General features: G+C 39.1%; 3 protein-coding genes across 8 annotated transcripts; 2 read left to right on the top strand and 1 right to left on the bottom strand.

Moving 5' to 3' along the window:
• The first annotated feature begins 56,429 nt into the window (after positions 1–56,429).
• On the top strand, positions 56,430–87,555 carry lzts1 (leucine zipper, putative tumor suppressor 1). 3 transcript variants are annotated; one of them, XM_067413386.1, is made up of 6 exons: positions 56,430–56,569; positions 82,101–82,598; positions 83,434–84,273; positions 84,424–84,612; positions 85,306–85,500; positions 85,588–87,555. In XM_067413386.1, the coding sequence occupies exons 2-6, from the start codon at positions 82,239–82,241 to the stop codon at positions 86,173–86,175; spliced, it is 2,172 nt and encodes a 723-aa protein (XP_067269487.1). In that variant the 5' UTR covers positions 56,430–56,569; positions 82,101–82,238; the 3' UTR covers positions 86,176–87,555. The 3 variants fall into 3 exon arrangements, with proteins under 3 accessions (XP_067269487.1, XP_067269489.1, XP_067269488.1); XM_067413387.1 differs by lacking the exon at positions 56,430–56,569 and adding an exon at positions 79,111–79,248; XM_067413388.1 differs by lacking the exon at positions 82,101–82,598.
• A 9,321-nt stretch (positions 87,556–96,876) lies between these two features.
• Positions 96,877–121,083, top strand: msi1b (musashi RNA binding protein 1b). Of its 4 annotated transcripts, none has more exons than XM_067413382.1 (14): positions 96,877–97,007; positions 97,254–97,294; positions 98,115–98,196; positions 98,327–98,411; positions 104,697–104,738; positions 104,850–104,942; positions 110,389–110,437; positions 111,941–112,023; positions 112,104–112,221; positions 112,415–112,495; positions 114,859–114,915; positions 115,217–115,279; positions 115,465–115,598; positions 119,796–121,083. In XM_067413382.1, the coding sequence occupies exons 1-14, from the start codon at positions 96,877–96,879 to the stop codon at positions 119,835–119,837; spliced, it is 1,101 nt and encodes a 366-aa protein (XP_067269483.1). In that variant the 3' UTR covers positions 119,838–121,083. The 4 variants fall into 4 exon arrangements, with proteins under 4 accessions (XP_067269483.1, XP_067269482.1, XP_067269485.1 ...); XM_067413381.1 differs by having other exon boundaries at positions 115,444–115,598; XM_067413384.1 differs by lacking the exon at positions 114,859–114,915.
• A 97-nt stretch (positions 121,084–121,180) lies between these two features.
• Positions 121,181–128,308, bottom strand: si:dkey-63d15.12 (uncharacterized). Its single transcript, XM_067413385.1, has 8 exons — positions 128,178–128,308; positions 124,055–124,190; positions 123,619–123,936; positions 123,435–123,460; positions 123,293–123,404; positions 123,081–123,118; positions 122,877–122,975; positions 121,181–122,114 (listed from the first exon to the last, which is right to left on the bottom strand). Exons 2-8 carry the CDS (start codon positions 124,101–124,103, stop codon positions 122,016–122,018), a joined length of 741 nt encoding a protein of 246 aa, XP_067269486.1. The 5' UTR covers positions 124,104–124,190; positions 128,178–128,308; the 3' UTR covers positions 121,181–122,015.
• Between the last annotated feature and the right edge of the window lie 15,871 nt (positions 128,309–144,179).

Below are 144,179 nucleotides of genomic sequence, written 5' to 3'. Positions count from 1 at the left end.
ACACTACACCCCTAATAATTACCAATGAGATTCATGTTATACATCAATTCAATAATTAAGATAATATTATACTTAATTTTTAGACAACATATTGCCTGTTTTTGCTCTATTTCGCCAATGAAATTAGTTCCAAACAAAGATCACAGCACTGTTTTGCATCTTTGAGCAACACGCAATGGTGAAAGACGGCGATCTCAATGACCCACTTATTAACTTTAGTCAAATGCTTTGTTCTTGAATGAATTATTTGTTTGATGAATCGGTTGAAGCTCACGGACTCGCTCATTAACATCGACTTGCTGCCACCAACTGGTGGTTTTAATTTCACGTTCAAAGTTTCTTTTAATTTTAAATAACTTCACCTAACCAATATTCAAAGCCAATAGAAAAAATACTCAGTGTTGAATCCTGTAATTTGTAAATTAATAGTCAAATGCAAGTAGGTGTAATTAGGTGCATGCTATACAACCGCACTGCTTTTATTTATTTATTTTACAGAAACTGTATGCACCTTTACTCAAATGGGTTCACAATGAGGACAGCTTTCAAGAAAGCTTTGCTGTTATCCCTTAAATATGTTAGCTAACAATATAAATATATTATTAAAAAAGATATAAAAAGATATTTATATACATATTTATATTTATATATATATATATATATATATATATATATATATATATATATATATATATATAATCTTCAGAATGTAATTTTTTAAAAGGCATAAACTTCTAAGTATTTATTTACTGAATTCAATTGGTCCATCTACGACCGCCCCAGTTTCTCATGTGGCCTCTTAACAAAATGAATTGCCCAACCCTGTGCTACACTATATAGGCTAACTAAAAAAAAAGGTCTATCATGTTGTTGTTTTTTTAATCCTGTAATTTCCGTTATTACAGTTAACTATGCAAAGTGAGATGGAACTGTAATGCGGTCAAAAGAGCTACCTGGAGCTTTGCCATCACACACTTTAAAAAAATATATATGTTGGTTTAACTTAATGTAACCTGGTTGCCTTTAAAGATTTGAGTTGCTACAATGAAAGAAATTGGTTTTAATAAATAGAATCTCAAAATATTATTGTATTTGTTTTTTGTTATAATAGGATAGCCATGGAGAACATTTAAAATATATTTTAAAACATGTCTCCCCCCAACCTTATTCATGATAGCATTCAAGCAAATAGTAGTTAGTTTGTATCTTACGTAACTTGTGTATCTTAATTTTAAGTAAAACATAACTTGCAAACAATTACTGTATATTGTATGTCTGTCTCTGGATAGCGTTTACATTCGTAATTATGGTTACATTTTTGACATCCCAACCCTGGTTACAGTCATTAACAGAGTTAAAGTGTTGTAAAGGGGATTTAGAGAGGATTTAGAATGCATGAGCTTAACCTCAATACCAAACGCTCTGGCCTCATATTAGCAAGGATTGACGCTAATCTAAGGCCTGTGAATTTACGCCAAGGGCAGTGTAATGAAAGCGATTTCCTCCAAATATCTTTAAACTTGTCCGTTTATGCTTTCCCTCAGAGTTTGTCCGACAAATCAGCAGATAGACATCCTGGGGTTGAAGGACCAGCCTATTGCAAGAATATGTCTGGCTTGTGTTTGAAAATTACAAATTAGCACGCTGCTGTCTGTTAAGCTCCCCACTTCCTTTCTCTCTCTCAGGGATTCTAATCCAGCGTTTAAAATTCACGGCCATTCATTGCGATCCCAACAGAAAGAGAGCTGGGTGGAGGTGTGAGAGGCAGTCAGGCCCAGCAGAACAAATGAAGCTGGAGCCACAGAGAAAAACCAACAAAGGCTGTGGGGAATACACTGTGTGTGAGCATAGCAAAAACATCTCATCAGACTCCTGCAACAGCCCAGCTTATTATGCGGTCTCTGCAAGGCTGTTAATTCAGAATTTATACTATTTTATATTTTCTAATGCCATGGGGACACTTAACATTTAAAAATTGATCAAGGGAACCACGTTTGTTACGTGATCAAATGTAATCTGATTGCACATGGATTGCATTTACAAAACATTTCCAAAATCCATCAAAAGTTTGGTTCCTCAAATTAAAAATTAAAAAAATAAAAATATATACACTGATATGTTGGTGCCCAAAGCAAAAATGTATTGCTCTGGTTGATTTACCTTTTTTTTAGTATCAACAGTGTCCCAGATATTTCTCCTAAAATTCCATAGGTTCTGGTTTTGTCGAGGGAGGGTGACACTCGACATGCAAACACGGACCTGAGGAAACCAGGCTGTCAGAAAGGGGGTGCTGACACGCCTAAGCCTCGGCTGGCTGAGACTTCCGGAGGAAAGGGTTTATTTTTCAGGGGGATATTTTTCTTTCCATGTCCCAGAATCTGCACACACTTCGGAGCTCCGTGCTCCTCTACCTCCCTGGCATCAGCACCCAGGGAGGGTGCCTCGTCCCGGGCACGGTCGGATCGGTGGGGCCCCTCTGGAGGGCCAAGCTAAGACGGACTCAAAACGGGCTCAAAATAGGCACAACTGAGACATGAGAAAGTCAAATGACTTTGAGACTATGAGAGAAAAGAGACAAATGACAATGGACTGTGAGAAATATTGGAGATCTCTTTATTGTCTTGCTGTTATCTCTTTTAAGACTCCATAAAAAAAAAAAAAAAAATATATATATATATATATATATATATATATGGACTGCATTTATATAGCGCTTTTAACAGACCCTATGGCCATCCAAAGCGCTTTACATTTTTGCCTCACATTCACCCATTCATACACCGACAGCGATGTCAGCCATGTAAGGCGCCATCCAGCTCGTCGGGAGCAGCTGGGGTTAGGTGTCTTGCTCATGGACACTTCGACACTTGGTCAAGTGGAACCGGGGATTGAACCACCAACCTTCTGGTTTGTAGACAACCTACATGAACCACTGAGCCACTGCCGCCCCGGCATAATTATATTATATAATATAATATATTGCTCAGATGTTACTCTTTTGTATAATTTTTATGACATTGGAGTTTTTTTACATTTAATAGATGGGACAGTAGGAGGAGAGACGGGAAACAATGAGAGAGACGAGAAGGGAAAAAAGGACCAATGTGAGACCACAAGAGTCTCTAGCTAAGGAGGAAAATCTGAGCACAGTGTGTGATGTTGTTGAGATCTCTTCTAAACTTTAGAGCAGACAAATAGGAAAGTGTTCCTCAGGTCTCAGGAGACAATTGTGAGAAGCATATTGAATCAGCGTATCGATTCATGATTTGCGTGTTCGAAACTTTGTTTTTAAATCGGCCCAACACTATATAAGTTATGGGAACACTATATAAGTGTTTTTTGCTCACAAAAACTATTCTATTTGCTTCATAAAATTATTGTAGCACCACAGTTTAGGGTGCTTTCACACTAGCACTTTTTGTGCGCCGATCCGATTGACGTCAGAGTTTGTTTCGTTTAGAATAGATGATGTGAACGCGGTCTTCCGAACTCGGGTGTGCACCCGCGAACCGTACCCGAGTCCACTTAACAAGGTGGTCTGGGGTTCGTTTCATGTGAACTCCGGTACGGTTCATACTAAATTGCGGAAGTGAACCGCTATTAATGATATTATTTGATAAAAATTTGTGTTTTGTGTGTGTTTCACTCATTTACCTGACGAGCGTCACTGACGGTACTGCAAGCAGATCTGTAGATCTCATCTCTGCTCATCTTCAGCGTTCTTTAGAGCATTTGCAGTGCATTCGTGGCAGGTGATTGAAGTGCCATTACATACTGAAGCTTTGGTAACAAAACCAACGGTTCAAAAACAAAAATATAAAAGTGACGGGAGCAAAACTATGCATTTCACCGCCTTTGCGCTCGCTGTCGTTACTAAGCAACCGGGTAAACAGCTGCTGCTTTGATGACGCAAACGAATCCCCGTTCGGACACAAATAATATGAACACAGTCCAGCGGGGGCAGGGGAAGGGGGGAGCAATCGAATCAAGTGTGAAAGCACCCTTATTGACTTCTTTAGTGCCTTTTATGGGTCTTTAGAGAGGAAATGAGATCGGTGTCAATGGAGGCCTTTCTGAGCCTTCGCATTTCAACACTAATATCTTCATTTGTGTTCCGAAGATGAACAGAGGTCTTAAGGGTGTCGAACGACATGAGGGTGAGTAATTAATGACAGAATTTTCTTTTTTTTTTAGGTAACTAACCATTTAAGACTTCTAGTCCTTAGTAAATGTTGCTTTCAGCAACTTTGTGAATAGGTTTTAAGAGAAAACTCATAATTAAGAACTAAGATCAAATATTTTGTGAATACAGCCCCAGTGTTGTTTTGGGCACCACTTTCATTGCATGAACAACAACATTCTTTAAAATAGCTTCTTTTTGCTTTCCTTCTGATGGCACTTTTTTATCCTTTAAGGATGTTTATATATTACAGCTTTTAGCTCAATGTAAACAGATATGAAAGGAGAATCAATGTCAGTTACTTCAGTGAAGGCAGCTGTCATTCTCTGCGTTTATCCTCCAGTTATTTCTTCAATTCTAGTGCACCATGTTGTCATCAACTCAACTGCCTACAGCAGTTAACTGATGGTTCCGCACACAAACTGTTCAGACAGAAGGACTGCATTTGCATTAGGGCCAGACTGAAACTGGGAACAAAGCTAAATTGAAGCTTTTGATATTCAGGATGGTTAAACACGGCGATGAAATACCTATTAGTGTTTGTGTCTGGTTTAAATCGCAGGCTGGAAATCGATATGTGCCGTCCGGGATGTATTAACTTGAAGCAGATACAATTGGTGATGTCACTAGCACACAAGACATTTGGGGGCAGTCGTGGCCTAATGTTTAGAGAGTCAAACTGGTAAACTGGTAATTCTCAATACTGTTTGGAAATGACTGAGTTGTCCTTGAGCAAGGCACATAACCCCCAATCGCTCCTTGTGCACCACAAAAAAAATCTGCTGTGACGTGTGTGTGTACTTGTTTATATTGTATATATTTATAGTGTACTTGACATTGTGGGGACCAAGTGATGGGTAGGTTAGGGGGCAGGGGCAGTGTAGGGGGATAGAATGTACAATTTGTACAGTGTAAAATGTATTACGCCTATGGAAAGTCCCCACAATTCTTTCCATGGGGGGGGGGGTGTAACTTGTAACTTGGATAGGTTAAATGCAGAGGACAAATTCAGAGTATGGGTTACCATACTTGGCCTTCACATATCACTTTCTCTTTTATCATCTAGTACACAATAACACCAGTACAACAGAACACAGTCCAAGGTCCTGACTTTGACATTTTAAAATCACAGCTTCATCGGAATGATATGAAACTTGGTAACTATTATGGCATTGGGACTGTGAATACCAAAAAAAAATTGAGGACAGACGAACATACGCACACTTACACACACACACACACACACACACACACACACACACACACACACACACACACACACACACACACCTATGAACCACTGTGTCTGTACAAAGTCATAATGCAGGAAAAGCTCACAAACGTGAAGGGGTGACACTAAAACTTCAAGACTAAAATTCTCTCTCACACTCACGCTAACTCTCACACTCACAAATGTTTTTGTGAAATGTGGGGACATTCCATAGGCATAATGTTTTTTATACTGTACAAACCGTATTTTCTATCCCGCTACACTGCCCCTGCCCCTAAACCTTCCCATCACAGGAAACATTCTGCATTTTTACTTTAAAAAATAAGAAACTCATTCTGTATGAATGAGCATTTTGATTGTAAATATTTTGAAAAGTGGGGACATGCTAATGTCCTCATATTATACCCTCTCCTAATACCTGTGTTATACCCGTGTCATTATACACATTTGTGTCCTGATATTTCACAAAAACGAGCGCACACACACACACACACAAACTGTGCACTTCGAAGTTCAGGATTGATCATTCACATCTTGACCAGGAAGATAACCAAAGGAACCCCCATATGAGGAGCACCAGGGGGTTAAACGGAAAGCAGCTCTGATATGTTTTAATTGTCTATACTCCTCCATACCTGAAAATGATACAATAAAGAGAGACATGTAAACTGACCTTGCATTGCATTGCATGATAAAGCCCTCATTCTGTACTACAGAAATGCACACTACTGTTGTGATTTGTCAAAGGTGATCCACGCCACATATTTACACAAGGCAAATAGTACTCACCAGCACCATATAAAGTCTGCTGTATAATATTTTAGAACCAAACAGCAGTGGTTCTCAAAGGATTTTTGTTGTTGTTGTCATGCTCACAAAGTCACCTCATTTTTTTGACGAAACATTTTTTTTTTTTCCACTCTTATTTTTAAAGAAAACATCAGTTTCTCAGCAGGATGTTCTGTAGTTGGGAACATTGCCGGATTATGGATGAGCATTTTGAGATAATCTCACCCTTGGCTGGATTCTGAGTTCTTCCTCACATTAGTAATATGTCAACATTATTAAATGTCCCTCGATGTCAGTACATAGAGGCAAAATTTGGAGCACACAACTTAAAGGGGTCATGAACTGAGAAACTAAATTTTCCTTAGGCTTTTATAAAAGGTCATCATACTAAGAATATCCTGTACGTTTTAGAACTGAAAACATCCTTGTTAGTCCAAAAACAGCTTTTATTGTAACTAAGCCCAGATAATAACTCGTTTTGGAATGTGCCTATATCTAAAATCAATGCCTGCTTCATCATTGCAACTTTGGCCCCGCCCACTGGTGTGTTAGTGAGATGACGAGGAGAAAAGAGCGATACAGACTCACTGGACTAAAAATAACATTACCTTCCAAAGGATCCTAATGCTAGGAATGTGGTGATTTATTTACAATGTGAATGTCTCAGTTGAGCATTATATATTTGTATTCGGTAGATTTCACTGCCGATTCTTTGGTAAATCAGTCTGCGCATGCATGCATTGCAAACAGACATTTACAATATGGACTTGACGGTTATGTGACAACAGGCAAGTAATTGTGTTAATTCTAATGCCTGATCTGTGACCAGCGATTTCTGATGTGTAATGATTCATGTACGGTCAGATGTTCTTCTTCAGTAAATCAAACCAATGACTAAATGGTCAAATTCACATTGTTTCCCTTAGTAGGATGAAAATAATCTGTTATTTAAACTGTGATTAAATTATATAGAAATATTCATAATCGCTGGACCTTTCAATCAAACAGCGCGAGTTTATCAGTAACTGAGTTCTGGACTCACGCCGAAACTCCCGTTATAATCTCTTGTTTACCTTGTGTTTGCACTCTTAGTTATGATGAAAGCATTTGTTAGAGTTGCGAAATCGGGTTGCAATGACGGATCACTGCATTTATGCGTTCAATGGCTACAATGGTCATCGCTGCAACCTTCCATGCGACAATCTAATTGTAATGCCATAGATCAAAATATAATTCTATAACCAACACTTTTCGCAATTAGTTAACCTAGAGAGAGCTTTGATAGTAAAAACGTGCTAAATGTTTGAGAGAGTTACACATGTAACACTTAACTATTCCATATGCAATGATGTTAGCCAATCACAGCAATGGGCTTTAATGAAGTCTCTCAGCAGACACGCCCCTTCAAACAGAGCATTCAAATCAGAGGGCTAAAATCAGGGCAGAAAACCTTATAAAAAAAAGAAACCAATGCACTTAATGATCCCTTTAATAAATAAATTCTGTGAAGGTTCTGAATAACTCCAGTAGGCTACACAAGTCCCTATCTCTTTGTGTACTTCTGCGTTAATCAGATTTAGATATACAGGAGCACTTGCTTTAAATCAATCAATCAATCAACTTTATTTATATAGCGGTTTTACAATGATGATTGTTTCAAAGCAGCTTCGCAGTGTTAAACAGGACAATATTGCAACTAAATTTGATTTGGCTAGTTTGATTTGGATAGTTTATAGAATTAAATATGACCTAATGAATACATTTTATTTGTATATTTAGTTGAATAACTTGGATCATAATTTTAGTGTCCCCAACTAAGCAAGCCAAGCCAAAGGCGACAGTGGCAAGGAACCAAAACTCCATCAGGGCATGATGAAGAAAAATAAGCCTTGGGAGAAACCACACTCTGTTCTCCTCTGGCCTATTATTAAACAGTGTATAATTATTATTCTGCCAACCTTGCAAGTCATAAATAATATTAGATAGAAATATTCTAAATTTTGGGTATCACGCAAGAGACGTGTTCATTTAGGATGGTGCGTCGATTAAGAATATGAATACTTGAAAGATCGGAGTTATTGCAAAGAGACAAGCTTATTGAGGATTATGTGCCGGTGAGGCAAATTCGGAGGAGACACCAATTGACACGGTCTCAGCAGACACTCCAGGATGAGCTGGTCATGTCCAGGCGCAGGTCCACCATACGATCCGGATCCGGTCGACTGCATTAAACCTCTGGATGAGACTAACATTAGTGTGGATGCCACTCTTTTTATGATGTAACGAGTACATCAGGTGTTATGGGAAGTGTTCCCGGTTCCAGCTGACCTAGATAGTGCAGCCTAACAATCAGTCAATTGATTTAAATAATGAAAGTTACATATTCTATGTGTATGCCATTGTAAATTAGATGCGATTTTAGTCTTGATTTAAACTGACAGAGTGTGTCTGCCTTCCGAACAATGCTAGGAAGACTATTCCACAGTTTAGGAGCTAAATAGGAAAAGGATCGAATGCCTGCGGTTGATTTATATATTCTAGGTATTATCAACTGGCCAGAGTTTTGAGACCGCAATAGACGTGATGGAGTATAATGTGTTAAGAGCTCGCTTAAGTACTGGGGAGCTGAACCATTTAGTGCTTTGTAAGTAATAAGCAAGATTTTAAAATATATGCGATGTTTAATAGGGAGCCAGTGCAGTGTTGACAGCACTGGACTAATATGATCGTACTTTCTGGTTCTAGTAAGAACTCGAGCTGCTGCGTTTTGGACTAGTTGGAGTTTGTTTAGTAAATGCACTTGACGCATAAGATGTTACAAGATGTTATGCTGATCATTGAATAGATGCTATTGGAGATTAGTAAAGGTGCTATGCTAATCAAAAAGAACAAATCAATCACATGATTTATGACGCCTCTAGCACTCAGACAGACTCTTGAGAGATTGTTAGACTGCAGACTCGGCTTATTGGCAGTCCGGGGCCTGAGCCTAATCTGATGCTATCTGCCAAAACTTTGCTTAAAGGCGTACAATATAAGAGCATCAGCATCTGTCAGATCAATTTACTGGTTCAATGAGTAGGTTACTACAAACACTTACAGGCAGAAAATACGGCAGTGCTGGGCCAATGCAGCCTCCGAGCATAAATAATACAAGGGGGGAGAGAAGAGAACGCTATTGACAAGATTTAAATCAAACCACTGAACTCAAAATAATAAGCTGTTTTATCTCAAACTGAAGTGTACACACTTTTTTAGTCTACACACTCTGACTGTCAATTTCACACAGCTTTAGCTCAATGCACATTCAAGTTTTATGAATTTGTAAATTTGTATTATTATTATTATTGTTATTTTTGTCGTTGTAAGGGCTAAAATATAATTTATGGCACATAAAATAATTATTTATTTGCTTGTTTGTTTTTTTGTCTGAAACTGGGCAAGTGATTTCCGTTTCCCAGAATGCGTTGCATGGACGCAGTGTGATATGTTTTACAGCAAGCAACACATGTTTGTGTTTAAAGATCTATTACGATAAGATTTGTTTCTGTTATCTTGTTTTTTTGTTTTGTTTTTTTTATCTGACCGTCATTGTGGTTGATCACACAAAATGGTAGGACACTTACAGTCTAACAAGCAAGGCTTACTTAAAACATTACATTTCAGCAAGAGCTCGACAAACCGCTGTTTGAGATTTAATCATGGGCGCTCTTTAAACCTGGTATTAAGATGCATTTTGGTCAATCAGGGCTGCATTTCCCGAAACCTTCTTAACTCTACGTCATTCTTAAGTTATACCTTAAGGTATCCCTTAACGTTAATATGTGTTTCCTGAAACGAACTTAGTTAAGAATACCTTCTTTAAGTCATACTTTCGTAAGGTTGGTCTGGACCACTCTTAGCTATACCTTATCACTATTAACAGTTCATTCCACTAGTGGCCACCACTGTGCAAAAAGATTCTTTATATGTCAGTCTATACGAATATAATTCCGAAGTTGTAATATACACCCAGTGTTCAATTAGGCTAGTTGAATTGTTTTTTTTTTGTTTTTTTTTTTTTTAATGCAATGATTAAAATTGTCATAAAAAATTGAATTACAAACACTAATGGTTGGGTGGTTAGCTTTTTAATGATATTATCCAAAGGTACATCAGCTGGCAAACCATTAGACAGGAAAGGCTTAGGAGTCTATTTGAAGGGAATGATTGTGGAGGGGAGTTTAGTCAAACTTTGGCAGCGAGGCAGCGAATAGAATTGTGCTAAATCAAAGACGGCGCCATCCGCGGAGCCATTTAGTCGTGAAAACGTCTCGGTTACGTATGTAACCCTCGTTCCCTGAAGGAGGGAACGGAGACGTACGTCAGAACTGAACCGACGAATGGGATCTTACTTTAGAGACCAATCCTACTTCGAGCATCTAACAACGAGCCAATGAAATTTGGCATGCGATCACGCATTCCACGCTCCGCCCCGCAGCGCGGGTATAAAACAGGAAGTGGAATGATAGATCAGCGCTTTTCCTGCTGAGGAGCCGAAAGGTGACCGGACTCCCAGCGGAAGCACAGCATCTGGCGACGGGACGTACGTCTCCGTTCCCTCCTTCAGGGAACGAGGGTTACATACGTAACCGAGACGTTCCCTTTCAGTCGGTCACGTTCGACGTACGTCAGAACTGAACCGACGAATGGGATCCCTATGGAAAACGCCAGGATGCTGGCCCTTCCAGCGTCCTGCTTGAGCACACTGTACCGTCTAGTATGGTACGGAAGTCAGGGCTCCAAGCAGGGAGTACAGTCACTGCTGTTTCTGCAAGACCCACTCAGAATGACTATTGGATAACACTGGAAAAGCGTGCCTACCTCGAGAGAGAGAGGGCACGCTGCGGGGCCACGTCCTTCAGGGAAGGAGAGGTGGCAGAATACACATAAGGACTAACCTGGCAGGGTAGTGCAACATATGGCAGTCTCTGGGGTGGTTCCAGCCTGATTGAAGGGGGGAGAGAAAACACGCCCAGAGACGACAGAGCGGGCTCTGTTGAGGGAAAGACACGGGGCTAGCCCGAAGGGTAGCTGGTACCGTGGAAGAATACACATATGGGGTTGCCGTGAGGGAACCGCTACATATGGAACCCAGCCTACAGCCACGTTTCACAAGCATACGGGTGCAGGCCTGGCGTCAGACGGTCCGCAACGTCTGACGCCGGAGGGGTGACGGAGGAGCTCGACAGGGTTAGCCGGTTTCCCGGGGAACACAACTGGAGACAATAGACGCACGTATCCGGTCCAGAGGGCGGGAGTGGCGTTTCGCAAGCCGACACTTAGAACGGGCACTTAACGCTCCTGGCCACTGGGGGCGAGGATGCGGGAAGATACCGGCTCTACACGTAAGCTATAGAATCTAGCAAACGTGTTAGGTGTCGCCCAGCCCGCAGCTCTACATATGTCTGTCAGTGAGGCGCCTTGAGCCAGCGCCCAGGAAGAAGCAACGCTCCGAGTGGAGTGTGCTCTTACACCGAACGGGCAAGGCACGTCTTGGGACTGGTAGGCCAAGACTATAGCATCCACTATCCAGTGGGCTAACCTCTGCTTGGAGACAGCCTTTCCCTTCTGCTGGCCTCCGTAACAGACGAAGAGTTGCTCTGAGGTCCGAAGGCTTCGGGTCCGGTCAACGTAAGCGCGAAGGGCGCGGACCGGACACAGCAAAGCCAGGGCTGGGTCTGCCTCCTCCGAAGGCAGCGCTTGCAGGTTCACCACCTGATCCCGGAAGGGAGTGGTAGGAACCTTGGGCACATATCCGGGCCGGGGTCTCAGGACAACGTGAGAGTTACCTGGCCCGAACTCTAGGCACGATTCGTTGAACGAAAGTGCATGCAGGTCCCCTACCCTCTTGATCGAGGCCAATGCCGTCAGGAGCACTGTCTTCATTGACAAGATCTTAAGCTCACAAGACGCCAAAGGCTCGAAGGGAGGGCTCTGAAGTGCTCTGAGCACTAGAGCTAAGTCCCAAGAAGGTATCGAGGATGGACGAGGAGGATTTAGTCTCCTCGCACCTCTGAGGAACCTGACGATTAGGTCGTGCTTCCCCACGGACTTACCTTCTACTACATCATGGTACGCTGCTATTGCCGCAGCATATACCTTCAGGGTGGAGGGAGACAGCCTTCTGTCCAACCCATCTTGCAGGAAGGAAAGCACGACACTGATCGAACACCTTCGGGGGTCTTCCCGGCGGGAAGCGCACCACTCAACGAACAGGTTCCACTTCAGAGCATAGAGGCGCCTCGTAGAGGGGGCTCTAGCTGAAGCGATGGTATCTACGACAGCTTGTGGTAGCCCATCTAGAACCTCCGCGTCCCGTCCAGGGACCAGACATGAAGATTCCAGAGGTCTGGACGCGGGTGCCATAGCGTGCCCCGTCCCTGAGAAAGAAGGTCCTTCCTCAGGGGAATGTTCCTCACTGCCCGTTCCTCACTGCCAAGGAGGGGCTGTCGCGAGGAGTGTGAGTTCCGGGAACCAGGTCCGGTTGGGCCAATACGGCGCAACTAACAAGACCTGCTCCTCGTCCTCCCTGACCTTGCACAGAGTCTGTGCAAGAAGGCTCACTGGGGGAAACGCATACTTGCGTAGGTCCCGGGGCCAGCTGTGCGCCAGTGCATCTGTGCCGAGGGTACCCCCGGTCAGGGAATAGTACCACTGGCAATGGGTCGAGTCCGGAGAGGCAAACAGGTCGACCTGTGCGGCTCCAAACTGGTCCCATATCAGCTGGACCGCCTGGGGGTGGAGTCGCCACTCTCCCGGAGGTGTCGGCTGACGAGAGAGCTCATCGGCTGTCTGGTTCAGCACACCAGGGACATGAATGGCCCGAAGCGACCTCAGCTGCTTCTGACTCCACAGGAGGAGGTGGCGGGCGAGTTGGAGCAAACGACGGGAGCGTAGACCACCCTGACGGTTGATGTACGCAACGGCCGTGGTGCTGTCCGTACGGACCAGTACATGCTTGCCACGCAGCGGCCCCTTGAGGCGGCGGAGTGCCAAGTGTACTGCCAGTAACTTGAGGCAATTGATATGCCAATGCAATTGCGGCCCCTTTTTTTTTCCACAGACCAGCAACTGCATGCCCGTTGTACGTGGCCCCCCAGCCGGTGGCGGAGGCATCCGTGAATAGCACAGCATGCCTGGACACTTGTTCTAGGGGCACCCCGGCCCGGAGAAACGAAGTGTTGGACCACGGGCTGAAGGTTTGGCGGTAGTAAGGAGTCACTGGGACCCGGTACTGACCGCTCTGCCACGCCCACCTCGGGACTCGGCCATTGAGCCAGTGTTGAAGCGGTCTCATATGAAGCAATCCAAGCGGCGTGACCGCGGCTGCAGATGCCATATGCCCCAGGAGCCTCTGAAAGAATTTCAGTGGGACCGCTGTCCTGCTCTTGAACATATTCAAGCAGTTCAACACCGACTGGACTCGCTCCTCGGTGAGGCGCGCAGTCCGGTTGACCGAGTCCAGCTCCATACCGAGATAAGAGATCCTCTGTGTAGGACAGAGTTTGCTCTTCTCTCGGTTGACCCGAAGGCCCAACTGGCTGAGGTGACTGAGCACCAGGTCCCTGTGTTCGCACAACTGGTCCTTCGACTGGGCTAGGATCAGCCAATCGTCGAGGTAGTTGAGAATCCGAACGCCACGTTCTCAGAGCGGAACAATGGCTGCCTCCGCGACCTTCGTAAAGACGCGGGGCGACAGGGACAGCCCGAAGGGCAGGACCTTGTACTGATATGCTTTCCCCTCGAACGCCAAACGTAGGAACGGTCTGTGTTGAGGGAGAAAGACACACGGAAGTACGCATCCTTCAGGTCGATCGCTGCAAACCAATCCTGGGTACGGATGCATTGGAAAATGCATTTCTGCGTCAACATCTTGAACGGGAGCTTGTGCAGGGCCCGATTCAGAACTCGCAGGTCCAGGATTGGTCGTAACCCACCCCCTTCTTGGGCACAATGAAGTAGGGGCTGTAGAACCCCGTCTTCATATCGGCTGGAGGAACCGGCTCGATCGCGTCCTTCGCCAGTAGGACCTCGATCTCTGACCTCAAGACCTGAGCATCGCTGCTTCGCACGGAGGTGAAGAGGATGTCCCTGTACTTGGGCGGCCGGCGCGCGAACTGAATCGCGTAGCCGAGTCTGATGGTACGGATGAGCCAGCGAGACGGCCCGGGGAGACCTAGCCAGGCCCCCAGAGACCGTGCAAGCGGGACCAACCGCACCACAGACGTGCCCGGGGTGGGGCAGCGAAGCGGAGTACTCTGGCCCGACTCGGGAGGCCCGGAGGCGGCCCGAAGTGTTGCCTGAGCACTCCTGGTTTGGACAGAGAGTGGGTGAGAAGGCCCGGAGGCGTCCTCGGAGCCCACTCTGCTGCCCACTGCCCGGAGGCAGGGAAGTGAAGCACTCACCCCCGACCCGGGAGGCCCGTGGGCGGCCCGGAGTGTTGACTGAGTGCTCACGAGAGAGGAAGTGTGTGGGTGAGAAGGCCCGGGGCGTCCTCGAGGCCCACACAACTGCCCCCTGGCGACGGGAGGGTAGGAAAGGAGTGACAAGGCCCGTGGGCGTCGCACACTGCCAACCTGACCCTCTTGGGGCCCAGAGAGAGAGGAAACTGCTCTTAAAATGTGGGTACCGCTGGACTCCGGAGAGCCAGTGGCAGAACCGAAACCAGTCAGGGCCCCCCGGTCCTCCTCCGGGGGGGTGGGGGAGGGATGCGAACATCGTCTCCCCCGAGCAGCTCCTGTTCTCCCTAGCCGGCCCGTCTCAGGGCCGCGTCCCCTTGCGCTTGCCTGCCGGTTAGCGGGCCCTGGACGGGTTGGGCGTCCCTCGCGTCCGGCACCCTGCTCCTCCAGTGGAGGCTGCTGCTCGGCTCTAGCAGGGTGGAGGCGGACGCAGGAGGGGATGCCCTCGGCGACGAGCCGGCAGAGGCGCTGCGACCGACGACCGAGCAGCTGGTCGTCGGCACCCTGGTGCAACGCCTCCGTCTGCTCTTGGGCCACCAAGAACTGCTGGGCAAAGTTCTCGATGGTGCCGCCGAGGAGGCCAGCCCGACAGACAGGCTTTTCTTGCGCATATCTGCCAGGTTAGCCCCCTATTCCTGGACCACTAGTGTGGACATCGCCTGACCCAGGGAGCGTGCAGTGATTTTCGTCGCCCATAGGGCGAGGTCCAACACCGCACGCAGTTCCTGCACAACCCCTGGGCTGGGACTACCCTCGTGCGTGCAGGGCAGAGGGCAGTGAGAGAGGGAAAACAATGATACTTTTTTTTTTTGTGTCTCATTTTTGGCCCTTTTGACCCTCCATATTTCCCTCTCTCCGATGCAGCAATTGACATCTGTCCTCTGCCAGAGCCAAAAATGAAACGCTAAGCCCTTTTCTCTTTAGGATCAGCGATTCCACCTTCAACTACCAGCAGGCATGCGAGACAGTGAACGTGGCCGTCAGAACGGCACACAGCGCACTGAGCGCTCAAGCCTCTATAAAGAAGGCAAGGCGAACAATGCCCTGACGTGGTCGTGTTCTCATGAGAGAATCCATACCACCCACGAACAGAGTCTCAGCATGCTTTTGATGCGATAGAGGAGTGGGGGCCCGAGGGGATTTACCCGGCGGGGAATCCCCACTGTAATCCTCAGGCCACCAGCGCTTATCAGCCAAAGTAGCCCTTTTCCAGTAACACTAGAAATGAACTAGATTGGGGGATAGGCGAAGGGACTCGACCCCATCTGAGGTTTCATAGTCTCGGCCGCGCATCTAGAGCGCCGACTGACGCGCGCCGGTTGTTGTGACAACCACCGCTGTCAGCCGGCCGCTCGACGGCACACGGCGCGCTGAACACTCGAGCCCTTTATGAGAAGGGGGAGACGAACAACGCGCCGACGTGACCATGTTCTTTTACCAGAACATGAATCACCCACGATCGCAATCTCACATGCGCTCGTGGCCGTCAAAGAGGACAGGAAACAGTTGCATACCAGGAATACACGGTTTGAATGACATCTTGAAAAAGACGCAGGGTCAAACCGTGTTGCTCTTTTGTGAATGGAAAGCTGCTCTTTTAGTGTGCTGAAGCACTCAGGGAGATGACCGCGGCTCCACACAGTTCGTTCTGCAAGCCTGTGTGAGCTCTCAGTGATGTGTATTTGTGTGTGTGTAACGCCCAGCGAACCAACAGTTTGTATGGGAAACGCTCAGCGAACCAACAGTTTGTATGGGAAACGCTCAGCGAACCAACAAGCTCCTTTAGATTGCTTGATCACTGATCAGACGGTCTCTCACTGACGCGCCGTATCACCCGCACTGACAGACTCTCTCACTCAACACTCATTGACTCGTAGTCAGACACTCTTCGTAGGAAACAGTAAGCACTGCTCGGCTCCGAAGTAGAAAGCGCTGATCTATCATTCCACTTCCTGTTTTATACCCGCGCTGCGGGGCGGAGCGTGGAATGCATGATCGCATGCCAAATTTCATTGGCTCGTTGTTAGATGCTCGAAGTAGGATTGGTCTCTAAAGTAAGATCCCATTCGTCGGTTCAGTTCTGACGTACGTCGAACGTGACCGACTGAAAGGGAACTTTAGTCCCCTGGCTACCATGTCAGAAGCTGTTATTAAAAATAAATTTCGCCTACCACGAAAGCAAATTCAGCAGCTTTTAGATCTTGTTGGACCAACTTTTTTGAGACAAACTGGACGGAGCTCAGCTAGCCCCTCAGCCCTGAAATCAGCTGCTGGCGGCTCTCCTCTTTCTTTATTTTTTTCTCCGCATATAGTAGCAGCTGATTATATGTTTTGCGTGTTGCGTTTTTATTGACTAGGCCATCTAATAATATAAATGAGTTATTTACACAATAATGTGAAGCAGCTGCTGCATGGGCAATCATCCCTGGTTTTGGAGTAAATCAAGACACTCTATGGAAAATATAGGCTATTGTAATAATTTAAATGACGCGTGATGCTCATGATGCGGTTGAGCATGAGATTGCTGGTTCGTGCACTCATTTCAGAATTATGTACAATTTAGGTGCAATTTTGAATGATAAATGAAAGTTCAACTATTTCTGAAGTGCTTCTTTTATAAAGAACATACTTTTTTCACATAACGCAGTGAAACAGCCCCTGCATAGAGTAAATAATCGATTCTTGAGCCATCGATATAAGTAAATTCAGCACCGCGGCCACGGACAGCACCCGCTAACGTCGCACTTAAGAAGGTATACCTTAAGCGACCTCCTAAGGTATAGTTCGGGGAACACACCTAGAAATGGTATACCTTCAGTTAAGTTAAACCTTTAGAGTCTTCGTAGCACGCTAAGAGACAACGTTATCGGGAAATGCAGCCCTGATCACTAAGTAGACGAGGCAGATATTTTCCCGTATACACCTGGTGTTTTAATCCATCTTTGAGAGGAGGGTCTAGATGTACAGACTCTTTCACATCTTTTTTCATACATTTTACAATTTACATGCTGTATGACTGCAACCGGAGTCGATGGAAGAACATACAGCTTTAATTTCTGCTCTGACAGCTGCAAGACCACACCAAACACTGTGAGTTAAAAATCAGGAATGGTGAGAGAACATTGTGCTTGGTACGTGTTTCATCTTTAAAACAAACTTGGGTCTCCAGCTGACAAAGTTTAAATCTCGTCTGGCTAGGTTGCTTCCTATAATGTTTGCACATTAAGTCAGTAGGCATAGAGCAGGTGGTCTTTTGTGGTTGTTTGAATGCATTCGACCACATGAGCGTCTACACTACAAAAGCAATACGTTCATGCATTTTAGACTACCTCTGGAAGTGGTCGAAAATGGAAAAGCTCAACTTTTTTAGCCCCTATTTACACCGTGGACTTATACTGAAAATATATATATGGACGTAGTGTCCGTGATGTCACCCATAGGATTATGCAGCGCAGTTTTGAAGTGCAAAGTAGAGACGAGCTGGCTGTTGACATATTGGCTGCGCGTCACGCCCAGAAAACAGAAAATGGGCAAAGAGGCGGGACGTGGGCGGAGCTGAGGTGATGAGTAAAAGACAGCGGATGAATAGCTATCCACCTGTCACTCAACGTGACCACGCCCTTAATTATGCAGAACTTTAAGGCTTTTAATATGAACAAATGAGTTATAAAAACAATAACAGTTGTCATGAAGGGCAAAATTAGCCATATATACTGCAAAACCATAATTTGTACCAGGCTGTAAATATGTTTTTTTCTGCTGTAAAGTTGGGCATTTTAACACGGGGCTCAATGAGATTCTGCTCCCTTCTGGAGCATGCCCCTAGTGACCAGTGGATGAATTACAGTTTAAGTCACTTCCATATTGGCTTTAACAGAAACTGGGGGAGGTTGCCGCTTGATTTACACATGCGCTGTCTACTTGTGATCTGATCAACTAAAACAAATCTTAATACCAGGTGTAAACAGAGTCATGGATGTGTAGAAATTAGGGTTTTCCTGTGTAGGCGAACCAATCAAAGCCTATCATGCTGCGCCTTTCAATCCCAATCCCAATCACTCAAGCTTTTTTCTGCACTATTCTAGGCTTCCTTCCTTGGGTTTTCTAATTCTATTATATTTCTGTCACTCTCTTTTCCACCTTTTCTCAAATCCCTCGCTGCCCATTTAACACCTGTCCTTCCCGCTGCTCCAGATCTTCAGTTTTATTATGTTCCTGCGCTGCAGACACTACCTGTTGTGCCCTCTTCTCTCGCTTTCACCCCCCACCCACTCACACACACAGGTAATGCCATGCCTTTTCATTTCGACAAGCAGGTGATTAGATTTACTGTAGTCCTCGGGGACTTGTCCACTGTATTGCTGACTGTAATTCAATCAAACTCAGTCTGAGCCACCTCGATTGTAAAAACTGCAGTGCTCCGCAGCGCAGCCTGAGGGTGAAATCAACAGCATTTCACCAGAACAAGCAGAAGAATGTGCAGTTGATGTGATTCAAATATGGCTGTTTGATTTCTTGAGAGAAATAAATGTTCTTGTGAAACATTGAGGAGTTGAAGTCAATGACATTAAAACAAGCACTAGATATATATTTAAATATTATACAATTCTGTTTCGCTGCATATACTTAATCAGGAAAACAAATAATGTATTTCAGGCTGATGAAATAAATACCAAATACCGTAAGCAGGCGTCCGTAGTTTGACTGCTATATAAAGTCAGAATTGCAAGTCAGAATTGTGTGATATTAAGTCAGAATTTTGTGATATAAAGTAAAGTCAGAAGTAGGTGTGTAGCGAATTAGCTCAAAGAGGAAATATTAATAATTATTTATAACTCATGAATATTTGAATCAGTTAATGAGATTAATGTGATGTAGCTACATTAATATTGCAATCAATCAACCAGTTCATCCAATACTCAGTTTTGATTATTAATCAGTTGTAAGAAAAGGGTTTTTTCATGGCCACATAAAAATAATTCTTCCTCTGCATTTACAGCGCTTAGAGTGTGTACCAAGATAGATCATTTAAGTGATAATTTGTTTGCAGGCAGGGAGTCAGAATCAAATATGTATAGTGCACACAAACACGACTAAGACGCACCCATACAGATCACACATGGGTAAGATGGGAAGTGACAAAATGAAGACCCGGATCGGAACAGATGAATGAAACACCTGGGAGAACCATCAGTGACTACAAGTTCCTTTGTCTGAACAAAGGGGTTTACAGATTTTCCTAACTCTGTTATTTGTATATGGCAGTGTTGGGCAAGCTACTTGGAAAATGTAGTGAGCTAAGCTACCAGTTACTCTACATTAAATTAAGCTTCACTACACTGAAGCGACCCCCCTGGGAAGTGTAGCAAGCTAAGCTACAGCAACTTGACAAAAGTAGTTTATTACATCTAAGCTACTTTTTATTTATTTAATTTTATATTGAACCCACTTCATTCCAATCAATGCTATTTCAGTGATCAATAAAAGTCAAGCATATAGACACACATTTTTTTTAGTTATACAAAAACTGTCCGAAATCAATTCGGCAACAAAAACATGATCCATAATATTAACAAAACCAGGGGCCTATTGCACAAAACTAGGATAAGGGATTAAGCTGAGTTATCTTGGTGATCATTTTATGCAAAATTTAGTACACAGCTGTCATGTAAACATACACTGAAGGCAAACTCATACCAAGAAGGATAATGAAAGATAACTGTATATTAGCGGATAAATTGAGCCAGGATCACCAAAATATCCCGGCTTAATCCCTTATCCTAGTATTGTGCAATAGGCCCCTAGTGTCGAGTGTGTGTGAGTGTGTGTGTGTGTGTGTGTGTGTGTGTGTGTGTGTGTGTGTGTGTGTGTGTGTGTGTGTGTGTGTGTGTGTGTGTGTGTGTGTATGTTCATCTGTATGTGTCTGATATGCATACACAACTGTGTGTTTGCATTTATGCTCAATTTAGACTTGGGCACTTTTGCAGGACAAACTGTAAGTTAATTTACAACTCAACTTGTACAAAAAAAGTCCAGTCCAGAAAGTACAGTAGCAAAATAATTAAGACCTGCTCCAAACAGTACAAACATGGCAAAAAAACAAAACTGTGTGTGTGTGTGTGTGTGTGTGTGTGTGTGTGTGTGTGTGTGTGTGTGTGTGTGTGTGTGTGTGTGTGTGTGTGTGTGTGTGTGTGTGTGTGTGTGTGTGTGTGTGTGTGTGTGTGAGCCTGTTTATGTGGTTTATGAGGACACAAATTTGTATAACTACATGGGTATTACACTGGTATTACACTATAAATGTGGTTTATGAGGACATATCAAATGTCCTCATAATTCAAATGGCCTTAAAAACATACTAAATTATGTTTGTTTTTTGAGAAAGTAAAAATGCAGAATGTTTCCTGTGATGGGTAGGTTTAGGGGTAGGGGCAGTGTAAGGGGATAGAAAATACGGTTTGTACAGTATAAAAACCATTACGTCTATGGAGAGTCCCTGTAAACCACATAGACCAACATGTGTGTGTGTGTGTGTGTGTGTGTGTGTGTGTGTGTGTGTGTGTGTGTGTGTGTGTGTGTGTGTGTGTGTGTGTGTGTGTGTGTGTGTGTGTGTGTGTGTGTGTGTGTGTGTGTGTGTGTGTGTCTCCCACACACATGAAACAAGTTTCATTCATTCATTCATATCAAGAGGTGGCCAGGCTGGACTCCGATACTTTTAACAATTGGTGTTTATTCAAGAGACACAATAGATTTTAAAACTTTGCAGTTTCTCTTTTGTCACCGCGCGGACGATGCGCGTGCAACAGCGAATTGAGCGCTGGGAGAGAAAAAAACGTCAACTAAAACGCCTATCCCGTCTTTACGCGCTCACTGCCAAATGAGTACTTTGAAAGGCTCGTGCGCGCATCTGTGCGCTTCTGCGCAAAGCAGAAAGGAATGTAGAAAGTGAAGTATATCCACGTTCTTAACAGTTGTGTTTCCAATTTGAATTTGATCCTCAGAAAAGCTTGGGAAAATGTAACGTTAGCTTGTGTGGACGCTACCGCACTACTTGATCAACAGAAGAGCTTCGCTACTGAAAAGCTATTTCATTGAGAAAACAGCGACGCTACCACCACGCTACTGAAAAATGTAGTTAAGCTAGTAGCGTCACTACTTGTAGCGACGCTACTGCCCAACACTGGTATATGGTATGTTACTAGCATTTAGCCTGAACTGTTGAAGAGCATCCGTTTTACAATCACAAAGAAAGTATTGATAGTTCGGTCCGATGGTATTGAAGTTGCAATCAATTTCTTCTGCGTTGACTGAAGAAGATATGATGAATTTGCGGTTATTTAGACTCCGTCGAGGTTGAGGAATGTGAGGAATGATGACTTGAGGTGTTGGGTCTGCCAGGCCGCGACCATGTGGTTGGATCTCATTTCCTGTCCACACACACTGCTTGATATAAACTCGCAATTGTGAGTTATAAAGTCCAATCCTGAGGGAGAAAAAATACTGACTTTTTTATCTGAATTGAATCCAGCAATTGCGTGTTAAAGTCAGAATTGCGATATATATATATAAAAATGTAATTGCGATATCACAAAATTTTGACTTTGTATCTTGCAATTGTGAAAGAAAAGTCAGAATTGTGAGAAAAATACCTTACCTTTACATTATCTTTTTCATTTTTTTTATTCTGTGGCAGAAACAAGCTTCCATTGTTGTGCCACCCTGACGTTTGATATTTGAGGTTTCAAAACTAAAATGGTGCGATAGTATTTAGTTTTAAAATTGTTATTATTAAGACACCATTTTAAGCTATTTTTTTAGTCTGTTTATTTGTTCAGACAGTTGCACCACCAGTCACTTTTTCAGGGTTTAAGATAACAAAACTTAATGTACTAAAGGGTTACTTCAGCGATTAGCATATGGTTTTGTATCAGTAGAAACCCTGGAGTATAATCAAATGATTGTGCCCCCCCCCCCCCACCCCCACCCCCAACCCACCCCTCATATCCCCCTGAGACAAGAGATTTATGCTAGATTTATTTTATTTTTGGAAAAATTTCTCCCTTGATGCAAATTGACGATATTTGCGTCATCTTTAGAATGTTTGTCCAGAGGCTAAAGACTACAGCCAGCAGAGGGAGCCATTTCCACATGTTTTCAACTCGCACATGGGGAATGGAGATCACACTCACAGCACAGCTCAGCAGGAGGCATTCATTTAAACGGATGCTAAGCAATGTAAGTGTTTTGAGATCTTAAATACATTTCTCTGAAAGTTAAGCTTCCAAAGGCATGAACTGAAAACGCGCCAGACTTAACACGCGTTATGAATGTATGCCGCGAATGTGGTCGTGATTACCTCAGCTCATATCACGAGAGCTCATCAGCTCATTTATGACGTTAAATGTAATCTGACTCCTAATCTGAGTTAGTGCTGTGAGACTCACGCGGCGACTCTATCGTTATATTGAACACACACGTTCAGTATTTAATTGTAGTGTCTTTTCTCAAACTCAAACTCAGTCACTGTAATCCAGTAGGTGGCTTTGGGAATGGCCTCACAGGGCAGCGAAGCATTCTGGGAATTGTAGTCTTTCATCCCCATGAGACAAAAATACATTTTCTGTCTTTTCTCAGTCTAGAAGGCACCAAATTCAAAAATAATTTCAAATTTTTACTACATTAATGACCCAGTTTAAATACAGATTCATCTTTCCAGCGCTGAAGTACCCCTTAAATATAAATTCAAAATAAATAGGTTTTATATAAAAAAGTTATATATGTCAACACAGTCTAATAATTTTAACAGGAAATAATGCACTTGGACACAAAAATATACTTATCATGACCATCATCATCACACCATTGACCCTAAAATTAAATTTAAATAAATGTAATCATTCACTTCATTTGAAGTTTTTAATGCATTTTAACATGGTGAAAAGAAAGTAATGCAGCGTTTAATAGTTTATAAGGTTCTTAATGGCACAAAAATGTGCAAGATTTCAGAGCACGGAGACAAAAACACAGAAAAATAGTACAATTTGTGCAACTTGGCTCAGTTTAGCTCATCGAGTTCCCCCTCTGCATCATGTCCCTGGTGGGAGTCTCTTTCACAGATAAACATTCACTGTTCCCTCTCTTACCACAAGCTCATTTCATTCAGCCAGATAAGTTTGCTTCTATTAAATGCAAACCACAATGGCATGCTTGCGGGGAAGGGCATGGGCTTGCCAATAATGAATAAAACCTTTGTAGAGTGCTCAGGGGGGCTGTAATAGTATGAGAGAGATACAATTACAGTTAGAGTTATGTGGAATAACACATTATGTAGAACAGGGTACAATCAAAATAGCATAAAAATGTAATATGCATATGAGATACTAAGTATATTACTGGTGTAAACAATAATAAACACTGAGCGACTTTCTGCTGAAAATTAGAGTAGATTGCTTTGTTTTATACTTTCATTAATGAACTTAAAATTCACCCTGTTTGATTTCTGAATGCTCATCCCTGGTCTTATTGCGAATGATTCATTGGGGGCATATGCTTCTTAATCTTCGATCAAAATGTAATAACGTCCTCTTTGGAATGAATTGTGACCACTTTGGCTATTGGATAATGTAAACTTTTAGCTTCTGGTAACACATACTTTCACATTCTGATGAAATGTGCAACTTTTTTAACATTCCATTTGTCATTGTATTAAAGGTACAATACCTTTTTTACCCCAAAAAGTTGCATATTAATAAGAGTAACAATTGACCCTCTTGCCCCAGTATCACAGACAAGGCTTAAACCTAGTCTAAATTTAAGCTGTTTTAACGGAAAACAATTTGTACTGACCTATCTTAAAATATGTCACTGCCATTGTTCGGTTTTAAGATGTACAGAAGTAATGTTGTTGTTTTTTTGTTTTTTTTTTGTTTTCTCACAAGGCACGTTTATAAAAGCTACTTAATTTTCCTAATTAAACTAAGGCATTTTTTAAAAAGTGCAACGCCTCTCACAGTTCAGAACACTTACGCTACATACGTCATAGTTAAACTTTTTTGGTAAGCTGAATACAGAAGGCAATCTCCCGGAAGCTAGATATTTTTACTTTATAATGTGTTAAATATATATATATAATATATATATAATATATATATATATATATATATAATATATATATATATATATATATATATATATATATATATATATATATATATATATATATATATATATATATATATATATATATATATATATATAATGCATCAGTTACCTTCACTTCAGAAGGACTTTATTAACCCCCTGGAGCCATGTGGATTACTTTTATAATGGATGGATGCACTTTTTGGGGTTTAAAATTTTGGTCTCCCATTCACTTTCATTATAAAGCTTGGATTACATTAATTACATTGCATTGGTTTAATTTAACTCTAATTGTATTTCTCTGAAAGAAGAATGTAATCTACACCTAAGATGGCTAGAGGGTGAGGAAATCATAATTTTCATTTTTGGGTGAACTATCCCTTTAAGATATACAATCTGAACAAAACTGTCTAAACAAAAAAGTTGACTGTTAATGGACAAAAATGGGGATTATGCACAACAAACTTTCTGTGAAAAGATTCTGTAAAAGAGATTGCATGGCTTCCGGTTCGGGTCTATTGTATGTTCTGCCAATTAAATAAAGAGCCGTTTTACTCATGGTATATTCAAACCAAAAAAATTAGCATAACCAATGTCCATTGCACATGCAGACTGATACCTAAACTTTTTATTTTCTTCATTCCACTAACATTTAGATATTTAAATCAAATAAAACTCCAACAATAAAAATAACTATATAGGTTAGCTGATTACTTTATAGCTATAGCCTTCTAGCTCTTCTCTTTTTAATGTTGTTCATATGTCAATAAAATGTTTGAAATATACTTAAAGGCAGACCATGTGAAAAATCATCAAGTCAATGCCATTGCTGAGTAAAAATGTGGTGGAAAAAAAAGTCCCAAAATCACGGTTTGAAAATCCAACCCAGGCTCATTGGAAATACGTGACTCTGCCTACATTTTTGCAACATCCAAAATATGTACCTCCAGGTACGTTTACCTGCACTTTTTGGGTGAAACGTCCACCGGAGGCGCTAAGTGGTAATATTTTTTCTCCATTCCCAGACTGATCTCATGAAATGGTGAATGTATGACACGCCAATTCGTATGCCATTTTGGCGCGCTATCAAGACGCATAATCGCTTTTTAGCGTGTTTATCAACGCCGTTACATTCTATCCTCCTACACTGCCCCTACCTCTAAACCTACCCATCACACACACACACACACACACACACAGCCCCATCACAAGAAACATTCTGCATTTTTACATTTTCAAAAAAACAATTTAGTATGTTTATAAATCCATTTACCTTGTGGACACACACATATTCAGACACATTTTGAACGCGTAACTCAAACGCTTCCCTAAACCTACCCATTTGTGTACACACAGAAAAATAGGGTGTCAAAATTGTGCCTTTAGGGGTAAAACAGCTTGTCGCTGGGGCAGTACCCTTAAAAGAACAGCGTTGTACCATTTTTACCACAAAAAGGTTCATAGTAGTACCTTAAGGTACGCATTTGTACTCAAAGGTACTAATATGCACCTTTTAGGAGTAAAAAAGGTACAAAGATGTCCTTTTAAGGGTACTGCCCCAGCGACAAGCTAAAGGTACAATTTTGACACCCTATTTTTCTGTGTGTTTTATACAAAACAGGATGTAACAGGCAGATACAACTGCATGCATAACTTTTAGCATGTTCACTTTTTAGCGTGTTAAAATAAATTTAACATAAATTTAGCGTGTTAAATTTATTCAGAAAGTACAAATATCCCAAATGTTCCGAGCCCAAACGATTGATTTGTGTGAAGAAAATCCCCAAAAGCGATCAGTAACGTCGAGTCCATCCGCCAAAGATTAATAATACATTTAAAATATTGTCGCCGGAAGAAACTTCAGGTCATGTCATTCTAAACTTGCCCTGTTTATCATTTGAATCAGAAATATGAATGAACGAGTGCGTGTGTGCTCTGTTCGCAAATGAGCGCGATCATCATTTCAGCGACTAAAAAATTAAGATCAACTCTGTTCTTCACATGAAGATATCGTATGACTTCAGAAGACTTGGAATGCAACATGAGTTAATACTTTTATACAGTTTTTTGGTCAGTTTTTGCAATAAATACATGTGACTGTACATTTATTTGCCTGTTACGTGTTTTATATTGTTGAGAGTGGGTAGGTGCAGGGTAGGAGTGGAGTTAGTTGCTCCAAAATATAAAATTAGTCTATAAATATTCTTTCTGTGAGATCCGGTTGGCGTATGTATGTTACGTTGGCAATCTGGAATGGAGAAAAAATATTACCACTTAGCGCCTCCGGTGGACGTTTCATCCAAAAAGTGCAGGTAAACGTAGCTGGAGGTACATATTTCGGGTGTTGCAAAAATGTAGGCAGAGTCACGTATTTCCAATGAGCCTGGGTTGCCGAATATACTAGCGAGTTTCTACTGATATTAAAGCTTAATGCTAATTACTGAAGTAACCTTTTAAAATTCTAAAAGTCTGTGTATTATGCTCACACAAACTATGGTGAGAAATATACACATAAATATATACCAAAAGTGCATAATTTTATTGTTATTACTATAGGGAAATTAGTGTTATATCATTTCATTTAAAAGTTATATTATTACGGTTCCCTGCAAAAAAACAACAACAACAAATATTGCACTGTACAAAGATTTATTTCTAGGGTACAGCACTATAGGAACCAGCTGTTGTACCCATAAAACATGTTTGCATATTTTCTCTGAGCATGCATTATCCACTCCATTCCCAATGGATAAGCCTGGCCCTTATCTTTTTGTTAAATGAATAACCTGTTTCACTCATTTCAGTAAGGTAAATTCACATTGACTATTAGATAAAAGTTCCTTTCTTACATCAGAATTTTCCCAGAAATAGCAAACAGATTTCAGTTGATAAATTGCAATAGTTATGCCAACTCAAAAACATATGATCAACTGGACAGTACACTCTAGTCTAAACTGTGTTTTGCACTAGCTACCCACAAGTGCTGGTAGATAACAGTAAATAGCAGAGTGTTTTCTGTTATAGTGCTTCACAATTGTTTGTCAAAATCACACACATTCTCAAACAGCCCCAAAAGCGGAGCTGTCACAACACCTTTTTGTGTGCGGTCTTGAGATCAGTAGACCAAGGAATCTGAAGCAGCCATTTCCACCGTTACATCACCAGCACTGCCATGCGAGCCTCTTTTTGTCTCTGTAAGCGCTTTTCTTTTCAGCCAGAAAGAATTCCGTTTCTCTTGCTGACATTCAGGGCTGAGGTGCTGATTGTGTGTCTGTGGCTTGTCTAATCTTCACACTGTGTGTGCTTTTATTATTATTACTGATTGCTGTGATGTACGATGTGGGTGTCTGAATGAGAATCTGTCTGTCGGGAAGCCGGCTTTTCAGCACAGCACGCACCTTTTACCAGGTTTTTCAGGTTTTTCATTTAATCTAGATTTTTAGAGCAACATGGATGCAGTTTAAACAAAACGTGGCCATACTGGTTTATGTGCAAAGCGAAGTTCTGCGCCTATGAGCATTTATGACGTTAATGGCACCTGTTGCAGCAGATTCCTTAATAATAGCATTGCTGCTGTAAGTGACTTCTTTCCGTGGGAAGAAAAGGGCTTTAGATGCCGTCATCTAATTACTAGCCGCATCTGAAGTTCAGTCTATAGTCTTCATGCTGCATACTACATTTTAACACAACTCAAGTAAACGGCAGGTTCCCTTTTAATGGCCTTTCCATTAAAAGAAATAAAAAAATATTAAAATTCACTACATATTGTTGACTCTGCTGAAGTGCATTGAGATGTATTGTTTTTTGTTTAGTTTTTTTCATATTCAGACTTGTTCCTTTTCCTTTCCAAACCTTATTTGAAAAAGATCAACATTGCCTCTTAGTGGACATTTATAATATTTCAGTAGGCCACTGGCTAACCCATATTTCATGAAAGTGCTGTGACATATTATACCTGAAACAGTTTTTCCCCATCAATCATTTTTTCAAAATGCTATTTTTTTTACATACTGGCAGTGGACCTTTCTACTATGTAATGACAATAATTCCAGAAACCTATCAATTCTCTTGACACCAAAGCAGAAGTGTTCACTTCTTCAGAGACTAACAATTAATTCATTATAAACTTATGAAAATGAAACGTATTGTTTCTCAATTACAGTAAAAATCAGTAAAAGTTTTTTTTATATATATATTTCGTAACTATTGACCGCAGTACTGGGATAGTGATTTGTTTTTGTTTGTTTCGACATATAAATACCAACATATTTTTAAAAAGTTGTTACTACACTCTAAAAAATGCTGGGTTAAAAACAACCCAAGTTGGGTTGAAAATGCACCGACCCAACAATTGGGTTGTTTTAACCCAATGGTTGAGTTGTTCTTACCCAGCAATTGGGTTGTCTTAAGCAACATTTAACCCAACCACTGGGTTAAAACAACTCAACCACTGGGTTAAAACAACTCAACCATTGGGTTAAAACAACTCAACCATTGGGTTAAAACAACTCAATTGTTGGGTCGGTGCATTTTCAACCCAACTTGGGTTGTTTTTAACCCAGCATTTTTTAGAGTGTATTATTTTTATTATTATTATTTTCTTTAGGGAAAAAAAAGGTATTTTAGAAAGTAAAATTTCCTATATTTGAACAAAAAGTATTACAAAAAGAAGAAGTCTGACAAGGAGACCATGTAGGCCCAAAATAGAGAAATTCTAACAAATTAATGTTTCCACACATTAATAATAATAATAATAATAAGAAGAAGAAGTGATGTAATGACTATGTAAATAACTAAAATACATAAACAGCCACAAAAAAAAAATTACATTTACAAATACATTTTCATAAGTTTAAAGCTAGATTAAAAACCCACCTTAATGCCCTCAGAACAGAAAAGACCCCGACTGGTTCTTCTCTCACGGTTCAATGTCAGTGCGGATTCTGAATCATCTTCATCATTAGAGTTTATCATTCTAAAGTTTATTTTTTTCATCACTCATCAAAGTACTGCATCTTTTGAAGAACGACAGAGATTACAAAGTACTTCACCTCATCCCAAACTACTCATTTATCCTTCATAATAGCTGATAATAAGGACCGAGATGCCTCCCATGGTGTGAATCATGATTGCTGATATAATAGGGTAAATCCAAAAGGAAGTGTTGTTGCAGGGAATGGCTGATATGTTCAAATTAGCTTTCATTTCCTAACAGTGTGACCCAGCAAATCTTTATCACAAACATGCTTAAGCTAAACGTCTTGCATCTTTAAGATTTTTTTTTTTATGTTTTTGAAAAAAGTATCTTATGCTCACCAAGGCTACATTTATTAACAGTTATTGTGAAATAATATTACAATATAAAATTGCAATAATATTACAATATAAGAACTGCTTTTATATTAAATCAATAAATACATTAAATTATAAGATTAAATACATTTAAGTTATTATTTTAAAACGTAATTTATTCCTACATATATATATATATATATATATATATATATATATATATATATATATATATATATATATATATATATATATATATATATATACAGTCTTGTTCAAAATAATAGCAGTACAATGTGACTAACCAGAATAATCAAGGTTTTTAGTATATTTTTTACTGCTACGTGGCAAACAAGTTACCAGTAGGTTCAGTAGATTGTCAGAAAACAAACAAGACCCAGCATTCATGATATGCACGCTCTTAAGGCTGTGCAATTGGGCAATTAGTTGAATTAGTTGAAAGGGGTGTGTTCAAAAAAAATTGCAGTGTCTACCTTTGACTGTACAAACTCAAAACTATTTTGTACAAACATTTTTTTTTTTTCTGGGATTTAGCAATCCTGTGAATCACTAAACTAATATTTAGTTGTATGACCACAGTTTTTTAAAACTGCTTGACATCTGTGTGGCATGGAGTCAACCAACTTGTGGCACCTCTCAGCTGTTATTCCACTCCATGATTCTTTAACAACATTCCACAATTCATTCACATTTCTTGGTTTTGCTTCAGAAACAGCATTTTTGATATCACCCCACAAGTTCTCAATTGGATTAAGGTCTGGAGATTGGGCTGGCCACTCCATAACATTAATTTTGTTGGTTTGGAACCAAGACTTTGCCCGTTTACTAGTGTGTTTTGGGTCATTGTCTTGTTGAAACAACCGTTTCAAGGGCATGTCCTCTTCAGCATAGGGCAACATGACCTCTTCAAGTATTTTAACATATGCAAACTGATCCATGATCCCTGGTATGCGATAAATAGGCCCAACACCATAGTAGGAGAAACATGCCCATATCATGATGCTTGCACCTCCATGCTTCACTGTCTTCACTGTGTACTGTGGCTTGAATTCAGAGTTTGGGGGTCGTCTCACAAACTGCCTGTGGCCCTTGGACCCAAAAAGAACAATTTTACTCTCATCAGTCCACAAAATGTTCCTCCATTTCTCTTTAGGCCAGTTGATGTGTTCTTTGGCAAATTGTAACCTCTTCTGCAAATGACTTTTTTTTAACAGAGGGACTTTGCGGGGGATTCTTGAAAATAGATTAGCTTCACACAGACATCTTCTAACTGTCACAGTACTTACAGGTAACTCCAGACTGTCTTTGATCATCCTGGAGGTGATCATTGGCTGAGCCTTTGCCATTCTGGTTATTCTTCTATCCATTTTGATGGTTGTTTTCCGTTTTCTTCCACGTCTCTCTGGTTTTGCTCTCCATTTTAAGGCATTGGAGATCATTTTAGCTGAACAGCCTATCATTTTTTGCACCTCTTTATAGGTTTTCCCCTCTCTAATCAACGTTTTAATCAAAGTACGCTGTTCTTCTGAACAATGTCTTGAACGACCCATTTTCCTCAGCTTTCAAATGCATGTTCAACAAGTGTTGGCTTCATCCTTAAATAGGGGCCACCTGATTCACACCTGTTTCTTCACAAAATTGATGACCTCAGTGATTGAATGCCACACTGCTATTTTTTTGAACACACCCCTTTCAACTAATTCAACTAATTGCCCAATTGCACAGCCTTAAGAGCGTGCATATCATGAATGCTGGGTCTCATTTGTTTTCTGAGAATCTACTGAACCTACTGGTAACTTGTTTGCCACGTTGCAATAAAAAAATATACGAAAAACCTTGATTATTCTGGTTAGTCACATTGTACTGCTATTATTTTGAACAAGACTGTATATATATATATATATATATATATATATATATATATATATATATATATATATATATATATATATATATATATATATATATATATATATATATATCCTTCAGAAATCATTCTAACTGATATTATTATCAATGTTGAAAACAGTTGTGCTTAATATGTTTGTGTAAACTATGAAATCAAAGTTTAAATGAAAGCCTGATTTAAATCAAAAATTCACAATATAAATGTCTTTACTGTCACATTTTAAACATTTACTAGCTTAATAAAAGTATGAATTTATTTTATTTTATCACTCCAAACTGTTGAACGGTAGTGAATCACAGTTGATATAAACATATTAAGAAGAACAGTGAACCGTGTTCAACAGTGAATCAGAAATGTTTCATGAGCATTAAATCAGAATATTGGAATGATTTCTGAAGAATCGTGTGACACTGAAGACTGGAGTAATGATGCTCAAAATTCAACTTTACCATCAAATTTAAAAAAAATTAAAAAAAATCAAATAGAACTTTTATTATTTTAATTTTAATAATATTACAAAATATTACTATTTTTACTGTATTTTGGATCAAATAAATCTAGCCTTGAGAGACTTTCAGTGTTAAATGCAGTGCACTTACCTAAGAAAGTACTAAGTAATATAACTACATGGGTTAAGGTCAGGTTTAGGGGTAGATTAAGAGTTCATACCCAGTTATTACACAGTTATTGCAAATTCCACACTGTAAAAAATTATTTAGAAAAAAAGTTACCTGGTTGCCTTAAAATTTTGAGTTCATTGAAATTAAAATTTTGAGTTAATACAATGAACATTTTTTGAGATTCGACAGCCTTTATTAAAATATTATTAAAAGATTTTGTAAGCATATTGGGTAATTATGTGTGATTTATTTCTGATGACGCAGTGAAACATGCCAAATTGTGCTATTTTCATAATTTATCACATTTTTTATGTGGTTCAGATACAAAAATATTTTGAGATTCTATTTATTAAACTAATTTCCTTCATTGTATCAACTCAAATTTTTAATTTCTATAAACTCAAAATGTTAAGGCAACCAGGTTACTTACTTTTTTAAGTTAAACCAACAAAAACCACCAAAATTTTTGTACAGTGTATAAGTACATAGTATGTGCATGGGAACACTACTGTAAGATAAAGAGCTCTCAAAAACAAGAGAACTTTTGAACGGCAGTGTATCATTTTTCAGACCAGGGATTTTCAAAAAAGCCACAAGGGGGTGCTATTGTAAGAATAGACAACATTATAGATCTGTGAAAAACATACTGTATTAATTGCTAAATGTTCATCTATTCTTCTTTGTAGTATCCATACGGTGAAGAGTCATTTGTGTTGTCCTTTCTAAGGTGTTTTGCCCCATTGGGACTTAATTTAACTACATTCATACTTTCATTTATTTATTTATTTTTTATTTTATTTATTTTTTATGATGTGTTGCTGTTGTATTTAAGTGTATACTGAAAGCTCTGCTACCAAGGAAAAGTTAGTGTATGTGCAAGCACACTTGGCAAGAAAATTCTTTCTGGTTCTGGAAGTTGGAGATTATCTTGTGGAACAAAATATTTGATTTCAAAGAGGAGCTGTGTGCCTTCCTGAGAGTCAGTTTGTCATTATGCTGTGACAGAACCAGGAATTATAGCACTAAACAGGAAATGCATCTGTCATGAATTGCTGATGAAACTGGTTTCATCACCACAGCAGAATGATGTGTCGAAGACAACTGTGGTATCAAAGTAAGAAAATGTATGCAGTTGACTGAAAATTAATATTTAACAACTGGCTTCAAGATTGATTTGTTTTGTCTCTGATGCCAGGATGAAACATATAAGATGAGAGCTTTCCAGAAGACATTCATTTAGATCTGTAATCTAATAACTGTTTAATTTCAATCTGGAAAAAAAAGAAATGTGTGGAAAAACTAAAGTATGTAAACAACTGTGAAAAGATTCTGAAAAAAAGGTCACAAGTTCAAATCTCTAAATTGAAATGTATAGTCTGAATGCACAGCCGATTTTGGAATGAAGTGCCGACTCCCTTGTGAAAAAGAAGTACACTTTAGTTGAACTTGAACACATTAAATATTTAGAATCAAATCAAAATTGAAATAATTTACATTTATATTAAAGCAGCACTAGGTAACTTTTCAACCTTCATAATATATTTTCAAGACTCTTGTGATGATACATCGACTTAGGTTGAAGGACACAACTGCCATAGCTTGATGGAGTCTGTATCGTTTTTAATCGTACTTTTAAACTTCGGGTTTGGGGTAGTAACCCGAGAACAAAAAGAACTACAAAATTCAACCGTTTTACAGCATATATGTCACTTCCACCAACACACACACTTCCTTAAATTCGGACGTGCGAGCCCAACTTTGTTCGTCGGATAATATAGTCATGTCCGAAGCAGCACAGACAAATAAGAAAGTAAAGGTTTTGTTGGAGGAAAGCAATAAGAGGAAGCGAAAAAGTGATGGGATTAAAGGCAGGACGAGGATCAACATTGGACCAGCGTTTGCTCGTTGGCGTGAGCTGAAGGAGGCGTGCCCGACCGATGCTGTCCTGCTTGTTACGGTGAGCTACCACTCAAACATTAAACTGAAGTATCATATAGATTCTGTAAAACGGTAACCAATAGACTACTATAATGACGTTGGCTTGTAAACGTGAGCATCGTGATTATTTGGCGTTTGAAAAAAATAAAACCTATGAAATTATATTAATATGACATGCTGAAACATATGCCACTGACTGTAACGTTACCTGGGATGAAGACATTTCACATGCGACGCTAGAAGAACACCTGCATGTGAACTCCTCCTGCAGTGTTCAACTGTTAGTGCTGCACCAACCCGCGGGACGCTTTTATGAAGTTATTTGGCCCGCCCCGCACCACTGTATATATTTTTACAACCCGCCCGGCACCCGCGACCATTAAATAGACATACGGTGTCCGGGGGTTATGAGACGACCCGCGCGTTACTAGTTCAGGGCTATCAGGGTTAACATGTCAACAAATGCACTCGCGATGGCATCCCATGTTGTAGGATGACTGAGCTTACGGCAGTAGTTGAGGACATTATTTTTTCCCAACTGTAGGGGGACCCCGAGAGCAAAAGTTGCCAAGTGCTGCTTTAAATGAGATTGTGTAATGATCAGGTTCTAGGAAGATGAAGATGATGATGAAGATAACACAGGGTTTATTAATAAGACCCAAATAACAAGCCAATGTGTGAGACAATACCAGAGAATAAACTGAAAACAAGCAGGAACTTAAATACACCAATGATTAAAGCTGCATTATGTAATTTTTCCGTCCACTATTCAAAATAAAGGCGTAGTTTGATGACGCCAATTTTTGAGCTCAGAACCTTGGGACATGTGGTCTTCACCTCACAGCCGGTGGAAAAGAATCGGGCTAGGACTCCGGCAGAAATCATGTTCATGGAGGCATTATTAACGTTCCTGTAGTATGAAGCAGAGCAGGACTGAATTTTGAGGGAGCTGAGCAAGGCCGCTTAATTGTTGCAAACGCACGCTTCACGAGCAGCGGGAATTTTATTATGATGGGACACAGTCGCCGGCGCCATGTCCGCTTTTCAGGTCCTGAGTATGAGGTAACGCAGCTCTGTTTATCATATAAGCTACATTTAAGTGTGTTTATAATTATGTTATAACGTTACAGATATGACTCAATTGACCGGCGACTCCCTCATACGTCCCTGTGCCTTGGTTAAAATAGCAATTTTCTCACAATTCACAAATAGTTGGAAACATTTGTGACATTGTAAGAACTCAACTGAACAAAATATATAACACTGGCCTAGTGGTTTATGGATATTTTACTGCAAAAATACTACATATAGTGCACCTTTAACTAAAATGACGAACAGCTGTGATGAATAAGGTCCATGGTGACAGACTGTGACGGAAAATAGAACAAAGGAGCACATGTGACTGATGAAAACAACCTGATCATCCATTAAAATAAAAGGTCTAGTCCACACGTACACAGGTATTTTTCCCCTCCTCCATTTTAAAAAGAATTGCATACACATGAAAATGCAAAACACACTATTAACCGCTGTCAAGAGTAAGCCAAACAGGTGGCAATATAACCCTAACCGTAAAGCCATGTTGGCCAATCAGAAGCCTGGAAAAAAATGTTACTGCCGGTTCTGGTTCTGACACAACAAGACAAAATCTCCGGTTTCACGGTCCACACGACGACAACACTGCAACCAGCGTTTCAAAAAATGTTTACCCTGGCAGGAGTCTTCAAAAAAGTTAGGTTTCAGTGTCCTGATACTGCGTTTGCGTGTGGACGTACGGCCAAACCGCAAAGAAAAAGCTGCGGTTTTAAAAATACCCGAGATAGATAGATCTGAATGTTACTGAAGCTGTTAGCCAGAATTTGTGACACAGCGTGACCCCAAGGGGGCAGTGTTTCACCATAATTTCTTGGTTAATTGGCCCTATTTTAATATAGGGCCTAATATAGTTAAATCTGTTTCTTTAAAGTAGCCGATAACCATGATCCATTTTTGATTTTCAATACTCAAAAGAAAACTGAGTAAAGGGCAGAGCTGGAACATTAGTGTTCTGGAGTTTTTCGGCAAACACAATGTGAATACTGAGTACAGTAACCAGAAACTCACTCATATGCTCGCAGCTTTGGCTTCCTGAGCTGACTCAGAGTCTCTGCCCGCTGTCTGATCCCTTCACAGAGGAGCTCAATACCACATGTGTCCTGAGGGCAGAGAACGAGAGAGAGAATCAATATAGATCCAGATCATGTCCTAATGCCTGCCGCAAGCCAAAACTTCAGTCAGAGAGTTCAGTGCGAGTCTTTCTCCATCCTGAGGGTTTATCTGCATCTGTTCAGGCGAGGGCATGCAGTATCAGCTCACACACATAGCCAGCTGACACAATGACAGAAAGAGACGCTACATATCTTGGCCAGACGACAGTGACATTCTTATGAAAATAAAAATTAACATCTGAGAGGAGGTGAGTTCTCCTTTTACCTCAATTGGTTGGAACAAGACCATGCAATTGTGCTATTCACTGTATTATACAAAATTCATACTAATTACAAAAGGATCATCCAACCCTCTATGGCATAATTACCGTGTTGAGATTTCTAAACCCAGTGGTTACGTCATGTTCCCAGCTCAAACCATTTCAAACTAAAGTAACTGTAGTGTATTTGGGCCCTCCATTTTGCATCCAGGTTTTTGTTTGTTTGTTTTTTAGCCAATCACAAAGTCACAAGAGTCACAAGAGACCCTGGACCACAAAACCAGTCATAAGTGTTTTTTCTATAATTTGAAAGCTGAATAAATAAGCTTTCCACTGATGCATGTGTGGTTATGATAGGGCAATATTTGGCTGAAATACAACTATAAACAACTGGAATCCAGGGTCCAAAAAAAATCTTGATATTGAAAATTGCCTTTTTATGTTGTCCAAATGAAGTCCTTAGCAACGCATATTATCAATGATAATACATTTTTTATATTACAGTAGAAAATGTACAAAACATCTTCATGGAACATGATCTTAATATCCTAATGATTTTTGGAATAAAAGAAAATTAAATCATTTTGACCCATACAATGTATTATTGGTAATAGCCACAAATATACTCTTCCGACTTATGACTGGTTTTGGGGGTTTTATTTGATCAAAAATATGACTTTTTATTACTATTTAATTCCCTTTTCTACTGTAATATATTGTAAAGTGTAATTTATTCATGTGATGGAAAGCCAAATTTACAGAATCATTACTCCAGTTTTTAGTGTCACATGATCTATAGAAATCGTTCTAATATTCTGATTTGATGCTTAAAGATGCACTATGTAGTATTTTTGCAGTAAAATATCCAAAAACCAAGAAAACAGGAAAATATTGCAACAAATTTTGATTTGGCTGTACAGTCACTCTGGAGAAAACGGTGATGTTATCCACTCATTTCAATTTATCATAGCGACAATGTGGGCAGATCAGTAATATAGTTACAATTAATTTAGTAATTTAGTAAAGCCAAAGGCAAAAGTGGCAAGGACTCGGGGCGTATGAGGGAGTCACCTGTCAATTGCGTCATATCTGCGTTATTCTCGGTTTCTGGTTTTATTTTATTTTTGTTTAATAAGTGTCACAGCAGCCGCTGAGTGAACACACAGAGTAACCTTATAACATAATTTTAAACACACTTAAATGTATCTAATATGATAAACAGAGCTGCATTACCTCATGACTGGAAAGCAGAAATTGCGCCGGCGACTGTGTCCTGTTATAATAAAAGTCCCGCTGCTCGCGAGGCGTGTGTTTGCATAACACACGCCTCGCGAGCCAGCGGCCTTGCTCAGCTCCACAACACTTTGTCCTGCTCTACTTCATACTACAGTAACGTTAATAACCGCATCCATGAACATGATTTCTGCCTGAGTCCTATCCCGATTCTTTTCCACCGGCTGTGAGGTAAAGACCACATGTCCCAAGATTCTGCACTCAAACTTGGCGTCATCAAACTACACCTTTGTTTTCAATAGGCGCCCTATAGCGAACGGAAACGTTATATAGTGTAGCTTTAAGAAAAAAAAAATTTTTATTGTCAATAATAGATACACTTTGGCAACATTATAAATGTGTTCGATTTAAATATATGTCTTTTATAAAATGTCTTTACTGTAACTTTAATGTATTCTTACTGAATAATATGAACTTTTATAATATCATAATTCAATTTTGGACCATGCGAAGATTTTGTAGAAACTAATGGGGATCCAAATAACAAAATAATTACAAAAAGTTTAGTTGCTCCAAACTGACTGCATTTGTTCTCTGAAATGTAAGAAAATCATTTGCTGAATTTTTTTCTGTCTGTATCTTTGAACCGTGATACATCGCTAATACATCGCTAGCAGTTAATCATCTATGTATGAACCCCAGCAGAGAGACATGAATTGAATTTGGCAATGCAAAAGGTCTTTGAATGTGTGGCAGGGAGTGTCACACTGGCTCTACATCAGCAGTTATTTGACCTGATGTGGCCTTCAGCTCAGAGCATGTCCCCTGGGGTTGCTCAGCAGAAGGATGTGGTCAGAAGCATGTATGTGTTTGTAGAGTATTGAGTAGAGGTGAGCAGGGGTCACTTCCCTCTCTCCCCAAACACTGTGAAGTGCATTAGGACGAGAACAGATGGGAATAAGGTGAGCCAGTGTGTGTCACTGTCAAATAGCTAATAAAGGACCATGTGAATAAGAGAGAGACAGAAGTAGAAGGGAGAAAAGCCTTGTTTACACCTGGTATTAAGATGCGGTTTGGTCGATCGGATCACAAGTAGACGAGGGAGACACCTGCTGTTTTAATCCATCTCTTGTTCACTTTCATCCACTTCTGTACTGATTTCTTCGAGGGGAGGGTCTACGGGTGGGTAAATGTATGGGCTTTTTCAGATCTTTCTTATCTAATGGATGAACATGTTACATGGTGCTTTGTACGTTTTTCCGTCTTAAAACCATTTAAAACCTGTCTAGGGCACTTCCCATAATGTATACTAGGTCAGTAGGAGGAGAGAAGGCTTTTATAGTCTTTTATGACTGTTCGACCGCATTTAACCACATTAGTGTTTCCTCTAGAAAAACAATCCAGTCAAATGCATTTTCAACTACCTTTGGATGTAGTTAAAACTGAACAAGTTCAAAATGTTTTAGACCCCACTTACACTTTAGCATTGTCCACTTGTGATCCGACTGACCAAAACACATCTTAAAGGTGTCATGAACTGGCTTTTTTTTTTAAATGTGTACGTTGTGTGAGGTCAACTAATGATGTTCGTGTTTTTTATATTCAAAAACATCATAACTAATAAGTAATAGACTATTTTCTACACTGGTTTTGATGCTCTCTCCAAAACACTGGGTTTTGATAGGTGTGCACTGGAGACTTGGAAGTAAATGAACACGGCTAGGATTGGATAAGATTTGCATATTTAATGAGCTTATGCTCCCCTGTCAGTTCACATGAGAGAGGAGAGATTGAGGGAGAAGCAGCAACCAGAATGATTATCTCGATCACAGGGCTCGTAAACGTCTTTATCAAACAAACACAATGATTTATCTCTCATTAGCCTGCGATTGATTGGACTATTATTTTATATTACACAGAGCCTGCAAGATAGGATGATATAAGCGTGAACCACGTGCACACACACACACACACACACGCTCGGGACACGCACGCTGCCCTTCAGATGTCAGCTCGAGAGAGAGAATAGCAGAACAAGAACAGAATATAATGAGATTCATCGGCCTACCGGGCTTTGCAAGCCCATACGTGTCTGAGTCTAGCGTGCTAAAGGTATGCTCTGTTAGACACGTACACATTAGCAAAATGATCTATAACAATGCAATACTATTACATATAAAAACACACATAAGTGTGTTGTAACATTCCTGTCGGAGCCAAATCCAGCATCGACCGGAGATTTGTTTACAAATGATTCCACAGTGAAATGAAGTGAACACCATGGTCTTCCCCACGTGAAGGAACTTCATTAAAAATAAATGAAGTATCACACATTCCTAATATTAGGATCCGTAGGAAGCATATGCAGTGACCTGTGTTCTGCCACATGTTTATTGCTGCTGGCTTGTGATCGACCGAACAGCTCCATGAGTCGGTTGACGAGGCTACTGGATTAGACGGGCTGTAGAGGCGGTGTTTCGTCGAGCAGGGGCCTAAGTATGAAGCACAGGACTGTTTGCTGAGGCTGGTGTCTATAAAAGCTTTTGGTTCTGAAACTTAGAGGATATGCTTATATGACCATGACCTTTTATATATCAAAAGCTCAAGGGAACGTTAATTTCTCCACACATCTCCCCTTTAAAGGGATAGTTCACTTTGAAATTAAATTTTGATATGTTTTAGCTTATCTCATGGCCATCCGAGATGATTTTTACCTCTTGTACACCACTACGTCTGACTGATCCAAGGGCGCGCGTGCATGTTTCCTGTGGTGTACAAGAGGTAAAAACGATATAAATACTGTTAGTTTTCTCACAAAAAAAACACTCATTTCGTGTCTTAGGCCATCAGTGTGTAGCAAGTGGCTGATTTGTAGCGACTACGCCACCCCGGAATAACGGAGAAATAACCAAAAACACAGAACACGCAAATACGTTCCACCAAAAATAGGCTGTAGGCGAGAGTTTCCGTATAAACAATTATTTTATTAGTGTTAAAATTGAAATACAAAATTTCCCGTGCAAGCCCGTGCAACCCAGAATCAGCCCACTTCCCGGAAACAACTAGCTCCTGCAAAATACCAAAAAAAAAAAAAAGATTTAAATAAATAAAGCAAAAAAAAGAGAAATGAAATCAAAAAGTCAAGGTACTAGATGAAACAAGGATAATCAATTCTACAAACAAATATACATTAAAAATAAAACAAAATAACAAAACATATACTGTCACAGAAAGATGGCATAAACTCAGTACTGATCAAGGCTCAAGGTTTCAAATGACCGAGATCACGAATACCGAATAGCGGTAATTAACACTTATAAAGAGCGACTGTTATTCAACAGTCAGATAACAAAACTGAGGGTTCGTGACAGCAATAACAAATCAATGAACAAAACAAAAAGAGCATACAATCCAAACGAAAACTACTCAACAGAAATGAAACAAATCAAAACAATACAAACATCAAGCCCATTTGACCAGTGGACCAGAAGAATGACGCCCAAAGCAGCAGCGCGGCCCAGAGCGAGGGTTGGAGAGCGAGAGAGAGAAAGCTGCACAGTGTACAATAAACCCTAAACAGATACATTTATTTATTATTGCGATTTACGACTACGACATGCGTTGATTTACTAAAACAAAAAGTCACTCACCTTATGATTAGACTAAGTGACACTCGCGCACACACACGGATGCGTCACCAACAGTCATATAGTAGCTCCTTTAAACTGTTGATTAACAGCTAATGTTCTGACCTGGCTATTGTGCTGCCATGACGCACGAGTGGGCACTGTAAACACCGCACTAAAATGCATAGCTTTAGTCAATTCAAACTATGCTTTATACAAAACCGCAACAAGGCATTAAAACTTACCTGGGGGTAAGCAGAACACCACACACACACAGCCTTAACGGAGCGACGTCACACTAAAATAAGGAACGCATGCAGTCACTGCAGAATACGAAACAATAACAGAGCTACATAGCTAAAAACACGTACCTCCAAAAATCCAAAACAGTGAGAGAAAAGGGGCGGGCTTTCAACCAAGACGCATTCCAGGGGGCATAAACAACAGGTTTATATACAAAAACGAGGCGGTACCTTATTGGACATGCATTTAATAAGGTGACGTTTCAAAACACGTGACCCACATCACTACAAGTGTGTACTTACGATGGGGATTGTTTAGTTTGGACTTTTGTGTATGCTCTTTGAGGTGGTGACCATAGACCTGCATTATGTGAGGCACAGACAAGAACGGTTTGACCTAAAATGATCAAAATTGAAACTACTGGGGAAACAAATACTCCTACATCTGAGATGCCCATGAGGTAAGCTAAAACATATTAAAATTTAATTTCAAAGTGAACTATCCCTTTAATACCAGTTGTAAACAGGGCCAAAGTTACAAGCACTTCTTGAAAGTGAACATATGCTCCAAGCAGAGCAGCTGGGCTGCCGTTAAGTCCATTTTTCTTCTTTTACTCAATTTGAGTCACTCAATTTGTGGCTGTAGGGAAGCGCACAACGAAGAAGACAGAGAAAAAAAAACCTTCCATTAATTCACAAACTAAACCTCAGGAGAATAATGATCACATGTTTAACTTTCGATAAAGGAACACAATGAAACGCAGCGCTTAAATACGTGGAGAGGCTAAATCAAAATGAACGGAAACGGGTGTGAGGGACTAATTAACAAATCAAAGAAACTAACTAGGAACTCAGGCAAGTAAAACGGGAACAGAACTCAGTGAAACGAAACAAATGAATGATGCTCTTTTGTGTTTTATTTATTCAGACAAAACCATTTAATCATATCAGGCAGCCAGTAATTTTTATATTGATGCATCCCAAGTCTTCTCTTAAAACTAAAGGTTCCAAAATGTTCCATATAATAACCCTTATTGTTTCCCCTAAATAAGCTTTTAGTGAACAGTTGCTAAAAAAAACATTTCCATATTTCATATCCATATTTCCACCAAGCGGTACGGTTTAGTACAGTACAGTTCAGTACGATTCAGGAAGCTAAACCCTGATCCGGCTTGCGTTTTCACTGTCTACAGCACCCTTATACTAAGCGTGGTGTAGCGATCTACATCATTCTCGCATGAAGAAGAAAGCGACACAGTAAACAACAGAGGACGACATATCTTTCCCCAGCTCCGTCTCTCTCTCTCTCTCTCTCTCTCTCTCTCTCTCTCTCTCTCTCTCTCTCTCTCTCTTGACTGACAGCGCTGCAGCTGCTCCTGCTAGTGCCTGACTAAACCACGCCCCTTCCACACACGTAATCTCATTTCAAATGCAAAGATGTCAGCCAATCACAACAGTGGGTGTTTTCACTGAAGACTCACAGCAGACAAGCCTCTTGCAACAGAGCATTCCAGACAGAGAGCTATTATCAGTATAGGAAAAATGCTGTTTATTTCTAAATTATGACATGTTTTGATGTAAAAAACATACTAACAATACAAGTACACCCCAGGAAACATTATAAAATAATAAAACAATCCATGCCATGGAACCTTTAACACCCACCGTTTGTTTGGTTTATTTCATCTGTGGCGTCGTCGTGTAACACAGTAACTCACTATAGTCACTGTTGCTAGTCACCTACTTATTATAGGCTTCTCAAAAGCCATCTGTTATAATCGCGTTGCGCATTATAACCTATCACACGTGTTTCTATTGAGATTATGATTGCAATGTCTAATAATCAGATGCCTTCAGATAAACCAGAGTTTTGTTCAGAGCGCGCTCTCCCTCACTGAATCGGCACAAGCTCAAAGCAGACATGAACGTGCGATGTACGCAGGAGATTCATTCAGCATACGGCTGAATGTTTTTGTTCTAGCCTATTTCAGCAGCGAAAATAGTTTAAAACAAAAACCGCAGTTTAACTCTAAAGGTGCATACCAATGTTGTTACATACAACATTGGTATGCGCATTTGTATAAAACTGACTGTAAAGTGTTCATGTAGTTGTCGGGTATAATGCACACTTTTTGGATTTTTGATATTTAATAAAATAAACTGTCAAATCATAAGAAAATATGGATATGATTTATTTTACTGGGATACTGTTTGCTTGTACACAAAATATGCTAGATTTAAATGCGTCATATAGCTGGGATAGGACACTGATGAGAATATTGCTTTAACATATTTATAGAGATAATATTAGAGATTATATATAAAACAAATTAGTATTTATGCATTATGTGGTGCTATTGACGACGGCCAATATAAGGCAGGAAATCCCACAGAATAGAATTTTGCTTTAAAAAAGGTGCACAGAGCTGCTTTTGTTGTTTGTTGATTTTCAAATATAAAACTTGTTGAAATGTTTTCAGTGTGTGCATTGGTTCTTTTTGAACACTTTATCTAATTTGAACAAAACCGTGATAAAATTGATAACTTAATGGATAAAAATTGTATTAATGGTTACAATGTATATAGAACTGATCGTCCAAGGAGGGGTGGGGGTGTTGCAGTATATATTAAAAATAAGTTTCGTGTAAATATGCTTCTCTCTAAATCAGTGAGTAAGCAATTCGAATTTTTAGCTCTTGATCTTGAGGTCTCTAGTAATCTCCACATTACTGTAGTTGGTTGCTATAGGACACCATCAGCCGTCAGGGATGCTTTGCCTTCTTTAATGCAGCTTTTATCAGGACTAAATCAGAACGAAATAGTAGTCATTGGAGATCTAAATTGGAACTGGTTACATCCAGTATCTGATGATTTTAAAGCTTACTGTGACTCGCTAAATCTCTTTCAGCTCGTTGACAGTCCCACTAGACCTGAAATGTCCAGATAAATAATCTTTAATTGATCTTATCCCAACCAACGTTCCTCACAAATACTCTACAGCTTCTGTTTTTGCAAACGACATTAGTGACCACTGTGTTGTTGCCACGGTCAGAAACACAAAAATTCCCAAAAACAAACCACGTGTCATTATTAAGCGCGAGATAAAACATTTTTCAATACAAGGGTTTTTATATGACCTGTTTTATTTTGATTGGGATAAAATCTATCTTATTGCAGATGTTGATAATGCTTGGAAATTTTTTCATGATGGTTTTAAAGAAATTGTTGACAATCATGCTCCACTCAGGAAATTTAGAGTAAAAGGCCGAAACAATGCATGGTTCACTGTAGATTTAGCCAACTCTCTTCATGAGCGTGATAAGGCCTGGGCAAAAGCCAGGAAAACAAGCCTGGATTCTGATTGGCTGCTCTTCAGGAGACTGCACAATTTATGCACCGTGGCTATCAGAAAGGCCAAAGCTGACCACTTTCTTATAGATACTTCAAATAATTTAAATAACCCCTTAAAATTCTGGAAGACGATTAAATCCTTAGCTGGAAACAAAACAGGCATTGAGCTGCCACCTTGTATTCTTAAGGACTCACATAAATTATCCGATAAGGCTGAGATGCTTGGCTGTTTTAATGAGCATTTCATTGCCTCTGGTTCATTGTTTGATTCACTCAACACTTCACATCAGAATCATCATAAAGGAAATTCTCATGGTCATTCTGGAGTCAGTAATTCTTTTAGTTTTAAGCCATTTTCAGTTTCGGAAGTACATAGAGCACTCAACCTTTTAGACATTAGAAAATCGCCTGGTCCTGATAACTTGGAGCCTTATTTTCTACAGTTCGCATCTGATTTTATTGCACCGCCTTTGACTTATCTTTTTAATCTTTCTCTGGACACGAATGAAATTCCACTTATATGGAAATCTGCATTTGTTCTTCCTCTGTTAAAAGGAGGTGATCCGACTGATTTAAATAATTACAGGCCCATCTCGAAACTGTCTGTCCTGGCCAGGTTATGGAAACTCTGGTAAATGAACAATTGAAAGAGTTTCTAACTATCAACAATATTCTGTCTAATTTTCAATCAGGTTTTCGTCAAAAACACAGCACAACTAGCAGCCCTAAAAGTAGTAAATTATTTTATTGACTGTTTAGATAAAAAACAACATTGTGCAGCTCTTTTCATTGACCTATCGAAGGCATTTGATACTGTGGATCATGCAATAATAATACAAAGACTCCTCAGTGTCGGGTTGTCAGAAAAAACTGTTTGCTGGTTTGAAAACTATCTATCAGGTAGATCCCAGTGTGTACAGGTAGATGGTTTAACCTCCAGCCCTCTTAGTATAACCAAGGGTGTGCCCCAGGGGTCAGTGCTGGGACCACTGTTATTTATTTTATATATTAACAATCTGGATCAAAATGTCTCTAAATTCAAGTATCTTGGTATCCTAATTGATGATTCACTCTCTTTTAAACCTCACATTCAACAGTTGGTAAAAAAAAACTAAAGCTGAAATTGGGTTTTTATTTTAGAAACAAGTCATGTTTTTCCTTTGAGGCAAAAAGGAGGCTTGTTGCTGCCACTTTCTTGTCAGTGCTGGACTATGGCGATGTTATATACATGAATGCTTCCATCACAAGCTTGAAACTGTTGGATTCAGTTTATCATGGAGCTCTTAGGTTTATTACAAACTTTAGAGCACTTACTCATCACTGTTCTTTGTATGATCGGGTTGGTTGGTCTGCATTGTCCACCCGTAGACTTAATCATTGGTACATTTTTATCTACAAGGCAATTCTTGGTCTGCTTCCCCCATACCTCCAATCTTACATCAAAAAGAAAGGTACAGGAAGATATTGTCTTCGTTCTGAGGACTTATTTTTATTATCTGTCCCTCAAGTCCGGACAGAATTGGGAAAAGGGGCTTTCAAGTATGCCGCCCCCTGCACTTGGAATCAGCTGCAAAATGTGTTGAATCTTAAGGAGCCGGTTTCACTGGTTGCTTTTAAATTACTTTTAAAAAACATGGAAGCTACACATACTGGCTGTAGATGTTATGACTGACTCAATTATGATGGACGATCATTGCCGTTGTTTATCGTTTGCGATAATATGTGAAATTCTGATTTCTTATGACTTATAATTATTTATTACTTGTACAAATTGTTATATGTTGATGTCATATGTTATATGTTTTTATGTCTGAAACCTTGTTTAATGTGCTGCTGCCTCTCTTGGCCAGGACACTCTTGGAAAATAGATTTTTAATCTCAATGAGTCTTTTCTGGTTAAATAAAGGTATAATAAAAAAAAAATAACCGTGATAATTCGGGTCACTTATAACCGTGATGTGAAATTTCTATACCATTTCATCCCTACTGTTCGACATGCTTTGTTTGAAGCAAGACTGCAGGGAAAAACACAGCCGAAAAAGCATGCACAAGTGACGATTCTGTCAACCAATCAACGTTCTACAGTGAGTCTAGCTCCACCCTTAAAGGGGGGGTGAAACACTCAGTTCATGTTCAGTTCAGTTTCATGTCAATCTTGAGTACCTATAGAGTAGTATTGCATCCTTCATATCTCCGAAAAGTCTTTCGTTTTATTATATTTATAAAAGAAATATAGGCTGTACAGCGTCTTTCCAGAAAAAAACAAGCGCCTGGAGGCGTATTGTGTGGGCGGAGCTAAAGAATGACGAGTGCGAACAAAGCAGTGACGTCCTCAAGCGTGGATAAGAAAACGTTACCCTAAATAAACCATGGCTATCAATCAGATTCAACTAATACAGATATGATCCAGAATCAGATCCGGAGGCTGAAATAAATTGAACAGGAGAAACAACAACAGCAGGACATCTGTCTCTGTGGAATGTACTGTATTTAGTGGCCTATCAACATTTGTGTGCGTTTATGAGGACATGATTCGGTTTATGGACCATTGTATGCGACTAAACCTTAGCAGTAGCAAGCAAAACGGTTTTGCACGTCAGACTAGTGTAACGTTATACATAGAACAACAATGGAGTAACCGTTTGAATGAAGAAGCACGCGTTGTGAGAACGCTAGGTTTATGTTTGGGGTGGTTTTACAATAAACAAACTGACACCTATATTGGTCAGCTAAACAAATGTATTTAAACACACACCATAGATCGCATGCTCCATTGATAAATGAACTATACACGATCGTGTTGTTTACTGATGTTTACTTACGCGACGATAGCCAACAACATAGACATTTGAAGCAGTTTTACTCACCGCCTGCTTCCAAAGCAGGACCGTGAACCTTTATCGCCGGGACCGCTCCGTCAAAAACACACTTCTTTGATATGATTTGGTAAAGTCCTAACAGCAGTGACCATTGAGATCCACTTTAGCGACACGATTAAATCGTGAAGCTTCCCGTCATTTCTGCGTTCAAATCGGTTCAAATGCAGCGCTGCCTTCCCGGAATGCTATGCGGGCGCATTAAAGTCGTTTGACATCACCCATAGGAATAAAGTGGAGAGCGGCGTAACAGAAGTGTTGCACGGACGAGTAGATCTGCACCTGAGAGAGTGTTTATGGGCGTGAATTTCCTCTCTCGCTCTAGTCACGCTCACCCTACCGGGAGAAGAGCCCGTACGGCCCATACAAGGACCTTCGCTCTATTAACATCAAGTAGACCCATACTCGAAAAAAACTCTCCGAAACTTGTGAGAAACCGGAAGGAGTATTTTTGACACGGAAATACTCCATCAAACGTCCAACATTAGTTTTTGAAACTTTGTCTATGTTTAGGATGGGAATCCAAGTCTTTAACAGTGTAAAAAGCTCAGTATGCATGAAACAGCATTTCACCCCCCCTTTAAGTATTGGGCTACTGTGCTATAGGTACCCCAACGGAAGGGTGCCAAAAAGTGGTACGGTACAATTTGGATTTGGTGTACCATTCACAACTTCTGACAATGGAAATGGCAAAAATCGCTTACCATACCAAACTGTACTGAACCGTACTGCGCAGTGGAATCGAGCCATTAGTGTGCAATTTTTAATAAACTAAATAACCTATTCCTCTATAAAGAAACTTCGATATATATTATATATAATATCGATCAATGATTCGGATCGCCAATGTCACGTGATTTCTGCAGTTTGGATTACATGTCAAACTGCCAAACTGCTAAAATTACGTGACATTGGCATTCCGAATCATTGATCGATTCACTGATTCATGGCCGTTTGAATCTTTACGCAGAAGAGAAGACTGATGCTGAATAAAATCGTAGTTTTTGTTATTTTTGGACCAAAATGTATTTTCGTTGCTTCAAGAGATTCTAATCAAACAACTAATGTCACATATGGACTACTGTGATGATATTTTTATTAGCTTTCTAGACATGGACAGTAAAGTGTGCATAGACTGCATATGTTCTGGGTCTAAAATATAAAATATCTTAAACTGTGTTCTGAAGATGAACGGAGGTATTACGGGTGTGAAACAACATTAGGGTGAGTCATTAATGACATCAATTTCATTTTTAGGTGAACTAACCCTTTAACCATCGAATTATAGTCCTTTCTGTCTTTTTCCAATAAATGGCAATTAGCCATTGGCATGTAGAATGCACAAATGCATGCCAATACTTGAGTATCCTTTTTAATATATCAGTTATTTTATGCCATATCATATTATTCATTTCTTTCCAAAACTTATTTTATCATATTTCCACATGCCACGAATTAATGTGCCTTTTTCACTGTTACATTTAAAACAAGTATCTGGTATGTTGCCATAAATTACGTTTTATTTTAACCAAGTTATATAAATATAAGCCAATTGTACTGTATCAGGTTTCAGTGCATTTTTTATTCTTAACTCTTTCCCCACCAGTGTTTTTTTTTAGTTCCCAGCTACTGCCAGCATTTTTGATCATTTTTATACAATTTTCATTGCCCCCAGAATATTTTTTTATTTGCAATATAATATATCAAAATAAAGAAAATACACTCTGCTTTTAAACAACAACAAAAATCTAGTTTCAAGCATTCTTTTTTTTCAACACTATAATGTGGGTAAGTTGCATGTAAAAATAAATAAATAAATAAATAAATCCTTTTGATCTGCTTCTGTTCTGGCTTGTCATAAATTCTTTCCAACTTGGAAAAATGCTAAAAATGTAAATAACAAACTTTAACTTCCTTTCAGCTGGTGCAAGTTCCAACATGACTGGAACCGGAAAGGATTTTAATGAACTCACCACAAATTTACACATGAACTTTTTGCCTTTGAACTGAGATTGCATTAGGTAACGCTTTGCAATCGATGCATTTCCCATAATTCACATACACTGAGACAGTAGGTGTTTCTCAATGTCAAGGATGCTTCCTTGGAAGGACTGATCCTTCCAAGTCACTTCCTTCAGAGGCTAGACGAGGCTCCTCTTTAGCATTCGGAGCACACGTAAATGGAACAGGCTAGCAAGTGCACGTCATTGCGTCATTACGCCAGTGAAACGGTCCAATTTCGGTATGAACGCCTCCATTTGTTCCTTGGTCCCTTTTAAAAAGACGATAAACCTATTAATAATGCTGTGAATGGTATAATATTAACGTTAAATTAATTTGTATAGTGCATCAATACAGTAGTAATTTGTACCGGCATTTAAACATTAAACTTTACTTATATTTACTACGGTTATAACAAATGTTTGGTACGGTAAATATACTAACAGTGTTTTTTTTTTAATTGCATTACAGATTATTGAAGTGAAGTTAAGTTAAGTGAAATACACTGAAGTGAAGTAGCTGACACATTTAAGTACAAAAGTTATTTAAACATCAATATTCACTTTGCAAATGCCACACTGAATTGTTGTGGAAAGTTCCGTGTTCATTTGTATGCAGTTTTTTGTGAAAAGCAAAAGTGTTTTTCTGTGCCATTTCTGATTTGTGCATCAGAACTGACACTGCCGTTTTAGCTGTATCAACACTGATCATTAATTCAGTCACTCTGTTGCATAACCACGGGCTGTGGGAGCAGGAAACAAGTGTAGGATGGAAAAAAGGAAAGAGAAACATCAAGCTCTTTACATGTTTATAAAGCACAAAGGTACAGGAGAAAATGAATAAATAACCACAAGCATCCTCTATCAGTAGAACGAGAGAGACTTTTGACAAATGTTTGCCTGTCAAGTGCAATACAGTTTAATGTGGATCACCCCTTTCTACTTCCAGGAGAATGGACCATTAACTCTCTTAATTCAACGTTAAACATCACAGTTTCACACATCTGATTACGCTTTACGAGACTGATTCACTCAGCTTGTTCAACAGAAATCAAACCAGAGACTGTATAAGGCAAAGATGTTAAGAGAGTTTGTAGATTAACATCGGTGGACTTGAACTTGAAAAACGACGTGTACTGACGTCTTTCCGCAGTTGAAACAGCAACTGAAGTTCTGAAGTAGGGGTGTGCCGGTTTCAGAATTGGTGATGACAGTTATGATGTGAGTCAAATGTGACGGTTCGTAACATAACCGTCGTCGTGGGGAGGTAATGTTCATCTGTTATAGGACAACAAGTTTGAATAAAAAATGCATTAACAGTCTGACAGTCATAAACAGGACTCAGGCCACAGCCTGGATGGAAAAATAAATAGTTAACTTAATGTTTGAAACAGCAGGTTATCAACTTAATCGATATGAAGTGCCACTATGCAATCATCACATCTTTCAGTTTGTCTACCGAATCAGATGTCGACGCCGTCCTCTCCAGCAGCTGGAATTTGTTTACGGATGCCATAGTAACTCTCAACGGCCACCAGGACTTCTACGACAGTTTTATAAAAGCTATTTATTTGTTGTAAAGTGTAATCATCTCAGAAAAAAAATAATTCTAATGTCAGGCGCAGTTGAAGTAATTGATTGCTTACATGTGTAGGTTTAGGGGACAGTGTCATTATGCCAACATTATCTTCATAACTTCTTACGAAATAAAAAGTTTATCCCTCTCTTGTCAACATTATAGCTTGGTGCATGTGAGCGCGGCGCGCGCTGTGTAACGTTACGTCATATAAGGACGCACACTCAAAAGTAACCCGGTCAGGTCGTGTACATGGTGAAGCATGTTGGTGTATTTACGTGCCTATTTTGCTAAGAGCGGATAGCGCGTTTCATTGTCTCTCCACCATGATAGTGGATTAGCCGTAGAGTCAATTGGTTGTTCTTGGAGATAGCAGGTTAACTCGTGTCAGCGCGCGCTCTGATCGGTAAAGAGGAAGAGATTTCAGACCTCCGTTTATTAAGGAGATGATGGTATCCAAGATTTCTCAGACCTCGGCACGCAGGAACGCATTTTCGAATGCATCCGTCCCCAAGATTGGTTTGCAGCTATCGACCTGAAGGACGCGTACTTTCATGTCTCGATTCTCCCCCGACACAGGCCGTTTCTGCGCTTTGCGTTCGAAGGGCGAGCATATCAGTACAAAGTCCTACCCTTCGGGCTGTCCCTGTCCCCCCGTGTCTTTACGAAGGTCACGGAGGGGGCCCTTGTACCCATGAGAGAACAGGGCGTTCGCATTCTCAACTATCTCGACGACTGGCTCATACTAGCACAGTCCCGAGAGCAGTTGTGCGAACACAGGGACTTGGTGCTCAGACACCTCAGCCGGTTGGGTCTTCGGGTCAACTGGGAAAAGAGCAAACTCGCCCCCGTGCAGAGGATCTCTTTTCTCGGTATGGAGTTGGATTCGGTCGAGCGGACTGCGCGCCTCACAGAGGAGCGCGTCCAGTCGATGCTGAACTGCCTGAATACGTTTCAGGGCAGGATGGCGGTTCCACTGAAACAATTTCAGAGGCTCCTGGGGCATATGGCGGCCGCAGCAGCAGTAACACCGCTCGGCCTGCTTCATATGAGACCGCTTCAGCATTGGCTTCACGGCCGAGTCCCGAGATGGCCGTGGCAACGCGGCACTCACCGAGTGAGCATCACACCGGCCTGCCGCCGTACCTTCAGCCCATGGTCGGACCCCTCATTTCTGCGGGCTGGAGTGCCTCTAGAACAGGTGTCAAGGCATGCTGTGATTTTCACAGATGCTTCGACCAGGGGCTGGGGTGCCACGTACAACGGGCATGCAGTGGCTGGGGTTTGGACGGGCCCGCACCTGCATTGGCATATCAATTGCCTCGAGTTGCTGGCAGTACATCGTGCGCTGAGCCGCCTCAAGGGCCGGTTACGGGGCAAAGATGTACTGGTCCGTACAGACAATACAGTGACTGTTGCGTACATCAACCGTCAAGGTGGTCTACGCTCCCGTCGCATGTCTCAACTCGCCCGCCATCTCCTCCTCTGGAGTCAGAAGTATCTGAGGACGCTTCGGGCCATTCATGTCCCTGGGGTGCACAACCGTGTGGCCGACGGGCTGTCACGAGCGGCACTCCCGGGAGAGTGGCGGCTCCACCCCCAGGTGGTCCAGCTGATCTGGGCTCAGTTCGGGGGGGCACAGGTCGACCTGTTTGCTTCCCCAGAAACGTCCCACTGCCGGTGGTTTTATTTGCTGACCGAGGGCACACTCGGCACGGATGCACTTGCGCACAGCTGGCCCCGGGGCCTGCGCAAATATGCGTTTCCCCCAGTGAGCCTACTGGCACAGACACTGTGCAAGGTCAGGGAGGACAAGGAGCAGGTCCTGTTGGTGGCCCCGTATTGGCCCAACCGGACTTGGTTCCCAGAACTCATGCTCCTCGTGACAGCCCCTCCATGGCCCATCCCTCTGAGGAAGGATCTTCTGACTCAGAGACGGGCCCCCTCTGGCACCCGCATCCGGACCTCTGGAAACTTCATGTCTGGTCCCTGGACGGGACGCGGAGGTTCTAGGTGACTTACCCCAAGAGGTAGTTAACATCATCACTTCGGCTAGAGCACCGTCTACAAGACAGGCCTATGCCTTGAAGTGGAACCTATTCATCGATTAGTGTTCTTCCCGCCGAGAAGACCCCCGAAAATGTAACCGAGACGTTCCTTATTAGGTAATTAATAGTTACTGAATGGGACTGGCGTCACTAATAACTAAGGTAACAAGGAAAAATTATGAAGAATTACTAATTAATTACTAATCACAACATTAACATGTCTGAGAGTTTTTACTGTCAATATGGTCATAAAATGCATCACTAATTATTTAAGTGTTACCTAGTCATTATGCAGGAGCTTCTAGTGATCTGGACCATTATTTTAAAGAGGAAAACATTTTTAGAGCACTAGTAGTTCTTAAAAATTGCCCTTTGGTACTCTGAATAAAGTAATAAAATGGATCACTAATTACTCAAGTACTCAATCACTCTTCAAGGCCTACTGATGATTTGGACCATTATTTTAAAGTGAAAAACCATATTTTCCACTTTAAAATAATGGTGCAGATCACTAATAACTCCTGCATAATGACTAGGTAACACTTAAGTAATTAGTGATGCATTTTATGACTTTATTCAGAGTAAAGAATATGATTAATTACATGTCAGACACACAATAATGTAATAATGTAATAATTGGTCAGTTAGTTAATAGTTATTAATGAGGCGAATCTCATTAAGTCAGTAATTATTGATTACTTAATAATGAACTATCTCCTAAATTCAATATTACTTACTGATTAGTTCAGCTTGTTTCTATATTAGTTAATAGTAGTAGCTGAAGTGTTAATGTAGTGCTACTCATTAGTCCTGCATTACTTCCTGCATAGTATCTTACTTCCTGCATATCTATAACGGACCATTATTCTGAAGTGTTACCTTTAAACCTAATAAACAAGTTCTAAAGGCCTGTTCACACCAAGAATGAAAAGTATAGGTATACAGGTATCTACAAAAGAGCTAGATTTCACGAACATGCGTATAAATAGTACAAGTGTATGATATAATCTGCTGGTGTGGACGCTTATATAGTTATCTTTTATATAACACGATCTCATGGTAATGCGTATCAATAGTACGAATGTGAAATCTTGTGAAATGGATACGCCAAAATGAGTTATGGCATGCATATGGTATGTGGTTTTTTTCGTGTGCATATGATACGCCCTTTTTTATGGCATATTATACGTACAAACCCCTCATCCCACCACCCCCATCCTACCCAAGAGCATGTCATATACACGCCGTTAAGTGCGTATCATATGCACGCAAAAAACTGCATAGCATTTGCAACGCCAAAACTCATTTTGGCATATCCATTTCACGAGATTTCACACTCGTACTATTGATACGCATTACCATGAGATCGTGTTGTATAAAAGATAACTATATTAGCGTCCACACCAGCTGACGATATCATTTTGGTCCATTCACACCAGAGATAATAACTATAAAGATAATGATCAAGATATAGTGCTAAAAATCTTTCTCAATATTAAAGAATATTAGTGTTCACACTACAGCTAGTGATAGTGGCACAGAGAAACTATTGTGTTAGTTTTTAAAGATTTCCCAAATTGTTACATTTTGATTACGTAGTATCATTACTAACGTAATCTAAATGTAAACATTTGTGAAATGAATGATGATACGATTAAATTCCAAAATCAGCCGAAAATGACATCATTGCTGTCAGATTTTATTCCTGATGTCTAATGTTATTTAAACATTCACAAACTGGTGTATTTCATCATTCAAACGAAATGATGTAGAACGAGGATTTTTAGATTAATACTGTGAGTTGTTCTTTTCTGCGACCCACAATATGATATAGAATGTGAGAGACCTGTGAAGTAATAGGTGAAAAAAACGGCTCATTCACATGAATGAAGGACGCATCCTTGCACAAGGACACAGATTTTCGAAAGAGTATCCTCTACTGCGCCAAGGTCACAGCTGTAATAGATGGCACTGGACTCAAGGGCCGGAATGACCCCATTAAAGGCCGGCCCTTGGGAGGTCTGAAGTATCATATCCCTCTCAACTGTCACTGGCCTCAAGTAGGGCGGATGTAATCCCATCTAATAAGTGGTTATGCTGGGATTCCTGAGGTTCATGTTAACGCAGCTTGTTTAATGTTCGATCACCATCTGGCAGACCTAAAAAACTGCACATGCGGTAGAATTATCGCTTTATAAGTATAAAAGTATAAAAGATGCATTGCATATATCCAAGCAGAAACGTTGCTGCGTCAATTGCAAACACGGACTTGTCGAAAGAGATAGATAACTGAAAAGGGAGGGATAAACCGAAAGAGAGGGAGGGTTTGTGCACTGGTGGGTATTATACAAAACACCCACATCATGGCAGTCTGTAGAGACTCAACCCACAGTACAGAAGAAGGAAAGACCGAGAGAGGAGAGACCAGATAGATAATGCTTCTAACATTCTGTTCTCCATTTAAATATGATCAGGACATTTATACAGAACATACACAGCAAAAACAAAACACACGAGGGACCATGAAACATGGTGAGTCTCTATTAATTTACATACATGTATTTTGTGTATCGGTTTGAAATGTTGTTTTCATTATTTTGTTTCACTGTGAACAAGTTTTGTGAACCATATTATTATTATATCTTGTTTAAGTAAATATTTATATACAAGAAAAGTTTATACCTTGTTTGCAGTAAAACTGCAAGATTTTTAGAGAATAGAAATGTACTTTTCTAACCCTATTAGTAATATTTTGTCTGCTTTAAGAATATAGCACTTAACAATAAGTGTTCATTTTTGTAAACATTGGTTAAATATATTAGTTAACACTTCTACTTTTACTAATATTCTCATTTTACAACACTTCTTATTTACTAATTAGTTAATGCACTGCGCTAACATGAATATGAACATTTTTAATAGGCAACATTTTCAAAGGTTAGTAAATGCTGTACTCATTGTAATTTCATGTTAGTTAATGCATTAATTCATGTTAACATAGGAGACCCTTATTATTATAAAATGATTATTGCCGAAATATTTCTAATGTAAAACAAAACAAAAATAGTGCTAAAAGGATTAGTTGACTTCAAAATGAAAATTTCCAGTTAATCTATTCAACCCCATCTCATCCAAGATGCCCATGTCTTTCTTTCTTGTCGAAAAGAAAGAATGCGCTTTTTGAGGAAAACATTGCAGGATTTTTCTCCACATAATGGACTTCAATGGCAACCAACGGATTGAAGGTCCAAATCAAAGCAGTTTCAAATGGCTTCAGAAGCTCTGCCCGATCCCAGACGAGGAATAGGGTTTAATCTAGTGAAACCATCCGTGATTGTCTAAACATTTATTAATATTTAACCTTAAATGTGCGACTTCTGTGTTGTTCTTCTCCATGGTGTAAATCATCATCACGTCAAAAAAGTCGTTATGTACGCATTATGTAGGTGGAAGTACCGACCCAGTGCTGAAAAACGAATGTCCGACATTGTTGTTTTACCTTTATTTTTGTAAAGGGTGTTTGATTGAAGGTCTTTGCACATTCGTTTTAATGTTGGGATGGTACTTCCACGTATGTCACAAGCCTGACCTTTCCGGCGTGATGACTTAATGCGCTCTGAAGAATCCCAACAACGAAGTCGCGCATTTGAGGTTAAAAATTATATAATTTTTTAAACATTTTTTTACTGGCCAATGGTTTTGCTAGATAAGACTATTCCTCGCCTGGGACCTGGCAGAGCCTTTGAAACTGCTTCGATTTGGACCTTCAACCCTTTGGTTGCCATTGAAAACCATTATGTGGAGAAAAATCATGGAATGACTTCCTCAAAAAACAATTTCTTTTCGATTTAAGAAAAAAAGACATTAACATCTTGGATGAGATGGGGGGGGGGGTGAGTAAATTATCAGGAAATGTTCATTTTGAAGTAAACTAATCCATTAAAAAAAGACATTTTTGCTGTGTTTGCCCATGTGTAATAATATAATAATGAATAAATCTGTGTTCTAGTCTAGTAATAATGAAATGCATTATGCGTGTAATAACAAACTATTATTGCTGATCAAGTTAAATGAGGGGCGATGGAACTTCCAAGAATGAGACAGAATGATCACATGAGTGTTTCTACGAGTAAAATAGAGTAATAGGTCAATTAGGACCAATCATAATAAAATATGAAATGTTCTTTGCAAGGAACATCTACCTGAGCCTGGATCGAACTGTCTGAGCTCATGAGCAAAACCTCTAGGAGACAATCATGCCACTGCTAAAACCAAAAGTGATCAGTGACCAGATAGACTAAAAATGATTATGTCAGAAAAGCATTCTTACATAACAGATTTATTTTTTACTCAGTTACCTATGTTATGCCATTTTTATCTCCTGTTCTTCTTAGCTAACATTTCCCATAAATATTGGTTTTATAATACAAACATGTCTGTTCAAACGTCACGAGCCAATTCCCAATATAGTTTAACTTCAGAAATGAGGTTAAAACTCTATGATGATGATGATGATGATGATGATGACGACGACATCAGTTTAAAAAGCATGCCTCATCCTGTTTCCCAGGTTTCAGAGAAACTGCAGGTAATACCGTCCAAACAGAATAACAATGTGAACGCGAGAGCCTGTTACATGCCAAGGCAAGTTCAGATAATGCACGAGTACTTGAAGACGTGTGGGAGCGTAGGATCTTTTTACTTCAAACCAGTTCATTTACTATGAGTCCATGAGCTCAGGAAAGGCAGGGAAACAGATACATGGATTTACTGTCAGAGGAAGAGTTTAACAGGACATCTGCACAGGCACGTTTTCAGATAGTGGGTGTGTGAATACACAGTGCGAAGACATGGCTTATGTTCGTACACACAAGAAAATAGGACAGAAAGGTCAAAAGTCAGTGGACCATAGTGAAGTAGGGAGGACCTCCAGTGCCCTAATAAGTATAAGTGTGATGTTAAATTACTATTTTAGCTAATTTTACATTGACTAACGTACAGCTGCACAATTAACTAAATGTATAACAATAAGACGTTAAGTTGTAAATTTATCATACAGTAATACATGGATATCTGCGGGACTTCTGTTCTCTCTGCAGCATGAATAAATCATAAAGTAATGCTTTACTGAGCACCATTTATTCAGTTATTTGGGTCAGTGACATGACGCTGTATAGATAGATAAGATAGCCTATTTTCAATTAAATGCTAGTTTTTACTTATCCACCATCCAATGGCAATTCTGAAAGTAAACCTGATAGGTGCGCAATATGATTGATAGATAAAATCTTTGTTTAAGCAGACAATTTTCTTCCTACATTCAACTGAATTCATTAACAGAAAGTCAAAGAGGGCAAACTTTCGACTAAACTAAGCATTTTAAACCATTTAAACACTTGCATTATGTTCTTACCAATTACACTTTAAAATCAGTTGTAGAAATTGAAGTAAACATAGAGATACTAATGCTGTCAAATTGATTAATCACATCCAAAATAAAAGTTTGTGTTTGCATAATATATGTGTGTATGGTGTATAATAGGCACTGATCAGGCATAACATTATGAGCACCTTCCTAATATTGTGTTAGTCCCCCTTTTGCTGCCAAAACAGCCCTGACCCATCGAGGCATGGATAAGACCCCTGAAGGTGTGCTGTGGTATCTGGCACTGAGATGTTAGCAGCACATCCTTTAAGTCCTGTAAGTGTGAGGTGGTGCCACCATGGATCGGACTTGTTTGTTCAGCACATCCCACAGATGCTCGATTTGGATTGAGATCTGGGGAATTTGGAGGCCAAGTCAACACCTCAAACTTGTTGTGCTCCTCAAACCATTCTGCTTTGTGGCAGGGCGCATTATCCTGCTGAAAGAGGTCCCACCTGGGAATACCGTTTCCATAAAAGAGTGTGCATGGTCTGCAACAATGCTTACTTAGGTGGTACGTGTCAAAGTAGCATCCACATGGATGGCAGGACCCAAGGTTTCCCAGCAGAACATTGCCCAAAGCATCACACTACCTCCGCCGGCTTGCCTTCTTCCCATGGTGCATCCTGGTGCCATGTGTCCTTCTGGTAACCAGTACACGCACACGTGATGCCATCCACGTGATGTAGAAGAAAAAGTGATCCATCAAACCAGGCCACCTTCTTCTATTGCTCTGTGGTCCAGTTCTGATGCTCATGTGCCCACTGTTGGTGCTTTTGGCAGTGGACTCGAGTCAGCATGGACACCTTAACTGGTCTGTGGCTATGCAACAAACTGTGATGCACTGTGTATTCTGACAGTTTTCGATCAGAACCAGCATTAACTTCCTGAGCAATTTGAGCTACAGTAGCTTGTCTGTTTGATCGGATCACACGGCCAGCCTTCACTCCCCACGTGCATCAATGAGCCTGTTGCCGGTTCATCACTGTTCCTTCCTTGGAGAACTTTTAAGAGATGCTGACCACTGCAGTCCAGGAACATCCCACAAGAGTTGCAGTTTTGGAGATTCTCTGACCCAGTCATCTAGCCCAGGGGTTTTCAAACTGGGGACCTCCAGAAAGTTCTAAAGGGTCTCCAGAAATGTTCAGAGAATAAAAAGACAAAGTCTACTGAAAGTTGTTTCTCTCATTTGTTGCCATATACATACTTTCGAGAATATGTTTGCTTTGTATCTTTCTAGTGAGTTTTTAAATAATCAAATAATCATATCTGGAGGTCCTTGGCATCATAAAATTTGAAACCCCTTAGCCATCACAATTTGCCCCTTGTCAATCTCGCTAAAATCCTTACACATGCCAATTTTTAAACTTAAATTTTTATATATATATATATATATATGTATATATATATATATACATATATATATGTATATATATATATATATATATATATATAAAAAAAAAATTGAGGTTAAAATTTTGACTTGCTGTCTAATATATCTCATCTACTAAAAGGTGTCGTGATGGAGATAATCAGTGTTATTCACTTCACCTTTTTAGTGGTTATAATGTTATTCAAGTTCAAGTTCAAGTTCAAGTTCAAGAGTTTTATTTGTCACATACACAGTTATACAGAATACAACCGGCAGTGAAATGTAAACAGGTCCGCTCCATGGACAGCAAATAACAATTAACAAAAAAAGCACAATAAATTATAAAAATTATAATCTATGCCAGATCAGTGTATATATACTTACACACATGCATGTATATATTAAATATTTGTGTTATATTTATACATAACATTTATATATAATATAAATATATATCTACAGTATATGTCGTGCGTGTGTGTGTAGACAGGCAGATGACGACAAAGACGAATAAAGTTCCAACACGTGGTTTTATAGAATAATCCAAACAGGTACAAATCTAAACGGGTGGTAGGGTACAAACACATAACAAGAAATGAGACTGGACAACTGGGAACTAAAACAGAGTGATATAAATACAGATGGTGATGGGTGAAGACAGCTGAAGCGAATTAACTAATAATCACGATAATAACCTAGGAGACAGACTTGACGGGCACGTCTCAATACACAAATAATTGGATGCACCTGAAAGTCCGATTAGTTGGGCAAGATTTTTGAGTGAGCTCAACCCATGCCTAGATTTGGCCCAGAGCATGACGGTGTCACGGTCAACTCTTCAAATATCCGATCATTTGACCTTGTTATGACAAGGCTAGTTCAGGTTTTAAAATATCATGTGGGGTGACTCCATTAAAACATGACATTTATAAATGAATAATTCATGATAATTATGACTGATCAGGCAGTGCCCCCCCTTGGGTTTTCACCTTTTTATGGGGACATTCCATATAGACATAAAACTGTATATTCCATCCCCTATCCCTAAACTTACCCATTACAGAAAACTTTCAGCATTTTTACGTTTCAAAAAACATCACTAAGTATCATTTACAAGCCGTTTTCCTCATGGGGACCAAAAAATGTCCCCACAAAGACAAGATTTCGGATACTGCCATCTTTGTGAGATCATTTTGTCCCCGGTACATCTAAACCACGCACTCAACACAAGCGTGAAAACTGTGAAACTTCAGACTGTATTCTAACCGTATAAACGACGCTGTCCGTTTCCTTGTTTTTTGCTCTCTCATACTGTCTCTGCATGTGGGAGGAACAGTTGGTGTACGACTTCACCCTGAATAGACAAGTTTATCATCAGGTTTTAACAGTCAGTTATTTTCCAGTTGGCTAGAAGTCCAAGATGTTTCACTCCCCTATCCTCATGCCAGACATATTCAGCAAAAGATCTTTTAAACACCTGTTTCCCTCCAAAAAGATCAATAACTCATAATTGTAGGCAGCGCTTCCCAGTTAAACTGTTTTCGACAATCTTGTGTATATTAGACAGACGGTTAGAGCACATAATGATCTCATGAATGATTTTGTTCCAGTTTAGCACCTTAGAGTATTCAAAACATGCAGAGGTATCAGAGCTAGCCTTTCATATGTATACAGTTAATCCTTTGAAGAGAGAGACATGTTCTTTCCTGCCTCCAGAAATTACTCATGCGTGCTTATGAAATCTTATGTGGGTGAGATGCAGTCGGGGTGTGGAGCACTGGCACTGAACAAGGTGTCATGCAGTAACATTCTTTTACGAGAAGAATTAAAGGTGTTTTGGGATCTAAACACTCATCTGTTGCAACACTGACAATCATTTGGCTACCAGCAGCTTTACAGGTGTATTTCTTTAGGAAAACAACCTTGATATATTTTGCTCAAAAGCATTTTAAAGATCAGTCGGACAAAAATATATATATTGCAATGTCTGCCCTCTTGATTATTCACTGAACATGTACTTTTTGAGTTGTAAATGATAATAAGGACAACAGGAAACTAAAGCCTAAAGTACACTTTACTTTTAACGCATACGTGAGGGTCAGCGTACAGTGGGTGTTGGGTGAATTTCGTCATCAGAAGAGCACTGCAAACAAAACATTTTTGTCTTGTTTCTAGTCCAAACATCTAAAAAATCTTAAAACAAGATTTACTAGACAAGCAAAAGTATTTGTCTTGTTTAGGGGGAAAAAATAACTCAAAATTAAGAGAGTTTTTGCTTAAAATAAGCTCAATAATCTGCCAATGGGGTAAGAAAAATAATCTTAAAACAACATTATTTTCCTCACCCCATTGGCAGATTATTGAGCTTATTTTAAGCCGAAACTCTCTTAATTTTGTTTTATTTTTTCCCAAAACAAGACAATAATTTTTACTTGTCTAGTAAATGTTTCTTAATGTAAGAATATTTGGATATTTTGACTAGAAACAAGACAAAAATACTAAGTAAGAAAAGCATTTTTTGCAGTGAGTACCGCCAGTTTTTTGTGACCGCGCGTACATTGTAAGGCCAGGTCGCACATGCGCATTACTTTTTTTTTTTTTTTTTTTTTTTGCAGTTTTACATGGGTTGTAACTCGCGCCAAGAGATTGCTCTTAACTGTGCATGCATTGAACACCTGTGTACGAGTACGAGTCAAAAGAAGTATACTTATCAACTGTGTGCTTACGCCCATGTACACGTAAAAAGTGTACTTTGGGCTTAAAAATCAAACATTGTATATGTGTTAATCCACATGCTTGATTTTTTTTATATTTTCGGTTAAACATACAGAGCAAAGTGTATATTGTAGGACCTGTGTAAAAAGAAAGATTTGACTAAATGTTTTTTTTAGGGCTGTCAAAGTTCAATTATTAACTTAAAGGGGGGTAAAAAGCTGTTTCAAGCATACTGAGCTTTTTACACTATTAAAGACTTGGGATTCCCATTCTAAACATGGACAATGTTTATTTTTTTATTTTTTTAAATATAAAATATTTTATTTTATTATTATAACATATATAATATGTTATAATAAACATATTATGTTTATATTATTACGTTTGATGGAGTTTCTGTGCCAAAAATACTCCTTTTGGTTTCTCATAAGTTTTGGAAAGTTTTTTTTCTTTGCTTTTTTCGAATATGGGTCTAGCTGACGTCAGATATGGCGGTATGTCCTTGTTCGGGCTCTCTTTCCCGGAAGGGCGCGCGACTAGAGAGAGAGAGAGCAAACACTTTAGGGAAGCCAACTGTGCTGCAGACACTGAAATCAACAATGTCACCAAAGAAGTGTGTTTTTGGTTGTCAGGGCAAGACAACCCTGTACAGCTTCCCAAAGAACCCAGCGTTAATGGGATGCTCGGATTTTTCCGGAAAGACTAGGTAAGGCCTATCTTCCTTTTATAAATATAATAAAACTATTCTTGGAGATATAAAGGATTCAATACTATTCTATAAGTAGTATTGCACCCCCCCCCCCCCCCCCATCCCCAATCCCCAATTGAAAAACATTTAACAAATATTTATTTAACAACAGTTATTAAGGCTGTCCCTTTTGTGGCAAAATACTGTTCAAGTGTTAATTGAATCGACTGTAAAATCGATTTTCAATGTCTAAATATTGGCAAATAAAGGCCAATCCACGGACAACTAACATGCATTAGGACGGATGTAAGGGCGCTTGAAACACACAAGTCAGCAATATTTCTGATGAGTTATTGGCTAGTTAAGTTCCGTGCAGAATGATAAACAGGAGTGCAACATTCGCGAAAAACAATGAGCAGAGTGGACTGCCATAACATCAATGAAAAACATTTATGCAAGCTTCAACATGACTGTGTTTACAACTAGAACAATACGACAATACGATGCCAAACAAATTTCGCCCACGTAGGTGATTGCTGGTAGGTCCGATCGATTGTGCAATCGATTTTTGAATGGACAGTAACAGCCTAAATTTTTAAAAAGGCTGCATTTATTTAACTTCTAACTTTATTTATCTACTAGCCATTTAATGTGTGATTTGCAAAACGCTTGCTCTTGAAAGATGGGTCAGTTAATTTGTACCAGCTTTCACCTCCGATTTAAATAGAATTGAATAGTAGAATAAAATCATTTTTGATCTATAGATTTTCTTAGCAGGTGTTCAAATGCGTAGTTTTGTGTAAGTTTCCAGCCAACCGGCTAACTCATGTTATTACTGTCTTACTGAAATAGTTAATGCTAATCAGCTGTGTCCCAATATTACCTAAAACTGTGTCTATTAATGCAGATTGTCTCTCATTCTTACTACTTTGAGTAAAAATAAAGGATTGAGCAAGATTTGGTTTACAAACTTTAATCTTACATCATTCATTCACTTTAGCGCTCAGCTAATGTATGCGTTGTTATGATACAGTTCCAGCATGTGCACCACAATAAACTAGAAATATACACATGGGTTTGCTGATGGACATACCGTTGTTAACGCTAATGGTGAGGAATTTTCAACATCTAACAATGAAGCTTATCACTAAGAAAGGTCCTGCTCAAGTCGTCCTTGCAATGGAGGTTCGGGTTAAATAACTAGCTCTGTTTTATCAATGGAATTGCGGTCGGCTTGATATGGTAAAATCGAAGCCATCGTAACTGTCCTTACTGTGTGTAAGGCTCGCTGAGCTTTAGGATGTCTCTGGAGCTGAAGTTCAGTTATGGTCATGGCCATTTAGATTCCGACAAGCGTTAAGCCCTATTCGGACGGGATTAGATTAACATGGGGACATGGGGGTAAAGTCATTTTACCTCAGGACGTCTGTAATATTAATGGCCAATTCGCACGGGATAAGACATCTCAGTAAAACTAGCAGAAGTGGGAGGAGTAACTCGCTTTACGCACCTCCTTGACGTCATGTGCGTATGACGTTACCGTTATAACGTGAGCAAACACACAACCTGAGCACCAGTCTGAACTCCGTCTCCAATATATATGTGTGTTTTAATAAACAGTTAGGTCCAGTCTAACGATTCTGATTGGATTGTGTCGGTAATAGACACTTTCCTAGAGCTAAAATAAGTGTTGTGCCTCTAATAAGTGCTTTTGATCTTCTTTTTGCTTTAAATGATATGCGGAAAATACTGGACATTTGCCACAGATTTGTCCCACCACCTACAATGCAACCAAATGCTTCAAGCGCCTCCAAGGTCGCAAAATGCGCTTTTTTTACTTTTAAACAGGAAATGACAGAATTTTACCATCCATTTTTACAGCGGGTCTATTCGAACGGGATTAGTATTACCCAAGGTCATTTTTCCGGACCCTTTTACAGAAGGTAAAAGTCTCGGTAATCTTTACTGACATTGTCCGTAATGATTACCGAGATGGCACATTCGGACGGGACTAAAATCACAGAGAACCTCTGGTAATAATTACTTTACCCCCACGTCCCCATGTTAAACTAATCCAGTCCGAATAGGGCTTTAGAGTTATAACAGACTGGGCCGTCTGGCCAATCAGAGCAGAGTAGCTTGCAGAAAGGAAAGATTTAGAGAGACTGATTCATCCAGAGTTGTTTGAGTATCATGGAAAAATGTGGTGATGTGCAATGTATATTATGAGAAAAGAAAAGTTTTTGATAAATGTAAATCTGTTGTAAGAGACCTCCAAAACTAAATTAGAAACCTTTAAAATGGCATCATTAGCTATATTACTTAACACAACCCACTTACTAACTGATTTGGACCATAGTTTTGCACATCTAATTAGATCTTCCAACATGGTGAGTGATCGGCTGGTCTCAGATACATCAATGATCCTCTCTAAGATCTAGATCATCTCTAAGATCTAGGGTCCAAGATCAGCTGCCTATTTTACTGTTAAGACGGGTTCACAAGGGTCACTACCAGAATCTTAAAAAAGAAATGGAAATATGGTATTGTGCTGTCTCTATCTGTCAGGGCTCGTTCAGAGAAGAGAGCATACCTGTAAATATTTCATGAAAATGACATGGAGCATATATTTCCCAGATAAACTGGGCTCTAAAACTACTTTTGGACAGATTCCAGAGGCTTCTAAGCTTTCAGGGAATCTTTGATGGTACGAGGAGCCAGACAACAGAGATCAATCAGAGACAAGAGTCTAGATTCGTGATGACATCTGATCCCTTTGTCGAAGAGAAATAGAGCCTATGAAAGCAGAAGTATGATAAATCGTCTTTTCATTTGTTAAATCAGATCAAATACGTTTTTTTCTTATTCTTATTGTTCTTATTAGACATAGGAGTACAAGGAACTAATAATAAAAAAATAAATAAAAAAGGTCAGTTATCAACTGGCTCATTTTGAACCTGCTACGAAAAAACCTTTAATTATCTGTTAATTATCAAATTGGTTGATTCAGTTCTTTGATGATGCTAATTAGTAGCCTGATATGGTCATACTTAATTCAGAATATGAGTCTGAAACTGCTTCATTGGGCTGTGATTATGTGGCGTGTTTTAACCGAACCAGGGAAGACATCAATTGGATAGACCTACAACCAATCAGAGTAACGAAGCGACGAATTGTCAAATGTCTACAGAGATCAACTGCACTGTGTTGCCAAGTCCGCGTTTTTTTCCGCGGGTTGTTTTTTATGTCCGCAGGTTGAAGTGACTATTATGTGACATATAGACCCATGGGTGCGAATTTTAGCAGGCAACCTTGCCAAAATAACACACATTTTACACACTTTTTTTTTTAACCCCATGAGAAGCTATTGTTTAGGGCTAGTAGTTGGCGGGTTTTGTTGTAAAAACTTGGCAACACTGTCTGCATGCGCGCTGAAATCAGGCTGGAATAAACGAGCTTTATTGGTGTTGTAAAAAAAATTAAGAATTTAATGATACACAGAGTACTTACTCAACATGATCATCATTTTTTAGAAAAATTGTGAAGGTGAATGCATATACAAACAAGCTCTCCGTTTAGGATTCGAACAAATATAATCTAAGCCCCTTTGATGACGTGCATGATTACGTTACTGTTTATCATCCGTCCGTAATCGTCTAAAGCCCGCCCTGATGATTTCATTGGTCCGAACAGTTTCTGTTCGGAGATAATTACTCCTCTATGGATCGAGGCAGACTGAACTGCCCGAACAAAAAAAAAATTGGGCGGGGCTAAGTTCGGCTGGCATCCAGGCTAATTAATTAGCTCTTTTTGACAGAATAAATCTAGGGGTCAAGGTTTGACTGGTTTCAATGGCTCTGTAGATATCATATTACTCATTGCTAGTTCTAATCTTTTGTAATAGCTTTAGTTGACGATAACCTTATGATTCATCATTACAACGGTTTCATTTTCAGTGCTGCTGTTGGCAAGAGTTTAGGATTGCCGAGCTCGCTTTCACTCTATCCAACCTACACATCCTTCATTTAACTCCATATTCGACTTCCCCTCCACCATTCTATCCTCTCTCTTTTTTTCTTGCACTTTATTCAATCTCCTACACACCTTTATCCAAAACAGCCGAGGTTAAAGGGCATTGGAAGAGGAGGCCATTCCCACCATCATTATTTTCCTTTATTTCACACCACATGTGGGGAGAATGAGGGTCAAATTAAGCTGGCACCTGTTTTGTACTTATTGTGCAGCATTATCAGTGCAGTGGTGGTTTTTATAAGCATCACAGATCTGAGCAAAAGAGAGACATGAATGAATCAAGACATGGCCATTACCGGAAACTGAATAAAATGTAAGTTTAAAACTAAAATAACTATTAGGATAAATTACAATACACATTATAGCCTAATTAGCCATTGAAATGTAGTCGCATATGCAAGTTATTTAATGTAGAGGGTTCTATTTAGACAGTTATTCAATGATTATTTATATATATATATATATATATAAATTTACAGCTGTAATTTGTGGAAGCCCATTTCTGCCACATAAGGGAAAAAAAGTCAGCTTTCATTATGGCAAGAAATCATAAGATAAGAAATCAAATGTATGACATACTACAGCCTAGTCCCACGCTAAAATGCTTGTTTGTGCTGTAAAAAATGAAAGCAACTTGCGCTGACATATCTTTAAACACCCGCTGCAATGTGGCGCCAGACGCAACACAAATGTATTTTGCTAGTTTCAGCCCAACGCAATTTTCATTTTCACGTCCTGTGCCACTTTGTTTAAATTGCAATTGCTTTTGTGCCCATTTGTGCGCCTATTGGCATGCTGGTCTGAAAATGTGGCTTGTTCAGTGTTCACTGTTGGCACGTTGCTATTTTGAGGCAACAAAAATCGCCTGCACCATTGACCAACAAAAACGTACACTCAGCTTATTACAGACACAGGGACGCGCAGAAGCACACAAACATTCTTAAAGGGTTAGTTCACCCAAAAAAGAAAATTATTTCATTAATTACTCAACCTCATGTCATTGGACACCCGTAACACCTTCGTTCATCTTCGGAACACAAATGAAGATATTTTTGTTGAAAGCTGATGGCTGAGAAAGGCTTCAGAAAGGCCTCCATTGGCATTTAGTACATTCCCACTCACAAGACCCATGAAAGGCACTAAAGACGAGATTACAAAGTCCATCTCACTACAGTGGCTGTACAATAATTTTACCAAGTGACGAGAATAGTTTTTGTGCGCAAAAAAAATCAAAATAATGACTTTATCTGCCAAGTTATTGTCTTCCGTGTAGGTCTCGGGCGTAAACTCACACGATAGCTGCGCTCCTCCTCTTCCGGGTCATGTATTGAACGGTGGAGCTGTGTCAGATTCTCTCGCATGCGTCAAGTTCACGTCAATAACTTGGTGGATAAAGTCGTTGTTTTGATTGTACAGCCACTGTAGTGAGATGGACTTTGTAACGACGTCTTTAGTGCCTTTCATGGGTCTTGTGAGTGGGAATGTACTAAAAGCCAATGGAGGCCTTTCTGAAGCCTTTCTCAGCCGTCAGCTTTCAACAAAAATATCTTCATTTGTGTTCCGAAGATGAACGAAGGTGTTACGGGTGTCCAACGACATGAGGGTGAGTAATTAATGAAATAATTTTCATTTTTTGGGTGAACTAACCCCTTCAATATGAAAAATTAAAATATAAAAGAATATTATTGTGTACATGCCAATAAAAATGCATACGTCATAATGGATAGTCATTGAATGTATCAGAATTAGCCTACCTATTTGCAGAAATGACGAGCAAGCAGGCGTCTTTGGTCGAGTAGATCCGTTTACTCGCTAGGAAAGCGTTCAGTTTTTCTGCTTGCACACCCGTCATGTAAATAGCAAATCCGCCATGATGCGTGTGCAACTGGCTTTTAAAGGGAATGGAAGATGAGACTCTGATGGGTTTATCGCACGTTACCCCCATGATTCATTAAGAGAATAGGGACAATCTTTTTAGACTATGCACCGAGCACGCCGAAATGTTTTCCTCTTGTTAAACTAGCAAAAGTGGATTTGTACACATCCTAAGTGCACTTTCACCATGCGCTTTAGACCATGCACTTAGATCCTTAAAATAGGGCCCTTAGTGTAATATTTTCAATTGCTCATCTCATAAATAAAACTAAAACTTTTAATTTCATTATTATGATTTAAGTTAGTACATACTGTATATGTCATGATTATGATTTATCAAAGCATGCTTTTTATTTATTATTATTTTCTTATGTGGTGGAAATAGTATTTCATAGTAATTGCACAATAATATTAGACTAATTTAGAAGTTATTAGAATTAGGATAAAGAGTAAGAGCTGTTTATCATAAACAATGGCAGATTTATTTCTCCTCTGCACAATTATAGATGAAATAAAAAAGGCGTATCACGTAAGCACTCTAAGTGGTAGGCGTGCATAAGAGAGTGGTCAGAAAGTGCTATAAGGGTGTTGAGCGATGCAGGAGGAGGAGATGTCCTTCCTTTTGAATTATTCACTCCATCGCTGTAATGCATCTGCCTTCATGTCAAGAGTTCTTATTTTCAAGAGTGCATTTACTCTCAACTGCTCCAGATTTGGCTGAGATCTTGATTTTGACAAATGTGACCGATAGGATGTGTGTGTGTGTGTGTGTGTGTGTGTGTGTGTGTGTGTGTGTGTGTGTGTGTGTGTGTGTGTGTGTGTGTGTGTGTGTGTGTGTGTGTGTGTGTGTGTGTGTGTGTGTGTGTGTGTGACCTGGTAATCCCTACGTTATGGGGACAAAATGTCCCCACAAAGATGGCAATATCTGAAATCCTTGTCCTTGTGGGGACATTTTCAGGTCCCCATGAGGAAAACATCTTATAAATCACACAGAAGGAGTTTTTTTGAGAAAGTAAAAATGCAGAATGTTTCCTGTGATGGGTAGGTTTAGGGGCAGGGGCAGTGTGAGGGGATAGGATGTACAGTTTGTGCAGTATGAAATCCATTACGCCTATGGAAATTCCCCATAAAACATGGAAACACGACTGTGTGTGTGTGTGTGTGTGTGTGTGTGTGTGTGTGTGTGTGTGTTTGTGTGTGTGTGTGCGTGTGCGTGTGCGTGTGCGTGCGTGTTACTCACAGCCAAATTTAAGAATTAATATAAATATCTTGCTAAAATGTTTCTCTCTCTGTAACCTACTTTATTTATAACTCAATTATTTCACTCAGGCCTCAGATCTCAGATCATCCAACAAGACATAAGTGCACTGCTGGGGTTTTTATTAAAGAAGGCACTGCCTGGAATTTAAAACCATCAATAATGGCCTAAAAAATCATTTATTTATAGTTGCCATGGAGACTAATAATTGCTTGTTGAATACATAATGCATTTTAGTATGAAAACGTCCACTTTCAAGTCCATTTCTAAGTTCCAACAGACTTTCTGTACTGTTAATAAGGTTAGTGTTGCATTGCAAAATTATTGTCAAGATCCACATCCTCGGTTAGAGAAGTATGAGAGCATGATTTTCAGAGAAACATCATATGCTCATAGCGTGAACAAAATTGGTCAAAATGGACTGGAATCAATTGTGACATTGTATTTTTTACTTTAAAGAACAAGTGATCTAATATAAACCAACAACAGCAATTACTTACAGTGTTTATGTAGAAATGAATATTAACCAGATAAAAAAAAATGCACTAAAAGTATGAAAAGCACCTAAATCACTAATTGGAAGTCTGTCAAGTCTGGCAAAATTCAAGCAAAAGAGAATAGACATGTGATTGCGAATACAATAGATAAGCAAGTGACCACACTGTGATGTTGACCATTAAACGGATAGTTTACCACAAAATTAATTGTCATCCTCCTTCATGCCATTCCAAACCTGTACGACATTTTAACAAAACAAGATATTTTGAAGAATCTTGGAAACAGTTTTGGTAACCGCTGATAAAAGGTATCAAAATATCGTCTCGTATATTTTGCTGAAGAAAGTCAGTCATACAAGTTTGGAATGACATAAGGTAAATGATGACAGAATTCTCTTTTTAAGACAGACTGTACCAGACATTTTTGAGTCCTGGAGTATGATGATTCCTATCCTATTCCCTATACTAGTTACTAATTACACACAAATTGTTAGCTAATGAGAGAAAATGAGCAGGGGCACATCGTTCAATGTGTAAAAGCTTGGAACACTGTGATGGGCTTAGCTCCAGATGGTCATTGTGCTAGGAATGATAAGATCACATCTGCTGGTGGACAGAGAGAAAGAGAAAGAGAAAGAGATCACTAACAACACTTTTCCCCACAGACCATTAGCAGCTGAACACAATATACCACCAATTAAGTCTCCCTGGCTCGATGATGAATGGAACCATAAGAAAGCATTATACATCCGACATCTTTAAAAACATGTGTGGTGATATTCGTTTATTACATACATAAATGAAATGGAGAATTTGTATGCATTTCATCTCAAACCCTGCTCATTAACCAAATAGAAGAATGTTCTGCAAATATTTACTAGAGCCTCATTCTACATGTAACAGATAAAATTCTAAATTGTGTAATGAACCGCATTAATTTATAGTGAAATGAAGTTAGTATATCAGTTCAGCTAATTAGCACATGTGCTCAAACAGAGCGCAGGGAGGAAGCAGTATTGTTGTGATTGAGAAAACATTATTCCCAAGGGTCACTCCTTTCTGGCTGCACTCCAATATAAACACTATATTCGCAGCAGCTATACATGCACGACTTTATAGAAAGAACTGATTGGGCTTTAAGTGCTATTCATTATGAAAAACAATTGGTGCTATTTGGCACTAAAAGTGGTTCTTGGCTTGTAATCATAGGGGAACCACTTTTGGTGCCAAATAGTACCATATCTTTAAAGGTGCTCTACAGCACCTTTGTCAAATAGTGCTATGTAGAACCCATAAGAGGTGCCATATCGCATTTTATTTCTTCCTCAATAATGGTGTTAAACTGCACCAACAGTAGTTATTTGGCATGTAAAGAACCTTTAAAGGGGCTTGAAAGATTATTTGTATGGCAGTGGTGCTATATAGCACCTTTATCACCCCAAAGAACCGCTGAAGAACCATACAGGGGTTTAACAGGTTCTGTATAAGGTAACGGTGCTATATAGCACCTCAGTCATCCCAAAGAACTGGTGAAGAACCACTGAAAAACCACTGAATCACCCAAATTTGGTGCTATACAGCACTTAAAGTGGTTCCCCTATGATTACAAGCCAAAGAACCACTTTTAGTAATATAGCACCGTTTTTTTTTTTGTGTCCATTCATTAATTCAACGGTGCAAATAAATGCAATAGAATAAAGACATGATATGATGAGCAGTGCCACAGTTACTTTGAAAAAGTAATCTGATTACTGATTACTTCTTTAAAAAGTAACTTAGTTACTTTACAGATTACTTGATTTTAAAAGTAACTAAGTAAGATTACAAGTTACTTTATTAGTTACATTCAGCAGTTGCTGACAACACCCCTGCCGCCTCAACATAGAAATGACAACCGTTTTTGCCAAAACTCACTTTATTGGAAGTGCATTTTTAACAGTAACGTCAACAATGTCCTGACATTTCAAGTTAAAATTAAAAACACAAAGAAGAAAGCAAAAATATATTTTTACATTTTTACAAAAGAAAATTACTAAAATAGTAACTCATGCACAGTAAAGTGAGTCAGAGTAAAAGTAAATCAGGAAAAAAGTAGTCAGATTAGAGAAGTTACTGGCATCACTGGATATGAGATACAAATCTTTAAGCTTTTCAGGTGGCTCCAAAAAGTATTCAGAAAATAAATACAGCAGAAATTAAAGTTACACAACTTATTTAGTAAAGAGCAGAGAGTGATTTTCTTTGAATGATATGACAGACAGAAGCAAGAATTTTAGGTTACTGTCACTTTAAGAGTTTATGCACGGATCCAATTTACTGTTACGGAACTGTGTGGTACGGTTCATTACAGTTCGGCACGGTGTGCAATTTTTGCCGTTTACATTGTCAGAAATTGTGAATGGTATCCTAATTCCGAAACGTACCGTACAACTTTTTTGAAACCCTTCCATTGGGGACCTAGCACAATAACGCAGTGCTAAAGGGTGGAGCTAGACCCACTGCAGAACACTGATTGAGAATCGTCAATTGCACTTTATGTCGTCCACTTTTGTTTACTGTGTAATTTTCTTCTTCACACGAGAATGCCGTGGATCGTAAGCCGGATCTGAGTTTAGCGTCACAAATCATACTGAACTGTCCTGAACCATAACGAGGAAACGAGACATTATATAGATCTCAGTGGTGCGCGCTTTTGATGTGAGCATGAAACCTGTGGGAATTAGTCAAGTTATGCCCAATGCAAGCACTATTTAATCGGAGCAAATGAGACAAGTGAGTGAGAGGAGGCGGGTGTGTGTCACTCTGCCGTCAAAGAGAAGAAAGCGAGAACGCGCAGCTGACATTAGTGCCTGTGCCGCTGGCAACAAAACAGACTGTCTCGGAATCGGAAAGACGCAAGATTCCAGTCCCTGGCCGTTTGATCGGTGCATCTCTACATTATAGTCTCAGTGAATGCACCAATGAATTCTATTACTTCAAAAACTTGTTATTATATTCTGACAAAAGTCCACAAATTCTTAATGTATTTAATTTCTTCAAGAAATCTAGTATGGAAACACGCAAGGCAGATATCACAGCCCGAACAAAAGTGTCATTCATATAATAAGGAAGGGACACTTACTCGAATATAAAAAAAATGTGATTCTTAACAAGACAGATGCAAGTCTACGGGTGCCATCTGGCTGTCCCAGGTGTGGTAAAGTGCAGCAGTATACGCTTTATTCAGACTGCAGTAAATCTTCTACAGTACAACAGCCCAAACTGGGTCTCTATGCATGCATGCAGTAATGGATTGGCCATGCGTTGGATAACGTCTGCTGGCCACACTTCTCATAGGACGTCTTTGTCCCACGTAGGTTGACAAACAAGTGCAGCGTGTGAGTGGAACAAAACCACACACACATACACGCACCCAAAAGAGGCCCACTGTCTGTGATAAAGGTCTTTCATGGCCAATTAAAGCAGCTCGACTTTCCACCTCAATAACATCTAAGCATCTATTAGCGGTAAGCCCCTCCCCGCAGACACACACGCGCGGCCGCGCGGCCGCTCTGCCACGGCTCCCACTGAGCTCAGCTCATTGACTGTATGATTAGGTCATATCGCTCTCATCTGTCTCCGAGAACAATGAAACAACGGCCGAGAACATAAAGAGCCAAAGCTACTCTCCAACAAACTGTAAATCATGTGTCCTACTGCTGGGTGATTACAATAGTGTCTAAATGAGCCCCAGGGTTACAAAGGCCAAAATCTGAAAATTAAGCATAAAAAAGATCTTCTCTGGGAGGGCAAAGTGTCAGTTATTATACAGACATTAAATTTAATTCATAACCCATACAATTCCAGCTACACTCTTAAAAATAAGGTTCCTTGTTGGCATTTATGTTTCCATGAAGAACTTTTAACTTTTTTTATAAAGGAAAATGGTTCTTCTGATTATTAAAATGTTCTTTACACGAAGAAAAAAAAAATTATATGGCATTGCGGTGAAAAGCACCTTTTGGAATCTTGATTTGAATGTAGTTGATGGATTATTTTAAATTGAACAGAGTTGCTCAACATGTTCAGCATTTTTTTTTATTTTTTATAATTGATGATTTAACTTATGGATGCTGTATTTTTTATGTTATCTTTAAAATGTCTGTTTCTATTTACATTTTTCAAGCATCAGTAAAGATATTAATCATTGTCCAACCTTAGCTCACCTCATGTTTGTTTCAAAACCACAGGTCTGTCCCAAAAGAGTAAGCTGATTACCGGAAGCAGCACTTTATGATATCATAAAGCAAATCTACTGATGTACTAGGATGAGCGCAGCAAACATTTTTTTTACAAAATTACACATACACTGAAAAAAAAAAAAAAAAAAAAAAAATTGTTGTAATTGAAAATGTTCTAGTGACTGATCACATCTACATTTTTCAGTTGGCCGAATTTAAATTCTGTGAATTAATATATTTTTCATTTGGCCAAATTGTAATTCTGTGAATTGATGCAATTTAATTAATAGAAATTCAATTCGGCTAACTAAAAAAATTAGATGTGATCAGTCACTAGAAAATGTTCTATTGGAGACCTGAATTGTTTTTACTGTATGTGTGTGCGTGTGTGTGTGTGTGCAATAAAGTAAATAAATAAACAACATATAAAAACAAAAAATTTAATAAAATAAAATAATAATAAATATTTAAATATAAAAAATATAAAATACAATAATTTAATAAAAATAGTTTAAAACACACGACAGCGATGTACTAAAAACAGAAATGTTTTTCCTTTGCATTTTTCCCGTAAATATGGCAACGTTGTCAAAACGATCCTAATTCACACGAATCCATGAAAAAGACTAAAAACGTTATTCTGCTGCCAGGCCAGTAGTTGGCGATGTCACTTTGTAAAGAAACACTTTGCCTATAAACTAAACACATAACACACATGAACATGACGTCACCGCTTTCACAGATTTGCGTTTTTGTGAAGTTCACATGGAGACAGTATCGTTTTCAAAAACTTGCACTTTCAGGCACAAAAAACTCTGCTGTCCTGTAAACGAATGGCCAGAACGCATAAAAAGTTTTCCATTTGTATCACGCTGTTGTGTAAACGGCCTCTTAGTCAGTTAGAGCTTTTCTTTTTGTTTAAAACAGTCATCTGGCACATGGCCACATATGACATCAGTTGTCTCCCGATTGAGTCTCAGAACTGCATCCAACTGCAGATGTCATAAATCAAAATTGGCCCTACTCTGAGCTGACCAACGAAGGCTTATGACATTATGCATATATGCATACCTCATTATTACACTGCTGCCCTCTCACTTTCATAGCAAGGTACCATATTAAACAACAACTCCTCTGGGAACTCCTAGACACTTAAATCTACATTCATAATTTAAAGAAACGTATTCAATGTGCTGTCTGTGCCCCTTGTCCCGAGGGGCCACAGCCGTAGACTGGCCGACCTTTGATTCTCCACACACTTGCAAATGTGTCAGTCCATTGTCCACGACTACGGCCTGTTTTTACATATTGATTGCATCGATCCCTCGACTAAGCACTTACAAAGAGAATCTGAAGAATCAATACCATGCCTTCTGCTGTCATTTCGCCTAATCAAACTTCACCCCCAAAACGACATCTTGTCGGGGTGCAATGAAATTAATACTTGAAAGGGACTTGGGGTGACAAATCCGAGCTAATGCTTTAAAAAACTGCGTTTTTTTCCACACCATTATAGCATTGAAAATGTTTTGTTAACTCTAAGTGTAGCATTTCCTCCAAACAACACAACTCCTCCAACCTTGGTGTTTTGGACAAAAGGATGCATCCGCAGCGTTGGGATAGAGTTTCACAGCCAGATTGATTATCTGAAAGTCTGCCTTCTTTGTTCTAGTCCCTGTAGTGCTGAATTTGCACTTCAGGTGAACATACACAGATGCAAAAACTTGGGTGAAGAGCAATGGCTGTGTAGTGGTTATGACATTTTGAGTTTACTCTTAGATATTTTTATCATTTTCAGAAACCGTTGACGACTTTAGAACAATTGTTGGGGAAAATGCTTATGGTCATTTCTATAGAAGTCACAAAAATAAAATCCAAATGCACACCTTGCAAAGCAACCTGAGGAAATGTGCTGAATTGAATTTATTTCGTACAAGAAATGTATAAATAAGTGAATATTCTTATGAAAGTCTTTGTTTTTAAGTAAAACATCCTTACATTTAAATGAGAAGCATGTCTGCAAAAAAAAAAAAGTTTTTAAATGGTTTACTTTTCTTTTCCTAAATAAGAATTGTTTTTGATGAATCAATAAATCAATCCCCCAAAAAAACAATTCTGATGTAAAGAATAAAAGTCTTGTTTTAAAGTAATTTATACTTGCTTACAAGCCAAAGGGCCACTTGTGTTTTACTACTCCAATATGAGAGTATCAAGAGGGTCATTTAAACATATGTTCAACAGCTTTTGGAGGCTATTAAAATATTCAGTTAATTCGGCATTTCAAAGTTCATTTTGTAAACATCTGCACGAAAAGATACCTTCTGCACATTATGGCAACACTCTTCTTTTTGAGAGGTAGTTAGAGAGTCATTTATTTTATGGTGTAAATGTAGCACTCAGCCTAAATAAATGTTCAAGCTCACTGAACCTCACACAAAACAGGCACACTTCAGTGGACAAAGACACAGACGGAGGGAGGGAACATCAAGCTCTTCTTTCTTTTCCTGGAGGGGTGTTTGTTCAGAGTGGGTGCAGGGCAGTGTGGAGAGGAGGGGAGGGCGGTAAAGAGAGCCAACTGGGAAAAGTGTGCTGTGCGTTTGTACGAAAAAAAGAAGCAAAAAAGTTAAAGATAACCAACACTTGACGAGTGAGATTCACAAGAGCTACTGAAACTTGTAAATTTGTTTGTGTGTTGTTGTAATGTTAGTGTTCGGGTGTATGACAGAGAAAGAGCGGGAGTGAAAGTGAGTGTGACGGAGGGGGGGCTTGGAGCTCATTGTGAGCAGTATTGAGTTAATCTCTTTAGCGGCACACGTCTTATGTAAAGAGGTGTAATGGTCTCTGCCCCCTCCTCGCCCCAGGGGACCCCAGGGGACACTGGGGTCCCGTCTCCCAGCAACATTTACATGTCGGTTATTCCAAAAAAAAAGATGGGGGGGGGGTGGAAAACTCTCAGTGGTGATAAGATCCGCCCCTTCTGCATGGTAGACTCTTGTCTACAGGCAGTTTATATAGTATTCAGCGGTTCACTCAAGGACAAACACATTCTGACTCGCCACGGAGAGCGTGCGAAGGAGATCTGATTTAGATTTGGCAAACGCGGTGTCTGTGGATTTATTTGTTGGAAGAGTAAGTGTCATTCTGTCATCTTTTTTTATTCTGGTGGTAAGCCTTTGAACTTGAACGTAAATCGCAGGGTAAAAAGAGGTGATTTTGGGTCACAGAAGCCAGACGGACATTGCGAAGGTCCAACTGAGATTGTTTACCTGCAGCACATGGTGGGAAGTGATGTATGTGCATGTGTCAAAGCACAATGCAATGTCCGACTTGACTTGTACAAGACTTGGTTGATTGTCTTGTACCTTTTAAATGAACAAAAAACTAATTTATAAATACGTTGTTGTTATATATTACTAAATATACTGCTCTTCATAAATGAAAAGTGCAAACTCATCACAAAAAAATGATAATGGATAAATGAATAGATGATAATGTCAATCATTGAGATTAATTTGCAGTGTTGTATCAAAGAAGAGTGTTAGCATTACATCATTGGTTGGCATGACTCGAGGACAAAATATGTGTTAGTCTCTTAAACAAAGACTCTGATGAGGTCGCTTTTCATTTGAGGGGACTGCCAAAGGGCTGCCTGAAGCCATTAAGTCCTGCTGAAACAGATGTTTAATACAAAAGTAGTATCGAATAACCTTATTTAAATCACTGTATGCAGAGTAAAGCCACATGAATGATAATTGAGTTGTTTGGAATATCATCCTTCTGGCAGTACAAACAGTTGAATCAGTGTTTCAATAAGTCAATAATATATGCCCCTATACCTTTTATATTCAATTTTGAAATGGCATGCAAAAAAGGAAACTTAGTCAGAATATAGAGAGATGACAAACACAAATATGTGGTTTATATCTAAAAGCAGTTACAAGACAGCACAAAATAACATAAAAAGATACAAATTCTTTGGAATGCATGAATTTATAATGTGATATTCATGATTAAGAAACAGCTGGCATATTTGCTCTGTTCTTTCTAGCTAATAAGCCTTTAACATATCAGCCATCACAATTAGGCTAGTTATACAAAGCCACGTGTGACGATGGTGGCGGTTCTTTTGTTCATAAAGCCACTCGCTATCTGCTCTAAAAGACAGATGGAAGGCATGATGGGTTGATTATGGATGTGTAGTATATGCTTTAGGCACATATAAATCATAAAAGACTTGATTAGCTGGTGACAGACCTTTGGTTCCCTTGAACTGTTGTCAGGTGGCTGACAGGTCCAGTCTCCCAAATGGGCTCCCATCATTGGAATATTATTTCCAACATATGAAGCCTAATATGTAAGCAAGTGAGAATGCACATTTTGATTTGTTTTTTTCTAAATAATGCTTATTTGAAGAAATAAAATATTAAAAAACATTAAGTTAGTGACGCACCAATCCTAATTTTTCATGGCCGTTTCAGATTCAGACATTTGTAATATTTCCATACAAATTGTAAATGTAAATGATTGCAATGCATTTTGCAGTGCATTGTGTGTGCAAACTCAGAATAGAGATTGGCCAAAACCAAATTAAAAACCGATCGTGTGTTTGGAGCAAGCCTGCAGCATCCCTCTCAGAAACTGAAGCCCCTGCGCCTCAATCGCCCCCAGGTGGCCGGTCCCAGTATAGCTGCGCCTCCGTGTTTTCTAATGGACACGAGGCAAACAAAAAAATCAAATTACACTTCAAATATTTTTTCCCAAAAATGAGTTTGTCATTGTAGGCAGTTATCATCACAATTTCATTTCAAGTGTTATTTTTTTTATAAGTTTAGTTTTAGTTAGTTATTTGATGCTATAAAAACGGGGGGTGTGACGTCATGATTGACAGCTGAGACTGACGGCTTCTCTGAGTGAAGTAGACAGACTTTTTTCGGGATTTTTGGGAGCAGATTGGAGCTTTAGCTTTAATTTCTACATTTCCATAACTGTTTATTTCACACCAACATAATTAATTGTTCTGCATCTGTGAGAGTGTGGGCGGGCTTTTGATATCGCGACTTCCTGCTCTCTACTGAGCAACTCTGGTCCCGAAATCGCTACTGCGCAGACTCCGGTCCCAAGATGTCTGCGTCGTGTAGGCCGTCCGAAAGCTTCAACTCTGGCCAGCGGAAACGGATGAAGTCGCGTCGTCCATATTTTTTTTACGGCCTATGGTTTGGAGCAATAACTGGCCAGTTCTCATTTATGACTGGTCAACTGGTGCATCATACATTAAAGTCTGTCTAACTATACATGACAAAAATGCGTAATCGAATAATTGAAGGATTATTGAAGAAATTACACATTCCACAAGCACACAACACCAAGGGCAAATGTGGTCTAATTAATGTGTACATTCTGGATGAAGCCAAGCTACAAATCACATTATCTAGGTCTGTTAGTCTGACTTCACAAAAATAGGACTGGTACATTGACTGAACCAAAATATTTAAATGATATTTTGAAAATATATTGTTTTAGTCAGATCGAAATCAAACTCAATGAGCATGAGAAAACATACTCAACTTTTTTAGTCTGACAATTGGGGGGGGGGGGGGGGGGTACTTGGTCAGTAGGTATTTTACCTACTGACCAAGTAAAATGAAAAGATGTTTTACCTAGTCACACAAATTTCAAGCTTGCAGGATTGTCAAGCGTTGTTTGTCAAAAAGGAGGTTGTTCTGGTTCTTGTTCCTAGTGTTGCGTTCAATATGGTCTCAGTTTTGTAAATCAGGATATTCAGGGTAACTGCCAATTGGTCTACCCCTATTGTACAACATGTTGGCAAATAGCCAACAAGATATGCTGTAGTTCCTGTTTTTATAGGACCTGTTTGCTCACCTAGTGAACGTTAAGAAAAGTAAACATTAAGAAAAAATCTGCTTAGACTAATGACAACAAAAGACATCTCACTACATTTCTTAAAATCCATGTTTTACCAGGTTTCCCAAATGGGAATAAGAAGGATCTCCACACAAGGCAATGAGCCCATCAGACCTTCCTCCATCATTAAAATTCTGTAATTACACACCTGCCGCCACCAAGACCACCACCTGCTTTCTCCAGATGTCCCAGCAAACATGGGTAGTGTCAGCAGTTTGATATCAGGCCATAGCCTCCACAGCAAACACTGCAAAGCCTCTGAAAACAAACTCAAAAAGGGGCTTCAGTCTAAGAAAACAGGCCGTAGCTTGGATGGCCTTCTGAAGTATGGCTTCTCTCAGGACCATTGCAGCACCAACAACAACTCAAAAGTCAGCTATCATTCAGGCAAAAACGATGACTTCTTTTACATCAAGGTCAGCAACAAGTCCCGAGCTGCTCAACATAACATTAATACAGCTGAAGACAGTCAAGGAAGAACAGCTGAAATGGACAATGAGGTGGACAGGAGAAGAGGGCCACCAGAATTAGTTCCGCTGTCTGGAAAACTAGAAAAGGTAACAGAACTGGAGTTAGCCAGAGAGTAAACAAAGCAATACTTGGGCTACAAAGTTCATTTTATATTGCCAAAATAACAAAATCCTCAAGAGTTTGATTTTCTTCAGTGCCTGTATTGTTGTATATCAAGGTAGTTTTTCCATCCTATAAAACTCAATTCCGTTTAAAGCAATACAAATTTAAATGTCGGCTTATGAAGCATGTTCATTTCAAAGCAGCCGAATCCAAAAGATGGCCCATCACCCAATCCCCAACCACTTTTATCACGCAAAATCAAACAACAGTCAAATATAGTTGATGTTAAGTAATCCCCACCAGCCCCTGACACTTTCACTAAGAGCTTAGCAGTGTCTGCTCCATTTAATTAAACTCCCAGATTGACGAGGTAAGAATGCCTTGATCTCTCCAGAGATTCGGTCCAATGGCAGTGTGGCACTTGCAAGCAGGCAAGCTCCTTTTTCAGTGAATAGCCTAATTTATGAAGGATCTAGCTAGGAAAATGAACCAAGTTTTACTAGGTCAGGAAGTTAATGCTAAACCAGCAGGGCAAACATACTATCATGGGGAAGAGAACATGACTGGGAAAAATAGGAAAAGAATAAGAAAGGAAGAATGTATTGTTGAGATTAACTTGTTGATCAATCATTTATGCAAAAGGTTTTGTTGTAATGTCCTGGCATTTATGAGAGTAATTACTTTGAGAGCATCTGATCAATAGGTTTTAAGATTGATAGTGTCCAGCCTTAAAAATGAGCTTCATGAATAATCAATTGGTTGTAGTGCACTTTAAATCTCAAAAGCACTCATCCGTCTTTTTTGTCCCCTCTCTTCTAGAGTGTAGAGAACGCCTTGATTCGACCAACTGCCTTTAAACCTGTTATTCCTAAAAGCAGCAGTTCTTTGGTGGAGACTCATAATAACTTGAGCACTATCCTGGGCAAGCGAATTAGTCCGATAGACAGGCTCAAAGATCTTCAGGACCCCAAGCTGGAGACAAATTCTGGTACCTTCTCTGACTCTGGGAGGAACTCTATGTCCAGCCTGCCCACCCACAGCACCAGTGGCAGCAGTCAGATGGACAACCTAAGTACTTCAACTAACCACATGGTGCGCCATGGAGGCCTTTGCCAAAACATGGAAATGTCTCAGAACCCACAGGGCGGTGTAGCAGGAATGAATGGAAACTCTGGATCCAGTTGGATGTGTAGTGGGACTAATGGAAACAGTTGGGCCGATGGATTTTGTGAAACAAACAGAAGTAGCGAGTCCACAAACTGCAACACAAGATCCGTTGGTGTCCTTAGTGAAAGTGTGGCAGCTGCAATAAGTTTGAACCGAGAAATAACTGCTGCAGCACTGACAATCTCATCCACTGAGCCAAAGATGGATTTCTCTGGAAACCAAGAGCAGCTTCTGGAAAACAGATTTTCGGAGCAAAGCCCAACAAAACCATCAGCTTCTGGGGGCTGCGTGCGATCACCAATTTCAATGAACGAATCACTAATACAACAGCTGGAGTACAAACTTCTGGAACGTGAAAGCGAGCTGGCAGAGTTACAAACAAGCCTTGAGGAGAAGGAGTCAGACACATGTCAGCTCTTTGAGGAGAAGCAACGCTACTGTGCTGAGGAGATGGTGGGGTTGAAACAACGCTGTTCTACAAAACTTCGTCAAGTAAGTTGTTTACAATATTTCATAGATTTTAAGGATCTCTGGTGTTAATCCAAAACCAGTAAGAGTACCTTACCTTACCATGATAGTCAACCAAGCACGCTATTCACCTTTATCCAGACAGAATCTAATGATGATTTGCGTAACCTGCAGGTGTCCCAGAGGGCTTTGAGAGCCCAACAGTTATTGCAACTTCAGGTGATACAACTTCAACAGGACAAGGAACGTCTGCAGGAGGAAGTGGACCAGCTTAATCGTGACAGGGACACTGCAGAAGGCCGACTTCGAATCTATGAGAGCCAGAGAAACCTTGTACCAACACTAGAAGAAACTCAGTGGGAGGTCAGTCTACAAGTCCTTATAGGGTTTAGTGACATATGTTGACACTGAATGCGCTCTATGTTTGATGAATATGTCAATAGCCACGTTTCCACCGTAGGAACATTCCCCATGAACTAGGGACTTTGTGATTAAATAAAGTTCTGGGTAAAAAAAATTCCCCTCAGAAAGTCCCTGCTCGTGAGTTAGTATTTTGTCAAAGTTCAGGAACTTTCGGGGGTGGGACTTGGGTGCTGAACATGCTGATTGGTTGAGTTCACGCAGCATTTTAATTGGTTGACTACATGTAGCATTTTATTTCAACCACTATTTTTTTTTAAGTATTTTCCGGTGCGTACAGTGAGTTGTTTCCTATTCAAATCAACAATGGAGTTTAAAAAATATGACCAATGGACAGACAACGAGGTTCAAGCTGTATTAAGCTTATATGCAGAGGATGAAATCCAGAGGGAACTGGAAAGTCGCACACAGTTCAACGTCATCTGACTAATTTGCCTAATCTTCACGGTACTTTAGACTGCGATGGAAACGCAGATAGCAACAGGTCTAGGGGGAAAAAGTTCCTGGGACAAATTATTCCAGGTAATTTTGGTGGAAACATGGCTAATATTAAGCAATATCCCAGCTAAATTGTAAGTTACACTACTACTTAACACATACTTAACACATTTTTTTCACCCCATATTATATTCGTAGGTTTGCCAGAAGTCAGGTGAGATTTCTCTGCTAAAGCAGCAACTTAGAGACTCCCAAGCTGATGTTGGGAACAAACTAAGTGAGATTGTCAGTCTCAAAGCTTCTCTGAAGGAGTCTAGATGCAAGATGGAAGAACTGGAGCAGAAGATCAAGGAGTATGAGGAAGCTCTTCACCAGCGATGCGCTGAGGTCGAGGTATGTGTTCATTGATATTAGATATTGCAGTTGCTACTGCATCCTGTGGCGTTACATATGACTGACTTCAATATGTTTTTTAAAAAGGTATCTAAGAATGAGTTTCAAAGAAAAAAGAATGAGGCTGACCTCCTCAGGGAGAAGGTGAACATGCTGGAAACAGACATCAAGGGCATGAAGCAGGACCTCGCAATGGCTAAAGAGGAGCAACAGCAACTAATGACCATGAGAGCCAAGGTTGAGGAGCAACAGCTGCAACTGAAGATAAGCCAAGCCCGGATGGAGGCCTTTGGGTCTAGTCAATCCAAATCAAAAGCCCAAGAGGGAACAGGTGCCAGTAAAACACTGCATCATAATGGAAGGGCCACTGACTTGGATACCCTACAGAAGGAGGTAGAAAGACTGAGAGGGGAACTGAAGGAAGAGAAGCAAAAGAAACATAAGATGATTAACAGCTTCCAGCAAGAGAGACAGACATGGAATAAAGAGAAAGACAAAGTAATCAGATACCAAAAGCAGTTGCAGTACAATTATCTGCAGATGTACAGAAAGAACAAGGACCTGGAGAAGATTCTGAGGGAGCTAACAGCTGAAATGGACAGTCGGACAGAGATGGACATGGACAGCCAAAGCTCTGACCTGAACTTTGATAAAATTGTAGCCACAGAGATATGATGTCATAGAGGATGAATGTTTTCACAATTTACCGAATGGTCTTAAATGGATGAATGTACTAGTGGGTGCAATTCACAATGAAAAATTTACACAGATAAACATAACGTCACAGAGGCTTCTAAGATGCTCAAATCTCAAGAGTTTGCTAAGATGTTCAAGAGTATAACATCACTTGTACATACCAACAAAAGCTTTTCTGTTTTTAGATCGATCACTTAATTGAAAAGCTTATAGGATGTCAGCCATATGAATTCCTATTAAAGATGCAGTAAGCAATTTTGTCTAATGGCACTCAGAAAATATCCCTCTGATTTGACATATCTAACTGAATTAATGTTTCCAGATGTGTAAACTATCACATCTGTTTCTGTGGCAGCTGTAAATTCTGTAAAATCCAAATAATTGACCACAGTCAGATTCTTTAAGCCATTTTCTGCCTGATTCTTTAAGCCATTCAAAAAATGGAAAGCAGGGGTGTAGGAGTTTAGTAGTTGAAGTTAGTTGATTAATTAAAGTTAAGCACCATATTCAGTTACATAAACGATTCAAAGTTGTTAGTTTGTCAGACAATAACTATTATTTTGCTACCGTTTCGTTTTTTACAAATTTGGCAACAATGAGATATGCTACTGTTCTCCTTCCTGGTCTCTGATTGCAATGGTCTCTATGGTCCAACATTAGGGCGGGGTTATGGAAACAGGGTTTGTGTCTAATTTGGTGATTAAGGGTCTGTTAACATGACAGTTTTCAACTAAAAATGTAAAACTTTTTATGCGTTTTGGCCGTTCGTTACAACAACAGCGTCTTGGGTGCCTGAAAACGCGAACTTTTGAAAACTGGTTTTAAAGTGCACGTTTTTGAAAATGGTCTCTGTGTAAAAAACTAAAACATGAATCTGTGAAAACAATGACATGATTCACATACGTAGTACATGTTCAGTCTATAGTGTTTTATCGCTATAATACAGCGGTATACAGTGCTTTTAGTCGTTTTCGCGGATCCGTGTGAATGGGGATCGTTTCGACAATGGTGTCCACTGTGCGCGGAAAACTCCTCCACTTTAAGCATATCCTTGTTGTGTAAACGTATATGAATGGCTAACATTGCTTACAGCACCTTTAATCTGTGCACATTCAACTAAAGGCTTTACCTCCCACTTTCCCAAACAATCCAGTGCTTCTTGCCTAAACCTTAACCAATAATATAGTCTCACTACAAGGTGACAAAGTGGGGTGGATATTTTATTTGCTGTAATTGCTAGTTTTGCACTCTCTTTGTTTCATATGACAAGAATCCGTATCTCCAATGTCTTTGCAGACAGGCTCGTAGAAACAAAATGTATACAGGGATATAGTAGCTTGATAGTAGTTTGATATTTTTTTTTAAATCAAACTTGCCCTGGTATGATTGTTCATGTGACATGAGAACCAATGCGTTTCAGCTTCATTTCATAAAACCTAGCACAATGCATCGAAGGGTGACTTTTTTAATTGAAAACAAGCATGAGTGAGATTTAAAAGATTTGCAAGGGAAGATAATCATTGAGTAAAAGGCTTACATTTTGGTCTATTACTCAAACAATGACTTCAGAAGACCTAGATCATGCTCATGAGTCATGTGGATTTTTTTATGAATCACCATCCAATGTCTAACCTTCTGTCTAAAGTAATTCTCGTTTTCTGTTTAATGGAAGAAGGAAAATAATACATTAGTTGAAACAATAAGAGTAAGTACAGTTCTGGATTTGTCCAAAATAATTGTCTTCCTGTGTGAAAATGGGTCTTAAAGTGATTGGACAACAGTGATCTATTTTACTCTTCAGTGGGAGTTTGAATTAGTAATCACTTAAAATGCTATCTACAAAACGAAACTTACAAAACGACGTGATGAAACAAGATGGTGATAACAGTGTCCTCCTTTTTAGGACTTAAACCCACCCAAAAAACAGATGTAATACAATACTTAATAGTTCACAGGACAATGTTCCTACCAATGTTGTTTGAAATGGCAAACAAGAGTGAGATGGTCAGCACTAAAACTAAGCTTCCATTTTTCATTGCAGAAATGTGTTACCCAGCGTTTCATCATGCAAAATTTCCCAAAAAGCTGCCTTGTAAATGATCCTCCTAAGAGCTTCCAGGAGTCATGATTTGACAAGAACAAACTGATAATCATATTATTGCTGGTGCAGGGTGGTTGTGGGATGTAAGGCTGTCTTTAGATGCATTTGAATGCATGTATGTGTTGTATATTTTTTATTTATTTTGATTAAATAAATTAAGATGTTTTCTGAATAAGGTTTTTCAATCAGTTATTTTATAGTTTATCTTCAAGAGACAAATATATGGGACAGTACCTAAACAACGATCAGACTCAAAGTTAACAAAAGACAACGCAACTACCAGAGCAGGTGATGACATCGTTCTGAAACACAGGTGAGTAAACCAGACCAGAAAAATCATCTGCTTTATTGTAATTTTCTGTATTTGATCCTGCATTTTAGCATTCTCATGCTACCAGAGAGAGTAAATGGGAAAGTAATTTCCTAGATACTTACAAATTGTAGTCATAATAAGTTACTGATTTTAATGTAATACGATAAATCCAGGTAACAATTTAGTATGGGCAAAACATGTGTTTTGTCTCAATAAACTCTTAATTATTGCATAAAAATAGTTAGTAAGGTAGTTGTTAAATTTAGGTATTGGGTAAGATTAAGGGATCATGTTATAAGTACTAATAAACAGCCAATATCCTAGTAATATGCATGCTAATAAGCAACATTGAACCCTAAAGTAAAGTGTTTGATTACATTTTTGATTACTTTTTAAATAAATAATTGTACATGTAATCACGTAATCAATAAAAAAGTAACTGTAGTGTGATTACAATTATTTTAAAACATAATTTAATCTAATAAAATACCCAATGTTTAGAATCTGATTATGTCAATGATGATGATGATGATGATGATGATGATGATAATAATAATAATAATAATAATAATAATAATAATAATAATAATAATAATAATAATAATAATAATATTTTTTTGGGTGAAATCAGTTAATGGTCACATGACATGCAGGTAAACAAATAAAATATATTGTTATATTTTTTGTAAGCTTCTTTTTAATTGTTTTTATTTTACTTCAATTACAACAGCTCAGTTCCTTCACGAACCCGAGTATGGAAAACCCTTGCATAATTTATTAATACAAATAATGTTATAGTAATTATTCTATTAAAATCCATGTGATAAACGAGTTAGGTCAAAAGTAATCTAAAAGTAATCAAAAAGTAGTCCGATTATATTACCCTAATGGATTACATTTCTATCTTTTCTATTTTTATTCTATTCATTTCTAATTACAGTATTGAACAGTATTGAAGTACTTTTACTTTCCAAGTAATTTTGTTTTTCAAGTATATGTAGTTTATCAGTGTTCTTCTTTGGAAAACTTTTACTTCACAACATCCCAAAACCTAATATTGTACTTTTTACTGCAATACATTTCATATTGAATATCGTTTAATACTTAATTACATTCAAAATCTAGTACTGTATACTTTTACTCAAGTAAAAGTAATTTAAATTTTTACTTGATTAAGTTTTACAAGTAAAAAGGTACTACATTTTTTATGTAACATCTGGTAATTAAGTATTAAAGGTAAGAAAACAATAACTTGTATTTATGAAATGTAGTGCAGTAAAAAGTATGACTTTATAATATGCTTTGGAATGTAGAAAGTAAATATACTCCACTACTGTCTGCCTCTGATGTAATTTGGAATCAGTTAATGACTACAATTTGTATAATCTACCCAACACTATATATATTTTTCTTTACTTGTAGTGTAAGGTAAATGAGTTTTCATAAGCCCAGAACCTTTGCTATTACTACAAAAGACCACTGAAACTGAGAGCAGAACAAATGACAGGAAATGATTAAAGCCAATATTAATGCACGCAATATTATTGTAGGAATATCCATAACTTTTAATAACATGAAGTTATTAAAATTATATTTTATTTCTAGGTTAATGCCTACGAATTACAAATGTTTCAAACTTTATCAAATTACTGCAAATGCTTCAAGTAGGTTTCAAGTAGGTGCAAAATGATTCATTGCTCGATGCTTTTAATACTGTTAGTAGTCTGACAGTCAAAACTCAATTATATTGTGGCGTCTCCCTCTTGTGGTGACCTTCTGTTATTACAGGGGTTCAAACTGGGGTCCAGAAGGTTCTAATCTAAGGGGTCCCCAGAACATTTCAGAGAATAAAAAGACAAAGCAAAAATGGGTAAAGTCTAACAAACATTCTAAATGTTTTAGTTCTAAATGTTCCACTCCTTTCTTTACGTATACATACTTTTCAGAATTTGATTTTTTATCTTTCTAGTGAGTTACTTAAATATTATTTTTAATTGAAAAAAATTGTTCTTTGTGACAGGCTTCAAGCTAATTTAAATTTGGAAACAATATGTTATTTTTACAATGTCACACTTACTATTTATCTAAAAGTTTAAATGTTTTTTTTTTTTTTTTCTCCATACATAAATCTGATGGATTTTAGGAAGGACGTCTCTCATAAAAGGTTCATCATATTTGGGGGTCCTTGGCATCATAAAGTTTGAAAAACCCCTGTGTTATTACACACGCCCAGGCTGAAAATATTGTGTATAAAAATGTTTGTGTTTTGTTTTTTCACCTCCATCTCGTCCAAAGTGTTACATTGCCCTCTGTGATGGCTCCAAAACGATCTGATTTTAATGATGTACAGATGATGAAAGCATAAGACAGCTTCAATGTAGCCTAGTTGCCATGAAAAAAGCCCAGACAAGCCAAACATCTTTATCTTACTCTAAGCCTTAATTCTTTATCTGCATGATTAAACCATATTAACGGAATAAAAATGATTGGCTTCTCTGACATTTTTGCTTACCGTTGATTTGGAATTTCGGGTTTCCTCCGTGAATCCAAGTGGATTGTAAATAATCCACTCTATCGGTCAAGCAGCAAAATTATCCAAACCTGCCGTTAAATCAAAGACAGCAAGTTTAGCTATATTCAAATGTTGATTCTGTTTCTGTAAATTGTCAAAATAAGAGTTTTTTTTTTTTTTTTTTTTTACTTTTATGTAAACAGACCGAAAAACATATTAGGCTACATTGAATATAAGAATGGAAAATCCTCAAAAGGTAGCCTATAGTGTTGTTGTTGTTGTTGTTGTTGTTGTTATAGGTTTTTATTTATTTACATTTATAGAGTTCAGTTCACCCAATAATGTATGTCATTAATTAATGTCATTCCACAAAAACAGACCTCCGTTCATCTTCGGAACACAGTTTAAGATATTTTGTCCGAGAGCGTATCAGTGTATGCACTGTATGTCCAGAAAGGGAATAAACACATCATCAAAGTAGTCCATCTGTGACATCAGTTGGTTAATTAGAATCTCTTGGACTACATATGGACTTTGATGATGTTTGTAATATTCCCTTTCTGGACATGGACAGTAGGCCTATTGTGCATAGCCTACACTTGCATACGCTCTAGGGTAAAATATAAAATATCTTAAACTGTGTTCCTAAGATGAACGGAGGTCTTACGTGTGGACCGACATTAGGGTGAATCATAATGGCATCAGTTTCATCTCTCTCTCATACACACACACGCGCACAATCAAATCAACGGACAGAAACCTTTTAGAAGCATGTCATTAATAATCCTGTGAGTTCTGACGAATACACAAGCAATTCGTGAGTACGGGACAGGTCACATACACGTGAACTCTGAATTCCAACAACAGCATCTCGTTTAACTACTTTTAAAGGCTGCCCTGCCCTCTAGTGGAAGAGATGATAGAGACGGAACACTGGCGCAGTAGCCTACCCCAAGCCAGACCCCCACTAACATCTTCATAAAAAGAATTCTAACTGCGTATTTATTTATTTATTTATTTATTTATTTATTTTAATTTAGTTTAGAATCAAACTTTAAGTATCAGGTGAGCACCACAGACCAGGGTGAAGACCTACATTACATTTTAGCTAAATGTCCAAGTTCAACAACAGCAAAAAAAAAAAAAAAAAAAAAAAAAAACTAATACATTAACACCTTATTTGCATAGGTTGCACTTTAGTTATATGGCCTACATAACATTGGATTATAAATAGGCTATGTGGTGTGCAGTTAAGTGTACACGTTTGACACAGAGCACAGAGCTTTTCAGGGAAACAGTGCACTACATATTTAAAGCACCCAGCACCCATACAAGTCCCCCTCTGTACACTACCATGTGTTCAAGCATGCTAGAGAGGTTTGTTAATCCTGTAGTGATCGGTGATGGGGTCACATGTTGAGGTGTGTGTGCTCGCGTGTGTGTGCTGAAGAGAGAGATTAGCCATGGCTGGCACTAATTAAATACTTAAGACTCAGCCATAAGCACTGAACATGCTGACTAAAACCTCAGCAACACTGAGACTCCGTGAAAAAAACAGCAACACAATAGCTCTTAAAATTATATCACATATGAACATTGTTTTTATATATATATATATATATATATATATATATAATTATTATGTAAATATAAATACATATATTTAAGATTTTTTATTAATATATATATATATATATATATATATATATATATATATATATATATATTAATAAAAAATCTTAAATATATGTATTTATATTTACATAATAATTATACACGGCACACACACATACACTGATCAGGCATAACATTATGACAGGTGAAGTGAATAACACTGAATACCTCTTCATCACGGCAGTGGGTGAGATATATTAGGCAGTAAGTGAACATTTTGTGTAAGGATTTGACAAAGGGCCAAATTGTGATCGCTAGATGAAGGGTCAGCAGAGCATCATCTAAACTGCAGCTCTTGTGGGGTGTTCCTGTTCTGCAGTGGTCAATTTTCAATAAAAGTGGTTCAAGGAAGGAACAATGGTGAACCGGCAACAGGGTCTAATCAAACAGAAGAGCTACTGTGTCTTAAATTTCTCAAGAAGTTAATGCTGGTTCTGATAGAAAGGTGTCAGAATACACAGTGCATTGCAGTTTGTTGTGTATGAGGCTGCATAGACACAGACCTGTCAAGGTGCCTGACACCTGTCCACTGCCAAAAGCACCAACATGAAAAGCACGAACATCAGAACTGGACCACGGGCAATGAAAGAAGGTGGCCTGGTCTGATGAATCACTATTTCTTTTACATCACGTGGTTGGTCGGGTGCGTGTGTATTTCTTACCTGGGAAACACATGGCACCAGGGGTAGAAAGCAAGCCGGCGAAGGCAGTGTGATGCTTTGGGCAATATTCTTCAGGAAAACCTTGGGTCCTGCCATCCATGTGGATGTTATTATATTTTGACACGTACCACCAACCTCAGCATTGTTGCTAACAATGTACACCCTTTCATGGAAGCGGTATTCTCTGGTGGCTGTGGCCTCTTTCAGCAGGATAATGTGCCCTGCCACAAAGCAAAAATGGCTCAGGAATGGTTTGAGGAGCACAACGAGTTTGAGGTGTCCATGGATGCCCCACCTCGTAACTTACAGGACATAAATGATCTGCTGCTAACATTTTGGTATCCAGCACAGCACACCTTCAGGGGTCTAGTGGAGTACATGCCTTGATGAGTCAGGGCTGTTTTGACAGCAAAAGGGGGTCCAACGTAGAGGGTCATAATGTTATGCCTGATCAGTGTATATTATGTAAACACAAACTTTTATATGGATGTGATCAATCGCAATTAATTGTTTGACATCACTGTAAATAACAAATTTAAAATGCTTCTAAAGCAAATTATGATTAAATGATGATTAAATCGATTATATGTATATTTATATTCAGAAAGTTTTATGGCAATCCTTTTTTTCTTTTTTTTTGATTGAGATAAACATTTCCACATTTAAAACATTTTAAATGTCACAAAACTTGGATCAACTTTACCAACTAATCATAATATTATTACACAAGGTCAGCCTTTTTGTTTTGTACAAAAACACCAAATTTTAACAATCTGATATTACAATATTTGTAGCCATTCTGTCCCAAAAGAAAAGAAGCTCTGGAAATTATTTTTGTACAAAATGTACAAACATAACTTATCTAAATTAAACCTTACTCTTAGAAATTCTCCACATGGATAAATATTAAAGATGTAGTATAATGTCAAAGTGAATGGTGACCACAGTTATCAAGCAATTCCCAGTGAATAACAAACTATTGTAAAAACTATGATTCGGGCCATTTTAATAGGCCATTTGTATTATTTTTTTTATTATGTTTTTAGTCCTTTTTGGTGCTTGACAGCCCCTGGTCCCCATCCACTTCCACTGTAAGTAATAGGCAATACAAACACTCTGCTAAATGTCCCTTTTGCTATCCCGAGGGGGAAGGAAAGTCTTATTGGTTTGTAATGACATGAAGGCGAGAAATGATGAAGAATGTTCATTATGGGGTGTCTCTTTAAGTTAAAACACAAATGGAGACAACATGGACACTCGCTGTGCACAGAACTGATCCAACCGTATGTAACCAGCGAGGATTAATGTATTAAACTCACTGTTGCTACCATATGTTTACGTTCCGCTCTAATTGCATTTGTCCATTGCGAGCCCTTAAGTGTGTGAAAGAGATAGAACGACTGCTATGAGTGGGACAGACAAATCAGGCACATAAATTCACACAGCCAAGCACCGCTTACTCACAATCCTATTATGACATATAAATCTCCAGAAGATCTGGCTAGTTGTAGAGAGCCACTTGGCAATGTGCAGTGGCCTTTTTCCGCCTCTCATATGTGTCAAATTAGGCCATACGGGCATATAAATCTGTATTGATCTTAAGATGGCCTCCAATACCACCTGCTCACACTGCACACAGTCAGCGTTTACCTCTTTTACACAAAGGAACACGAGGATAATTCGAAAGGATTATACTATTGTGTCTTGTACGGAGAACTGAAATCTGACTGAACTATAATCAAATGTATTTTTAAACCATGTTCTGGTTTCAAATAACAGGAAGTAGAAAAATGTGTATCAAGTCAGGAACTTTTTTGGCGGTTGTTGAGTCTGTAAAGGTTGAAAACTCCGTCTGAGCTACATCTCTATTTCGGAAATTGTTATAGTAATGCTACGCTGTCCTGGACCGCCTCTGTAAGAGTATAGGTCAGAGTGGACTGGGTTTCCACCAGAGGAGTTTTATCAACAAGTGTCAGGAAATACATTAAAAAAAGAAGAGAAGAGATTTGATCTGTTTCAAGATTTATGAACACAACCAAATCACACAAAAACCCTTACTCATAACATTGGCAAAATTAAAGTGAAAATCGGAGTAATCTGGAAAAAGTTATTAGGCCCTAAACAGAAAGTTTGATCTGAATACACGTCAGAAACAGATTCTCATGAGAAAAGCAAAACACAGGGAAAAACATCTTCCAAAAGAAAGAGTCTGACACTGCTGATGTTAGAGATACTTTGAAAAACTCTAAAATGTCACTTTTTGTTTTCCTAAACTGTCAGATATAGATCAAACACAGGTAATGTATGGGGGAGAGCATTTGTGCACGGTTTTCATATTAGCATTTCATTGTTATTTAAAGCATTTCATTGTTATTTTTTTTTATTCATTCATTCTCATTATTGTTAACATTCTTAGTAGGCTGTATATATTTTAGTTTATTATTGTAACTTCTCTGTCATTTTTTGTATTAATGCTTTTTATTGTATGCAAAAAACGTTATCTGAGTATATAAAAAGTACTCTGAGTGTAGCATAGGCCTATATATATATATATATATATATATATATATATATATATATATATATATATATATATATATATATATATATATATATATATGATGTAGGCCTACTGTACCACTTAAACAATAAAAACAAACCACTGGAAGGATTGCTTAAATATTAAATATATTAAATATTAGTTTAAAAATGTGTTAGTTGTCTTGTCAATCGGTTGTTGTAACATCAGCTCATTTTGAAAGAAAGATTTTATTGTTTTTTTATTTTTTATTTTTTTGTGCTAAAATATTAAAACATCAACTGAACTACAATGATATTATGTCTGATAAACCTGGTTATATACTTAATATTAAAAAGGAGGGTAGCTATAGAATTAAGGAACTGGATGGTTCATAATAACCCTAAAACACAGGAAAAAGATGTACAGAATGTATTTTATTTTCACTAAATCTCCTTTATTGAATACCATTATAATTGAAGACTTTGCAATATTGTTGATAGCTGACACAGATTAAGTTATGAAGTTAATATCCTAAACGTAAACTTTAGAAGAAAAAACTTTTTCAGGAAAAACCTGTTCATTAGCTGATCCTTTGTCTACAGATAGGTATATCATTTTATAATTAATGTATTAAAATAATAAAAACAAAGAAAGCATGTTTTGTCCATTATCTCAAGACTCAGTGACAACCTAAATAAACAATGTTCACTATTACTTAGTAGTAAACAGAGATTGCCCGCGTGATGCAAAAGCTGTTTCAGTTCTGATGTCATCGTCGTGTCACGGAGGAAGGTAATCCACTGACTCCCGGTCAGTTCTCGAGAGCCCCCGTGTTTCACGTCGGGACTGGACCAAGAGAGAGGTGGAGTCTTTGGGCTTTGAGCTCTAACTCACCCCATGCCAATCCCCCTCTCCACACTTTCTGCCTCCTTTCTCGCACCATACTCGGACGGGATACACAGCCGCGCAATGGAGTCGGAAGGCAGCCAAAGTAACCTGTCCTCCTCGGACTCTCCGCACGACCCCTGGTAATAAAAAAATCCTTTCTCTTACTTACATAGGATATCTACATATAACAGCGTCAGGGCTAAATCAATTAAAAAGTAACTCAACAAAGAGGGAAACGTGTTTTGGCGGTGTCCAGCGCACCTCTCATCCACTCGGATGGGAATCACTGCCGTTATTTGAATCTCTGAAGATCTTGACGCGGCTCTTTCAGATTTATACGCGAACTCGAAGCACTTGTTGATCTCTTGTGTGTGTTGTTTTCACAGCAAAATGTTCATCGGTGGTCTGAGCTGGCAGACTACGCAAGGTGAGTAACACTTAAGTATCTGCACATGTCAGCCAAAGAAACAGATTGAAAGAAAACTCTGAATAACTGTCAACTTTTTGTCTAAAGTAGCCTTTTCAAGCGACTAGAAAGTTGCAAACCTGCAAATTCAATGCACCTTTTCAACCACTGAATTAACAACAGAAAATATATTCTTAAAACTGGTTAGGAATGTCTGCGAGATCAAAAATGATGTGCATATTTGTACAGCTCCTGTTATGTCATTCAGCATACGCATGCAGCTAATAAGATAGTCTTGGATGGTGAAAAAACATCCATTGGGTTGCTTTGTAATTTGGCTTGATCCTTTGTGCGAAGGCGATACAACAGGTTTAGCTGAGTGAATGGAGAAAGTTTCACTAACTGCTGTCATGCTGTAGGCTGTCCTCAGTATGTAGGACACATTGTTGTTTTGAATTACGCTGAGGCATTGTTCACACCGTGGAACTCTTAATAGCCTCCCTGTCATCCGATTCTTCCAGCTATTATGATCATTTAATGGATGGACATTTTCATTAAGCTTGGCAGACACCTACTTACCAGCAAAGCCGGTAACTAGGGAGCATATTTTGGCCTAATATCAATGTTATTTAGCCTAAAGTTTAGACATGTAAATCATATTTCACTACATGATGATGATGACCTCACCTTGTATTCCACGTCAGGCTTCTTAGATCATCTCGATCGATGACGTCATCCGTTCACTGTTGATGTCATCCACTAATAATCTTGGTTTTCCTACACTGTTTAAGCTTCTCACCCCTAATGTGATAAAGTAAGTCTTCTTCTCCTGCTTCCTCAGAGGGTTTGAAAGACTACTTCTGCAAGTTTGGTGAAGTGAAAGAGAGTATGGTGATGAGAGATCCAGTTACAAAGCGCTCGAGGTAAGGGAACAGCCAACCTGACTGAGAAGCGACAGCAAACACACAAAGACTTTTAGTATTGACTGTATTGTCCATTTGAAACCGAATGGGTGGAGGACGGTGTCGTAATTTTGATCTCTCATTCATCTAGGGGTTTCGGATTTGTCACATTTGTTGACCAAGCTGGTGTGGACAAAGTTCTGGCCCAGACCAGGCATGAGCTGGACTCCAAAACTGTGAGTTTTAACCTCATTCTGCTAACCATTTCCTGTGTGTCACAGCCATTGTTTGGCTTATTCTGTCAATTAGCCAAGGGGTGCGTTAACTAAAAAAAAATATATATATATTAGGTGTTTTTTTTTGTTGCTTTAATGAGTATTAGTGCATTAGTAACTGACTGTAATGCCACGATATGGCGATTCATAATTGTTCAGAGTCGCAGATGCTGCGTATGCATGTGAGGTTTCATGCCTTTTCACTTTGGGTTTTGGTCAAACAATTTGGGAGAGAGCGAGAAAAAGTTCCCATCTCAGCCTTTCCTCAATGAGGTTGTCAGGGAAGCATTCCTATTCTGTGTCAATCACTATGGTAACTAGGGGACCCGAACAGGGTATGCTGGGAAGCCTTTGTGGTGCCTTGTCTCAAGAGTGCTCACCAAACGCATTAGACTCATGCAGAATTCAGATTTTCCCCTTGTGGAAAGTCTTGAGTGATGTTTTTCTAGCAGGTGTATTTCTGTTAGAAAGGATATATGTTTTCATGTAAAGACTAGTTTATGAATGACAACAATGTAATTAATATAATAAATACGATTTTGCATTTGCAGATTAATTACTAGTAAGAGTGTTAAAAAAAATAGGAAACTTTTGTGAGAGGTTTTGTGTGTTGTGGTGCATCTATTTGTGAGAGTCTTTGTCACTGTGCAGAGCAGGCGGGTCCTGGGACAATGGTGCCCGTTGGTTGCCATGGCGACAGTGGAGTCGCCCCCCAGGGGGTCAGTGGGGAGGGAGGCTAAGGCTTGAAGGAGAAGGAAAAAAAACTTTCTCATCTCTCTCTTTCTCCCTCTTCTGAAAGTTTGAACTAGTTCCTCATTCGAGTGAAAAAAGCCTTGCACTATGGCAACAGGTAGTGCACTGCAAACCACAACGAAACGGTGTGTTTCTGTACTTCACAAATACTCTTCAGGTAATTTGTTTGGAATTACCCCAAAATTGAGTCATTGTAGATTCTACGGAGGTGTTCTGTGGAAGCGTATTTAAGCCACAGAATAAAAATATAAAAAGGTCATTGCGATTTTATCTCACAATTCTAGAGATTTTAGTTTTTTGCTGTTCTGAGTTTATCTCGCTAGTTTGGCTTTTTTCCTCCGAACTCTGAGTTAACATCTCAACTTCTTGACTTCTTTTCTCATGATTCAGATTTTTTCTCATAATCCTTTTTTTTTAATTCAAAATCCTAAGTTTACATCTCACAATTTTGACTTTTTTTCTTATAATTCTGAGTTTACATCTCACAATTTTAACTTTTTTCCTCAGAAATCTGAGTTTACATTTTACGATTTTGACTTTTTTCCTCAGAATCCTAAGTTTACATCTCACAATTGTGACTTTTTTTGTCAGAATTCTGAGTTTACATCTCACAATTTTGACTTTTTTTCCTCAGAATCCTGAGTTTACATCTCAAAATTCAGAGAAAAAAGTCAGAATGGTGAGATATAAACCATATGTCGCAATTACCTTTTTATATTTTTTATTCTGTGGCGGATATAAGCTTCCATACTATTTGGAATACTCTTCTAGTTTTCTACTATTCTACATACTAGTTTTCTCAGGCTGACAGAGACTGGAAAAGCCCATCGGACTCTTAAATAAAACCAACATAATAACTAAAGAGAACATTTAGAAAGTGTCTCTCAGCTCCAGTCTTCCACAGCGTGGTCACTTGTGCTGTTTTTTAAGTGCCTCCCCCCTGAGAGAGAGGCAGGCAGAGCCAGGGGAACATGGAGGCCTTTGTCCTGCTTTACCTCTATGACTGTGCCCCTGTGAAGGTGCCTTATGGCTGCTCGCCTGGGCCGACTTTAAACTGGAGATTAGCTTAACGAGCTCAGCGATGGGCCGTTGGAGGAGGGGAGGCCAGGAAAGAGAGAGCGAAATGTGTGCGGCGCAACTCATAAAAATCACGATTTTAAGTCAGCAGTCTTGGGACGTACTTTTGAACTTTCTTGCAGACACCATCATTCTGTAAGTTTGTGTGCTTGTGTGTTTGTCTGCATGTGATACAAACTGCTACCAAGGTGCCAGCGACTGACCCTAAAGGATTGACCTGGTTAGTTAAGTCTATTGACTTAAAATAGTTTTGACTAGGATGGCAATTTTGGCTGCTTAAGGACACATTGTGGTCAAATGGTGTTAGACTATATCTTTTTATTGGATTTCAGAAATCATGTATGCGTGCTTAGAATATTTTTTGTTAAAGAAAGAAAGCTATGTAGCTATATGTGTTTATATTTCCTCAAAATGGAAAAGTTGTGAATCAAAGGGGAATGTTATTCCCAGAGCCACAGAGAAGTATTGACAGCGTCTTAAAACACCCTCAAAGTAAACACACAAATCCCAATCTCCATACAGAGTGTACATCTGTAGTGCACACTTCAGTACTGAAGTGTACAAGCTCTGCTAGTCAAGCTCACTGTAATATCGACCTCTTGGTCAATGGCAAATGAGAGTATCCAAAATAAAGAAAAGGAAAAAATTGTTCATGTTTAAAGGGGCATTATTTACACAACAGCGTTTTGGGGGCCTGAAAACACTGACTTATAAAAAAAGAAATGCCGCTTGAGTTATATCCTGCATACACACACATACCTACACACACACACACACACACACACACAGTATGTTTATATACATTTATTAAAGCAATGAAGCGGATTACTTACAATATTAACTAATAATAATAATTTTAAAACATTCTTTTATATTCATTTTTTAAAATTTACATTTAAAAATACACAATTTTGATTGAGTTGCCCCCCAAAAAATTTCAATACATTTGAATTGATAAATGTAAAAAAAAAAACATGCTTACAATAGAAATGTAATTCATTCATTCATTGTAGGTATGAATTTAATTTTAATTTATTTTTAATAAAAGACAAAAAAATACTTTTTCATTTCATGTCACTTCATTTAACCATTTACTTGATAAAATGCAATGGATTTAAGCAAATATTAAAGTAGGAGAGATGGAAAAACCCATACTGATCGACTGCTACCGTCTGTAGTGGTTAAATGGGTTAAATGTACTATAAACGCACTTTTATGTAAAACATACTCAGAATTATGTGAATTCATTTTTATGTATAATGTATTTTAAAGCTGCAGTCCGTAACTTGTTGTGCTCTAGCGGTTAATAAACAGAACTGCTTGAGCCTTGTGGAAGAACATTGCAGCCGGAGCTACTTCTCTCTGTTTCTGTCTATGGCAAGTCACTCAGAGACTGTGCTCCTCCGCAGCGGTACCTACCAGACCGCTCTGAAATAGTCCCAATATAAACACTTATTATAAGTGTACCATATTGATTCAGAGTAAGACAAAAACACGGTTTGGGAAATGGATTTATGTTGTACATTCTCATTATATCAATTTTGTAAATCTTGAACAACAAAAGCTACGGACAGCAGCTTTAAATAATAATTATTTGACACAAAAAAACAACTTTTACATGTAATTTTATTGACCTATACTGTATAAAATGCAAAGAATATTACCAAATATTGATTGACCACTAATAATCTGACTTTAATGAATGTCTATGGTGGTTAAACATAAACAAGTCCCCTTATTCCATTACTTTTCAATGTCTCTTCACTCTCCACATAGTCAAAATCAACTCTAATGACAATAATCTGTTTTATGTGACCATACATTTTATCCTCAGCTTTCCTCTCATGTGCGTCGGTGGCTGTATGTTGATTTTGTTTGTTTGTGTGTGTGTCTGTTTGTTTGTTTTTGATTGTGAACAGGAGTGGTGCGGCCTCAGCAATGTTGTGGACCGGAGGTGACTATCAGAGTAGTCTAGAAACTATAGACATAAACTGTAGCTTCTGCATCAGATCTCTGTTCAGATTAGCTTAGCCTCTTCATTTTACTCTCTAGATTCACAAAGAAACTCTGTTACTCGTAGTCTGGTGTATGAAAATAAACGAGCAACTCTGGTAAACTGCTGTCGTTTACCTCAGAGGTGCTAGCTCTTTAGCGTAGCTCTATTCGAACCCTCTCTCAGACAGACTAATCATTATTGCTGCTAGTGCTGTACTGCCTTCACTGTCTTCTAGAATTTAACCTCAGTACAGCATGACGTAGACTAGCATTTGGTAAATAGCTGGACTAGACTATAGACTAATATAGAGTATCTTGAGTATCTGTAATCTAGTTTGTTTATTGTTTCAACGGGTGTTGACCGACATCAATTTTCTGCACATGGTTCATAAATATGAAAAAATTGTGTTGCTACATTTACACAGATCTAGCTTTTTAGCTACTTCAACATTGTTTTAATGTATTTCATTACAAATATACAGTAGTTTTCCAGGAGCTGGATACACTGTTTCACAGCTCATTTTCCAGATTTAGGCACCTTTAAACAATATTGAAAGAAAAGAAATAGAAAGAAAGACATGCAAAAACAAACAAACACAAACAAACAAAATACTTTTTGTTTGGCTGTCAAAAGAGTGTGTGGGTCAAGGATGCTTTTCTGCTTGAGTCTCTGTGCCTTCTTTTGTTTTCTGACCACTCTTCTTCCAAAGAAACATGGTTTGTGGCGTTTCCCTGAGTGTTTTTCATGCCGTCCAGTGGTTTACAGGAAAGCTGACCCTTCTCTTGTCCGGCGCACTCAGTCACAGGTGGCCATGACAGCTTCTTCTGTCTAGTCATGCTTGCCTCTCATAGAAAGCTGTACACTTTTCAACCTTTTTTTCTGTCATTTGTGTCGTTACTCCGCTCTCGTAAATGTTCACGCTGACAGCGATTGGGAAAAGTCACATTGCGGTGACTGACAATTGGAGATAAGACAGTGGAGCACGTTTTCTTTTAATGTAAGAAACTTTTATTGAACGAGGACACATTAAATTGATGAAAAGTGACAGTAAAGACATTTACAATATTACAAAAGACTTCTTTTTGAAGTAAATGCTGTTTGTTTTTGAACTTTCTATTTAAGAGGCCTATTTAAGAAAAAATGCATAGTTTTCGCAAAAATATTAAGCAGTGCAAATAAGATTTGATAATAGTGACATTTACCATTGATAAGAAATGTTTCTTGAGAAGAAAATCAGCATATTCAAATGATTTCTAAAGGATCATGTGACACTGACGACTGGAGTAAGGCCAGTAATGCCATCAAAAGAAATAAATTCGATTTTTTAATATATTAAAATAGAAAAATGTCATTTTAAAATGTAATGGTATTTCGTAATATTACTTTATTTACTTTATTTTTGGATCAAGTAAACCAGGTCTTAGTAAGCATAAGATACTTTTAAAAACACTTACGAACCCCAAACTTTTGAACAGTAGTGCATATAGGTAGACTGGGTAAACTCAGCCCGATTTGCCGACGATTTGATTTCGCCCTACAGCTCAGTCTGGAAACCTTTACATTAATTTCTACTGCTTCTGTTACATTTTTACGTGAACCAATCACAGGCTGGCTTATCCACCTGATGCACTATTGGTGGGTTTAACACGATGACAGATAGAGAAGCGATGAGTCGTTGCCCGTTGATCACGGTCTGATTGGATGATTGGACTATCCAATTGCATACAGAGTCATTTGAATTATGCTCGTTTATCACGCCTCTTGTGCAGTAGAAAATACAGAGCAGACTCCCAAAACCAATGTTCAATCTTAAAAAAAAATGAGTATATCATTTTCAAAATGATTTTTTAAGAATATGGAACTGTTATTATTATGTAATATGCACTGCTGCCATTTATATACATGCAATTCCCTTCCAGAATGATTCATTGTAAAAATAGAGTGACACTTATTTTTTATCGGCAATACATCTCGCCTGGGATTTGATGTTCAAAACTTACGGCCAATTGCGCAGCCCGACAATAATATTAGAAATGCCTACAAGCGACCAACATCCAGCAATAAAATCACTGTCAGTGTGAACGGAGCTTCACTCTCTTTATCTCAATGTCACTATTGTTCTCTCTTTAGACAAATCTACATTTCTTTTTCATATTTCTCGTCACTCTGGTCCTTCCCTGAACTCTGCATGTATGAATGTACCATCATTCTCAGACAGTAAAGTGAATGCAGGGCGCAGCCAGAGCCTTTAAAACATACAGGCAGATGTCCCTGCAAGAGACACCAACTGAAACCAGAGCTCAGAGGATGTGAAGCTTCTCACTGATGTTCTCATTTACAGTCCCGGGTGTGTTGATGTCTGTGTTCCTCTTTCTCCTGAATTTCTAAACTAGACCTTCTCCTCTCAAACTCTCCTCTAGATTGACCCGAAAGTTGCCTTCCCGAGACGAGCCCAGCCTAAGGTATGTGCTTGACTGGTCAACATGGTCAAGACACAGACTCTTGTGCTATACAATATGCAGGTTTTTGTAATTTTTGAAGATCTAACCCTCTCTCTCTCGCTCTCTTTTTAGTTGGTGACTCGGACAAAGAAAATCTTTGTTGGAGGCCTGTCGGTGAACACTACTATTGAAGATGTAAAGCAGTACTTTGACCAGTTCGGAAAGGTAAGTCACCTTTGTGTGAAACAGTTGAAGGATTTTTGGGATATCATGGTGATAAAATAAAGAGATATGCCTCGTGAGGCAGCATATTATAGTGATTTTATAGATAAGTGATGTACTTAGGCTTGGCAAAAGGAATATGATTAAATACAATACCACATGATGATAATCAGAATTAACTATGTGTTTCGATATGTGATGAAATTCATTAGTCTAATGTTAAGTTTAAAGTTGCCAAGAACTCCATATTCATTAATATACATTTGGGGTCAGTAGGATAGGCTGCATTTATTTGTTCAAAAATATACACAATTTATAAATATATTAAAATTTAAAAAAATGATTTTTTGAAGTTTTTTTGTCTTCAGTGTCACATGATCTTCCAGAAAACAGGCTAATTTGGTACTCAAAAAAAACATTTCTTATGTTAAAAATGCTGTTTAATATTTTTTGTGTAAAAATTATTAATATTTTTAGAAAATATTTAGAAAATAATTAATATTTTTAGAAAATAACGAAAAAAAAGTATGATTTTTTTTAAATCAAAAAGTATTCTAAAATTATTAATTAAAAAAAAAAAATCTTACTGACCCCCAACGTTTGAACATTACTGAATAATGTACGGTAATGTGTTTCTATCAATTGAAAACCGTATCAACCATTACTCGTCTAATCAGAATTTACAGCCGGAATGATTAATTTTAAATAAAAAATAACAGTAAAAAATAATTCAGAGGTTTTTCAAAGGTGAACTGAGTGAAATTTGAGCCAGTTTGGTGGGGAAGCATGAAAGAGGGAACAAGAAAGGCGAAGAGAGACTGAGAGAAAGAGTTGGGGTAGAGTTTGAGAGTTTGAAGGGGTGAGTTTTGTTTGCAGGGGAAGGTGGGGGAGATTACTTGAATCTGAATTAATTTGATGGAACAGCTGCTCCTGCCCTCAGCCCCCCCTCCTACCCGGTTACCACGGTGACCCTGCCCATCCATTGTCCCCAAGTAATTTAGCGGGCAAAAGGTTTTGTGTTTGGGGTGTGTGTGTGTGTGTAGGAGAGAAAACGAGGGAGAGACTGTGTGTTTAGGGGGGAGGACAAATGTTCATAACTGAAGTTAAACAATACACCCCAAAAAACTGATGTGCTATACATCTTCTATTGTTTCTTTGCATCACACATTGTCAGTGATTTGGGTGCAAGACTTCGATGGAAAATAATTCATCATCCTTGAGCCATACTTGAGTGTGGAATGCAGACAGAGAGAGAAAAAAGAGAGAGAGATGATAGTAGCAGCCACCCGGGGAAGTTGCAGATTAGTTTGCCTCACTGATCACTTTGTGTTCTGGCCTGGTTTGAACAAGGGATGGAGAGAGGGAGCGATGGAGAGAGAAAAACAGATACCATGAGAAGAAGCACACAGAACAAGAAGGGACTCAATTTGGAACTCAATCACTAAAGATTCTAGAAAATAGAAAGGTTTTCAAGATATTAAATAGAAAAGTGTGAAAAGTGATAACTCAGATTTATGAGGCCCTAAAGGCCCTGATATACTCACAGCAAAATTCTTTTTTGTTCTTTGCTCAGGGGGGTTAAAAAAAGTTGGTAATATCTATATGGTTAGTGAACATCGTGACGGCGATCACGCTGCTTAAAACGGCGTTTAGATGAATATGTAAATATGTTTCTGCGCGCTTTCCTTTCAATAACAAAAGTAGCTGTGGAAAAATCAAGGTTCATACAAACTACAAAGTGCTTAAAGGGTTTGAAGTAGGGCTGCACGATATTGTAAAAAATTTATATTGCAATATTTTTTCCCCAACGATATATATTGCGATATTGAGAGCCATCAATCCAGGCTATAGTCAATAATTACCATTCCGTGATATTAATAATTTCATAAGCAAGCTTCATTACAAGTGACAAAAAGAAATGTTGGAAAGTATGTGTAAACTTGAAACTAAACCTCCAGTAGGTGGCAGCAGGTGACCGTCTTAATGAGTGAGTCACTGAGTCGTTCATTCAAACGATTCATTCAAACGCTAAATCGTTCAGTGAGTAACAAACTTGTTGCTGTGAGTGAGACGCGTTACGGTTCTGCTGTGAATGATTTTCACTGCTGAAATGGAACAAAAACACTAAATATTGCATCTAAAATGTAAGTGACTAAGTGAATGTTAATTAGTTGTTTATGGAACTGTCATATGAAATCAGTGTCATTTCCAGTCGTGATGGTATTCAGCAAAACGCTCAAGTGTTGTAATTTCTCCTCGAAAGGTTGCACGAGCGTCAACAGCGCGGCCTTATTATCGTCAGTTCATTATGTATTATTATCCACTATCGATCGCCACTTACACTAAATTAATGCGCAAACATTCGTGCATTTTGGTGATTCGCTAGTTATTTTTTGTTTTAATCAGGCGTGGTAAGTAATTTTTGTATCCTTAAATTATTTTTACAACACTGGCAAAGAATGTTTACATCACTGATCTCTAGAGCAGCGGTTTACACTCATTTTCTCTTCTACTTCTTCCAGTGTGCAGTTGAGTTCTGTTAACAACTATGCGTCGCTCCATTGCTCTGATTGGTTGTAGGTCTATCCAATTGAGTGAAGAGGCATTTTCTTTCCTGGCTGGGTTGAAACACACCCCATAATCACAGCCCAAAGGAGCAGTATCAGACTCATATTCTGACTAGAATCTTCATATTTAGGAAGAGGTACTTGACAAGTGCTTTAAAGGTGTCCTGAACTGGCTTTTTTTTTCTTTTTTTATACTGTTGTCTGAGGTCAACTAATGACGTTCGTGTGGTTTTTACATTCATGAACATCATAACTAATAAGTAACAGGCTATTTTCTTCACTGGTTTGATGCTCTCTCCTGAATGCTGGGTTTTGATGGGCGTGACGCACTGGAGACTTGGAAGTAAATGCCCACGGCAAGGATTGGATAAGATTTGCATATTTAATGAGCTTCAGCTCCTGTCTAAGAGCTCCTGTCTAGGAGCTATATCTATGCCCCTCTCAGATCAGTTCACATGAGGGAGGGATTGTTTTAAAAGCGGCAACTGCAATGATTATCTCGACCACAGTGTTCGTATCAAACAAACACAATGATTTATTTCTCATCCACCCACGATTGATTGGAATATTATTTCTGTATTACATGGCCTGCACAATCGGTCGATATAAGCACAAACACACACGCACACACACACACACACACACACACATACGTCCGCGTGTATTGCTTCCACAATATCTTGCTATCTTCTTCCACATGTTTATTGCTGCTGGCTAGTGATCCGAACAGCTCCATGAGTCAGTGGGTGGGACTATTGAATTAGACGTGCTGTAGAGGCGGTGTTTCGTCGCGCGATGACTTAAGGATGAAGTACAGGATAATTTTCTGGGCCTGGTGTCTATAAAAGCTTTTCTTTGACTAAAAAGGAAGTTTCAGTTCTGAAACTTACAGGATAATCTATATTTATTATCATGACCTTTTATATATCAAAAGCTCAAGGGAAAGTTGACTACTCAATTCATCACCCCTTTAATTATTGAAAGACAGTATATATGAAATTAGTGGGTTATGTAAATTAGCATCTGATATAGATATGCCATTTTACATGATTATGAACTATTGCTATTGCTCATATATTTCCAAGTATTTGATACAGCTTTTCACCTGTTTAGAATTTGAAAGATAATAAAGATATTGTTTGATAAGAAAGATCTCTAATTCAAATCCTTGAAAACCAAAGAAGTAGTGCTTGAAAAGTCCTTGAAAGTCCTGGAATTTCATTTTACAGTATATGTACGAAACCTGATAAATGTCAGTGTTGAGAAAACAGCAGTTGAGAAAGCATTTCATCATAGTGAAATGGATATAAGCTCTGCAATCCGGCATCTACTCAACCTATATGCTACTTTACACAAGAGACTGCTTTAAGGTAGGGACACACCAAACCAACGCCACAGAACTAGCGCTGATGAAAGCAGACGGTGTTGTCACCTCAAGTTGCCTGCATTGAGGAAAAAAAGCTGCAATTGAACACACCAAGAGAACTACAGCCGACTGTCCCGGGATTAAATGCAAGCAGCTTTACAGTAAAAATAAAAAAAAAACATGAAAAAGAAATTCAGTTAGAACATCTTTTTCTACTAAAGCAACTATCGAGTGTTCATGTTTGTACTCATATCTGAACTTAACGGACTGAACAGAAGAAATTAACCAGAAAAAAAAACACATGAAAGAAGTCTCAGAGCACACCTATCTATTACGTACCTATCACCACAAACCAAAGTTAGTTAGGTGTTTACCGTCCACTGCTAACTTTTCCGGAAAGTTTGCTTCGGCAAGCTGGTTTGAACTTCAATCGTACTTCGTTCAAAATGACGCCACATCAGTTCACTCTTCAATATCGTTTAAAGCATATTTTTAAAGGTGCATTCAGGAATTTCTCTCATGACGTCTAATATTTCAAAATATTAAGAGATCTGAAAAAGTTTAAAATCCATAAAATCCAATGCCATATTGGGATCACAAGACCAGATAAAAAATACTTACTTTATTTCTGTAACTTTCTCCTCGCAATTTGCCAGGCACTTTAATTCAAAGCAATTTACATTGCATTCAAGGTAAACATTTTATCAGCACATGCATTCCCTTCTAATCGAACCTCTGGCCTTGGCATTGCTAGTGCCATGCTTTACTGTTTAAGCTACAGGAGTGCTGTTCTGTAATTTAGGTCTTTTGCTTGAGAAAATAGCATATTTCTACTATATTATCAGTAACTATTTTTTGCTGTTGTGTCCAAGAAGAGTTATCGGCCAATACCAATGTTCTCAAAATGTCCAAATATCAACCAATTAATAACTAGTAATATTAAACCATATAAATTACAAGGCAAGTGGATTTCTCTTCCAAGGCACACACAGTAAAAGACAAATAATGGAACTGGAGAGAGCGCAGAGAGTGTTATTGGTCTTTTTAGTTTGTTTTCACCAAGAGACTGTAAGCGTTTGTGCACATCAAGTGTTGATTGGTCAGGCTGTCGACTTGTTTTTTTTTTCCGTATTTGGATTGAATATGGAACTGTTTTTCTTCCTGTCTCTTGTCATTTTCTCACATCATGCCCTCTAAGTTTGGCATTCACCTCAGACCTTTACGCTTAAGCTGTTTGGAGATATCTGTCAGTATGCGCTCAGTGACGCACTTTTGCACACAGACAATAAAACTCAAGAAAAATAGACCATCGCGCCTCTTACTTCAAACAGAATCCCTATGATATTGTAGTTAGCATTCACACTACTGAGGTAGTATTCAAAACATGCTTATGAAATCGAGGGGTGTGTTGCTGGTTCTAGTGAGAATGTAACAGGCTATTTCCACCTGATCTCCCTTTGTGAAGAGTTGCCTTTAATTGTATTGAACGAAATCTCTCTCTCGTCCTGTCCTACAGGTGGATGACGCCATGCTCATGTTTGACAAAACCACCAACAGGCACAGAGGTAAATTTCCCTTTATCTTTCTTTAAATAACTAAGCGCGTCAATGGCAGCCGTTCTCCCGTTTGCTCCTTCCTTTCCTAAACCTGGTCCAATCTGTTTCTGTCTCTTCTCCATGGCCCTCCATCCTGTACTCTGTAGGATAAGCGGTAGGTGAGGAGAGAGATTGAGTAATTAGCGTGTTCGTTAATCAGGGTTTAGGCTAAAACCTTGTTAAGCGCCCTTCCCTCCCCCTGCCGGTTCTACAGCACATCGATTATGACAGCTTGCATGGCTTTACCGCAGCCTTTCAACCCAGCGGAGAGGTGGAGGAGATGAGACGCATGGAGAGACAGACAGGGGACGAGAGCAGCACTTGAGAAGAGAGAAGCAAGTTTTTGCTGAAAAAAAATCTAGCAGCACATCACTTTGTTGAGAAAATCTAGCACTGTTTACGGAGACCAAGTGGACGTGCGTATGATCACAAAGGTTTAAAATAGAATACAGGTCACAGGAAATCTGTATAATTACAGTATTAAGGGTGAACCTTAAGGACACTCACATTCACAAATATTCAACCGCAACATGGAGAAGTTACAGGCATATAAAATGCTTTTTACAAATACTTTGAGTCCAAACGTCCAAAAACTAGGATCATTTAAATGTAAATATAAATAGGAAAAATACATTATTTCTGCATTTTACAAGGTATTGTTATGAAAAATATTTAAGATTTTTCTCTATAAAAATCAACAATGATTATGTGAGCTTTTTTTGGTGACACACAATAATCGGACATTATGTCATTTTTAACAATTCGATTTTAAAGAAATTATTTCATTTATTTATTACTTTTATTATAACTTTTTAATAAATGCTGTTCTTTTGAACTTTCTATTAATCAATTTTTACTGGTTTCCACAAAAGTGGTTCATCATTAATATTAATAATAAGAAATAAATCATTCTTGAGCTCCAAATTAGTACACTTGAATGATTTCTGTAGGATCATGTAAATGAAGACTGGAGTAATGATGCTGAAAATTCAGCTACAAAACAGTTATTGTAAATTGTAATAATATTTCAGAATATTGCTTTTTTTATTGCATTTTGGATTAAATAAATGTTGCCTCTGATGATTTTTTCTCTCAAATTGTTATGCTGATAATATAATTTCTAATAACAATTTTTTTATCAGATTTTTTTAAAGCACAATATAAGCATTTTCCTTAATGGTCTCAGACTTCTGGATGGTATCAGACAGTATTTTGATGTATACTTTGGTACCAAAACATGGTAGTATCATGGTACTTTTTAGTAATTCCATAATCATTTTGGCATTGATTTAACACGGTCTGTTAAAACTGAAGCAGATTTTGTTGGCTTTTCTTTGGCAGTTTGGCATCTGAACTTCTCACCTGACGTTGAACTGAAGCATATGAACCCGTAGACATTGTTTATAATGATGGCTGAAGTGGAAATCCAAATGTAAACTGCGGTCTGAGTGTCTGGACTCTTTCTTCCCTCAGGGTTTGGATTTGTGACCTTTGAGAATGAAGATGTAGTGGAGAAAGTCTGTGAGATCCACTTCCACGAGATCAACAACAAAATGGTGAGAGTTCTTATTCTGACACACTGTTTCATTCAGACGAATGGTTGACAGACTGATATCTTCCCCTTTTTCGATCACAGGTGGAGTGTAAGAAAGCCCAACCCAAGGAAGTGATGTCACCCACGGGCTCTTCAAGAGGTCGTGCTCGTGTCATGCCCTATGGGATGGACGCCTTTATGCTTGGGATAGGAATGCTGGGTAAGAGCTTAGCACTTGCCAAACTGCCGATTGCATGGATGAGGGCTACAATTGATGAAAAGCATATTGTGGATTCTTCTGCCCTCTGCTGTTAAGAGTGAAAAGTGCAATCTGTACAGGTCACAGAATTCATACTAAATACACCAATTCTATAATTTCATTGATTTCATATGATTTGAATTTTTTTTACCAGGGTATCCAGGGTTCCAGGCAGCAACATATGCCGGTCGCAGCTATACTAGTCTCACACCAGGATACACATATCAGTTCCCTGGTAAGACTCAATGTCTGGCTCATACTGTAAACACTGTATCAATGTCTCCGTACACATTATCACACATTGGTTCATGGATATTAACTCTTTCCTATAGTTAATCTTTACACACTCTGGTATATAGCTAATCCAATTATGGGTTTTTGAACTAGGAAATGATTGGTAATCAGTTTATAATTGCATATACACTATTCAAAAATATTATGTAATGGTAGGTTGTCAAATCCAAATCGCCAAAATTAAAGGGTAAGTTCACCCAAAAATGAAATGTATGTCATTAATGACTCGCCCTAATGTCGTTCCACACCCGTGAGACCTCCATTCATCTTCAGAACACAGTTTAAGATATTTGCGTATGGAAGTGTATGCACACTACACCGTCCATTTCCAGAAAGGGAATAAAAACATCATCAAAGTAGTCCATATGTGACATCAGTTGGTTAATTAGAATCTCTTGAAGAATCGAAAATACATTTTGGTCCAAAAATAACAAAATCTATGACTTTATTCAGCATTGTCTTCTCTTCTGGGTTTGTTTTCAATACTCAAATAAAGATTTTAACGGTTATATGAATATTATTAGGATATTGGCTGTTTATTAGTGCTTATAAAGCACATATTAAATGCATGATCCTATTCTACATTGCTTAATCCTACCCAATACCTAAACTTAACTACCTTACTAACTATTAGTAAGCAGTATTTAGGGGTTTATTAAGGCAAAAGTCGTAGATAATAGAATAAAGTGTGACCAAAAGTGAGTGTGATTTTATGGGTAAAAACACCACATATTGTAAGTATGTACACTTCCGTTCAAAATGGTAGTGGGGTCAGTCAGATTGTTTGTTTTTTGAAGGAAGTCTCTCACAAAATGTTTACTAAGGATGCATTTCTTTAATCAAAAATACTATTAAAACAGTAATATTGTGAAATATATTGTTAATTCAAAAGGACTGTTTTCAATTTTAATGGATTTTAAAGTGTAAATTATTCCTGTGATGGTAAAGCTACATTTTCAACATCATTACTCTAGTCTTCAGTAACAAGATCTTTCAGAAATCATTCTAATATGCTGATTTGCTGCTAAAGAATCATGTCTGATTATTAACAGTGTTGGGTTAATGCATTTCAAGTAACTTGAGTTACGTAATCAGATTACTTTTTTCAAAGAAATAGTAAAGTAACAGATTACTTTAACAAAAAAAACCCATCTCAGGTTCTTTTTCAAATAAGTAAAGAAGGTTAAATGTTTTTCCATTTATTGACTGGCAGCTGTCCTGTCCCTATGTTGAGAGAAATCATGAGTAAGTGCAGAGGCGCTGTGTGTAAACATGATGTATTACTCAAAATTAATATAAACTGTGAAATGCAGTCTCCAAATATTACTTAAACCTGCAATAATGAACTATATTAAGCTGCACAAATATACTTTTATGTATTTATTCTCAGTTTATTAACCAATGTCTTTGCTGCTGATCTTCAGCAAAATGACTTTAGATAAACATGACATTTGCGTTTATTTGTTATTGTTGAAGTAAGCATGTAGAACTTTCTTCTTCTGCCACCTATTCTTCTTCAATCTAGAAAGACTGAACAGCTAAAAGGTGTTTTTTTTTCTTTTTCTTTTTTACTGCGCCCTCTACTGAACAGGCAGGAATTTGCATTTTCTTCAGCCTGAGGCTTATTCATTTCACTTCTGTTGTGAAGGGCCTTTACATGACAAAAATAAAAGTTTTTTGTTGTTATTAAAAACAAACAAGCAAGCCCATCCCAGGTGTGAAAAAGTAACATAACGCATTACTTTTTTAGGGAGTAACGCATGATTGTGATGTATTACTTTTAAAACGAACTTTCCCCAACATTGATTATCAATGTTGAATATGGTTGTGCTGCTTACTATTTTTATGGACACAGTGATTTTTTTTTCTTTCTGGGGCTTCTTCGATGAATAGAAAGTTCAAAAGAACATAATTTATTGAAATATACAATAAATATTCAATATATTATTGAAATTTTCAACCATATTTTATGCCATATTTTAAACTTTGTAACATTTAAATGTGATTTACTGCCACTTTTGACAAATTTGATGCATCCATGCTGAATAAAAGTATTAATAAAAATTCATAAGGACCCCAAACGGTAATGCATATTGTCATATATCACTCATTTGTGGCTCATGGCTGCTTGTAAATCTCAGGGAGGCGGTATAAAACTCTTTCTATGTGCACTTGAGGCCTGTAGGCTTGCATGTCTTGCCACTCATTTTTGCTGCCATAGGCCCTGTAGCGCTTGTCCATGTCTGTAGTCTGATCAGCACTTGTGTATGTTTAAATGGCTTTCTGTGTTTATCTCTATTCTAGAATTCCACTTAGAGAGGACCCCCCTTCTGACATCACCCCACCCCCCTGAGCTCACAGGTTAGTCCCTCTAAGAGCTTTACAAGCAGCTACTTTACATGGTACCCACTCACCATATTCCAACACACAACAAAGTGTGATTTGAGCTCTCAAAGTTTATGCTGTGGCACCACCACCCAGGAAATCGTGCATAACAGCTTACTCAGACGTTACCACAAATTATCAGACCATCATTTTATACTCTGTATGATGCAAGCATTTTCCCATTGGTTTCAGATAAGCCATGCTTGTATGTTGATACTGATAGCGTTCTCTTTCCTGTTTGTTTTCTTGTTCTGTGTGCATGCGGATGTTGCTGTAGCAATTCCTCTAACGGCATACAACCCCATGGCGGCAGCCGCAGCAGCAGCAGCTGTGGTCAGAGGTGCGAGAATTTCATTTTTGCTACATCCTACACATGAGCCAGTCTCAGGAAATGAGCGCTCACACCCCAGTGTGCATTTTTACTATCTGGCTGAGCTATATATCTATAAGGTTTCCTGTTCATGAAAAAGATATTGTGGAATTTCATGTCGATTTATATTGTAGGCTCAACTCCTTCTCGCTCAGCCGGATTTCTAGGTACCAGCAGCCCTGGGCCGATGGCAGACCTGTATGGAACGGCCAATCAGGACTCAACTGTCAGTAGCTATATCAGCGCCGCAAGTCCCGCTCCAAGCACTGGATTCAGCCACAGCCTCGGGGTGAGCCAGTGAATGCAGTGCTGTTACTGTTAAAGCTGCTGTCTGCAGACCTGCAAACTTGTCGCTTTTCGGTGACAATCGCCGTTTTCTTGGTCAATTGGGTCATTTACGTGAATCGCAAAGAACCGAAGAGTTTTTTTTGGTGGGAGGGGATTGACATGCGGAAACATTATTGGATAATTCTTATAATTCCGGGGGGGACGTGGTAAAGACCGCTTTCTCTACCTCGGTTGATTGCGCGCTTCTTGAGGTCACGGGCAAGTGTATTTATACATAGAAACCAATGTGATTACATCAAGATTTAGGGTGCGTTCACACTTGTCATGTTTGGTTCGATTAAAACGAACCCTGGTGCGATTGCTCGGTTAGTGCGGTTCATTTGAACATATGTGAACGCTGCCACCCGAACTCTGGTGCGCACCAAACAAGCGGACCGAGACCGCTAAAAAGATGGGTCTCGGTCCGCTTCCAAACGAACTCTGGTGCGGTTCGATTGATATATGAACGCAACACGGACCAAACACATGTAAACGGACCAAAAACCGGACGTATAATGTCACAAGAAGCCACACATAATGCAGCTGATTTGACGACGTGGAAAGATCGGTGTACGTTATCCAAAATGAGTAACTTTAACGTTAGAGGGCAAACGTAGAGCAACGAGGAAGAGCCTCATCAATATTTGGTCTGACGAGCATGTTTCGAAAATGCTAGAAAAAACGCACAAAAAGCATACCTGGCTCTTCTCATCAAAGTTCCTGTGTTGCCCATTATTAGCAGGTACAGACGACAGAACGGCCGTCTCTTTTGCATAAGCGACGCCCGACTCTTTTCTGCACAACGGAGGAAATCCTGTTGCTGTTTTGAATGTTTTGAACATTTTATGAGCTCTTCATGAGTTCTCAGCGGGTAAAAATAATGCCACATGTAGGCCTACACGCATAAAATGATCGCGTTTAATCCAGCACACAGCGTTGTTTTGAACATTTCATGAGCTCTTCATGAGTTCTCTGGTAAAAAATAATGCCAAATGTGTTACACGCATAAAATGATCGCGTTTAATCCAGCACACAGCGTTGTTTTGAATGTTTTGAACATTTCATGAGCTCTTCATGAGTTCTCTGGTAAAAAATAATGCCATATGTACACGCATAAAATGCCCGCGCGTGTAATCCGCACACAGCATTGTTTTGCATGTTCGGTAAGCGAGCTCCTACGTCATATAAACCGACCAATCAGGTTGTGAGCGTCTCCCTGTGCCTTTGGTTCGGTAACTTTAGGTTCGCTGTTAAAAAATGCCCGTGTGAACGCTAAGCGGACCAGGACTATTATGTTTGTTTTTGTTTTTTGGTCCGGACCAAACTAACCAAACGAACCGAACTACAAGTGTGAACGCACCCTTAAATTCAGAGACAAAAAATAATCTATGCATGACCTGCCATTTTATTCGTAACTAAATATGAGGAAGGCGCCCTCACATGAAAGTCCAAAACGGATTTGTAGAAACTTACTGTCACGCTGGAGCTGCAGCTGAAGGAAAACAATCGTTATGAGCTGAAACGTGACGACGACAATCAGACGATTGCGACAGTATGCTTTGTGTGTGTTTTTCAAGCCATCTCAACGTAGACTATTTATTGATAATAAAGTAGACCTATATCATATGAGTAACTGACAGCATTTTAAATGTTTATCTTCTGCTCACCAAAGCTGCATTTATTTAATCAAAAATAAAGTTAAAACAGTAATATTGTGAAATACCATTACAAAGGAAAACAGCTCTATGTGGATATAGTAAAGTGTAATTTATTCCTGTGATCAAAGCTGAATTTATCATCATTACTCCAGTCTTCAGTGTCACATGATCCTTCAGAAATCAGTCTCATATGAGGATTTCATAATCAAGAAACATTTTTGATTATTATCTGTGTTGAAAACAGTTGTGCTGCTTAAAATGTTGTGGAAACCATGATACATTTTATTTTTCAGGATTCTTTGATGAGAAAGTTCAATGGACAGCATTTATTTGCATTTATTAAATAAATGATCTTTTGTAATATTAAAACTATCACTTGTGATCAATTTAATGTAGCCTATGTCTGATCAACAAAAGTATTCATTTCTCTCTTTTTAATTTTACCACAAATGTTTGGATGGTATGGTGTTTTCCACAAAAATGAAGCCGCACCATGAGCAGCAAAACTGTTTTCAACACTGATAATAATCATAAATGTTTGTTGATCATCAAATCCTAATATGAGAATGATTAGTGACACTGAAGACTGGAGTGATGATGATAAATTCAGCTTTGATCACAGAAATAAATGACACTTTACTATATATTCACGTAGCGACCAGATGATGTAGATAATAGTTCACTGTATTACTGTATATATAATATATATGCTTCCCCCATCCCCCCGGAAACTGTCACCTTTTTTACTCTGAGAAGTTTGCAGGTCTGTGTCTGTTATTTATTTATTTTTTGTTCAAGATTTACAAAAATTATATAATGAGAATGTATAACATGAATCCATTTTCCAAAGCGTTTTTCTCTTACCCTGAATCATTATGGTACACTTATAATAAGTGTTTATATTGGGACTATTTCAGAGCGGTCTGGTAGGAACCGCTGCGGAGGAGCACAGTCTCTGAGTGACTCGCCATAGACAGAAACAGAGAGAAGTAGCTCCGGCTGCAATGTTCTTCCACAAGTCACATGCAGTTCTGTTTATTAACTGCTATAGCGCAAAAAGTTATGGACGACAGCTTTAACTAAAACTATTAAAAAGATGTTTAATAGAAAAGTAATTGAAAATAAAGCTGAAATTAAATAAAATGCAAATATTTAAATAAAAAGTTAAATAAAATAATTTTAAAAAACTTTAGAGCATACACTCAATGGTTAATGGCATACGATGGTTAAAATAGAGCCCTAAGACTAAATTTAAAATAAAGCTAAATAGTAGGGCCGGGACTTTGACGCGTTAATTAAGATTAATTACGCAAAAAATAAATAACACCATTTTAACCACACTTATTTTTGCACCGCGGAACGTTTTTCAATGAATGAGTTTCGACGGACCGATTATACTGGAACACCAACTAGCGTTCTTCACGAGTCACGACCATGGTCACGACAACAGCAAACCATAGTTAACATGAACGAAGAAGCTGATGAGACTGCTTTGCTTGGCCCCGTGGATGGGAAATTTTGTTTTAAAAAAACGAAAGGATGGAAGCGTCGACAAGAGCATGGTTGTGTGCAAGCTATACAACAAGGAATTAGCGTATCACCGCAGCACATCGAGCCTCAAATATCACAAATATGCTTTTGCTACCTTTAATGGCAAACATTGCACTGGTCTGCTGGACTGAAATTAATAAACTATATTTTGTTGATTAAGCTTATGTATTCAGTCATTATTCAATGGTATACTAAAAATACATGTGAAAAATTACTTCTCACTGTTTTTAGGTCAAATATTTATATGCAATTAAAATGCGATTAATTTCGATTAATTAATTACAAAGCCTCTTACTAATTAGACTAATTTTTTTAATCGAGTCCCGGCCCTTCTAAATAGAAATATAAAAAATTATAAGAAATCGCTAAAATAAGCTATTCAAATGTAAACTGAAAATATAAAATAAAAATGAATGCAAAATATTAACAAATAAACAAAAACAAATAAATAATACTAAAATAACACTGATGATGAAGTAAAAAATAAAATGAAGAAATTTTCTTTTTGTATACATATGTTTTTTTTTTGTTTTTTTTTATCTTAAATACTATGTTTTTGGAGAGTCATGCCACATGACATTTTACAACCTAAACTAACCTTGCCATGTGGAAAAGGTCACATTATTGACCCTGACACAGTCATGAGGCGGCATATTTTAAAATATGAATGAGACGTAAGCAAATAATCATTATCTATTAACATTTTTATAATAATAATAATAAGTCACAAATTATTACAATAATTCACAAACATTCAAATAGATAAAAAAAAATGCAATTCTAAAACACATTTTGTGAATTATTATTATTATTATAAAAATGACATCACATCAACAAGTGTCACATCATTATCGAGAACATCTGATGCATATGAGGAATTGAATAAATAATGTTTTTCCTGTGTATTTTTTGCTGCAATTACAACAAATGTCTTATCTTTACCTTCACAGGGCCCTCTGATCGCTACGGCATTTACTAACGGCTACCATTGAAGTGTGAGCACTGGCGCATTAGCATTCATCATTCTGACGTCTTCCCTACATCTTAAGGAAGGGTTTTTAAAGTATGTGGTGATCTCAATCGAATAATAATGGATGCACTCTCCGTGCCGCAGGGTTTTATTGTTATTTTATCAAGCTCTCTGTCTTTAAATGGTTTTGGATGAGATAAATCAGCCCTAAGCTGATAAAACGGCGGCTGCAACACTAATAATGTGATGTGACAGATTTCCTGTTTTATGAATTACTGTCATATCAGTATAACTAACCTCCTGCTCCTCTTATATTGAGCTAAACCTGTAAATAATTAGTTTAAAATGCTAACAACTTGTCTTAGTTTTATTCTTTTTTCTCTCAGTTCTTGTTTTTTGTGATGACATTATGTACACGTAGGCTTGTAATTGTAGTCTTTTCAGTTTAACAGTCTTATAAGAGCAATAATCCGTGTCAAATATATGTGGATCTTTGTAGTGTATTTAAAAGACTAAATCACTTTCAGATACATTTGGTACATTTTCTACTGAAGAATATAGTGTGATGGGACATCAAAATGTATATTTTGTTAGTTTTGCAACTGGATTTATTACACTGATCATGCAAATAGCAGTAATATCAAGGAGAACATATTTCTCAGACTTAGATTTGACCTTGTTTGTGTAAAATATTGTATATACTGTCCTTTTTGATCGGGGGAGATCTGCCAGCGTGATTAAGAGTTTTTTACACTCAAAAACGCAAACGCAGGATTCTTTGTCCAAAAATGTTTTAGTTTCTTTTCATGATTTGATGAACTTGAACGTTTTTGTTTTATTTTGTCGTGTTTCTTTGTTGACAGAAGGCAATGTGAATGATGCTACTATTGAGCGAGTGTGTGTCTGCGTGTTAAAGAGTGAATGCATGTCATGAGCTAATGTATTACCTTCGGTAAGATGATTTAAAATGTGAATTGTAACTCCTATTTCCATGTTGTTGCGTTGCTTTTACCAAGTTTATATTCGTAACACAATTCCATTAATCTCTTTTAGAGGTTTAAAGTCTTGTAATAATTGGAATATGAATATACTTCAATTAACTGAAGATTCTGGTACTGGTAAAAAAAATTAAAAAAAATAGCAACACTAATATAACACTTTTTATGAAGTAAACAGGATGGCTGTTAATAATTGAAAGTTTTAATGTTTCTTGTTTGAAGCTTGACCCTCTCTGAAAAAAATTAAATAAATAAAAATTCAAAAGTACATATGCAAATGGCTAATTATTTCAAATTTCAGAACTTCTACAGGTTTTAAAACTGCATGCATGACTCACTTTAGACCAGATGTTTCCTGCTAATCTTTTATAATTCACCGTGGCGATGTCAAATCGCCTACGGTCTCTCTTCTGTAAGAGCTCAATGAACACACTTCATAGAAATCTCAATGCATAGAAATCTGTATTCTCGGGACACTTATGAAAATAAAACGAAACTTAAGATTTCTGTCAGGATGAAACAGCATTATCGTTGAAGCACGTCATATGATTAGGGCTTTTACCGTTAAGCTTTTAAATGGGGTTGTGTAGGCGGTAGCACATCAGTCTTTTTCGATAAACATCTCTGTTCTGTCGATTGCTAGAAAAACTTGAAAGCAACTATTATGAAAAATGAAATATCAGAATACCTAAAAGCTTTGCGCTGGGCTGTAGCCACCACACACTGTTCCCTTTTTTAAAAACTGCAGTCTAATATATATAATCATTCTGAATTTTTTTTCAGTGACCTTGTCCAAAAAACGAGAGCGGTAACAAACATAATTTTGCCATTCAAGGTTGCATACCAGTTTGACAGGCATCTTTTAAAGAATCCAATAAAAATATCATAACTGAACTCTAACCTGATCACTCAAAACGAGAAAGTCTTTGAAGATTCTATCAGATGTTTTTATAATTGTCATAAATATATACATTTGAGCACAAAACTGCTTAAAACAGACTCAAATGTGAGCTTTAATAATTGCACTTAACAATTCAACCCTCATGAGTATTACATGAAGAAACACACACCATTGAAACAGTATCAACCTTTACAGCAATACCTTGACAAAATCAAACAAGACCAGAAGCTCAAAGTCCCATAAAAAGCTTGTCCCATATGCAAGGCGAAAAAGTTGCGAATGAAATTCAGGCAAATGATTATCAACCTTCATCCTTTGGTCTTTTTAATATGTGGACCTCAGAGTATGTCACAGTGTCTTCGGTGCAGGTCACTGAAGTGAGTGCCAGAGCTGCACTGTTCTGTAATACAAGTTATTACATGACATAATAATTGCATCTGGATACACTGCAAACTGTCAAGTTGCTTACTAAATTGTTAAAGGGATAGTTCACCCAAAAATGAAAAGGACCATGATTTACTCACCCTAAGCCACCCTAGGTGTATATGACGTTCTTCCTTCAGAGTTATATTAAAAAATATTGTGGCTTTTCTAAGCTTTATAATGGCAGTAAATAGGAGCCCAACATTTGAAGACCAAAAAGGTGCATCCATCCATTATATAAGTAATCCACACGGCTCCTGGGGATTAATTAAGGTCTTCTGAAGCGAAACGTTGGGTTTAACTGTTTAAAAGTGTAACTGGCGCGATGTAACCATTTTGAACACTTACTTTTTAAATTGAATGTGGAAAGCGGTCAGCTAGAGGCTAGATATTTTACTTTATAACTTTTTAAATGTGGATATTTTTCGATTTGCATCAGAAGGCCCCCAGTAGCCTTGTGGATTATTTTTTATAATGGATGGATGCACTTTGTTAGTCTTCAAATTTTGAGCTGCCATTCACTGCCATCATAAAGCTTGAATTAGCCAGAAGATTTTTTAATATAACTGATTGTATTCGTCTAAAAGAAGAATGTCATATCACCTAGGATGAGTTAAGGGTGAGTAAATTATGGGAAAAGTTTCATTTTTGGGTGAACTATCCCTTTACCATGTAGTAATTAACTAAGCATCACTTGTATACTAAAGACTACCAAATGCTCTTAATGGCCACTATTTACCTCATTTCTTGATTTCACACTGTCTCGAGGAATGTTTAATGCTGCATAAAGAACAGTTTCCCTTCTTTCAGGGCAGGGTGATCCATGGGTAGCGTCAACCTGAGAATGAAACAATAATTATTATTATTTTTAAGTACTTACTATTCAAAAAGACCATCAGCTCTGCCAATATTCATAATCAAATGAAAAATAAATGTTACGCACTATGACTTTTTTTGCTTTAGGTTCTACCCTCCAGTGTCCTAGTTTAAAAAAAAAACGAAATCAGCTTGTTAAACTTTAGTTACTTGAATTTAGTTTATTTTAAAAACTGATTTCATGAAAGCATGCTATCATGAGTAATTCATAGTAAGCCATTGTTAGTAATCTATCTGAAGCACATTGCAATAAATCCAAAATTTCAAAAAATGTCTTACCTTTATAATGTATGTAAATAATACACACAATGGAGAGGATTAATAAGACACAGCCCAATCCTAAAGGCAATGACCACATAACTTTGTCTTCATTATAGGGCTTTGCTGTCACAGTCGCATTTGTGGGAGTCGGTGTTGTCACGGTTGTTGAATTAGGCACTACAAATGCTGTAAGTGAGAAGTATGCATGTTTAACATTTGGGTCATAAAGCACAACAAAAGTGGTCATGAGTCTATAGTTTGTTACAGTAAATATGTGCATGATATGATCAGTCTTCGAACAGAATAGAATGAACATTTTAAAAAGAGTAAAAAATAAAGCTCACCCACATATGCATGCGTCCCGTTTCCATATTGAACAGGTCCAAGCATCGGTAAATCCATCTGTGCTGAGCAGTAATACATGCAACTGTGATTTAGACATACTGACTGCAGGTCCAGCGATGTATTAATAAACACAGCTCCAGATACATTAAATGAGTTACTCTTCATTACAGTTTGATTATTTTGCAACCACTTAACCACAATTCTTTGAACTTGTGAATGAGCTTTAATGTGACAGGTGATGCTCTCATTTGTTCCTTTCAATTGTATTGTCTCAGGTTTTTGCCACACAGACAGAGTTACATTTCCAGGGATGAGACCTGTGAGAAAGTAGCAAAAAAAAAAAAAAGGAGCTTTATTTTAAATGATTTTAATTTCATCAAGCTATTGACATTGTGTCGATTATATAGTGTTATCAAGGAGGAAAAATGATATTACCTGTGAACCACATGGTTGCGAAGAGAGCAGACAGACTGGTGCATGTCATTTTATCTAAACTGCAGAGACAAGCGGGTTTCTCACGTTAAGCAGAGGCAGGTGTTTTTCATTTTTCCTGTGTGGTGTATCCTGCCGTCTGAAACAAAGCATCAGCTTAACTGCATAAACACGCGATCCGGTGACACCCACAGACAGGCCACTCTGTGACGCACATTTTTGTCAGATCTGCATTACTCATTTAGCAAATCTATTAATTTATTCATAAATGCATTACACATTCAATTCATACTTGCATTTACTTGAATGCACCTCTTTTGAGATGAGCATGATTTTACTGTATTAAAATTCATTTTAAGGGAGTAAAAATGATAAGGTTGAAAAAAAATTCATAATATCATAATAAAGGAAAAGGCTTAAAGGTGCACTATACAACTTTCCGTCCACTATAGAGATCGCCTATTAAAAAAAAAAGGCTTAGTTTGATGATGCCAAGTTTGAGCGCAGTATCTTGGGACATGTGGTCTTCACCTCACAGCTGGTGGAAAATAGGACTCGGGCAGAAATCATGTTCATGGATGTGGTTATTAATGTTACTGTAGTGTGAAGCAGAGCAGGACTGAGTGTTGTGGAGCTGAGCACGGCTGCTGGAGCGATTGTTACACAAACACACGGCCCGCGAGTACCAGGACTTTTATTATGATGGGACGGGACACAGTCGCCGGGCACGCGCACTGTTTCCGCTTTTTCAGTCATGAGTATAAGGTAATACAGCTCTGTTTATCATATTAGATACATTTTTGTGTGTTTAAAATGTTATGACGTTACCCTGTGCGTTCGCTCAGCGACTGCTGTGACACTTGTTCACACTGCTAATAGAAAAGTGCTTCTGCCAAATAGAACCGTAAGCCGAGGGTAATGCAGATATGATGCAATTGATAGCCAACTCCCTCAAACGCTATGCTGAAACGTCCCGGGTCATCGGTTAAAATAGCAGTTTTCTCACAATTTACAAATAGTTGGAAAGATTTGGGATATTGCAAGTAGGCTACTCAACTGAACAAAATATAACACTGGCCTGGTGTCTTTTGGATATTTCACTGCAAAAATACTACATAGTGCACCTTTAATTAAAATGAATAAATTCTGCTCTTTAATGAATGGGATATATTAGACAGTGAACATTTTGGCCTCAAAATTGATGTGTTAGAAGCAGGAAAACTGGGCATATAGCAAGCATAAGGATTTAGTTTGACAAGGGCCAAGTTGTAATGGCTAGAAGACTGGGTCAGAGCATCTCCAAAAATGGAGCTCTTTTGGGGTGTTCCCAGTGTGCAGTGATCAGTATCTATCAAAAGTGCTCCAAACAAGGAACAGTGGTGAACTGGTGACAGGGTTATGGGCAGCCACGGCTCAATGATGGATGTGGGGAGAGAAGGCTGGCCCGTGTGGTAGAAGAAGGAGGCAGTGTGATGTTTTGGGCAATGTTCTGCTGGGAAACCTTGGTTCCTGCCATCCATGTGGATTCTGGCCATGAACAACCCCAAATCAGAAAAAGTTGGGACAGTAAAAAAAAAAGGAAAAAAAAGAAGTGATTTCTAAATGTACTTGTATTTCATTGCAGACAATATGAACACAAAATATTTCATGTTTTGTCTGGTCAACTTCATGTCATTTGTAAATATGCATCCTTTCCTGTCATTTAGACCTGCAACACATTTCAAAAAAAGTTGGGACAGTAAAGCATTTACCACTTTGTAATGTTGCCATTCCCTTTCACAACACTTAAAAGACGTTTAGGGACTGAAGACACCAAGTGATGAAGTGTTTTAGGTGTAATTTTGTCCCAATCTCCCTGCAAACAAGTCTTAAGGTGGGCAACAGTACGGGGTCTTCGTTGTCGCATTTTGCGCTTCAAAATGCGCCACACATTCTCTATTGGAGACAGGTCGGGACTGCAGGCAGGCAGGCCAGTCAAGTACCCGTACCCTCTTCCTCCATAGCCAGGACTTTGTAATGTGTGTAGAATGTGGTTTTGCATTGTCTTGTTGAAATATGCATGGACGTCCCTGGAAAAGATGTCTTCTTGAAGGCAGCATATTATGCTCCAAAATCCCTATGTAATTTTCAGCATTAATGGTGCCTTCACAGAAGTGCAAGTTACCTTTGCCAAGGGCACTGACACAACCCCATACCATGACAGACCCTGGCTTTTGGACTTGCTGGACTTGCTGGTCCGGAGCACACAGTGTCCATTCCTCCCAAAAAATACCTGAAATACTGATTAATCTGACCAGAGTACACATTTCCACTGTGTGATGGTCCATCCCAGATGCCTCCGAGCCCAGAGAAGTCGACGGCGCTTCTGGACACTGTTAACATAAGGCTTCCTTTTGGCACAGTAGTTTTAACTGGCATTTGTGGATGTAACTACATATTGTGGTACTTGACAAAGGTTTGCCAAAGTAGTCCTGAGCCCATGTGGTGATATCGCTTATAGATGAATGACGATTCTTGATGCAGTGCCGCCTGAGGGATCGGAGATCACGGTTGTTCAGCTTAGGCTTGCGGCCTTGTCCTTTACTCACTGAAATTCCTCCAGATTCCTTGAATCTTGTTTATGTTATGCACTGTTGAATGTGAAATATCCAAATCTCTTTCTATCTTTCTTTGAGGAACATTGTTTTTAAACATTTCAATAATTTTTACCACGCATTTGTTGGCAAACTGGCAAACCATGGCCTATCTTTGCTTCTAAAGGATTAGATCTTTCTTGGATGCTGCTTTTGTACCAAATCATAATTTCAATCACCTGTTGACATCACCTGTTTCAAATCACATCATTATTTAACCATTTTACCTCATTACCAGCCCTAAATTGCTCCTGTCCTAACTTCTTTTGAAATGTGTTGCAGGTCTGAATGACAGGAAAGGATGCATATTTACAAATGACATGAAGTTGACCAGACAAAACATGAAATATTTTGTGTGCATATTGTCTGCAATGAAATACAAGTCAAAGTAAATTTAGAAATCACTTTTTTGTCACAGAAATCACTGTCCCAACTTTTTCTGATTTGGGGTTGTACACCCTTTCATGGAAACTGTATTCCCTGGTGGCTGTGGCCTCTTTCAATAGGATAATGAGCCCTGCCACAAAGCCAAAGTGGTTCAGGACTGGTTTGAGGAGCAAACTTGGCCTCCAAATCTCCAGATCTCAATATAATCGTGGATCCTCTGGGATGTGCTGAACAAACAAGTCTAATCGAAAGAGGCGCAACCTCGCAACTTACAGGACTTAAAGGATCTGCTGCTACATCTTGGTGCCAGATACCACAGCGCACCTTCAGGGGTCTAATGGAGTGGGCTGTTTTGGTTCTGTTTTATATATAATGTTATGCCTGATCGGTGTGTATACACACACACACACACACACACACACACACACACACACACACACATTTTTTACTTGATGAAAGAACCACTTTTTTTTTAAACAACAGTAAACAGTACATTTATAAAACTATAGAACAACTTTAAGAAGATTTGGTTACAATACTTTAATCTCTTCTTTTTAAGTACTGAGGATGGAATACTAATTAGCATGTTCTTATTAGAATTGTGGTTTGGTTTGTGGTTAGTTGCATGTAATAATGCATAATTTATTGCTATTTAAGTACACAAGATGTGTCAATTTACTTAAACTGTACCATCCAGTGCACTATTGTGCATGCGTAATGTGTGATACAGTTGTTGCCCTCTATGCAGCGCTGTTTTCGCTCTCCTCACTTACAGTACCATGCAAAAACCGTGGGAAAATTGCCAGTGTACATTTCTTGGCAGCCTAGTAATGTGATTTTGGGGCCATTATCCATATGGCTGTATCAGTTGTAACTTTAACACTCTCTTCTCCCTTTGACAGATAATGGTAATATGGGCAAGTAGACAGACTTTTTTTTCCTCCTCTTGCCTCTCCTCTTACATCTTACATTGCTTCAACGTCCTGCACACATTCTCTCTCTCTCCCTCTCTGAAGTGGGATAGTGTTCAGCCCGGGTGGTAATTAGGTCATAAGCCATCTCTGACTCACTCAACTTCTCATCCATCCACTGCCTTTCACACTTACCCAATCATCTGACATCCCCCATGAGTGTCTTCATGAGCTCTTGCCTTCTTGTTTCTCCTCCAGTCTTCCATTCAGTTTCCTGATCTTCCTTCTCATCACGCCTCTTGTAAATGTTCTCACCATCTCCTGCTCCTTCTTAACTCCAGCATCATGAGTCCTGATCTTCAACGGTCAGATGGAAAGACAAACTGCTCTCTCGATGGAAGTTCTGACCACAGTTTTGGAAGGAGTGCTGAGGCTCAAGGGACCCCACCGCTGAAAAATTACATTTTTTTGACTATTTTCACTTGTTTTTGTCCCGCGTGGCCAATTAACATTGTGGCGTTGGTTTTTTCTCTGATGGTGAGTAGAAAAAAAATATTATTTTTATTATTCTACCGGAGAGTTGCCTCTTCATATGTAGCTTTATTAAATCAAATTCCTAATTGAGGTTATGTATGAAAACGTACAGTTTTCCTCACAGAGTTTTGGTCATACGCTGCAGAGAGTGTTTCTTGTGGGGTTTACTTGGCAGTGTGTTATACGTGCGGCTTTGAAATTTGACTAAACCTAATGTCCTAATTATGGTCCAGATAGACATATAAGTTGTAAATATAAGTTATAAATAGATAGGCCTCAAGTATCTGTGCAGTTAACTTTGTAGCACTCCCACACATGCAAGCAAGACTGCATACACTCTCACACTCGTCTCACACCCTTTCCCCTACTCGAACATTCACACGGCAGCCTGCAGATGTGCTCAACTGCACAAGGCATGTGAAAGGATATCACGATGATGAACTTTCCCAGGCTGTTGTTCATAAACAATGCTCATACAGTAGATGAACAGGAGGGTTTTTTTTCAGTGGTTTTCTACCTCAGATTTCACACCTTTACCCTCTGATTGAGATACGCTCAGGTCAGTAACCCCATGTACACACCCAGGAAATAACTTTTTTTTTTTTTTTTTTTACAGTTTTTTCAATGAATTTACATAATATTATATAGAACATTATTTCTCATTATTATATATTAAGTAATAGTACATTATAGTATGTGTGTGTGTGTGTGTGTGTGTGTGTGTGTGTGTGTGTGTGTGTGTGTGTGTGTGTGTGTGTGTGTGTGTGTGTGTGTGTGTGTGTGTGTGTGTGTGTGTGTGTGTGTGTCTTCATGGGGATTTTTAGGTCCCCATGAAGAAACCATCTTATAAATGACACAGGAGGAGTTTTTTTGATAAAGTAAAAATGCAGAATGTCTCCTGTGATGGGTAGGTTTAGGGGCAGGGGCAGTGTAAGGGGATAGGATGTACAGTTTGTACAGTATGAAATCCATTACGCCTATGGAAAGTCCCCATAAAACATGGAAACACGACATGTGCGTGCGTGTGTATAATATATATATATATATATATATATATATATATATATATATATATATATATATATATATATATATATATATATATTAGTTTCTAATGTATGGTTATAATATATATATATATATATATATATATATATATATATATATATATATATATATATATATATATATATATATATATATATATATATATATATATATATATATATATATATATATATATATATATTAGTTTCTAATGTATGGTAATATTAAAAAAATTACAAAAATCCAAGTAAATTATTTCAATGTATGCACACACATACACACTTATATATAATTAAAAATGTTTTATTTATTTATAAAAAAAATACATATTTATTTTTATCAATGTTATAACATTGAAAAACACACACATAAATATATATATATATATATATATATATATATATACACACACACACATACACACACACATACACATACACATACACATATCAAGAACTATTGGGTGAAAAACTGAAATATTTAGATTAAGATGTATTTTAGTACTCACTATCAAGCTAGAATACCGATAACTGGTAAAGTTTAAAATATATTTTAGTTTGATTCGGTAACGAGCTAGTTACATTTATAAGGCAAAGCTAAAAACAGGTAGCATTGATAGGCTATACATGTTTTTCCAATAACATCAGTTATACTGTGATGAAGATGAATTTCGTGTAAGATTCATAACATATTCTGTGTTTTGCATGTAAGAGTTTACATAATGAAAGCATTGTTGGTAGTTAAAGCTAACTTAGTTATAAACAAAAGTTCCTGGACGCAGTGTACTAGCTTTTACACATGCATTTTGTTATCTAAAATTATATTTTGCAAAATTCATCACATCAGCGATCAACATGAGCTAAGCATATTGAGTATTTAACATTGTAGCTTTTATGCTAAGTAATGTTATGTTAGCTATATTAGGCATTATATAGCTATATTATACATGTGCTAGTGATACATGCTTCATGAAAACATAAACCAAAAAAATGTATAATCAAATTGAAAGATTACCTGTCCAGCAGAAATACAGCCAGCAAGGAGTCGTTTTTCAGCCCCTTGAGGTCCCTCAGTTCTCGCCTTCGTTGGAAAGCCACGCCGATGTTTACTCGCATTTGATTTCTTTGTTTATTCAAAGACTTTTTGTGCATTGCCTTTTCTTGTACTGTCTTCCTTTTCGTGTCGCGCGCATTGGGCAGATCCTGTAGCGAAAGGGGTGGTAGCCATGGTAGCGACAGAGAAAGAAGTCAATCATTTTTTCGTCTGGAACAAAAATAATGAGCGGTGTTTATTGCAGATTAAAATGTCTAGAGTCACTCTATTTTTATACTCTCTTTTTCAGAGTACTTACATTTTAATTGTGTATAAAGAAAGTTCATAATTGTATATAAAGAAAGTTTAAACAAATTTGGACATTAGTGTTTTAGACAATTCTTACCTACCCTACCTTTAAAGGGGTGATAAATTGAGAAATCAATTTCCATTGAGCCTTTGATATATTAAAGGTCATGATAAAATAAAAATATCATTTAAGTTTCGGTTACTTTCCTGTAAGCTGAAAACATCCTTGTAAAAGAAAAGCTTTTATTGAAACCAGGCCCAGCAAACGAGAGCTCTCAAATCAATGACGTATTAGAAGGGGGAAACGCTTGTCTGGGTATCACCAGACCAAGCTCAATTTAAGATTGAACATTGGTCTGGGGAGTCTGCTCTGTATTTTCTACTGCACACGAGGTGTGATCAACAAGCATTATTAAAATGACTCTGTATGCAATTGGATAGTCCTTCAATCAATCAGACCACACGAGGCGTGATCAACGGGCAACGACCAATTGTCTTGTTCTGTCATCATGTTAAACCCGCCAATAGAGCGCCCGGTGGATAAGCCAGTCTGTGATTGGTTCCCGCAAAAGTGTAACAGAAGCTGTAGAAATGAATGTACAGGTTTCCAGACTGAGTTGCAGGGCGAAATCAAATCGCCGGCAGATCAGGCTGGGTTTACCCAGTCTTGGGAAATGCTGCCTCTACAGATAAATGTGTGTGGTTTGTGCTTATATCCACCGTTTGGGAGGGCCAAGTGATATAAAAATAAATAAATTGCGGGTGGATAAGAGATAAATCATTGTGTTTGTTTGATAAATACCGTATTGTGAACTGACAGGGGAGCAGAAGCTCATTAAATATGCAAATCTTCTCCAATCCTAGTGCGGCACCCCCAGCATTCAGGAGAGAGCCTCAAAACCAGTGTAGAAAATAGCCTATTGATGTTTTTGAATGTAAAAACCATGCAGACGTCATAAGTTGACCTCAGACAACAGTATAACATTTTTTAAATGCCAGTTCATGATACCTTTAAAAAAAGCAAAAAGCTCCGTGAAGCTGTGGTTTACAGTGAATTTAGAACCGCTAAACATTCTGCGGTGTGCCTAATACACTAGAAATCCTACTTTCTTGGGGCTTATTGTTTATCAACAGATACTATAATAAAGAATAATGCATAATAGGGTACACATAATCATGGGGTGCAGATCAAGATAGAAAGGTAGGATATTTTTGTAAGGTACAGTGATTCATGGGAAACATGTGATCCATTTACATCAGGGCATAAAAATTAATAATTTTTACCAGCTGGACATTCCTGTCATGCTTTTGCCCTAAATTTAGCACTCAATCGGAGCTTTTTAGACTTCACTAGCCAGACTAGAGGCAGCGGGGTCTGAATGGGGTAAAGTGCAAAGGTTTGCGGTGGAGAGCAACACCTCTAGTTGCAGGTTGACTCTGTCTCAAGTAAAACTTCAGGGCTCACTGACTACAGCAGCTGCAGCCGCCACAACGCAGCCTGAGAGAAACTAAATGAGCATCACAAATCACGCAACCTAGTTTACTGCCTTCTGACACACTGATGGGTTTTATGCACACTGTATCAGTCAAACTTGGTTAGCAAAAAAAAAGGTTTCTCTTAACAAGAGCAGAGATTTAATACTTTAAATAGTAATTTTGTCTCACTTATACATGTAGTTAAACTACATATAGTAAAACATGTTCAATCATGACAAAGCATTTTTTTAATCATAAATATTAAATAGAAATATGTCAAACATGTTTAGATACTTCTAAATCTAAAGTTTATTGTCTGATAAAATAGTTTAGACAACCTGCTTTGTCTCAAATGTTATTAAAACCTAGAAAACTCAGAATTTTAATATGTGAATCATCTTAGTGAAGTCAAATAATCTTGGTCATCCCATTAAATATGATTTATTGCCAGTGATCTGTACGTCCAAGTCTCAGTTTGCCCTCTGATCATATTAAGAGAGCCGAAATGAGGCTGGCATCATCACTATGCCCCCCATTGCTATCTGCTATATGGGCCACATACTGAAGTCTAGTTTTCACTTGGAGACCCGCCACTGATGCTGCTAATGAAATATGCTGCCAATGTCACATTAAGCATGACATCATTTCTGTTGCACCTCAATCAAATGAATCTCTTGAGTTTTTCCGTCCTGAAATGATTTGTTTTGTTAAACTGGGTAATTTCACAATTGCGATTTCTCCCTCTCATTCAGTCTCAAAGCAGTTATGATGCTGAAGACTATGAAGGAGCTCAGCGGCTGGGGAGGAAGGCTCTTCACATGGGAATCGCTTCTCTAGTCATCGGCCTTCTGATCATAACGGTCTTCTGTATTGTACATTTGACCACGGTAATCATTTGCACAAAACAGCTCAATGTTTCAAGTTTATCAAAATGTGACTTTTGTCTTTCCAAACTCATATGAACTTTTTTTTATATATTCTGGTTAGTCTTCAATATACTGAAATTGAATGACAGAAAAAGACGCCATACTGCATTATTAAAGTGGTCCACGTGACTTCATGTGCTATATTTTAAGCCTTCAGAAGTCTGTGAAGTATGTGAAACGGACTTAAATTTAACTCATTAACTACTGATCTAGACACCTGCTCCTTGCAGTATACATTAAAGGAAGCATTAATACCCAATTTGTTAACAAATCATTATTTTAAATTGAATCGTTTATATGAATCAGCTGATTCTGTTCACAAAGTGATTGGTTAGTTCACAAATCGACTGATCTTGTTCAACAGTTCACTGATTTGATTGTTACGATTGCAAGGATTATCAAATTTATCATTGAATTTAAAGTGCCACAATTGTGCTATTGTTTATATTTTGTCTCCTAGAACAGCTTTACAAGCATTCAAAAGAATAATAATAATAATATAATTATATCTTAATATACATTGCAGCATCTTTTTTCTCACAGTGAGTGCATTTACATGCACCCTCATAATGTGATTATAATCTAATTTTGGCAATATTGCGATTAAACTTTACTTCATGTAAGCAAAACACTTTGATCAAACTAATGCAATTAGGCTCATAATCGTGGTAATCATAATCGCATTAAACTATGTGATGTACGCTGATTTTAGTCGCAATAAACAGGTATATAAACCTCTTAATCGCATTACCGCTCTGACCAAAGTGCGCATGTGCGTGGACGTATACATGATGCCATGTGTTGTTCACACAAACTTCATGACATTATTCTGGAGTTTTCTTTTCTCTTCAACACAAGACTCGCGCAGTCTCTGTATCTTCATCCAGATAGCCTGAAGAATATGATGCCAGCAGGCAAACCAGACATTGCGATGTTCATCACAATGACAAATAATATGTGCAAAAACATTGATGTTTTTGTGGATGTGGATGTGGCCGGTAACATACCGTATACCTATCTGAGTGTATTATAACCATACTTATTAGCGAATAATCCAAATAATTAAATTTGCATCTAAACCGGAGTGAATTATCTGATTATTAGAAATGATCGCATTATTGGTGCACATGTAAACGTAGTCAGTGTCTAAAATGACTAGATAAAGAATTCGGTCTCTAAACCCCATTTTCCGTGAGCTTTGTCAGCTATGATTGGGCAGATAGCCTGGTCTGTTGTGATTGGTCTACCACTTACAGTGCAGTTGGGAAACATAACCCATTACCAGATCTGAATCGCAGCTCTGGAGGCTTCCTCAGCACAGTGACAATGGCGTCACTTTTACAGTATCCATTGTAGCTTAAGTAATTTGGAAGTGCCTACAAAGTTTGCTTTCGCAGCACAGAAACCAGCGTCTTCTAAACATGTTAACAACACAAACCGTCTTGGTTGCGTATGTAACCCTAGTTCCCTGAGGGAACGAGACGCTGCGTCGAAACGCTGTGAGAACGCCTCTGCGTTAATGCGTCGTGAAGCGCGTGTAGAACCATTCCATCGGAAGATCAATCGATCGTCGGCGTGATGACATCATCGACTGGAAGCTATAAAGCGTCCGTGAAAACAAACAGGAACTAGCTTCTGAAAAAGCCTGAAGTAAGTGATCACGGGCACGCCGGGAGTATGGCCGGGCGACGCAGCGTCTCGTTCCCTCAGGAAACTAGGGATACATACGTAACCGAGACGTTCCCTTTCGGGGAACTCGAGCTGCGTCGAAACGCTGTGAGAACGCTTATACCCATATCGCCATAGGACCAAGTGCCTCGTATGTGTGAAGCCGTAGCGCACACGACTACGATAGCACCTGCGGCCCAACAGTAGATGCCACATCTAACTCGTAGAATCTGACAAAGGTAAGCGGCGAAGACCAGCCTGCCGCATTACAAATATCTTGGAGGGAAGCCCCCGACAAAAGTGCTTTAGAAGCAGCCATACCCCTGGTAGAATGCGCCCGGACCGCCAGTGGAGATGGCTGTCCGGCCGCCTCATAAGCAAGTGAGATGGCCTCGACCACCCACTTGCTCATTCTCTGCTTAGACACTGGAGCCCCCTTTTTCGGGGCTCCAAAACAGACAAAAAGCTGATCAGATTTTCTCCACAGGGCAGCTCTGTGGACATATGCGTCTAGCGCCCTAACCGGGCACATCAGATTTAATCTTTCCTGGTCTGACGTCATGAATGGAGGAGGACAGAAGGCTTGCAGAGTAATGGGACCCCGTGGGCTCGTAGGAACCTTGGGGATGTAACCTGGTCTGGGATGCAGGAAAGCCTTTTCCATACCAGGCACAACCTCTAAGCATGAGGGCCCTACTGACAAGGACTGAATGTCTCCTATTCTTTTAAGAGATGAAATGGCCAAAAGAAAGATAGTCTTGAGCGTGAGGAATTTCTCTGAGACTTCCTCTAAAGGTTCAAACGGAGGCTCAGACAAGCCCTGTAAAACAATGGCCAAGTCCCAGGCCGGGACCCTCGAATGCACCACCAGCCTCAACCTTAAAGTACCACGGAGGAAACGTGTAACTAGAGGGTGTCTTCCCAAAGACACTCCACCCAAAGGGGCGTGGAAGGCAGCTAAGGTCGCCACGTACACCTTTATTGTGGAGGGGGTCAACCCTGCCGAGAACCTTGCCTGCAGGAACTCCAGCACTGTACCATCCGGGCAGTTAACTGGGTCCCACTGGCGTTCTCTGCACCATGCTGAGAACAGTCTCCATTTCAGAACGTACAGCTTCCTCGTGGACGGAGCTCTGGAGTGAAGGATGGTCTCTACGACCTCAGTCGAGAGACCCTCCTCTATGAGCCTGGCCCCCTCAGAGGCCAGGCCCATAGTTTCCATAACTCTGGGCGCGGATGCAGGAATCTCCCGCCCGCCTGAGAGAGGAGATCCCTCCTGGTCGGAATCTCCATCGGAGAGCCTTCCAGGAGAGATATCAGGTCCGAAAACCATATTCTGGTCGGCCAGTACGGAGCCACTAGAAGTACCTGGACCCCGTCCCGGCGTACCCTCCAGAACTAATGACAGACAAAAACACCAAATAGACAGACAGGTTCACACAGATCGCTTGCTGAAGGCACAGAAGCTAGTTCCTGTTTGTTTTCACGGACGCTTTATAGCTTCCGGTCGATGACGTCATCACGCCGACAATCAATCGATCTTCCGATGGAATGATTCTACACGCGCTTCACGACGCATTAACGCAGAGGCGTTCTCACAGCGTTTCGACACAGCTCGAGTTCCCCAAAAGGGAACAAACACTTTCAGGCCTCATCTTCAACTACAGTGTTTGAGAGCGGGTCAATGGTAGTTTATTTGTTTATTACGTTTTAATGCCTTGTTAGCATCAGGGCTATTTACATGGTAAATGCATGGTCAATATCACAATCCATAAAATTAAAATGATTTTATAAAACATTTCAGCTTGACATAAGATAGAAAATCTACTGTTTAATACATTTGGGTGATACATTCTGAATACTCCATGTAAATGTGTTTCTAAACAAAAGCGTTTTCTAGCAGTACCATCAAAATTACAGTCCAAAATAATGTGTTTGGGCGAGTCAAAGCAGACATTTGTAGAGAAGATTGTGTTGAGGGAAGAAGGAGGTGGGAACTGCTAAACGTTTAACACCCGCTGGGTGAACTCCTCCACAATGCATGGTGGTGGCGCTGGACATCCTATGGTGGATGGCCCTCTGACTCCTCCGCTGCCTGGTGGACGTGGACGGCGATGGGTCCTCCAGGTTCAAGCAGCCGGCAGGAGTCTCCGGTTCCCTGCTGCTCCCCATCATGGTGGAGAGCAGCAGGCTCCAGCCTCAGCAAACAGCGGTGATTCCTCTGCTCCCTCTCGAACGGCAGCCCCCCTCCAGAACCTAAGAACCCGGCAGTGAGTTAGTCCATCACACCGGCAGCTCTCTCCAGCACACCACCTCGAGCGTTAATGGTGGCAGACTCTGCTGAGCCATGCTCAACGGCACTGCGGATTCCCCACTGCGGTGAGGGCTCTATGACAGCAAGTTCCTCCTTCCTCCTGGGGTTTAGCACCAATGTAGAGAGGTTGGTTCTTCAAGGAACAAGGAGGCAAGAACCGGCGAACGGTCAAACTCTTTAATTATGAAAATAAACAAACACCAAAAAAAAAGTAGAGTGCCAGCCCCTCATGGACTACTACCGCACAAACATAACAAAAGACAACGCAAGATCCAGGCTTGATCCTCTCTCATCTTGCACTGTTGTCACTACTCCTTATATTGATCCAGATCTCCTTCATTCCGTGAGACTCGAGGCCAGTGTAACACGGAGGTGACGGTCACTGAGGTCACTAAGTCGTGTCATTAAAAGGACATTCGCTTCGCAGGATCGAAGAAGAAAAGTAGTGGCTCAACCATTGTTCAGAAGAAACCACAATGCACAAACTTCGCACAAGCTCTTGTCAAGTTTGCCGTCCATTGTAAAGTTTTCGTGTTTCAAGCGTGCTGTTTTTGAATCGCTCTTTCTACACTCTTCTTCAGTGACTGCACACAGTACTGTGCATATTGCCACCTAACGGACTATTCTGTCTTTCTTGCGCATGCGCTGTTGTACGCGCACATTTCCTTTGGGCTATAGCAATCGCACCGCTGGCCTCGCTCATTCCCACAGCTCTCGGCCGTGTCCTGCTTGCCAAAAAGTTGTTCATGGGCAGGGCAGCCAATGTAGACCATAGGCTCTTTAAAACTTTGTAGACCTTTTACATTCACAAACAGCTAGATTGCACACTACATGAAAGGTAATATCCGAAAAAGCACAATAGAGGCACTTTAAATTTCAGTGTGTTAATCACACAAAGCTGTTATGTGGTTTCAGAAGACTTGTAATGTAATATACCACAAGAATCGTATTGACTACTTTTATGGAGCTCTTGAATTAATTTTTTAGGATTAAAAGCCCCCTTTTCCAATGTAATCACTAGATTTTCTCCTTTTTCTTTCCCATGATATGAAATCATAAGAGCTCTTTTTGTTTTGGGTTGATCTATTCCTTTAAATAATCACTTGTAAATTATATTCTCATTTGCATGTCTTGTTATTTAAGTCCTGCACGATTTATGTGCTCATTTAATAAGAAAACATTTCCTTCTTTTATTGCTCTTTTTTTATATCAACTATATAGAATGCAATCTGATGGTGGATCAACCGGTATGGCAGGAAGACTATACTGTAAATTGGTGGCGATCGGTTCCAGTGAACGCCAGAGGACACTGTGAGCTAAACCCAGAACGTGGTTTCACTGTGGTGGCTCCATGTGCTTGAACCATCCCAGGTTTATAAGTAATCAATATTTTCAAACGGAATGTATAAGTGGGTCTGATATGCCCGAAGCATGGCCAAGAATCCAAACTACAGAAAATCTTACACTAAAAGTCATATTCATACCATCTCAATGATATATCAGAGTGATGTTTATTCCTGCAGGCAGTACAACTGCAAGTCTGTATTCACTGAGAATGATGACACTTCAAATGTTGTAACTGTGTAGTTTAGAGGTGTACATTGTGCTTGTCCTAAACTTGGCATACTAGAAGAATGCTTGCACCCAAATAGCTAGCCATTGCTTTTACAGAAAAAAAACAGTGTTATGTTGTACAGGTGAATGTAAAATGACAGAAAGTATGATACTTTTTTTAAGGAAAATATTAATAAATGTGCAATGAATGAAATTTGTCTGTCTCAGTTGTATAATGGCTTATAGCGGGTACAAGCCACTCCCTCTCCTCTTTCACACCCAATGTAATCTGCAGCGTTTGGAGTATCCTGTATTTTGATATGTAACATTATAGCCAGCTATAGTTAAATATAGCTAAATGTATCTTCAGTCTTGGCAATCAAAGTAAAGAACTACTAGCTATACATGTGATAGAATACTTAAGAGTTTCATTGATAAGTTTTCAGTGTACCTCAATATATGGGTGATTATAGTAATACGTGTGTCACTACTTTCAATCTGACGTGATGGTTTTCCAATATGTACTGGTCGTCCATCTCTACTGTTGCCACCCACGTCTGTTTTTTTTTTTTATTGAAGTGTACTTTGCGGATACAGTTCCACTTCTCTCAGTACCTCAAAGTCAGTCATGTCATGACACTGCGAAACTGGACAGCCGTGAAAATGTCGGAAGATTCTGATGAATATGTGTGGACTCTTAAACACAGCTGGCTCACTCCATCACAGGACACACCCAATCTGGCACAGTCCCTAGAAAAAAATACATGTATATTATTAATATAATTTATTTATTTAAAAAAAAAACATTTTAATAAGATTATATATGTTTGTATATTATAATACATTTAAAATATACAATATATGAAATATATATTAAAAATGCAACATTGTATGTGCTGCTTTAAACTCGATTTTTAAAACTCTTTTAATTAAATGTTATCACTTCAAATGAAACTGGTGGGATATAAAATAATTATTTGAATAATATATGATTTTCATAATAATAGTACATAATTCATATTTCAAGTAATTCATGTATCAAGTCATGCATTACATTTAAAAGGCTTTCTATTAGTCAACAATCCAAAGGCAAGTAGTCAACCGCTATTTTTACATAGTTTATGGACAAGTTGTAGATTTCTACACTACACTACACTAATCTATCCTCCTAAAACCTGAGGGGGGGGGGGATAATACAATTTTTGTTATTATTATCTTTACAACTGTTTTAACTATGCTTGTTTTTAATTTTTTTATTCGTCCACATGCGTTTTCTCATGCATATGTTTCCACTATTTTAATTAATTTCTATCTAAAGCACTTGCCATTGGGTATGAAATGAGCTATACAAATAAACTTGCCTTGCCTTGCCTAATAGTTGGCAACATTTTCATAATAATAACATATATTTTATAGGAACATTGATATGTAATGTATTTCCCTATTCTCTTATTTAGTCACCAAAACATGCTAGGGGCGGAATTGAGGACATTTATGCAGTTAATGCCCTGTTTTGTAACACAAAGTCATATTTTGATTAGAAACCCCATAACATTTTATTAGATAATTACAAAATATTATCATATTTCCTTAAGAGTGCTAAATTTGATCATTCAGTCTTTTTTAAAGACCAAGGATAAGTTGTTGTCCTGGTAAAACCTCAAAACCAAAAAATTGTATCTCTGAAAAGCAGGACATCCAGACTAAAAACTGTGACATGTATAGTGTCAGACGAATTCAGTGACACCCAGGTGGCAAATGTGTATTATAACCAAGTTTTAGGTGCGCAAAGCACAAAAACGGCTCGGGTTATGTATATAACCCTTGTTCCCTGAGAGGGAACGAGCACTGCGTCGAAACGCTTTGGGGATGCTCCCTAAGCATCAGCGAATCTGAAGCCTGAATAAACACTAGTCCAATCCGATTGGTCGTGCGTGATGACGTCATTGTGACGGCGTACCCGGAAGTATAAAAGGGGAGCCGGCGCATAATGGCGGCAGTTCTTGCTCTGAAGCATGCGCTCCAGGCGTGCCGAGGTGTGGCGGTACGACGCAGTGCTCGTTCCCTCTCAGGGAACAAGGGTTATATACATAACCCGAGCCGTTCCCTTATCGAGGGAACTTCCCACTGCGTCGAAACGCTTTGGGGAACGAGTACCCACTAGGCCACACCGAGGGTAGCGCCTGTCCTAGTGTGAAGCCGGAAACCGGGCACAACTAGGGTTGGAGCACCCTCGCGCCAGGCGTCGCAGGGAGATCCAGGCTATAAAACCTGATAAAAGTGTGTGGAGTAGCCCACCCCGCCGCCTCGCAGATATCCTGCAGGGGGACCCCAGAAAGGAGGGCCACCGAAGAGGCCATGCCTCTGGTGGAATGTGCCCTCACGGCTACAGGTGAAGGCAAACTGCGCACCTGGTAAGCCATGGTTATTGCCTGGACTATCCAGTTACTGATAGTCTGGGTAGACGCAGGCAACCCCTTCTTGGGTGAGCCAAAACACACCAACAATTGTTGCGATCTCCTCCACTGTGCGGACTTCGCCAGATACACCCTGAGTGCCCTGACCGGGCAGAGTAGGTGAAGCCTCCCCTCTTCCGCCGTCACGTGAGGCGGAGGATGAAATGCCTGCAGAACCAAAGACCTGACCACCCTTGATGGGACCTTGGGCACATAGCCCGGCCTAGGGTGCAAGATGGCCTTTACTCCACCCGGGGCAAACTCCAGGCAAGTCGGCGTTACTGCCAAGGCCTGGAGATCCCCTACTCTCCTTAGAGAGGTAATGGCGAGTAGAAAGGCCACCTTAAGGGTCAGATTCTTAGGTTCTGCTGACTCTAGTGGCTCGAAGGGGGCCTCAGCCAATCCCTCGAGAACCACTGCCAGGTCCCAGGTTGGAACTCTGGACTGAGCCACAGGCCTCATCCTCCGAGCCCCACGGAGGAACTGTACAACCAGCTGGTGCCTACCCAAAGGCCCATCACCCAGAGGAGTGTGGAAAGCCGCAATGGCAGCCACGTACACCTTGAGTGTGGACGGGGTTAGGCCCGCAGAGAAGCGATCTTGGAGGAACTCCAGCACTGAAGCCACTGGGCAGTTAACTGGGTCCTCCTCACGCCTCCTGCACCAAGTGGAAAATACATTCCACTTGAGGCTGTACAGTCTCCTTGTGGACGGAGCCCTGGAGCTGAGTAAGGTCTCTACCACCTCTGCCGACAGGCCAGCCTCTAGGTACCTGGCCCCCTCAGGGGCCAAACCCAAAGGTTCCATATCTCCGGCCGGGGGTGGAAAATCGACCCCGCCGCCTGAGACAGGAGATCCCTCCTCAGAGGAATCTGCCATGGATGACCTGCCAGCAGGGCTATGATATCCGAGAACCAAACTCGCGTCGGCCAACGGGGTGCTACCAGAAGTAGACTGACCCCCTGCCGACGGACCCTCTCCAGGACTCCCGGGAGCAGAGCAATCGGGGGAAATGCGTACAGACGCAGCCTCGGCCACGTCTGCACCATGGCATCCAACCCCAACGGGGCTGGATGCGTGAGGGAGAACCACAGTGGACAGTGGGACGTCTCTTGAGACGCAAACAGATCCACTTCCACTGGGCCGAACCTCTCGCATATGGCCTCCACCACTTCGGGGTGGAGCCGCCACTCCCCGGGCCTCAGCCCCTGCCTCGACAGGATGTCTGCTCCCTGATTTTGAACCCCCGGGACATACATTGCCCTGATGGACAACAGTTTCCCCTGGGACCACAGGAGGATTAGATGCGCCAATCTGCACAGAGGGCGCGATCTTACCCCTCCCTGGCGATTGAGGTACGCTACGACAGCCGTATTGTCTGTCCGCACCAGGACATGTTGGCCGCGGAGGTCCGGGAAAAAACTCCTGAGAGCTTTGTAGACCGCCATCATCTCCAGGCAATTTATGTGCCAGGAGGAATGACGGCCCTCCCATGGGCCCCTCGCAAAGCGGCCGTCCATGACCGCGCCCCAACCAGTGAGGGAGGCGTCTGTTGAAACGGATTTCCGGCAACAGGACGCTCCCAACACTGGTCCCTGGGACAGAAACCAAGGTTTCTTCCATATGACTAGGGAACGAAGGCATCTGCGCGTTACCCTGATCATACGAAAAGGATTCCCTCTGGGGGAAAACCCCTTGGTTTTCAACCACCACTGGAGGGGTCTCATGTGTAGCAGGCCGAACGGTATCACGTTGGACGCTGCTGCCATGTGCCCCAGCACTCTCTGAAAGTGCTTCACAGTGATGGTGTGGCCTAGCCTTATTCCTGAGACCATCGCCAGTATGGTCTCGACGCGCGCGGGAGACAATTGTGCCCGCATCGTCGTCGAATCCCATACTACCCCTAGGAACGTAGTCCTCTGGGACGGCGTCAACACACTCTTGTTCGTGTTGAGTCTCAGCCCCAAGCACTTTATGTGGGCTAGAACGACATCTCGATGCCGAACCGCCATATCGTACGACTGGGCCAGTATGAGCCAGTCGTCGATATAATTCAGTACACGGATGCCCTGAAGCCTCATAGGAGCCAGGGCTGCATCCATGCACTTTGTGAATGTGCGTGGGGAGAGGGCTAGGCCGAAGGGAAGAACTCGATATTGGTACGCTTCGCCCCCGAAAGCGAACCTCAGGAACTTCCTGTGACATGGAAGGATGGAGATATGAAAGTATGCGTCCTTCAGATCTATCGTGACGAACCAGTCCTGGGACTGGATCTGACTCACGATCATGGGGATAGTGAGCATTTTGAATCTGAACCTCCTTAGAGACCGATTCAAATCCCTTAGATCTATAATCGGACGCAACCCTCCATCCTTTTTGGGAACTATAAAGTACCGGCTGTAGAAGCCGGACTCCCTCTCTGGCGGAGGAACATGTTCTATGGCCCCCTTTGCCAGTAAGGTCTTTACTTCTAGTTCCATTACCCGACCCCGCTCTGGTACCACTGTAGTCCAGGTCACCCCCCTGAACCCAGGGGGAGGCCGACCGAACTGCAGTCTGTACCCATTTTCTACAATGCGCAGGACCCATGTGGATACACTCGGAAGGCATTTCCATGCGCCGAGATAATCTACTAAGGGAACCAGCCTCTCGAGGCTGGCGTCGGGTGTTACACGAGCCTCGTCCCCGACCCCCTGAAGCGGTTGCCCGGCAGGAAGTGGTTGGGGACGAGTCTCTGTGTGCGGACGCGCCAGCTGCCCAGCCGCAGGTCTTTCCAGAGGCGGCTGGAGCAGCGTGCGTTCGCGGGAAATCGATGTGGCCCGAAGCGTCGTAGACGGCGGGATTACCACATCGATTTCCCCAGGGCGCCGCGAAGGAAGCA

Source organism: Pseudorasbora parva, chromosome 13 (genome assembly GCF_024679245.1).
Source record: "Pseudorasbora parva isolate DD20220531a chromosome 13, ASM2467924v1, whole genome shotgun sequence".
NCBI lineage: Eukaryota > Metazoa > Chordata > Actinopteri > Cypriniformes > Gobionidae > Pseudorasbora > Pseudorasbora parva.
Note: the sequence above shows the minus strand (reverse complement) of the source record. Positions and strands in the feature narration are given on the sequence as shown.

Coding starts and splice junctions, on each gene's coding strand:
- lzts1 (XM_067413386.1), top strand. CDS start 82,239: ATGGGTAGTGTCAGCAGTTTGATATCAGGCCATAGCCTCCACAGCAAA. Junction 84,613..85,305: donor TAGAAGAAACTCAGTGGGAG/GTCAGTCTACAA, acceptor TTATATTCGTAG/GTTTGCCAGAAGTCAGGTGA. Junction 85,501..85,587: donor AGCGATGCGCTGAGGTCGAG/GTATGTGTTCAT, acceptor TTTTTTAAAAAG/GTATCTAAGAATGAGTTTCA.
- msi1b (XM_067413381.1), top strand. CDS start 96,877: ATGCCAATCCCCCTCTCCACACTTTCTGCCTCCTTTCTCGCACCATAC. Junction 104,943..110,388: donor ACTTTGACCAGTTCGGAAAG/GTAAGTCACCTT, acceptor CCTGTCCTACAG/GTGGATGACGCCATGCTCAT. Junction 114,916..115,216: donor CCACCCCCCTGAGCTCACAG/GTTAGTCCCTCT, acceptor ATGTTGCTGTAG/CAATTCCTCTAACGGCATAC.
- si:dkey-63d15.12 (XM_067413385.1), bottom strand. CDS start 124,103: ATGACATGCACCAGTCTGTCTGCTCTCTTCGCAACCATGTGGTTCACA. Junction 123,461..123,618: donor CGGGACGCATGCATATGTGG/GTGAGCTTTATT, acceptor TCTCACTTACAG/CATTTGTAGTGCCTAATTCA. Junction 122,976..123,080: donor CTAAAGCAAAAAAAGTCATA/GTGCGTAACATT, acceptor TTTCATTCTCAG/GTTGACGCTACCCATGGATC.